Below are 144,179 nucleotides of genomic sequence, written 5' to 3'. Positions count from 1 at the left end.
CATAGCATTAAATATCACACACCTATAGGGTTACAAATTAAGGTTAAGTATATATTAGGGTACAAGCTGAAATTGAACCAAGTATGGACAAAATAGACAAGCCATGGTAAGCTCTCCATCTTTATCAATTTTTTTAATATTTGTGTATGGCTTTTCCTTTTTTTATATTTTCCCTCTTCTAGACGCACAAGCGTCTGCATTTTTTCTATAAATTCCTGTAGTCTTGGGGGTGATCCATCAAGCCAGAGTGCCCCTATAACGTTCCTAATTTGGTACAGTATTCATTTAAGCACCACTCTTACATTTTCATCTTCCGTTACTCCATCAACATAGCCCAAAACCAAGGAGACTATATCTTCCCATTGGTCATGGTCAATTGCTCCAATACCCTGCTCCCATTTTTCTTTAATTTTCAAAGGGTGTTTGGACACAAATTGCTCTAGAAGTAGTCTATAAAACTTAGAGATAGCTCCTGCTACCCGATTTTGATTTAGAACCATATGAATTAGTAAGTGTTTAGCATAATCTATCTAATCATGTTTTGTGTGGACCACATGTGGCGCAGTTTGAGACACTTGGAAAAAGCACTTACAGTGCTGGCCCAAAGTATTGGCACCCCTACAATTCTGTCAGATAATACTCAGTTTCTTACTGAAAATGATTGCAATCACAAATTCTTTGGTATTATTATCTTCATTTAATTTGCTTGCAAGGAAAAAACACAAAAGAGAATGAAGCAAAAATCAAATCATTGATCATTTCACACAAAACTCCAAAAAAGGGCCGGACAAAAGTATTGGCACCCTCAGCCTAATACTTGGTTGCACAACCTTTAGCCAAAATAACTGCGAACAACCACTTCCGGTAACCATCAATGAGTTTCTTACAATGCTCTGCTGGAATTGTAGATCATTCTTCTTTGGCAAACTGCTCCAGGTCCCTGATATTTGAAGGGTGCCTTCTCCAAACTGCCATTTTGAGATCTCTCCACAGGTGTTCTATGGGATTTAGGTCTGGACTTATTGCTGGCCACCTTAGAAGTCTCCAGTGCTTTCTCTAAAACCATTTTATAGTGCTTTTGGAAGTGTGTTTTGGGTCATTGTCCTGCTGGAAGACCCATGACCTCTCAGGGAGACCCTGCTTTCTCACACTGGGCCCTACATTATGCTGCAAAATTTGTTGGTAGTCTTCAGACTTCATAATGCCATGCACACGGTCAACCAGTCCAGTACCAGAGGCAGCAAAGCAACCCCAAAACATCAGGGAACCTCCGCCATGTTTGACTGTAGGGACCGTGTTCTTTTCTTTGAATGCCTCTTTTTTTTCCTATACACTCTATGTTGATGCTTTTTCCCAAAAAGCTCTATTTTTGTCTCATCTGACAAGAGAACATTCTTCCAAAACGTTTTAGGCTTTCTCAGGTAAGTTTTGACAAACTCCAGCCTGGCTATTTTATGTCTCGGGGTAAGAAGTGGGGTCTTCCTGGGTATCCTACCATACAGTCCCTTTTCATTCAGACGTCGACGGATAGTACGGGTTGACATTGCTGTACCCTCGGACTGCAGGGCAGCTTGAACTTGTTTGGATGCTGGTCGAGGTTCTTTATCCACCATCCGCACAATCTTGCGTTGAAATCTCTCTTCAATTTTTCTTTTCCGTCCACATCTTGGGAGTTTAGCCACAGTGCCATGGGCTCTAAACTTCTTGATGACACTGCGCACGGAAGACACAGGAACATTCAGGTCTTTGGAGATGGACTTGTAGCCTTGAGATTGCTCATGCTTCCTCACAATTTGGTTTCTCAAGTCCTCAGACAGTTCTTTGGTCTTCTTTCTTTTCTCCATGCTCAATGTGGTACACACAAGGACACAGGACAGAGGTTGAGTCAACTTTAATCCATGTTAACTGGCTGCAAGTCTGATTTAGTTATTGCCAACACCTGTTAGGTGCCACAGGTAAGTTACAGGTGCTGTTAATTACATGAATTAGAGAAGCATCACATGATTTTTCAAAGGGTGCCAATACTTTTGTCCACCCCTTTTTTTTAGGTTTGGTGTGGAATTATATCCAATTTGGCTTTAGAACAATTCTTTTTGTGTTTTTTTTCATTGAAGACAAATTAAATGAAGAGAATAATACCAATGAATTTGTGATTGCAATCATTTTTAGGAAGAAACTGAGTATTATCTGACAGAATTGCAGGGGTGCCAATACTTTTGGCCAGCACTGTATGTGGGAGTAAAAATTTATCTCGCAATTGTTAAAAGCTTTTAAACACTTCATCTATCTGAAGTTGGGTAATGAAAAGGACACCAGCTTTCCTCCACGGACTACATCCCTACAACGTAAACTTTTATGGGAGTTTTGGGTCCTGCCATATAAGAGTAACTGGAGTATACCCTTCTATTTACAGTAACTTTCACATTCTCCCAGGTTTTGATCATTAGGATCATCGTTGGAAGTTTAGTTTTGCTCTTCCTTTGATATCCCACCTCCAAGAAAGAAATAAACAGGATGCCCTCCATATGTTCTTGAAGTATAGCCACCATAAGGCCCTGCAACATCTTGAGTTGCTGTAGCTGCGAGGCCAGGAAATATAGCCATGGATTTAGGGCAGCCAGACCCCATCCCATTCCTCATCTCGTTGTAGCATGTCATATTTAATTCGAGCAACACCTTTTTTCCAAATCAGTTCCCTGACCATGGCTTGGAACTTATAGGAGTATTTCTGATAGAGCCATATCGGAGTATTATGTATAATATAGAGCAATTGTGGCATCATAACCATTCGATCCGTTAGCCCCTTTTTCCTTGCTTCTTCCAGACCCATTTGCACCCATCAGAGCCTAGTCTATTGACTTTCGTCTCATCGCTCCAAATCATCCGTTTACAATCTTCTACTGTCCACTTCTCGTACTTTTTTGCAAACTCGAGCCGACGCTTCTTATGACGATATTGAAATCGAAGCCTCTTCACCTTTCTTCAGGCCACCATTCCAGACTTATGTAACGTGCGTTCCACGGTGCTTGCATGGACGTCTGTGATCTCACTATTACAAAGCATACAAGCCACCTCCACTGCTGTGTCTGTCGCCCCAGAACTTATAGACCTTGTAATGAGCCGACTTGTTGACTTCGATATTTTGCCTGGACGTCCACCTCTTGGCTTTTGAATGGATGGACTGACTTCATTTCATATTCTTCCAACTGTTATGGCACTCACATGTTGCAGTTTGGCAATTTTCTTGGCCGAGAGACTATCGATGAGCTGGATGATTATGTTTCTCTTTTCTTGGGAGATCTTTTTCAGGACTGCTCCTTGATTCGAACCAGCGAACTTTCGCTTGGGAATCAACCTAATAACACACTGAGCTTTAAGTGAACGTGAAAACAAGTTGTGTTTTCGTATTTTGTAGTATATATGAAGGAAAATATTTTTCCACCACTAGAAGCGAAACAGTAGCAATGCAGTGACATGACAAGAATCTGCATAATCATATGTTAAATAATTGCAAATCAAATTTATGTATGAGATAGCCAAGATGATTGTCTATAAAATGATGGTAGTCTCACATTAGAAGCAATAGTGGATGGTGAGATATGGAGCCTGAAAGTCAAAAGTTTAAAACATTGTTACCCTTTTGCTCATCAGTTTATATATATATACCCCGATAAGATCACTGCCAACTCCACAATAACAAAAGGAACTGGTAGCTGCCACCACAAATCATTTATACTAGCCGATAGGACACTTGTTACAGGTAGCGTATGGCTTCAGGGTTGCGGTTTACAGAGCAAGAGGAATGAAGCTATTAAATTTTATATATTTAATTCGGAAAGATAGGAAGTGTTTATAAAAAAATATACAAAGATGTTACAAAATGGAAGCAGAACAATACGGTATATAAAATCACATGAAATAAAAGGGATAACAAAAGAAAAGTACTAAACCTGTGTCACGGAAATGGCGCAGAGCTTAGCGGAGGGAAGCACTCCTTTTCAGGAAAACGGAGAGAACTGTAATGCTGGGTGATGGTGAAGTGACCCATTGCTAGCCAGCAAGAGCAGTGTGTCGGTCACACTTGGCCCTAGCTGTCACACTTCTGCACACCCTTGAGGACCGAGAATACGCTTGCCCGCCTCCTGTCTTGGTAAGGGGGAACTTTAGCAGAGCCCTTCCCAGGCAGTGAGCAGCATGGCGGCTGGTGACAGGACACACACACATCAGTCAGGGCAAACACACCGGAACCAAAAACCGCAGTGCAACTGCATAAACTAAGGTGAACAATAATAAACCAAGCACAGGCACCAAAGCATGAACCACCTCAGAAGCACAGCAACACCGACCTTAACCACCCACCAGAACTGAAAATAATCAGCAACAAAAGGAGGAAGTGGCAGGTTCAAATCTGCTTCCCAGCAGTCATCTGAACATGCTTGGGCAATGCCCAATCTCCACCCCCAGACCACATAGACACCATAGGAGAAGAGAGAAGACTAGAAGGAACCTCCCACCATTTGACTGCCCCATCAGGAACGGCGTCCCGCACCCACTGGCAGCAGCTAACACCAGGGTACCCGGCATCCCTGAGTCCCCGCACAGCATAATCACTGGAAGCAGCGGCACCCCGCCTCCCAGCGATGCTAGGAGTGTATCTTATAGAATGCGATATCTGTATTGAGAAAGCATCCCCGCTAGCTCCACCCACCTGGAGGTGACATCCCGCCCCCCCATGGCCGTGAAAGGCGATGGGTGACCTGCCGGAGAGCCAGATCCCGCCCAGAAACGTGAGGGGCCCATTTGAGTACAGAGCTACCGTTCCTGACAGTACCGCCTCTTGAAGAGAGCCCTCCAGACTCTCAGCTCCCGGTTTACCAGGAAACTTGGCATGGAATTTGGCAATCAACTCATTGGCGTGAATGCACCCCTTGGGGAGCTATGACCTCTCTACCGGTCCATACCCCTTCCCAGGCCCGGCGTCAGCAGGCGGGGGTGCCCACTCACCGTCGGGCACCCCGGCGCGCTATGGGACCCGTGAGCGGTGCGGTGCTGGTGCCAGCGCCCGCCCCTCCCTCCCCCCGCTTGCTCAGGGCGCTGGCCAGTACAATACTTACCTCTCCCCGTGCCTCCGCAGCATAGCAGGTCTGGTCTCCTTTGCGGCTGCTGCACTGTGACGTCTCAGGTCAGAGGGTGCGGTGACGTCTTTACACTGCGCTCTCCTGACCAGTCACAGCGCAGAGCGAGAAGACGCCGGCAACGCTGAGGAGTCCGGAGCAGCGGCAGCAGGTGAGAAGTGAGGTGACATCCTGCATGGGGCATTATATGGGGGTGGAGTGAGATCCTGAATGGGGGCATTATATGGGGGGGGGAGTGACATCCTGAATGGGGCAATATATGAGGGGGAAGTGACATCCTGAGTGGGGCATTATATGGGGGGGGTGACATCCTGCATGAGGCATTATGTGGGGGCACAGCCTGCATGGCGCATTATGTGGGGGCCAGTATTCTGTATGGAGTGTTATATGGGGGCCAGTATTCTGTATGGAGCGTTATATGGGGGCCAGTATCTATGGAACGTTATAAAGGGGCCAGTATCCTCTATGGAGCGTTATATGGGGGCCAGTATCCTGTATTGAGCGTTATATGGGGACCAGTATCCTGTATGGAGCGTTATATGGGGGCCAGTATCCTGTATGGAGCATTATATGGGGTCAGTATCCTGTATGGAGCGTTATATGGGGCCAGTATTCTGCATGGAGCTTTATATGGGGTCCATTATTCTGTATGGAGCAATATATGGGGCTCATAATACTGTATGGAGGACTATTTGGTGCCCATTATACTGTACTTAGGACTATGTGGGGTCATTTTTCTGTATGGAGCCCATAATACTGTGTGGAGGACTATACTGTCCGGTCTGCACTGTGCGCTGCGAGGATTCGCCGGTTTCTGAGCTTTTGTAGAATTTACAATAGATATAGCTCATGTAATGTAAGAAGTGAAATCTTCGGCATTGTACTATATATATATATATATATATATATATATATATATATATATATATATATATATATATATATATATATATATATATATATAATTACTCTGCTGTATCTGTGCATCATGAATCGTGGTATGTGTTAAAGGGGCCCACTGAGACTCTTTCGCCCAGGGCCCACTAAAACCTGGAGCTGGCCCTGCCCCTTCCAATTAATTAAATATTGAACAGAATTCTGCACTTTTCTGGAATCAACAATCTGTTCGACCTCACACTCTTCATGACTATTCACCAGGACAGGGTCTAGGGGGGGAATGAGGGACTATCAGTTTCTGAGCTTTCTTTTGAGGGACCGATGAAAAACATTGGGGACCCTGATGACAGGATGACAGGCCTAAGAGCAACCGGATTAACCACCTCCAGAATAGGGAAAGGTCCAATAAACAGAGGGCCCAGCTTAAAGCAGGGTACCTTGACTTTACGTTTTTTACTGGCCACCGACACCAGACCCTCCATCGTCAACTGTTCCCCTGGACACCGACGTTTATCAGCTGCAACCTTCTGCCCGGCAGATGCCTTCAGAAGCTGGCAGCGAATCCCCTCCCAAACTGCCCTCAGCCTATTAGTAGCCTCAGAGACCCCAGGAATCTCTTCCCACCCCTGAGAAAAGCAGGATGGAAACCAAAGTTACAAAAAAAAGCAGACATACCCAATGACTCATGATATCTATTATTAAGGGCAAACTCCGCCAAAGGTAAATAGGCCCGCCATTCAAGCTGGTTATAAGAACAAAAGCACCTAAGGTATGTTTCCAGTGACTGGCTAGTCCTTTCCGAAAGACCATTAGACTGGGGGTGGTATGCTGAGAAAAATGACAGTTTTGTCCCAATCCTACCACAGAAAGCCTTCCAGAACCTAGAGATAAACTGTGAATCCTGATCAGACACTATATTAACCGGGACACCATGCAATCTGATCACATTATCAATAAACGTTTACCATCTCGTGAGAGGAAGGCAAATGTGCCAGGGGGATGAGGTGGCACTGGCGGGAGAAACGGTCAATGATAACCCAGATGACTGTCATCCCATCAGAGGCAAGTAGATCCGTGATAAAATCCATTGAGATGTGCGACCAGGGTCGATCCAGAATTGGAAGTGGGAGGAGTTTACCAGCCTGGGCGGACCGCAGTACCTTACTCCTGGTGCACACCTCACAAGACTGAACAAATGCTTCCAAGTCCTGACCCAAAGAGGGCCACCAATACCCTCGTTTCACCAAGAGCGTGGTACCCTTGACCCCTGGGTGGCCAGCCTGGACAGAATTGTGACAGTCCTGGATAATACGGAGCCTAAGGTTAACAGGCACAAACAACTTATCCTGCGGGGTATCAGTAGGGGCCAAATCCTGTGATTTAACAATCTCCCATTCTACATTGGCCTGTCTGGGATTAAGCCTCTTGGCATTTTCCAAATAGATACAATTTTTATGGTCAGTGACCACTACAAACGGACGTCTAGCTTCCTCCATGAAGTGCCTCCACTCCTCAAGAGCCCATTTAATAGCCAACACCTCCCGGTTGCCCACACCATAATTTAACTCCTTGGGAGAAAATTTCTTAGAAAAAAAAGCACAAGGCTGAAGGTGAGTGAGAGAAGCAGATCTCTGGGACAACACCGCCCCAACGCCGACCTCAAATGCATCCACCTTCACCACAAATGGTCTATTGAGGTCTGGCTGGACCAGAACTGGGGCAGTGGCAAACGCCTCCTTGAGGCTTGAAAATGCCCTCTCAGCCTCAGCCCCCCAGCAAGCTACATTGGCGTCCTTGCGAATAAGGTGCGTAAGGGGTTTCACAATTTTGGAAAATCCCATGATGAACCTTCTGTAATAGCTGGCAAAACCCGAAAACCTTTGAAGAGCCTTGAGGTTCTTGGGTTGTACCCAGTCCCGTATGGCCTGTACTTGAGCTGGGTTCATACGGAAACCAGTGGAGGACAAAATTACCTCAAGAAATCCAATCTCCTCCACCTCAAAAGAGCATTTGGGCAGATTTACATAGAAAAAATGATCATTAAGTGTTATGATCTGCTACAAACACTAAGGAAAGAAAGGAGATCTGTCCCTAAAATAGAACTAAGCTAGGTCCCTACGATGTAACGGGGAACCTGATCCTGCGATCAGACCCGCTAAAATCCTCGGCTAGTCTGAACGAAGACCTATAGATGCAAGGGAGGGATCCCTACAAGAACTAGGGACTGGGATAAAGTTGGACACCTCCTAGCAGAAATTGTAGCAGTAAAAGACAAACACACAACATAGAACATAAAGGTCCGAAGACCTAGCTAAACTGACTGAGAAAGGAAACTAAGCACCAGGCTAACTTAAGAGTAGAAATTACAATGAGGTCCAGCAAGGCCAGGAGGGCGGAGCAGGATTAAATAGGCAAAAAAGGTCATGTGACCAGCAAGATAGGTTTTTTTCTAACAGGAGAGTTCTAACAGTACCCCCTCTTCTATGAGGATCCTCCGGATCCCCTAGGCCCAGGCTTATCAGGAAACCTCTTGTGAAACGCTCTGACAAGTCTGGAAGCAGAAACATCATCTGCCCTCACCCATGAGTTATCCTCGGGTCCGAAACCCTTCCAAGCGACGAGATACTGCAAACTCCGTCTATACCGTCTAGAATTTAGGATGCGGGAAATTTCGTATTCCCCGTCCTCCACCACCTGAGGAACAGTGGCAGAGGCGTCTCCATCCGACACATAAGCTCTTTTCAACAGAAAAACATGAAACACCGGATTAATCTTCCAGGAGGTAGGAACCTCCAACCTAACAGCAGATTGGTTAACTACCTGAAGCACCTTAAAGGGCCCTACAAACTTGGGACCCAATTTTTTAGAAGGAATCCTCAACCACAGATTCTTAGAGGACAACCAAACCATGTCACCAATAGCAAACAAAACCTCTTGCCGTTTCCTATCAAAGTACCTCTTAGATTTTTTGTTAGCCTCCTGAAGATTACCACGCACATCCGTCCAAACTCTCTCCAAATCACCGGAAAAACTCTCCTCCTCAGGCACAGCCGATACCAATTTGGAGAATGACCCAAAAGACGGATGTCTTCCAGAACAACAAAAAAAAGCCGAACAACCAGCAGAAGAGGATGTATGGTTGTTAAGAGCAAACTCAGCAAGTGTCAGAAACTCAGACCACCCCTCCTGATTGTCTGCCACAAAACAATGCAAGAACTGCTCAACATCCTGATTCTTCCTTTCTGTCTGGCCATTAGACTCAGGATGATATCCGGATGAAAATGACAAATGAACTCCCAACCTGTCACAAAAAGCACGCCAAAAACGAGCCACGAACTGAGGTCCCCTATCCGAAACAATGTCAGTAGGAACGCCATGTAGTCTGACAATTTCCTTGACAAAGGCCTTAGCGAGTGTCTTAGCGCAGGGCAGTTTGATGAAAGGAACCAAGTGACACATCTTGCTAAAACGGTCCACGACCACCCAGATGACTGTGAAACCCTCAGAGGGGGGAAGGTCAGTAATAAAGTCCATAGCCAGATGTGTCCAAGGTGCACTAGGAACCTCCAGAGGGCAAAGCAACCCCGCTGCAGGAGTATGTGAAGACTTAGATCTAGCACACACAGTACATTGACGCACCCACTTAATGACTTCCTTCTGCCATCCAGGCCACCAAAAACTGTGACTCACAAGTCTCTTGGTCTCAGAAATTCCTGGATGACCTGCCAACCGAGACTCATGACACTCAACAAACAAATCTCTCCTAAAGGTCCTAGGCTCAAACAACCTCCCATGGGGAGTGTTAGATGGGGCATTCTCCTGTGCTTTAACAATCTCATCTTCCAAAACGGAGTCCAATGCAGCAATCACAACACCTTTTTGTAAAATGCTTTCCTCCTCCTCAGCACCGACCATGGGAGAAAAGCTGCGAGACAAAGCATCAGCTTTAACATTCTTGGTACCCGGGATTTAAGTAACGGAAAAATTAAACCGCGAGAAAAAAAGTGCCCACCTAGCCTGACGGGCATTCAAGCGCTTGGCAGCATCAAGATAGATCAGATTTTTATGATCAGTGAAAACCTGAATGGGAAATTCAGCACCTTCCAAGAGATGACGCCAGTGTTCAAATGCGAGTTTAATAGCCAGCAATTCCCGATTACCAATATTGTAATTAAGTTCAGTCTCAGAAATTTTTTTTGAAAAAAAAAGCACAGGGATGTACTCCATCCTTGTTTTTCTGAGACAACACCGCACCGACCCCCACCGAAGAAGCATCAGCCTCAACCAAAAACGGCTTAGTCACATCAGGCTGCATAAGGATGGGAGCAGAGCTGAACCTCTCCTTTAGAAACACAAAAGCTTCAATGGCCTCAGTAATCCACTGAACCGCATTAGCACCTTTCCTGGTGAGATCGGTCAGTGGTTTGACAATAATAGAAACATTTTTAATGAATTTTCTGTAATAATTGGCGAAACCCAAAAACCTCTGTATCGATTTCAAACCAATAGGCCTAGGCCATTCCTGCACAGCTTGAACTTTAACCGGGTCCATCTCAAAGCCCTCGCTGGAGATAATGTAGCCCAAAAAACTAATTCTCTGTACAGCGAACTCACATTTCTCCAGCTTAGCAAAAAGCGAATTGTCAATTAATAACTGTAATACCTCACGTACGCTCCGCCAATGAGACTCCAGATCCGGTGAATAAATCAAAATGTCATCCAAATACACAACCACATTTTTGCCGATCAAAGGTCTAAGGATGTCATTAATAAGATTCTGAAAAAATGCTGGAGCATTGGTAAGACCAAAAGGCATAACCAGGTTCTCAAAATGACCCACAGGAGTGTTAAAAGCAGTCTTCCATTCATCACCCTCCTTCATGCGCAACAAATTGTATGCCCCCCGGAGATCAATTTTAGAGAACCACTTGGTCCCCACTAACTGGTTAAACAAATCAGGAATCAATGGCAGTGGGTAAGGATTGCGTACAGTAATTTTATTAATGTCACGAAAATCCAGACAAGGACGTAAACCGCCATCCTTTTTTTTAACCAAAAAAAATCCAACAGCCACAGGAGACTTGGAAGGCCTAATGTGACCGGCGGCCAAGCTTGTCTGTATGTATTCCTCCAAAGCCTTTCTCTCAGGAATAGTAAGGTTAAATAAACGACTTTTAGGAAGAGTCGCTCCAGGAACAAATTCAATGGTACAATCATAGTCTCTATGGGGAGGCAAAATTTGTGACTCCTCCTCAGAAAAAACTCTCCAAAAATCCTGAATAGGTACAGGTAATTCCCCTTTTTCCACCGCAGCAATACGTCCGTTTCAACACTTGTCATAACACCTAGGGCTCCAGGACTTAATTTCATTCGTAGACCAATCCAGTACAGGATTGTGCAATTTTAACCAGGGTAACCCCAAAATTACTGGAGAAGGCAAATTATTTAATACTACCAAATCCAAATTTTCTTGGTGAATACCATTAATAGTGAGGGGAAATTCACAGACCTTATGAGTAACACTCTTCAAGGGGGAGCCATCAACAGAAACCACAGCAATAGGGGATGACAAAGGTTTGGGTTTTAATTTAAGTTTTTCCAAGAATCCCCCATCAATCACATTCAGAGTAGAACCACAATCCACAAATATCCAAAATTCAATTAATTCTTCCTGAGCAGCAGTAGTAGCAGAAAGAAATACCCCCTTAGTATTTAAACAGGCTATACGGGCGTAACTGACCTTTTTTTTTTCTTTGTTCATACGAAGCACACAGTTCTTAATAAAATGGTCAGATTTCCCGCAATAAAAGCACAAACCTTCAGAAGATCTGCGGTCTTTTTCCTGAGAGCGGGGTGCCATCGCCCCAATCTCCATCGGCTCTCCAATGTCATTACAGACCCTCTCAAGACTAGGAGCTGACATGGCAGAGGATTTACTCTCATTAACCCTTGCACGCAGTCTCCTGTTCACCCGTATAGCTAATTGCATTGCCTCCTGCAAGTTTCCAGGTGTGGGATAAGCAATCAGCAAATCCTTAACCCTTTCACCTAGCCCCGCAAGAACCAAACTTTTCAAAGCTGAATCGTTCCACACCACCTGGGCAGACCACCGACGGAAGTGAGAACAATATTTTTCCACATTACCTGATCCCTGCCTCAAACGTCTCAATTCAGTCTCAGCTGATGAGACACGATCAGGATCATCATACAACAAACCCAAAGCAGAAAAAAAACTATCCACTGACCTAAAGCATGGATCACTAGGTTGGAGAGAAAAGGCCCATCCCTGAGGTTCTTTGCGCAAAAGTGACATTATGAACCCTATGCGCTGTGATTCATCACCAGAGGATCTGGGTCTCAAACGAAAATACAACAAACAAGCATTTTTAAAGGAAAAAAATTCTTGTTGATCACCAAAAAATAAATCAGGCAAACGTACCTTTGGCTCCACAAAATGTGCTCCAGAACAGCTACTCACGTGTTGTTGGACCTCGGCCACCTCCAGAGAGAGTCCCTGCAGGCGTTGAGCCAAATTCTGAACCGACACCATGATGGAAACTGGAAGTCTTTCCTTAGAGATATTTTTGGGCTGAACTTACTGTTATGATCTGCTACAAGCACTAAGGAAAGAAAGGAGATCTGTCCCTACAATAGAACTAAGCTAGGTCCCTACGATGTAACGGGGAACCTGATCCTGCGATCAGACCCGTTAAAGTCCTCGGCTAGTCTGAACGAAGACCTATAGATGCAAGGGAGGGATCCCTACAAGAACTAGGGACTGGGATAAAGTTGGACACCTCCTAGCAGAAATTGTAGCAGTAAAAGACAAACACACAACAAAGAACATAAAGGTCCAAAGACCTAGCTAAACTGACTGAGAAAGGAAACTAAGCACCAGGCTAACTTAAGAGTAGAAATTAAAATGAAGTCCAGCAAGGCCAGGAGGGCGGAGCAGGATTAAATAGGCAAAAAAGGTCATGTGACCAGCAAGATAGGTTTTTTCTAACAGGAGAGTTCTAACATTGAGTCTATTAAGGACAATGAGAACATGATCCCTATAAATGACACATCCTTAGAAAAAATAAGAATATCATCAATATAGACAATAATGAAACTCCCCAGAATATCTTTAAAGATGCCATTAACCAAAGCCTGAAATACTGTAGGGGCATTGCAGAGACTGAATGGCATAATCAAATATTCATAATGCCCCTCGGGCGTATTAAAAGCGGTCTTCCACTCATCTCCTGACTTGATGAGAACAATATTATAGGCCCCGTTAAGATCCAGTTTGGTAAAGATCTTGGTCTCAATGAGTTTGTCAAACAAGTAACATAAGAGGAAGAGGGTACTGTTTTTTAACAGTAATCCTATTAAGCTCCCGGTAATCAATGCATGGTCTTAAACCTCCGTTTTTTTAGCCATAAAAACAAATCCAGCTCCCACAGGGGATTTAGAAGCGCAGATGAACCCTTTAGATACATTCTCTCTGACATAGTCCCTCGTAGGTACCCTCTCAGGTTCAGACAGATTTAAGATTCTACCCTTGGGTAGTGAGGCGTCAGCCATCTGCTGTATCTCATAATCATAGGACTGATGGGGAGGCAAAATCGATCTCCCCTTCTCAGAGAATACCTCTGGAAATTCCTCCAAATACCTAGGAGTTTGGGTGGTAAAGCCAGAGGTGTATCTAGGTCTTCTAGCACCCGGGGCAAGACTTCAGTTTGGCGTCCCCCCTTCCAACCCCCCACCCCGCTCCTTTCCCAGCACATATGCAATTTGTACACTAAGGCCACGTCCCCACTATCAGTATTTGGTCAGTGTTTTTTTTCTCAGGAGTGGGAGACAAAACCAGGAGTGGGTGATAAATGCAGAATTGGTGACGTGTTTCTATTATACCTTTTCTCTGATTTTTCCTCACCTGGTTTTGGCTCCCACTCCTGAGAAAAAATGCTGACTGAATACTGACCAAATACTGATAGTGGGGCCGTGGCCTTAGTCACATGCCGACGAGCTGCTCTTCCTAATTCTCTGAGAGAAGCAGAAAGACAAATTGGTTGTCACGTTACCATAAGTATGAAAATCGCATATCAGTGACGTGGCCATGTGATGACTGATGGAACCTGCAAACAGAGCTGAATCCTGACAGTGAGTATATTACACGCTGTCAGGATTGCCTACAGGGCTTTATGTTATAATTAAAGGGCTTATCCAGGTTAGAGATGAAAGTCTGCAATCACTGTGTATGACAGCAGACTTCTGAATTCTCACAGCGCATGCACTGCACACTTTTAGGAATCTCCCTTGACGTGGCAAGTGTGGATGGTCATATCAACACAAGTATGAGATTTGTATACTTCTGGCCACATTCCGACTAGACGTGTCCTGCCTCGCTCAATTCATTTTCATTGAGTGAGGCCACGCATGTGTAGTCAGCACGTGACCGCATGTATACAAATCGCCGTCACAAGAGAATCCTGACAGCGTGCAGAGCGCACTGTGAGAATTCAGAAGTCTGCAGTCACATAGAATGACTGTAGACTCGTCACAAACGTGGACAACATCTTTAATGCTCCTAACATAAATCAAAATATAAAAATGTCAGCATCATAAAAAACATTTACATCCAGGTACCTGATAGATGACGTTGTCTCTGGACTCGTTCTCTTTCTTTTCTTCTTCATCTTGTCCAGACGCCATGATGACTTTTCTCATCCACATCTCGTCTCTGCAGACTTCCATCTTCTCCGGTCTTCTGCAGCACATCCCCACATGTTGCCCTTAAAGATAGCAGTGTCATTATAATGCTCCTGAATAAAAATATCTGCCCTACGCTGAGCCCCTGAATAAGTAATTGTCCCTCACTATATTTCCTGCACAAAATATCACCCCCACACTGTCTCTCTTATCGTACATGCTCTCCACACTGCCCTCTCCTTTCCATACTGGGCCCCCTCTTCACACTATCCTATCACACTGTGTCCCCCCTATAGGGCTCAGTCTCTGTACTGTGCCCCCTCCTTAGCATACTGTTCCCTCCTGGCTGTGACCTTACACTGTCCCTCCATGCTACGCCCCCACACTACTCAGTCTCTATTCTGTGCCAACTTTTCTTCCCCCATACTGTCTCCTCACACTATTCCCCTCAATAGTCTCCTTACATGTTTCCCCCTACCTCCTCATATTTCCTCCTCCCACATCCCCCCAACTCCCCATACTGTGTCCGCACACATCCCATCACCCTCGCTCCCCATACTGTGTCCACACACATCCCATCACCCTCACTACCAATAATGTGCCTGCACTTACCCCCACTCGCTCATCCCTGCAAATTAAATCTGCCCCCTTCACGCAGAATAAATCTCCCCTCTACACTGAATAAATCCCCCCTCCACACTGAATAAATCCCCCCTCCACACTTAATAAATCCCCCTATCCACACTTAATAAATAGCCTCCCTGCACAATTAATTAATATTTCCCTCCACACTGAATAAATATGCCCCCTGCACAATGAATAAATATGCCCCCTGCACAACGAATAAATATTCCCCCTGCACAATAAATAGCTCCCCTGCACAATAAATAGCTCCCCTGCACAACAAATAGCCCCCTGCACAATAAATAGCCCCCTTGCACAATTAATAAATAGCCCCCCTGCACAATAAATAGCCCCCCTGCACAATAAATAGCCCCCTGCACAATTAATAACTATCCCCCTTGCACAATAAATAGCCCTCGGCACAATTAAGAAATATCCTCCCCCCCTCACACTGAATCTTCGGTGTCTTCAGCTCCATACCCACAGGAGCACTTACCATAAATGGAGTTCTCTGTTCTGGGTGCCGGCGAGTGATGTCAGCAACGCGATCACATGATCTGATCATGCTGCTGACGTCGCTCTAAGCCGACGGTCAGAGCTTCTGAAAGACGCAAGTACAATTGAACGCTGGGAGCCGGCACGCTGCAAGTTCTGTAAAGGGGCTGTCAGCATTTTGACAGCAGGCTCAGAGAACTGCCGAATCCTGGTCCGGGGGGCGGCAGAATGCAGCCGCCGGGGGAGACACCTCGGACCGCCGCATTAGGCGGCCCGACATCGCCCCCCCGACGGCTGCCCCCCCCTAGATACGCCTCTAGGTAGAGCACTCAAAACAAGGAATCTCGTGAAAACATTTGCCCCTAGACTCCTCCCCCCACCCAATCACATCCCCAGTAACCCAGTTAAGATGGGGATAATCTTTTCTGAGCCAAGGAAAACCCAGTACCACGGGAGCTGGAAGGGTTTGAAGGACCAAGAATGTTATTTCTTCCTTGTGGAGGCACCCCACCTGCAGGAATACTGTACAATCAGTACAAGTTTCTACACACTGAGAAAGAAGGGAGTTATCCAGTGAGGTAAGTTTAATGACTGGTTTCAAAGCCCTGAGAGGAATCTCCAAAGCCTTAGCCATGGAGATATCCAGAAAATTTACTCCTGCCCCACAATCGACAAAAAAACGACATTTAGCCTCTCTTCCCACAATAAGCCAATATAATGGGAAAAAAACACTTTTTTAAACAAGGGTACCTGTGCACCTAGTTGGGAGGCCCCTGATGCAATTTGGCGCGGTTGTTTCCCAGATGCTCTAGACAAGAGCAAGCTCACACCAGATGTTTAGCCGACCCGCAGAGGAGGCACAATTTCCGTTCCCAGCAGCGTCATCTTTGCTCATGTGAGGGGGCCACCTTTCCCAGTTGCATCGGCTCCTCCCCAGGAGAAAAAGGTAGCTCCAGAGACAGCACTACTCTCCTACCAGAGACGTTGTCCCATAACCGATCTCATCTCCTTCTGTCCAGACGCACAACCAGAGTCATGGCGGCCTCCAGAATTTGAGGCGGTGAGGTGAGTGGTGCACCAACATTTCCTTTACAGAATCCGCCAGTCCATCCAGAAAGATGCTCCATGAGGCTGCATCATTCCACCCCACCTTGACAGACCAGCGTCTGAATTGAGAACAATAATCTTCCGCCAGGAGGCTACCCAGAATGAGTGCTCTGAGGTTAGATTCAGCAATAGCGGCTCTATCCAGTTCATCATAAATAAGTCCCAGTGCCCTAAAAAAATCCTCAATGGAGTTATGGGACAGGAAATCATCTGTCAGAGTGAAGGCCCATGTCTCGGGATCCCCCCTAAGTAGGGAGATAACCGGCCCCACCTGAACCTCCTGAAGACATGGGTCTAAGCTGAAAATATAACTTGCAATTCTTTCAAAAATTAAGCAATTGCTCGTGATCTCCCCCCAAAAATCTGGCAATGCACATTTTCTGAACATTTTCAAATACAACGAGGCACAAGACAGGGATGTCCACTGGCCCCATTATTATTCAACTTAGCATTAGATCCTCTTCTAAGAACTTTACAAAATCTACCGGCATTCCAAGGAATCATGGTGGGTAACTCATCAGTTAAGCTACTAGCTTTTGCGGATGATATATTGTTATTGCTAACCCGACTCAAGCCATTCCTGCTATAATGAAGATACTAGACTTATACGGGAAAATACAGCCTTTAAGGTGAATTATAGCAAATCGGAAGCTTTAGCCTTATTTCGTTCAGGCAGAATAACAGATGCAATATTCCCATTCCAATGGAGTGAGGAATCCATTAACTATCTAGGCATACGACTTCCAGCAGTTCCTTCAAAATTATATTCTATTAATTTCAAACCACAAATTGCATCAATAATCAACCTCCTGAACTCTTGGAAACAGTTTACACTATCCTTCTCAGGTAGATGTTATCTGATAAAAATGATCATTTTCCCAAAGCTATTATACTTATTCCAAACTCTTCCACTGCCGTTGACACAACCAGACATTAAACAACTTAATGCAACATTTAGGAGACTCATTTGGGGCGATAAGGGTAGAACACGGATAGGCCTACTCAAATTACAGCTGCCCAAAAGAGAGGGAGGAATTAATTTTCCAGATATTGGAAGATACAATCTGGCAGCAAACTTTAGATATATAGTAGATTGGATTCGCGGGACCTCCCATTTTGCCAACGTACAACTAGAGAAACAACTGAGTCCCCGGGTGTCACTAACTGCTCTGATCCACTTACGCAATGATGAAATCTCTGATGATGTCAGAGAACATCCGGTCTTGTGGCAAACTATTTTGACATTTTGTGGAGGGTCAGGGAATATATCTACCTTCCAGCCATTCCTAGGAAACCCAAACTTTATGAATAATTGTCCATCCTCACATTATGTAACCTTGGCAGAACAGGGTTGTACCATGGTGGCCAATATGCTGGACCAAAATTTCTCGCTACTACCTTTTGCAATAGCAACGCTTCCCCTCTTTCAGACACAGGCCTTTCCTCTTTCTTCAGGCACGCAGCCTAGCCCAAAAATATATTAGTGGTAACAAAAATTCTGTTCAGATAAATAACTTGGAGGTTTTTCTTAAAACCTCGAGGCTGCAAATTGCTTCAACGAGCAATATATATTCTATACTACGTCAACGCTTGGGAAGAGAAGAATAGTGGACCTTCCAAATGGGCAAGTGATATACCAGGGTTTGAATGCCATAATGTCACAAAAGAAATATATTCCCTATAATAGTTATACAGACATGGCTCTATTAATCCTCCATAGGGCATACATAACCCCAGCAAAACAGGCAAAAATTACACCTACAACATCATATACATGCTCAAAATGTGGGACACACAACACGGACATACTTCAACACTTGTGGAGTTGTTCAAAGATACAGGATTTGTGGCATGAAACACACATAGAAATACAAAATACCCTCCATATTACATTTCCACTTACACCACAATGGGCAATTTCCAACATACTAGGGGAACCCCAACAATCTTTGCCCAAACATATAAAAGCAGTTCTGGTAACATGGGCCTCAGCGGTTAGGAAAAGTATACTACACCACTGGCTGAACCCTAATGTACCATCCCAATCATTGATACAGACAAAAATAATGTTCCTATTCAAAATGGAGTGGCTGGAAACATTAACTGACAAAGAGAGATTAACGGGGAGATTCCTCACAACTTGGTCTTTCCTTATTCCCACATTATCTCTGGCTATTAAAGATAGATTGAGAGCTCAATTAAAGGACACCAAATGGTATCTCCTTAAATGTGTTGAAGGTTGTGTTCCGATTCCATAAATACTGTTTTTTCTTTTTCGGGGGAGCACGCAGAGGGGAGGGAAAGTGAGGGGCAAGGGGGGGGGGCTATAGAATTGGTGAAGTTTGAATAATTTTTTTGCTGTACTATTTCATATGCATATCAAAATAGAATGCAAAAGACAAAAAAAAGAGACACCGAACTCATGATTGTTATTGATTTTGATATGTACTGTTTAAAATCAATAAAAAAAAGTTTGAAAAAAAAAAATCTGGCAATGGAACTTTAGGCTTACAGGATCCTCCGGCCCCAACCACAAGGTCCGATACATGGGGTATAGAAGCTCTCCCACAAGAGGGCACCTCAGTACTTAACTGAGCCAGGGCTTGGGAATGATGCCCCACAGTAACAGCCAAATCCTGAAACATGCTAAGCAGATTCTGCATCTGCTCCACTAGCGGACCTGCTGGACCCATTCAATCTGGGCTGATTATTATGTAATGCTGGGTGATGGTGAAGTGACCCACTTCTAGCCAGCAAAAGCAGTGTGTGGGTCACACTTGACGCTAGCTGTCGCACTGCCGCACGCCCTTGAGCGCCAGGTATACTCTTCACCTACCTCCCAGTCCAGCCAATGGGGAACTTTAGCAGAGTCTTTCCCAGGCGAAGAGCTGCACGGCAGCTGGTGACTGGACATACAAACAACAGTCAGGGTAATCATACCAGAACCAAAAACCACAGTGCAACTGCATAAACTAAGGTGAACAATAATAAACCAAGCACAGGTACCAAAGCTTGAACCACCTCAGAAGCACATCAACACCGACCTTAATCACCCACCAGGACTGAGAATAATCAACAACAAAAGGAGGAAGTGGCAGGTTCAAATCTGCCTCCCAGCAGCCACCTGACCACGCCGGGGCAATGCTGAATCTCGACCCCCAGACCACAGAGACACTAGAGGAGGAGAGAGAAGACTGGAGGGAACCTCCCACTATCTGACTGCCCCAGCAGGTACGGCGTGCTGCTGGCAACAGCTAACACCAGGAGACCCGGCGTCCGTGAGTCCCCGCACAGCATAATCACTGGAAGCAGCGGCGCCCCGCCTCCCAGCGATGCTAGGAGTGTATCTCCTAAAATGCGATATCCGGACTGAGCGGGCACCCCTGCTAGCTTCGCCCCCAGAGATAACACCCCGTCCCCCCATGGCCAGTGAAGGGCAAGAGCTGGAGCCAGAGAGCCGGAGCTTGCCCAGAAGCATGAGGGGCTCAGGTATGGAGCTACCATTCCTGACAAGAACCACAGTAAGCTGTGTCTTCCAGGACTGACAAGTGCCAAAAGTCCAAACTCAGATTTTTGATCAAGGTTACGCCCATATATCTCCCCTTGGTGCACTCATATCAGTGACTAGTCGTGAGATGTGCTAGGTCTTTAGAAGATTATGAGATACCCAACTTACAGGATATCTTCGCCCCTGGAGGTCCCAAGTGAAGATATTGTTGTCATGTTTCCTATCACAATTTTGAAACATGGCATGGCATCATCCATCTGTGACATGCAGAAGTAGTGCTGTTGCTTCCAAAGCATCCAGCAACTGTTACAAATAACACAAGCACAGGAGACAGGTAGGGTTGTGCTTCAGAAGCATCCAGCAACTAGAGGGGTTAATACAGTCACAGGAGACAGGCAGTGTTTTAGCAGAGCCCCAATGGGATTGTGGGGAACTTGTTATTGTAATCTGGCTGAAGCCGAAGAGAAAGGTGGTGTGTTATCTGGATCTGACAGAAGGCAACTGAGCAGGATTCATATCAGGAGAGAAACTAAACACAGGTTAAATAAACTCCCTGAACTAACAGTGCAGAATATTATCGGACAGGAAGATATGGACTGGAAGGAACTGTGTCACAGGGATCATCTTCCTCATCAAACCTCCCCCCCCCCTCCATCTCCATGCAGGATAAAGAATGCTGTGTACTATTGTGTCCTTGTGAAGGAAAAGCCTGTGGTTGTGTTTGCATAGAAGTGTGCTGCTAAGAGATCTAATCTATGCTGAATTATGCTACTGAAGAGACAGTAATACTGTGCCTTGTGAAGAAACTACTGTATTGTTACTGGAACCGGTTGCTCAAGAAACTTAGACGGTACTGTAATGAAGATTGTTGCTGTAATATCCCTGAACTGCACTGGCCATGCTTCAGATTAAATTCCACTGTTAAACTGTTTAAAAAGACTCTTGTCAGATGTGTCTGGTCAGCAATTGAATCTATCGTGAGCCTGAGAGAAGCTGCAGCCTATGGTCGCCCTGAGTAACGGTTCCCCCAGGATTCCAAAGAATTAATGAAACCCGTCTCGCCCTATCTGAACCTAGCGGCGTGCGTATAATACATCTGTAAGTTGGAGGTGTTAGGACAGCCTTATGGTGATGTGTGTAAATGCGTTATGTTCATCACTTTGCCACGACGCTGAAAATATATTTCCTATAAATATCGGATCAATGCAAACCCCGATATTCATCACTGACCACTGGCTCCAGAGTGTCTGAGATAATTCATTTGAACAAAGGAAGCTTTTGCCTCGGGAATTATACTTCTCCACCTCTGAGTCTACGAATTCTATACTTGATGGCTGGCTCTTAGCAGATCTTTACTGTAATTACCTGTTCAAGGCAGGATGTCCTAATTAAAATGAGGTTGAAGTGTCAGCTCTTTCTCATGTCCCTTTATAATTAATCCCATATGTTCAATGTGAGGGTGATATGTTTCCTCTCCAGAGATGTCTTTATGGATTTTTCAATTTTTCTCTACGACACGTCCCCTTTTAGAGGTGGCATGGAAGACTGATTTACAGATCATCTCCCAAGCCCACCTCACGGCACAACCTCCCTGGATTCCACAATAACCTCTCCTTCTTGGACACAGAGATGGGCTTCTCCGTAAGGTCTCTCAGCACCTCCAGACTGGCATATATGAATAGTGCAGTCTGAAACTCCTGGCTAGAGGTAGCCAGAAGAAACATTAATGCCCCAGCCTCACATGAACCATCTAGGACCTGCTCGAGTTCAGTAACTGGTTCTATTTTCCCACTGGATGATGAAGGTCCAGAAGGCAGCATGTTACCTGAGTGTAACGGATCTGGGAGGTGGAACCTCTGTGCAACTATACAAGGGGGCAGTCCTTGTAAGGAAGCGGGTGGCTCCCAGGGAAGACGGGCAGGTAGTCACAGCAAGTGACAGGGACAGTCTCTGGGTAGAGGGGCAGGTAGTCACGGCTAGTGACAGGGACAGTCTCTGGGTAAAAGGACGGGTACTCACGGCAAGTGACAGGGACAGTCTCTGGGTAGAAGGACAGCAGGCAGGTGGCTGGTGAGCGCTCCCAGGTGAGCGGGCGAGAGTCTCTGGACGGACAGGTGGTCACGGCAAGTGATGGCAGAGCCTCCAGGTAGGCTAGCAGACAGGTAGCAGGTGAGCAGGCAAGAGTCTCTGGACAGGCAGGTGGTCACGGCAAGTGACGGCGGAGCCTCCAGGTAGGCTAGCAGGCAGGTAGCAGATGAGCCCTCCCAGGTGAGCGGGCAGGCTGGTCCATAGACAGACTGACAGGTGTCGGAAAGCAGACCGTCGGACCGCAGGCTTGCAAGCAGGTAAACGGATATCAGGCAGGTATCAAGCAGGAATCTGGCAGGTAACAGGCAGGAATCCGGCAGGTGACTGGCAGGTAACAAGCAGGTGACTGGCTGGTAACTGGTAACGGGACCTGAGGGCTGAAGCAGAGTGAAGGCTTTGCAACAACATTGCTCGGGCACCTCCATTTTGGAGGAGGTGCCTTAAATATGGGAGGTCCTCCGGCAATTGGCCGGGGACTCCTTAGGACGGCGCGCGCGGTCCCTTTAAGAGAGGGGGAGCGCGCGCGCGCCCTAAGCACACTGCCGGGGAAGGAGCGCGTGCCGGAAGCAGCGGAGAGAGAAGCGCTGGAGGACGCCGCACCAGGAGCGGGGAGGTGAGAGGGACGGCGTCTCTGCCTAGTACGGGGCAGAGACGCCGATGCTACACTGAGTTCTGGGGACTCTGATTGAGGGTGACAGTGGCTATGTAGGCTGTCTCTCCGGGGGATAACAACACTTTCCCATCACCCTGACAGGCTGTGAGTACCACTTTCCCACCACCTTGCCAGGCTATCTGTACCACTATCCATCACCCTGACAGGCTGTGGTTAACGCTTCTCCCTCACATTGACAGGCTATGGGATACACTTTCTCACCACCCTGACAGGATGTGGGTAACACATTTCCCTTATGCTGACAGGCTGTGGGACACACTATCCCACCATCCTGACTGGCTGTGGATAACACTTTCCCATCACCCCAACAGGCTGTGGATACCACTTTTCCCTCACCCTGACAAGCTGTAGGACACACTTTCCCACCATCTTGACAGGCTCCCTGCCTTCCCTGATACCTCAGGAGCAGTGCTAATCATGGGGCAGCCACCGGCCATGTCAGTCTGTCGTGACACTGGTCAGCTGCACAAGACCACCTTCTTTATTATCCCCCTGCATGTTCACATCTTCCCCTAATACATCAGGAGTTGTGCTAATCATGGGGCAGCTACTACCGACCATGTCACAATCTGTCGTGACACTGGTCAGCTGCACGCGACCACCTTCTTTATGATCCCCGTGCATCTTCCCATTGCCTTTAGTACTGATACTTGCTCCTTTTAGTGGATCCTTAGCAACATCACCCCACAGCGTGACATGGCTGAGTTCTCCTGTACAACCAAACCCATTATCATCATGCATAACATGAACATCCAAGTTATCGACATTTGAATCACACGTAGTACCAGATTTAGTAGGGTTGCATTCATACACTTAGCTCTTGGGAGCGCCAGTATTACCCTTTTAAAATCTTGGAACAAATCAAGCCATACATGTCACTCGAAGCAAAGATCACCGAGCTATGACTTGCCTACTTTGGACACATTATATGAAGAGAGCAATCACTGGAGAAGGACATAATGGTAGGAAGAACAGAAGGAACAAGGTGATGAGGAAGATCAGCAACCCGATAGCTTGATACTATCAAGATAATGGTGGTGAAGACCTAGTGGACCTATCTAGGCTTGCACAAGATTGATCTTCCTACAGATCGTTCATCCATCAAGTTACCATGGCTCAAGATCAAGCTGAAGGGCGATAAAAAAAAAGGGAGGCACTTTTTTATGCCAAGCCAAATCCCTAACCTAACCATCTTTTTTTTATGAGCTCCCACACAGAAAGTGTCCCTAGTAGAGCCCCTTAGTGTTTGCACCCAATACGATACCTCCTTTGTGGCCCCCATACAGTATGATGACCCCACGCTTCTCCTCCACAATGTATGGTACCCCTAAAAATTAGGGCTACTTCTCCCATGATGCAAGGTGAGCATCTCGCCTCAAGAAGCAATCTGAGGTGATCCCCCATTCCTCCTAAAAAACTAGGTGACGCTGCATGGAGGGGGTCAGAAGCTGAGCCCACTCCACATACGGTAGATGACGGCTGTGTTACATAGTCGGCATCTGTCACTAGCAGCAGCGGTCGGTGCGTATGCACATCACTTGGCTATGGCTGTGATGCGACACCTAATACACCACCTTCCACAGCATTTCCCATCACTGCAGAGAACACGGTCCACAACATACACACCGGCAGGGTGCGGGCACTGACATTCACTATACACATGCCTCTGCTATCAGTCTCCCTCTTATCCTGCTGGTTTCTGCACTGCTGTTCTCCTCCTCCCAGTTTGTTGTGGTTACTGGTTTCCTGGAGCATGCTGGGTGGTCAGAGAGGATGAGGAGGAGTCTGGCTTGCACTGATATATATATACGGAAGTGTGTGCACATTGCTGGGCTGCAGAGGTCCAGCCATGTCTGCTGCCCTGGAGGAATTGCTTGGTAAGGTCCGGGCAGCAGCACTGGTGAGAGGTGAAGCCTGGCTGCGAGAGAAAGTGGCAGAAATCCTCGCAGATGAAGGAAAAGCATCAGATGCACAAGATCCCCCTCCATGTGCTAAGAGGGTTAGATCTCTGGAGCGCAGGAGTCCGTCCCCGGTGCCCAGAAATCGACGCAAAGTTAGTAGCCCTCGCAAGCACCATCCAGAAGCGTCCGCTGGGCAGTGCCCATCTTCAGAGGTGCCTTCTCCTGCGGAATATCCATTCAGGTTAGTCTCTGATTTACCGCATGCTTCACACAACTGTGGCCATGAAGATTTGCGGATTCTGGTTAATGCGACTTCTTAGCGCGGATCGGAAAACGGACCAAAATGTGAGGACGCTGGTATTGTATGTAAGGAGGAACAGAAGTGCAGTGACGACAGCGGGCAGCACTACTCTAGACCGTCACCAAATCCGAGCACAGTCAAGACCGAAACCTGCGACAGTAGCAGCAACGGGAATGTTCCCGACACGACCCATTCCAGCAACGCGGAGGAGGAGTCCATTGAATTACGAATAGAAAGGTTACTGCGAAGCTGTTCAGCCGCAATAATGGAAGATCAGGAGAAAGACGAACCATATGGACCAACGCCAATTAGTTCTTCTGTTACAGGTAAGGATTTGTGAGTGACAATCGCCATCAGGCACCTGAAATCCTGGAGCCAGCGCAGCGTGTCTGAGTAAGGCTCAATTCAGACTGTGAAATACAGTAGTCTGTATACGGCCCGGACTGACTCCTAATTTAGAATCTCCAGTGTCTGAGAGGTTGTAAGTTCATATCTAGAAGAAATCTGAAGTGTAGGTTTCACTTGAATCTAAGGGAAATGCTTGATAGCAATTCCCTATTTTTAAAATGATATTACTGGATATATGGTGATCTTTAATCTAAGCACTTACAATCTTCTGATTATTATAAAACCCACTTAAATCCATGACACACGGTCCGCGTAAGAACAGTGATGGACAGAGTGACCGCAGGGCTTTTAACCCAAACTTGGTAGACACATAGGCATTTATGAAGCTGTTGCATTTGGGTTTTGGGTCAGACCAGTGTCAGATCCGGACACGATGGTCCTTACTTGGACAGTATTTCGCGGACTTCTGAATTCGGCTTTACAGCAGAGACTTGGGTCTTGGCTCCTATTCTATGGCAGCACACGTAGGGAACTCCCAGTGCCGCTAGCAGGCTCCATGCCTGGAGTAGGCCTTATGTGTTGCATATAGGGCAGCTGTAGGGAATTTCTGTTGCTTTTTCCCATCCTGCTCCAGGTTTGCATTGTCTCATTACCTTTAAAGGGGTATTCCCATCTCCAAGATCCTATCCCAATATCTAGTAGGTGTAATTATATTATTAGCAAATACCTCTAACTAGAAATGTAGTATAGTTTTTCTGATTTGCTATGTCTCTTTACCCATGTGCAGACATTGCAGGACCTTAGATATCCATGGTTAAGACCACTGATATAGTGACAGTTAGTTAGCTAGTCGCTAGTGGTCGTAACCATGGATACCTAAGGTCCTGCAATGTCTGCACATGGGTAAAGAGACATAGCAAATCAGAAAAACTATACTACATTTCTAGTTAGAGATATTTGCTAATAATATAATTACACATACTAGATATTGGGATAGGATCTTGGAGATGGGAATACTCCTTTTAACTAAAATATTATGGAATTGCATCATATGTGATTTTCTAAGACATATTCTTAGACTCGTACATTTAAGGGAACCTGTCAGCTCCTTTCTTACCATTAAACCTCTATGCACTTGGCAGGTAGGGGACTCTAAACATACCTTTGTGGCATTTGTGAGAAGTATAATAGCCAAAAAATCAAACTTTATTGCCTGCACAGAATATGATTTTCCAGACCGATTGGGGATCTCCTGACGCGAACTCAACTGCATAACTTTACTCATTGATTCCCAATGTTCTCAGGGTTTGTCCATTCTATACTCTGATTTTTTCTTAATTTGCACTCCTCCCCCTTGAGGTTCATTCACAAAAAGGAGATGTGCTGGTTGCGTATTATCCAACACTTTACCTACTCACAGTAGGAAAATACTATCAATACTAGGCGAATTGAATTTGCCTCAATTTTTTTTGCAATTTTTCTTGGGTCGAATCCAGCAAATAACAGCTGGCAAGGGGTTAAAAAAAAAAAAAAATGCACTCGCTAATCCATAGGATAGGGCATCAATGTAGGATTGGCCGGGGTCCCGCACGCGGCACCCCCGCCGATCAGCTGTTTTCGGCGGCCGCCGGCCAGAAATGCTCACCTGCAGGGCTCGGCTGTCAAGTGGTAGTGGCCGCCGCGGTGTACCTCACATCCATTGAATGGGAGGCGGATGTGCAGTACACCGCGGCGGCCACTATTACTTGACGGTGGAGGCCCGCAGGTGAACATTTCCGGCTGCCACACCGATAGCAACTGATCGGCAGGGGTGACGGGTGCGGTTAGGGCATCAATGTAAAAGTAGTGGACAACTTCTTTAATTGCATAAAAAAAAAATTGATGCTGAAGTCGAATTTTGGGAGGCATAAGTTAGGAAATGGTTGTTCTATCTTATGACTCATTTGACGGGTGCTTTCTTGTATTTAGAGGGGTTATACTGTGAAGACAAGCTTTCACCTATCCATGGGATTGGTCATAAATTATAGATCAGATCTGAGGTCCGACCTCTGGTACCTGCACCGAACGGCAGAACGGGGCACTTTTATCACCATTTGAATGGAGCGGCAGTACATGTGTTCAATCGGCGCTCCATTCATTGCCTATGGGGTTGCTGAATGCCACATTTGTTTTTTTCCAGCAGCCCCATAGAGAATAAATGGAGCAGTGGTTGGGCAGGTGCACTAAAGGAGATCAAAGTGCCTCATTTTGCCCATCAATGAGGGTCTCAACAGTTAGTCCACTGCCTATCTAAACGATATCGCCTATACTGTGGATAGGTGATACTCTTCACTGTGCAACCCCTTTTTAAGCGGCAGGGAGGGGACACTCATGGCCTTGTCTGACATGGGGTCGACCTCCTGTCTGTTACAAGTATATGAGGACTATTTCCACATCCTTGGTAGTCAGTTGGATGGTTTTTGCTTTTACGACAAATGTTTGTCCATCTGGTGCTCAATTTCTTGTTTTTATTTTAAGGTCTTTCGTTCCTTTTCAGAACAAGCTGTTCATTACGAGGCAGGAGGTATTACTTAATGTCCCCATACATTTAGCTGAAAATTGTCTAAACCCGGAGACTTAAACAGCCAATCATTTTGTTTTCAGGGGAGATGAGCTGCTCCTGAAGGAATATGGCTGATACTTTTTCCTATGTTTCCCCTGAAAACACCTAAGCAGTCTGCTGAGCTGATCGCTCGTATTTATGGGGGAGTCGGGAGATATAACGGTCGGGCGAATGTTCGTTTGGCAGACGGCTATATAACGTGTATGGCCAGCTTTAGATGACTTATTATTTGTAGGTCTACCCGATTTACTGTTTCATTTTCCTTTCAGTTCCTGGTCAGCCTTTCTCCAGAAAAACTATCCAGACTGCACGAGTTCATTGCCTATTTTTGCGGTCACTTAAAGTTACTCTTCGACAAGTACAAGCGTTTCCTTCTAATTGCATGCCATGTAATTCCCATGGGCAGTTTTCCAACTATTTTTCTCTGGCTACAATAAGTTGTCCAACCTCTCATCCATGTGACCACCCATTAAGGATGACCTTCGCGTTTGGGAATCCTTCTTCAAGGCATAAAATTGGCCCTTCCATTGGCGGATGTGGTGATTTCAATAGTCCTGACCTTAATCTCTTTTCTGATCCTTCAGGTTTCAATAGCTTTGGGGCCATTTTGCTCATATCCTGGTGCTCAGATTTGTGACGCTAGAGGTCTGGGGTGAACTGATGAAAAATAAATTGGTGATCTTTTGGTCTGACAACATGGGGATTATACATTACATTAATCGGTTGTCGTTATCTCCACTCGTTTTCGTTTTAGTGCTTGTAATGTATCTTCAACTTGAAGCCCTCATACACATTAGACAGCTGTCTCTTCAATCTATATCCTCTATACACAGGAACACTTGGCTCACTCTATTGTCCTCCATTAATTTTCTGGTAGTGGCAGCAACTTTACGGCCTGGTGGCCGTTCCCTCGGGGAAATGATCTCAGTTGTATTCCGCTAACTGACCTGTTAATACTAATTACGTCAGACATTGACCGGTTTCTCAGTTCCCTCAGAAACGTAGTTTTAGTCTGGTCAAAGGTGGTTCCCAGGACTTTCTGGCAAGGAGCTAGAGATAATAATGCTGTGGAAAAAAAACAAGGAGGTACTTCAATACAAGGATTTCCCGTTTTGTTAGGTCGAGGAAAGGAATAACAATTAGACATTGCCAGTCAGAGGGTGATAATGGCTACCTTCTTCTTGACGATGGCGTTCATCTCAATGACATAGGCATGGATATTTTTTTCTCCGATCTTCAGTATGGAATTGAAAAGGCTCTTTCTATGTTACTTGTGGGTAACAGTATTGCGTAGATGGTAGGTATCCTTCAAAATGACCCTTTTTACCTTGCAGGGAGAGTTGAAGTTACCACATGCCCATCCTTGTTAGTATTACGCCATTAATGCGGGAACCTTCTGTTGGATTTTATTGAAATAAATCAAACTCCAGGGTTATCCAAACTCAGTTGTTGCTTTTCTTTAATATGCTGTCATTCATGGTTTCAGTAATTATCTTTCTTTATTGAACACAGTGACTTTGCCACGACACGGGTCATGCAGCCAAAGATCATGCCGCTGCTACATAGCAGTGTAATGCAGCAGCACGGTGCCACACTGTGCCCCGCAGGGCACTGTAAAAAGCAAGTTGGAACCAGTTGAATTTTTTTGTAACTTGCTTATTGCAGACGTCTGCTGGTCCCAATGTGATCCCATAAATTTTTCTATGTTACATGCGGGTACGAATATGGCGTACATCAGGGGTGGACAATTAATTTTCCCAAGAAGCCACATGAGAGACCGTGACTATTGTGAAGGGGTGAAACCAATAGGCTGACATTAATTCTGCTCAATATTAATATTAACATATTAATTATAATAGTTTATATTAATATAAAATTGTATCACTTAATATTGAGCAGAATTAAGCCCCACACGGCCCCATATATATAGTATGAGCCACCACATAACCTCCAATATACAGTATGAGCCCCACATAACCTCAAATATACAGTATGAGCCCCTATATAACCTCCATATATACAGTGTGAGCCCCACATAGCCTCCATATATACAGTGTGAGCCCCACATAGCCTCCATATATACAGTGTGAGCCCCACATAGCCTCCATATATATATAATGTGAGCCCCACATAGCCTCCATATATCCAGTGTGAGCCCCACATAGCTTCCATATATCCAGTGTGAGCCCCACATAGCCTCCATATATCCAGTGTGAGCCCCACATAGCCTCCATATATCCAGTGTGAGCCCCACATAGCCTCCATATATCCAGTGTGAGCCACACATAGCCACCATATATCCAGTGTGAGCCCCACATAGCCTCCATAGACGCCGGCGTCCCTGCATGCCTCCACTCCTCCCTATAATTTCACCAAATTGAAATATGTATTGCGTAAAAGCAAAGTGGAGGACTATGTTTACATATCTATGCATCCACTCCCAGATCAATACTATGTCTCACTCCACCTGCCAAGATATAACCACATTACTATATTCGCATTTAAGGACAGCACTGTTACTTGATCGGCAGACCTATTAGGATTGCCTTTATAGGAATTAAATGTCTACCTGTGATATTCTATGGTGCCATTTACAGTCTGTTTTTCGCATATGCGCAAAAATCAGACTTGTGAATGAGCCGTTATGAAAAAGTTTTTGACAAAAAAAAAACATTTAGTGCATGTTGCCTATGAATTGGGTTCTTTAGGTTCTTCATCCACAATGGTGTCTGAACATCTTCACCATGATACTTGTAGGCCTTACACCCTACCACCAGTGGTCTATAATAATTGTTTGAGTTTGCCCACTACTAGACATCAGCGAATTTCCCTAAATTTGCTTTGGGCAGATTTGATTCAGTTCCCAACAAATTTGGTCTAAATCAAAACTGCCTAGATTGCTGAGAAAAGAGGTTTATTATGCTCTGAGGTCTTTCCAGACTCAAGAAGAAAAATATACAGAGGGGAGGAACAGAATTAAAAAAAAAAACACATTATACTATCCTAAGCTCTCATGTTGACGCCACCCCCGCAGCTCATCAGTCCTCCGTGAAGGCATTTGGTTCTTCTGGCTCTAGACTCTATGCAGTCACATGGGGAAGGAGGGCAACGTAACTTGTTGATATCAATGACGTATGTCATCCCACCTCATAGGCCTCAGTTCTGGAAAAACTTAAGACCACCATGGGTTATCCGAGATCTGTCGAAAGGAGTCAGATGAGGGTTTTGGACAGGTTAGTATTGTGTTGTTTTTTTTTTATTATTTTGATCCCTTGCAAATCAATCCTGCCAAATGGAAGAAGGTTGGCCACCAAAATTATTTTTGGATTTGTACTTATCGAATCCTGACATTTTTTAATTTAGCAGAATTCAATGTGTTGTGAATGAATTTGGTCATCTTTACCCACCAAACAGTTTTCAGCTTTAATATTGATGTGGGTACAAAGGTTCCTTTTCTCTATAGAAGTGATACATGACTATGAAGAGGTAGGCTGGGCCGTAAATTACAGATCTATGTGTGTACAAGTTTTTACATTTTCTTTGTCTAACTTTGTTCCTGCAGATCTCCATCCTTGCTTGGTTTGGATTCTTGGAAACTCATTTGTTACTTTGGCATTGGAAAAAGTATCACTCGTTCCAGATGGACGCCAGTTGGGTTTTCCGCTTTCAAAGGCCATTATTCGGTGGCTAGGATTTAACGGTCTGACTTGGGATTGTGTTACACCTACAGTTGCTCGTTACTCACGTTTAGACCGGCCCCCTGATATTCTGGTTCTACATGCCGGGGGGGATGATATTTATTGTGGTGTTTCGAAATTGGATTTGTTTGAAAACATAAGGTTTGATATGTTGAGGTTGAAGTCTCTTTTTCCAGGAGTAATTATTGTATAGTCAGATATCGTGAAGAGACGTAGATGTCAACCAGGAAGGAACCAAGAATCAGTTAACTGTGCTTGCAAGAAAATGAACAAAATGCTCAGAGATATCTACTACGTAGGGCAGTGGTGGTTCGCCATATGGGTCTGGAAGGTGACACTGCTCACTTGTTTGAGGAAGATGGTGTTCTCCTCAATTCAGCAGGTAATGACATCTGGTGCAGAGACATTCAGGAAGGGATCGACAAAGCACTTCACCGTTGGCACCACATATTCTAACACCTAACCATGCCATGGAAGGGAATTCTCAAGGTTTTCTGTCGGTTGCCATGTGTGGTCGATGTCCAGCTAACAATCCCTGGATCCAAGCAAAGGTTTGTTTGTCTCTGACTATCCAAAGTTCCCACGGCTGTTGGGCAGCATAATCTCATGGTTCTTCATTTCCAAATTTTTATATGGTGTTTATTTTGACCTGATTACTTTTTTTCTGGTTTTATAAAGTTCTGTCAAACTTAATAAACTTGTTATATTTTTGGCACTGTGTCATTATTTTTTGCGCTCTTTTTAAGGCCTCTTTCACACGTTAGTGTCTCCGGTACGTGTGGTGACAGTTTTCACTGGATAGAAATCAAAATCGCAGCACTACTGGACCAGGGTGCACGAGTAGGGTCCAAAACCGTAGTATAATATGAAAGAACCTCGGCACTCAAAGGAGATACTATTGCAAAGAAATTTAATATCAGTCCACAGCAATAAAACGTTTCGATCTACATGGCCTTCATCAGTGTACCAATTGTTGGGAGTGATAGGGGAAATGAGGACGTGAGGACGCAGTGTCTCAGGTGTACAGAATCATGTAGCCAGGGAGTGTATAACATAGCAGTCTCAATGCAGTGTCCGCCGCTAGTTGCCAGTGTACTCACTGATGAAGGTTGTGTAGACCGAAACGTTTTATTGCTGTGGACTGATATTAAATTTCTTTGCAATAGTATCTCCTTTGAGTGCCAAGGTTCTTTCATAGTTTTCACTTAGGAAAAGATGAATACGTGTCTCTAATTCTGCGCTCCTCCGTTTGACGAATTAAAACAGTGGATTAATAAAATAAGTAAATTAATAACTTATTTATTCAAACATGATAAGGCTAAAAACAACTTGTTTCAGGGACATCCTATCCACTTCAGGTACAAAGCCAATGAATAGTTTTCACTGGAGACACTTACAGACGTAGACCGGGTCTGTGCACATGTCAGTGTGTGTCCACAGACCGTGTGTCCGTGGGCAAAACATTCTGACGTGTCCGTGTTTTGCACACCGCACAGGCCGCAAAACTTCCCACACACGTGCACGCTGATGACACATGGGATGACATCTGTGTGTCATCAATGTGACACGTACACGTGCATCGGCCTGCAAATCAGCGGTACATTTAGCGCTGTTCCCAGGAGCCGGGTGCTGGAGGAATCTCTCATCATTGTCCCCTGCTGGTGCAGAGATCAGCTCCAGTTGGGGACAATGTTGAGAGTAGTATTTTGCTCTCGGTATCTCCAAAACCTGTAAAAATAAGAATAAAATAAAAAAATCATTATACTCGCCTGGCTTGAGGCAACCTCACATGCTGAGTAGCAGAAGAGAATGACTCGCTGCAGCCAAACAATCGGCCGAACCAGTTGACAGCTATGTATTGTGTATGTGAGTTTTCCACCCAGGCATAGGAAGGTTACAGGAGGCACCCAACACAAGCCAAGATCTGTAAACATTGCTGCACACCAGCCTGTACAGACAGATGAGGATATAAGCAAACAATGAAAGGTCAGATACCAACAAGGAAGGATATACATTTTAATAAGGACAGGATGCCAACAATTGCCAAAAGTGAAAATGAGGCACCGGATACTGGGAACAAATATAGCAATGGTTTCATCATACATGTCAAAGAGGATGGAGTGCTTGATGAGGAATTAGAAGATCTGAATTTTGAGCAGGACGGTCATAGAGATTGTTATGTATTCTGCCCATAGGTTTGGTAACAAAAGAAGGCTTCATTTACAATTGGGTGAAATTAGGTTAGATATTTCCTTAAATGTTTTTGTGCTATCCCTAAGACCTCCATTGGTCAGCTGAAAGAAAGGGCTGAGCATCAGTACAAAGAACAGCCATGACAAAGCATTGTCTTTAGCTGGTGAGGTTTACTAGGGTCTAACCCCACGAATCACAGATGGATAATTGATATAATGTTGTAAGTCCAATCACTGGGATCGATTATGGACGAAGGTGGCACTGGGTCCAAGTCCTGAAGACACCTCTTCTTTCACGTAACTAATAGGGACCCTATTGTTTGACCCACGTTGGTAATATATATATATATATATATATATATATATATATATATATATATATATGACGCTGAGTCACTTCTCATGGACAAGCCATGAGTCGGATAGTCAAGGAGTCGGAGGTAAATAGCCAGGAGGGTACGTCAAAAACAGAGGCAACAGACAAAGGCGTAGTCAGGTAACAGCCTGAGGTCAAAATACCAGGAGGATAGCGGATCAGAGCAAAAGGGTTAAACAAACGGATGGACAGAATGAGGTCCAAGGTCAGGCAGTGGTAGATAAACAAGCAAAGCACTAGGCAAAGATAAAACAAACCACATTGAGCTGAAGCTACAACTGACAGCTATCTGGGACTGCCAGCGCAGTTAAGTAGCTGAATAATCAAGGGAACAGGTAGCAAGTGATGAGAGCTCAGCACCTCCCAGTCTCAGATTGGACCGCCAAGGTGTCAATCAAAACACAGACAGCTCACCACGCCCCAGCACTAGACTGGACGACTGAGCTGTCGATCACTGCGTCCTAAGACACAATGAGGGATGGAATCGTTACAATATCCTATTGTTTTCTCATCGTTGATTACAAACCATGAAGTCTTTTAATTTAGTTCTTATCCTTAAAACTCTAAATGTTGACCGTATCAGTCACTTTTTGCTAAACACAATTATTTAAAAATGTCTTCAAGGAGTTGGGGAATTTTAAATACTGATTGATTCAATGTCTTCGAGGCAGAATATAAGGACACCGCAACTGCAGGTATGAACCAACACAAAGCCCTATACTCACAGGAAGCTCACCCAGGCCGGGCACTATGAGAAAGCCTGAGCCCTCCACTGCATTGTAAACAGGCTCGGACTACCCCCCGGGAAATTGGTGGATCCCCTGGTGGGCCCCTGACTTTGACAGTCTCTATCTTCTCAGCGTACAGCACTGTGGAGTCTCGGGCGCCTTGTAAATGTGATCAGCAGAGCGGTGTAATCAGTGCTGCAGAGGTAAGAGAAAGAACTAAAGAGATAGTGTCCCCTCTCTCCTGCATTGCTGTCAGCCAAGATCTGTAGGGGGAGGGGAGGCTCCAAAATCATAGAGCCGGACCTGAAGTGAGTACTGAAAATGCCAAAAAACATGTACCTTTAAAAAAATAACTAGCATTTTTTAATGCAAAAGGAATATATCTATAATGTTATTTATAGCAAAAATATAATAGAAAACAAATCCCACCTACCCACCCCTAAAGAAGTTAATAAAAGTAAATCATTACGGGGTTGTCCCATGTCAAAGTTTACTCCACAAGCTCAGGGCCACACAAAAAAACAACCTGAGGTTTTACTCTTTCTACAGTCTTTGTTGATTGACTGCAGCTGTGACGTTACATCTGCAGCGCTGTAGTCAATCACTAAACTCAGTGTCTGATGTACAGTAGATGTCACAAGCCACTTAGTGATAGATTACAGCGCTGTAGACATGAAGTCACCACTGCAGCCAATCACCAAAGGCAGGAGCAGCGGCAAGAGGCATCCTTGGACCCTGGTAGAGTGAGTAAAGGTATGAACACACACAGTCTTTTTCATGATTATTTTCCTTGAATACACCTGAACAATTGGGAAAAAACACAAGAAATGAACATCAATGTAAAAATGACTTGTGCATAACTTCAGTCTTTTTAAGCTTCTTCTAACCGCTTTAGGTTTTTCAAGGATGAGAAATGATTAAAATAATTCCTTAGTAAATTTTTGTGCCGTCTTCTGCTTGGAAGAAGCTCACTATTTTTTTTTTTAAATCAGATATTATCATTATTGAAAGCTTTTTAACAATACAACGAAAACAAGGCAAATAAACCCTCTCACCCCACCCCCTTCTACCGCTTTCCCGGCCATCTCAGGACAAAATTTTCATCAAGAATTACTGTATGGACCAATTGTTACACAATAAATTGACGGTGTTGGGTTCAGTTTACATTTAGCCAGTTTCCTATTACTTTCAAGAGTCTGCTTGTTATATCTGGTGTCAGATACCTTCATTATACCATAGCATTAAATATCACACACCTGTAGGGTTACAGATTAAAGTTAAGTATATATTAGAGTACTAGCTGAAATTGAACCAAGTATGGACAAAATAGACAAGCCATGGTAAGCTCTCCATCTTTCCCAAATGTTTTGATATTTGTGTATGGCTTTTCGCTTTTTATACACTCCATCTTCTGGACGCACAAGCGTCTGCATTTTTTCTATAAATTCCTGTAGTCTTGGGGGTGATCCATCAAGCCAGAGTGCCCCTATAACTTTCCTAATTTGGTACAGTGTTGTTTTAAGCACCACTCTTACATTTTCATCTTTCGTTACCCCATCAACATAGCCCAAAACACAAACTACAGGTTGCTTAAGAATTTCAAGGTCAAACACATTATTCCCATAATTTATAGTTTTGTTCCAAAAATTCTCAAGTGAGTTACAAGCCCAAAACATATGTATTATATCAGCAGGTCCACCCCTACATCTTGGGCGTGAGTCATCTGATCTAACCCCTATTTTAAACATAAATTCTGGGGTTCTATACATCCGGAGCGAGAGGTACAATTGTCAAAGCCTCTGGGTCTCGCTAGTGGACAATTGAGGAACCAAAGAGACTATATCTTGTCATTGGTCATGGTCAATTGCTCCAATACCCTGCTCCCATTTTTCTTTAATTTTCAAAGGGTGTTTGGGCACAGATTGCGCTAGAAGTAGTTTATAACACCTAGAGATAGCTCCTGCTACCAGATTTTGCTTTAAAACCATATGAATTAGTAAGTGATTATCATAATCTGTCTTACCATGTTTTGTGTGGACCACACGTGGCGCAGTTGGAGACACTGGAAAAAGCACTTATGCGGGAGTAAAAATTAATCTTGCAATTGATGAAAGCTTTTAAACACTTCATCTATCTGATGTTGGGTAATGAAAAGGACTCCAGCTTTCCTCCACGGACTACATCCCTCCAACTTAAACATTTCTGGGAGTTTTTGGGTTCTGCCATAAAGGAATAATTGGGGTGTATCCATCTATATACAGTAACTGTTTCACTTTCTCCCAGGTTTTGATCATTAGGATCATCGTTGGAAGTTTAGTTTTGCTCCTCCCTTGATATCCCACCTCCAAGAAAGAAAGAAACAGAATGCCCCCCGTATGTTCTTGAAGTATAGCCACCATAAGGCCCTGCAACATCTTGAGTTGCTGTAGCTGCGAGGCCAGGAAATATAGCCATGGATTTGGGCAGCCAGACCCCATTCCTCCTTATCTCACTGTAGCATGTCATATTTAATTTAAGCAACACCTTTTTTTCCAAATTAGTTCCCTGACCATGGCTTGGAACTTATAGGAGTATTTCAGGTGGAGCCACATCGGGGTATTATGTATAATATAGAGCAAATGTGGCATCATAACCATTTTGACCAAGTTTGTGCGACCTACTGCTGATAAAGGTAACTTGCACCAGGTATTGATTTTTTGCTTTAACTTAGAATATAATCACTCTAAGTTTAGGGTCTAACATTAGGGAAATCTGAATGTCTATATAATTAAATTCGTTCCCCACTTTCAATCGTGTCTGATCCGCCTTAGGTGTCTAAGATAGTCCATCTACCAGCATTAGAATAGATTTTTCCCAGTTAATTCCCAGCCCGGAAAAGTTCCCGAATTCATCAGGGAGTACTCTGTATCTCCAAGAAATAAGAATAGATTGTCGAGTATAGCGTGACTTTTTCCTCCACTGATCCATATATAAAACCTTTTATTTCCTCAATGGCTTGCAGATTAATAGCCAATGGTTCAATAGCCAGGGCAAATAGTAATGGGGACAGAGGACATCCTTGTCTTGTCCCACTGCATAAATAATAGAGTCTGACATGGATTCATTTGTTTTAATCTTGGCAATCGGGTTAGAGTATAATAATTTAACCCATGGAAGAAACGTTGCTCCAAATTCAATACACCTCATGACCGACCACATGTAATCCTACCCGACGCTGTCAAAAGCCTTTGCCGCTTCAAACGAGAGCACCGCCATTACCCCAATATTCGACAGATGCATTTGAAGATTGATAATCAGGCGTCTTAAGTTCATGGAAGTAGACTTTGCGGGTATAAATCCCATCTGGTCTCCATGAACCAGATGCGTAATAACTTTGATACGTCTCATGGCTAACACTTTAGCTAAAATCTTAACATCTACTTGTAGCAGCAATATGGGTCTGTACGAATCCGTATAAGTTGGGTCCTTCCCCGGTTTAGGAATAAGTAATATTGCAGCTTTGCACATAGTACTTGGTAGTGCGTCTATTCTAAAAGATTCACGGAAAAAACTTACAATAGTTTAGGTAATACCGTCCCTAGCTCTTTGTATAATTCAGAAGGGAGTCCATTCGTACTCGGGGCCTTATTATTTTGAAAAGAGCTTAAAGCCTCTTATAATTCCTCCAACGCAAGAGGTGCGTCTAGGTCATTCCTTTGGTTTTCAGATAATTGCGGTAATGTTAATTGGCCAAGGTAACTATCAATATCCTCGCGGGCATTAGATAGTGTAGAGGAGTATAACTTTTTATAAAAATACAAGAATTCCAGCAGAATATTTTCAGAATACTAAGGAAATCCTGAAAACATGGCCTGCTGGTGGGCCTTGAGGACTGGAGTTGGGGAACCCTGTTCTAGAGGGAGAATAACATTTTTTTCATCCTATAAAATTACTAAAATATAATAATGAAAAACACACCATCCCCCATCTTCTATTATAAAGCCACCCCATCCCTCCCACCACAGCTTTTGTCATCTCTCAGCTCTTTGATGTCTTCATCGCTCCTCCTCTGTGGGTGCAGCCACTTCTCTCTGCATACATTAAATTATATATTCACTCCTTCTTCTCCTGTGATCAGGATTCCCTGTGGCTTGAACTTGTATCTCGATGGTCGCAAGCTGCTGCTCTACCAATGAGCCACAGCTTACAATTTACACCTAGGAGAATTTGCTAATCTTGACAACTATTGCAGGCAGTAAACCCAGAAGCAAAATATACATGTCCATAGAGATACATTGTATATATAACAATGTATTTCTATGATCCCTGTCAGGGCCGGACTGGGACTGAAAATCAGCCCTGGCACTCATACCCAAGCAGCCAACATGAAAATCGCTGTTTTTAAATTGTATCTTTTCTATGCAGCCTTTTCCGTATAGTTTGTGGGTGAGAACACTAAGAGAGTTCAATAGGTGAAAAATGACTTTGTCTTTAAAAGTTGGGAGATACACCATTCTGTGACTGTGCCTATGCCCCGTGACCCCGCTGACAATTTTTGGTTTTGAAAGGGGGAACCAGACCTAAAGTCTGTGCATATTATAATAATTATCATTTATACACTCAGCCCACCCTACCTCCTAGTTATTGGGGTTTTTCACCCATTCCTTAGGATAGGTCATCAAAGTCTGATCGGTGTTGGTGTGACACCTGGCACCACCGCTGATCAGCTGTTCTCCGTGGCGGCAGGAACTGCTCAGTTACAGAACCGCACAGCTCCGCCTACTGTATAGTGGCCACAAGCGGGTACTGCACATCCACCCCTTATTGATTTAAATAGGTGACAAATGTGCAGTACCCGGCTGCAGCCGCTATACAGTAGTGCTGTGCCATAACTGAGCTGTGAGAACAGCTGATCTGCTGGGGTGCCAGGTGTCACAGCCACACAGATGAGACATTGATGCCCTATCCTAAGAATAAGTCATGAGTGTTAAATGTGGATAACCTGTTTAAAATGTACTAAATGGGTCTCTGGGCTGGGATAGAACACAAACTCGCCCAGTGACCCAGACTGCTGCAGATTAGGACAGGAACGACAACACACTGCGGCTGACTTGATGGTTTGGAGCGGATTAGGCGGCCGCCAGGGAGGTACATAGAAATCATGGAGCCCCATAGCAAAAGTCCTAATAGCCCTGCACATAGTATCATGACCCTACATACAGTCCTGCACATAGTATGATGGCCCCACATACAGTCCTGCACATAATAAGATGGCCCCGCATACAGTCCTGCACATAGTATGATGGCCCCGCATACAGTCCTGCATATAATAAGATGGCCCCGCATACAGTTCTGCACATAATAAGATGGCCCCGCATACTGTCCTGCACATAATAAGATGGCCCCGCATACAGTCCTGCACATAATATGATGGCCTCACATACAATCCTGCACATAATAAGATGGCCCCACATATAGTGCTGCACATAATATGATGGCCCCGCATACAGTCCTGCACATAATATGATGGCCCCGAATACAGTCCTGCACATAGTATGATGGCCCCACATACAGTCCTGCACATAGTATGATGGCCCCACATACAGTCCTGCACATAGTATGATGGCCCCACATACAGTCCTGCACATAGTATGATAGCCCCACATACAGTCCTGCACATAGTATGATAGCCCCACATACAGTCCTGCACATAATATGATGGCCCCGCATACAGTCCTGCACATAATATGATGGCCCCACATACAGTCCTGCACATAGTATGATGGCCCCACATACAGTCCTGCACATAGTATGATAGCCCCACATACAGTCCTGCACATAGTATGATAGCCCCACATACAGTCCTGCACATAATATGATGGCCCCGCATACAGTCCTGCACATAATATGATGGCCCCGCATACAGTCCTGCACATAGTATGATGGCCCCACATACAGTCCTGCACATAGTATGATGGCCCCACATACAGTCCTGCACATAATATGATGGCCCCTCATACAGTCCTGCACATAATATGATGGCCCCTCATACAGTCCTGCACATAATATGATGGCCCCGCATACAGTCCTGCACATAATAAGATGGCCCCTCATACAGCCCTGTACATAGTATGATGGCCCCACATACAGTCCTGCACATGGTATGATGGCCCCTCATACAGTCCTGCACATAATATGATGGCCCCGCATACAGTCCTGCACATAGTATGATGGCCCCACATACAGTCCTGCACATAATAAGATGGCCCCTCATACAGTCCTGCACATAGTATGATGGCCCCGCATACAGTCCTGCATATAATAAGATGGCCCCGCATACAGTCCTGCACATAATATGATGGCCCCGCATACAGTCCTGCACATAATATGATGGCCCCACATACAGTCCTGCACATAGTATGATGGCCCCACATACAGTCCTGCACATAGTATGATGGCCCCACATACAGTCCTGCACATAGTATGATGGCCCCACATACAGTCCTGCACATAGTATGATGGCCCCACATACAGTCCTGCACATAGTATGATAGCCCCACATACAGTCCTGCACATAGTATGATGGCCCCACATACAGTCCTGCACATAGTATGATGGCCCCACATACAGTCCTGCACATAGTATGATGGCCCCACATACAGTCCTGCACATAGTATGATAGCCCCGCATACAGTCCTGCACATAATATGATGGCCCCGCATACAGTCCTGCACATAGTATGATGGCCCCGCATACAGTCCTGCACATAGTATGATAGCCCCACATACAGTCCTGCACATAATATGATGGCCCCTCATACAGTCCTGCACATAATATGATGGCCCTGCATACAGTCCTGCACATAGTATGATGGCCCCACATACAGTCCTGCACATAATATGATGGCCCCGCATAGAGTGCTGCACATAGTATGATGGCCCCACATATAGTCCTGTACATAGTATGATGGCCCCACATACAGCCCTGTACATAGTATGATGGCCCCACATACAGTCCTGCACATAGTATGATGGTCCCACATACAGTCCTGCACATAGTATGATGGTCCCACATACAGTCCTGCACATAGTATGATGGCCCCACATATAGTGCTGCACATAATATGATGGCCCCGCATATAGTGCTGCACATAGTATGATGGCCTCACATACAGTCCTGCACATAATATGATGGCCCCGCATATAGTGCTGCACATAGTATGATGGTCCCACATATAGTCCTGTACATAGTATGATGGTCCCCCATATAGTCCTTTACATAGCATGATGGCCGTACATATAGTGCTGCACATAGTATGATGACTCCACATACAGTCCTGCACATAGTATGATAGCCCCACATACAGTCCTGCACATAATATGATGGCCCCTCATACAGTCCTGCACATAATATGATGGCCCTGCATACAGTCCTGCACATAGTATGATGGCCCCACATACAGTCCTGCACATAATATGATGGCCCCGCATAGAGTGCTGCACATAGTATGATGGTCCCACATATAGTCCTGTACATAGTATGATGGCCCCACATACAGCCCTGTACATAGTATGATGGCCCCACATACAGTCCTGCACATAGTATGATGGTCCCACATACAGTCCTGCACATAGTATGATGGTCCCACATACAGTCCTGCACATAGTATGATGGCCCCACATATAGTGCTGCACATAGTATGATGGCCTCACATACAGTCCTGCACATAATATGATGGCCCCGCATATAGTGCTGCACATAGTATGATGGTCCCACATATAGTCCTGTACATAGTATGATGGTCCCACATATAGTCCTTTACATAGCATGATGGCCGCACATATAGTGCTGCACATAGTATGATGACTCCACATATAGTCCTGCACATAGTATGATGGCCCCACATACAGTCCTGCACATAGTATGATGGCCCCGCATATAGTGCTGCACATAGTATGATGGCCTCACATATAGTCCTGCACATAGTATGATGACTCCATATACAGTCCTGCACATAGTATGATGGTCCCACATACAGTCCTGCACATAGTATGATGGCCCCACATATAGTGCTGCACATAATATGATGGCCCCGCATATAGTGCTGCACATAGTATGATGGCCCCACATACAGTCCTGCACATAATATGATGGCCCCGCATATAGTGCTGCACATAGTATGATGGTTCCACATATAGTCCTGTACATAGTATGATGGTCCCACATACAGTCCTGCACATAGTATGATGGTCCCACATATAGTGCTGCACATAATATGATGGGCCCACATATAGTGCTGCACATAATATGATGGGCCCATATATTATAATGGCCCCCACAGTATAATGGCCCACAAAGTATAATGGCCCCGCAGTAAAATGGCCCCCACGATATAATGACCCCCATGGTATAATGGCCCCCACGGTATGATGGCCCCCACAGTATAATGGCCCCCGCGTATGATGGCCCCCATATATGAAGGCCCACACAGTATAATAGCCCCCACATATGATGGCCCCCACAGTATAATAGCCCCCACAAAGTACTGTTTGATGATTAAAAAATAAATACTCACCTATCTTGTACCCTGCTGCTCCGGCTAATAGAATTCAGCAAACAGCATTTTACATTATTTAAAAATTTGTATTTCTCTATATTCCAGCTGCTTTTACAGGTGTTCTTCCTTTCCCTTTTCTTTCCTTGCCTTTCTCATTCTTCCCCTCCTACCTGTTAAATGTTTTATATATAAGGTATCCTATATGTGTATTGTAACCCCTTTCCCTTGCCTATCTTGTACATACCAATCATTTTCATTTTCCTTCTATCCCTTCTTTTTTTTCCCCATTTTCCTTAATAAACCATAATTTTCATTCCCCCTTCTCATCCTTAACCCTTTCCACCCTTTATTTTGCATATATCTTTTGTCCCTTTAAATTTCACTTTTTTGCTTTTATTTTGCTCTTGTTTGCTTCTATATTACTGTATTTATAATATTTCTCCCCTCTTTTTCTTTACTTCATTTATGTAAAAAATCCTTAATAAAAACTACTTTAACAAAAAAGATTCCCGCTGTGCGCCCAAGGACGCTGCTGATCTGTGCTCTTTTGGTGCTTTTTCTCTCTCTTCTATGTGGAGCCTAAAAAGGCATGTAAAAAACTACAGATACTTTTTTAAGTGCAGAATCAAAGCTTTTTTGTACTATAAGGCTATGTTCATACTCCATGTTTTTTTTTAGGTTTTTTTTTCTGCAGCAAATCTTGATCTCTTGCCAGGAGGTTGTTCGGGATTTTTCTACATTTTTGCTTATTTTTTTGTGTTTTTTGGTGCGTTTTTTCAATGTCCTTTTGTCTCTTATATGCATGTACATAAAGTTCAGTAAAAAAAAAAAAATCTCATTCTGGTTTTGGCACAAAAACCGCTGAAAAACTTAACATCTACGTTTTTGGTGCGTTTGTTCAGCATTTTTTTCACCTTCCATTACTTCCAATCGGTGAAAAAATGCTGAAAAAATGCTGAAAGAAGTGACATGCTCAATTTTGCAAAAAAACATGCAAAGCACAACATCCTGAACAAAAAAAACCATGATGTGTGCATGAGATTTATGGAGGGTTCGGTCGCTACAGAGGTATTGCATCTCACCCAGAGGTGTGATATCTCACTTCCAGGTAAGGATGGAGTGTGGCTCAGGACCCTAACACCCACATGCACTACACCACATTTCCGGGGGACAGGGCAACCATGCTCCCGGGAGTGAGCACAACCGCCCCTGTCCCTGGCTGGAGTGGGGCGAGGGAACACCTAGAAAGGGGGAACCCGGTAGTGTGTGGGTGGGGAGAGTAGATCCTGGGTGCACTGATGAGAGAGGTATAAAAGGTGGGAGCCATCTTAGAGACAGTGTTCAGTCAGAGGGAAGAAGTGACAGAGTAGGGCCTCTGTGGAGCTCTGCTCTGGAGGCGGGCCTAGCCTGTGAGGCCGTGCCAGGACTGAGAGAGTAGAAAGTGGGAGAGAGCAGAGAGAGAAGGAGGCTGGGAGCAGAGGCTCAGCATGGGCTCTGCTCCGCAGGCAGGCCAAGTCTTAAGGCCTGGGCCTGGAGGAGAAGAAAGGAGAGGAGAGGAACGAAGGAGGCTCCAGGAGTGGAGTGAATGGACCCCAGGGGTGCGGATTGGCCAGCCGCCACCGCACGCCCGCCGCTACCAGAGTAGGGGGGGTCAGGCCAAGAAAGGGAACCGGATCCCTCATCTAGTGGAGGAGAGCAACTACCCTCAGCTAGTAACCGGAGGCCGTGGCATTGCAAGTATACGGCCCCTCACTACACCCGTTAGGAAGGCACCACATAGGACCCAGGGACACGGAACATACGTTTGCCCGCCAAGGCCCGAGGCAGCTGGACAGAAACGTGGTCAATTGTGGGGTACGACAGGCCAGAGAAAGGACACACAAAGGGGGTCCTGAAAAGCATTCCAAAGGTACCTGGGAGTTGGCCGAGCCCCTTACCTGGTGAGCACAGCACGACGTGGGCAGCCATTACCTGCAGGAGTGTCTTGGAGTGTAAAACTGTGAGTAAAGACCCTGGACTGCATCACTGGACTCCGAGTCATTACTGTCGCTCCCGCGCACCATCACCCCCATCATCTGCACTCACCGCCCTGAGGCTATACTCCTCCCGTGGGGAGTTATACTACCCTCTGCTGTGCACACATCATCAGCCTCAGCAGTCTGCCCTGCAGCGGCAGTTCTCAGTGGCCGCAATCCACGGGTGGCGTAGTCGGACATTTAAACATTAATACCCAAAGAAACAGATCCGCCACTGGTTTGACCACCCTGAGCCACGGGACCGGGTCGCCGCCACGGAGACTACAACCCCCAGCATTACACAGAGACCCTGCTCCGGGTATTCCCCCACACACACGGCCCAGGGGGCGCGTCAGATATCAGTCCTGAGAAGGACTGTTTGTTTGATCTGGCAGCCTTTACAGACCCTACACTAACTATTTCGCAGTATAAATCTCTCCCTAGCTGAGCAGCACTCTCCCTACACTGTCTGATCCGGAGCAACTGTGTCCAAGATGGCGGCGCCCGGTTTTAAATACTCGAGGTGACGCTGTGCGGCCAGCCAATCACTGTAATGCCCACAACCAACATGGCTGCGGAATTACAGTGACTGGCAGGCAATCCCTGCATGTTCATTGGCTCTGTAAAGAGCGCCAAACATGCAGGGCGGAGACCCGAGCTCCCGCCCGAGTAACCCGGAAATGCTCGGTGCTCGCCGAAGATCCCGAGTAGCGTTATGCTCAGGCGAGTACCGAGCAGTGTCGAGCATGCTCGCTCAACACTACTAATAATAAAACTCTTCATTCATCACCTTACATAGCATCACTGCAGAGAACACCGTGCATAACACGTAGGCCACATTCAGTATTTGTAAGCCAAAACCAGGAGTGGGTTAAAAATACAGAAGTGGTGACGAGTTTCTATTATACTTTTCCTCTGATTGTTCCACTCCTGATTTTGGCTTAGAAATACTGATAGTGTGACCGTGGCCATAGCTGTACACACCGGCAGGGTGCGGGCACTGACATTCACTATACACATGCCTCTGCTATCAGTCTCCCTCTTATCCTGCTGGTTTCTGCACTGCTGTTCTCCTCCTCCCAGTTTGTTGTGGTTACTGGTTTACTGGAGCATGCTGGGTGGTCAGAGAGGATGAGGAGGAGTCTGGCCTGCACTGATATATTTATACGGAAGTGTGTGCACATTGCTGGGCTGCAGAGGTCCAGCCATGTCTGCTGCCCTGGAGGAATTGCTTGGTAAGGTCCGGGCAGCAGCACTGGTGAGAGGTGAAGCCTGGCTGCGAGAGAAAGTGGCAGAAATCCTCGCAGATGAAGGAAAAGCATTAGATGCACAAGATCCCCCTCCATGTGCTAAGAGGGTTAGATCTCTGGAGCGCAGGAGTCCGTCCCCGGTGCCCAGAAATCGACGCAAAGTTAGTAGCCCTCGCAAGGACCATCCAGAAGCGTCCGCTGGGCAGTGCCCATCTTCAGAGGTGCCTTCTCCTGCGGAATATCCATTCAGGTTAGTCTCTGATTTACCGCATGCTTCACACAACTGTGGCCATGAAGATTTGCGGATTCCGGTTAATGCGACTTCCCAGCGCGGATCGGAAAACGGACAAAAATGTGAGGACGCTGGTATTGTATGTAAGGATGAACAGAAGTGCAGTGACGGCAGCGGGCAGCACTACTCTAGACCGTCACCAAATCCGAGCACAGTCAAGGCTGAAACCTGCGACAGTAGCAGCAACGGGAACGTTCCCGACACGACCCATTACAGCAACGCGGAGGAGGAGTCCATTGAATTACGAATAGAAAGGTTACTGCGAAGCTGTTCAGCCGCAATAATGGAAGATCAGGAGGAAGACGAACCCTCTGAACCAACGACATCGCCGGTTAGTTCTTCTGTTCCAGGTAAGGGTTTGTAAGTGACAATCACCATCAGGCACCTGAAATCCTGGAGCCAACGCAGCGTGTCTGAGTAAGGCCCAATTCAGACTTCGGGAATTTAAAGGGAACATGTCATGTAAAAAAAACGCTGTTAACCTGCAGGTATGGTGTTAATAGCATTTTGACACTGTGCTGCGGCCGCATTGAGAGCCCTGCTGCGGGCAGAAATATGCTTTATTCCTCCTCGGTCTTTCAGTCATAGGGGTGGTGCCGGAACGGTTTCAGTCACTGCTCTGTGCACAGAAATTGGTGATTGTAACCGCACCCCTGGCACTGACTGACAGCTGGCGCTAGTGAGTGAGCTATCAGTCAGTGCCAGGGGTGCGGTTACAGTTGCCGATTTCTGTGCCCAGAGCAGTGACTGAAACCGTTCCGGAACCACCCCTCTGACTGAAAGAGCATGCTAGGAGGAATAAAGTGCATTTCTTCCCGGCAGCGGGGCTCTCAGTGCGGCCTCAGAACAGTGTAAGAACGTTATTAACCTGCAGATTGACGAAATATCTGCAGGTTAATGGCTTTATTTTACGTGACATATTCCCTTTAAAAGTCTGTATATGGTCCAGCCTGACCTTACGTCTCCTAACCCAAATCTGGAGCCTCCCATGTCTTTGGTGTTGTAAATTCATGTCTAGAAGAATTTTGAAATGTAGGTTTCACTTACTGGTAGGCACTGTACTGACTAAGGAGGGTGCCTCTGACTGTGGTGCCCTTCCCCCATCAGCTCGCAGTGTCGGTGCCTCCCTCACCACCCCTGTTCTATAGGTAAAGTTTGTGAAAAAAAGAAAATTTGGGACCAATAAAATGCTGGGAACGGTTAGTACAGCCCCTTCCTGTAGGTACAAAGGACTAGTGATGGGCAGTCCGGCTCTTTTTGGTGATCTGGCTCCGCTCACCAAAAAGAGCCGGCTCTTTTGGATCCTAAATGGATCCCTGTTAGATATATGTTCACCTATGGTGAACATATATTTAAGATGACGATCATGCCACTGAAACTCCGCCCACCACGCCTGAAACTCCGCCCATTTGCAATTAGAAAATTAAATGTAAAGAATGGGTGGAGTTTAGTTTGGGTGGGCGGGGTTACATCTGACAAACTCCTGAATTTTACGCCCAGTGAGAGCCATTAAAAGAAGTTAGTGGCTCTGACTGGGGTGCCGGCTCCCATCAGTCACAGAAGGGAGCTGGCTCTTTGTGTCGGATCGTTCCCTACCGACACATCACTACAAAGGACAAAACTGACCCAGTCTCTTCCTCTTTCCCTGTCGGGTCCTGGAAGTACCCGTGCTGCTTGTGTGCTCGCGCTGTCCGGAGAAGAGATGTCTGACCCCATGGCAGAGGCTTTACGTGTGGGTATGGCTCAGGGGGGTGAGCGCTGGTTGCGAGCCCTTATGGAGGTGCTTAAGGCTCATCTCCCTGAACCGGACGACTCCCACCCTCTGGTTTCTGTAGCTTGCCCACTCTGTTCGCTTATGTCCACTCACCCCTCGCTGCCGATGCCTACTGCTCCCCCCTCCCTGTCTATGTATGCTCCTTCCCCGCTGTCTGTGACGGGCGTCCCTCTGTCGCTGACACTTAGTATTGCATCACTGTCAGTGCCTGCTCGGTCACCGCTGCATATGGTCATCCCCCCCGTCCCTGGCTATGGGTGGTCCTTCCCTGCTCACCGCAACCTCCGTGCCGCCAGCGCCGGGTGGCCCACCGTTGCCAGTGCCGGCTGGTCCCACGCTGCCTGTGCCCACTCTTCATGGATGCACCTGGATGTCGGCGGTCAGCACAGCGCACACGTCCACCTAGTCGGCTGAGGGTGTGCTCTCCGGCTCCCACCGACATTGTCGAGCACCGCCCACTCGAGCCCTGCGGGGCGCACTGCCGCACTCCTTAGCAAGGGAACATTGCGGCGCCAATTTCGAAAATGCAGCAGTTGATGCAGCTGATGCTCTGAATATAAGTGCAAATAACATGTCCCACTCTGTCCCCTGTATCTCCACAAAGCAACACAATTCACAAGTGCATGCATCACGTTCTGAAGGCTCAAATACACAAAGTTACACAACCTCTTCCTTTTCAACAGGGGAGCCTATTAATCCCCCGCCCCAGGATCTAATTGCTGCCCAGACCCCATTAATTCTGCCAAGCAACACTGTGCATAATCCCACACTGGCAATGTACAATGCTGCTCAAATACAATGTAATTACTTAACCCCTATGGTGGAGGGACCCAGAGGTCCTGACATCACACCTACTAGTTTAACAAATACTGATAGAGCCGCCACCACCCATAAAAATAAAAATGACAGACGTAGATGCCATAGTTCCAATTCCTCTTCATATACTTCTTTTTACAACCTCCATGGACACCGTACTTCAGATCGTCAAAGGAAGCTTTCTCCCCATTCCTGCTGGAGATCCAGAAACCACATGAGGCGTCTTAGATCTCGGTCCTCGAGATGGTGCTCTCCATCATCAACTAAAATATCAAGCACATTTGCGAGCCCCGACTGCCTATCTCGTCGATCCCGCTAACAGGGAGACAGATGCGAGACAAGGACATCCTCTTCCTGCCAGGTATAGTCGTCGGCATCCGTTGTCCCGCCAATTATGTCTTTCCAGAATGGTGCCAGAGTTCCTCCATCCGTCGGAGTCCCTCCTCCAGATGCAGACACAGGTGAGAGTGAGTTGAGGGGAACAGGTAAAAGAAATAATGATTTAGTCACCACCCTTAAGTGGACCAATTATATTCGCCAAGTAAATGATCTAATACTAGCACACTAACACTCCTCTAGCTAGTGTGCATAAAGATGCTTTTTTTCTGTGGGATAAGCCTATTAGGATCCCATGTAGACGAGGAAACCAAGAACAAAATATGGAATAACGAGTACTTAGACATATGGTCACTAATATCTGTGGATCGACATACAATAGATAAAGATAGGAGACCAGTTGACAGACCTTTTGATAGGTACAAACAAAAGGTTGATAAAACAATGAACAATTGGCTGCAAGCTTTTGCTGTGTTTGGTTGCATTATGGGCCAGAAGCATCCGGATTGCTGTTCTGAATTATTCATATACCAAGATATGATATACTATTCCTACAAAGCCCACGGCGGTTCCGCCTGGTGGCACTACGACGAAGAGTTCCGGCAGCGACTGGCCCTGCAACCACAAATAGATTGGGGGTAAAAGCAACCGATGTTTGGTTATGACTTATGTTGTCCCAAAAGCAGCTGCCCTTTTCATCAGCGGCTACTGGCTATTCCGCAACAGCAGGCCAAAATTCAGTGGTCGTACGTAGACTCGGAGCATGCTGGTTGTTTAATGAAGGACACTGCGCTCTTTAACAATGGCATTTTAGGGGCTTCGGCACAGCAGCGGTTAGTGGGAGTGGCATTTCATTTTAGGTTATTGAATTGGAAAGATGTCACGAAAACCTTCATTATTAGACAAGCCTTGAAAGGATGGAAAAGGTCTCAGCCAAGTAAGGAATGTAGACACCCCATTTCACTAAGTTTGTAAAGTCGCATCATATCCCTCACGACATTAACATGCCATTCCGAATTTGAGTCAACACTCCTATCTGTCGCTTGTGGGATCGCCTTTTTCGGGGCGTTACGTATCAGTGAATTAGTCTCTTGGTCAAAGAAAAGTACAAGCGGAGTATTAATTTGTCAAGATGTGGTGATTGCCAATAATGTTATATGTCTCAGGATACGTAAGTGTAAATCGGATCCATCCGGCAGGGTACCTGGGCACTACTGCACACTACAGACGATACAGTCTGTCCAGTTAAACTAGTGAATAATTACTTAGCTGTCGAAGGCCAAGGTAGTTTTTTCTTAGCCCACATCGACGGCTCTGCACTTACAAGGTACCAGTTTCAAGCAATATTTCAAAAGTGTTTAACCGCAGCAGGGGCCCACCCCAAAGAATACGGGACACACTCATTCCGCATAGGTGCCGCTACAGAGGTGGCAAGAGCAGGAGTGACAAACAGAAGTTCAGAGAATGTCCAAGCCCCCCTTTAGAGCATATGGCGTGGGGGCTTCATGGGATTGCTTTACCAACTCCCCCTGTTTACTAAAGCCTAGTCTAGTTAGGGTTTAGTCTTGGTATGTCCCTTTAGTTCTCTCAGTAGTGGGCTTCTATTCCATCTACCACACCTCCCCCCTTCCTTTGCTAGGTAATGACTAATGGTACTTACCTTTTGTAGATTGGTTTCTTAGTCTTCAGGTGCCAGGCAGAAATGAGCTACAGGAACCTGATTGGCGGACAGATTTCGGCGCAAAGCAAAAGAGCCTTTTTAAGGCCGGCATTCGTGTCAGGGGACTCACAACTGCCGGGATTCTGAAGAAACAGCTGCTGTTTTGGGAGAAAAGTCAGCTGGTAACTGCTCGGGTCTGTTCCAGCATTTAGATATAGTGCTTGAAGCCTATAGGAACTTTGGAGGGTCTGCGTGGTGCACGTATGATGAAATGTTTCGTCAGAAGATGGCGGTGCATCCCTTAATGAAATGGGGCCAAAAGATGTTGGCCTGTGGATCAGTCTTATGATACCGCATCGTGCGGTAGCACCTAGGCAGACACAAGGGCAAAGTTTGTTTCGTAAAGGAGTCTGCTTTGCCTTTAACGAAGGTCAATGCAAATGGCTCAACAACTGTCGGTATAAACACGAGTGTTCATTTTGCAGGTTCCCACACCCCGTAGTTAAGTGTTTCAAAAAGGCAAATCAGTCGGGACAGCAACCTGGTGCAAAAGATATGCTTTCAAAAACCGTTGACTCCAGTGAGGCTAAAAAACATGCGTCACTGGTTAGAAATGTATCCCGACAGGGTGACAGCGGACCTCATTCATAAGGGCTTTGAGGATGGATTTTTTGTACCTGAGTTTACAGGTTCCGGTTGTACCTGGGTTGATAACTTGCAGTCAGTTAATCTAAATTTAGAGGTGGTACGAGACAAAATTGCAAAAGAGGTTTCTGAAGGGAGGGTGGAAGGTCTTTTGTTGCCCCCCCCTTTCAAGAATTTCAGACTATCACCTTTGGGTCCGGTAGCCAAAAAGGAAGCCGGTAGCTTCCTCCTTATTCGTCATTTGTCATACCCAGCAGGCTATTCACTTAATGATTCGGTGGATAAATCCATGGCCCCGGTATCTTATGCGTCCTTTGACAGTGCTGTTTAATTTGTCGTTTCGGTCAAGGCCAAGGCTGATATTAAATCAGCATTTCGATTGTTGCCAGTTTGCCGGCAAGCTTTAATTCGCTGGGTTTCCAATTTGATGGTAAATTTTATTTTGATAAGGCACTACCAATGGGTTTTACTTTATCTTGTTTTTATTTTGAATGATTTTCTTCTTTTCTTAATTGGGCTGTATCTTATGACTTCAAGGTTGGTGGATCTGTCCATTATTTGGATGACTTTTTATTGGTAGGCAATGCCAGTTCGGACGACTGTTTTAACTTTGTTGAATAATTTTATTTCCCTGACGAATCATTTTGGAATTCCATTGGCAAGGGAGAAGACGGTGTTACCTTGCACATCTTTGGTGTTCCTGGGTATTCTTTATAGATTCTGAGTGATTGGAATTTAGATTGCCGGAGGAGAAGTTGTCTAAAATGATCATGGCTAGTTCTAGATTGTTGTCACTGAACGAGACTAGGCTGAAGGATTTGCAATAGTTGCTAGGTCTTAGTTTTTGTGTCACGGGTTGTTCCAATGGGCAGAATATTTTCCAAGATACTGTATATGGCTATGAAGGGGTTGAGGTCACCGGGGTCACATATTCATTTGTCAAAACCTCTGAAGGAAGATTTTTTGGGATTTACATTGGTTTGCGGAACAGTGGAAGAAATCTTGGGTGGATAGTGGGTTAACTAGCAACATAACCCTGTTGGAATTATTTCCGGTAGTTTGGTGTTATGGGGCCAGTTTTTCGGGAACAAGAAATTTGTTATCTACTCTGATAACATGGGTGTTGTTTTTTTCTATTAATTGCTTGACCTCCAAGTCTGAGATGGTAGTTAAACTTTTGCGACATTTAGTCTTGGTTTGTTTGCGTTTTAACATTTTGATTAAAGCGAAGCATGTTCATGGTAAGTTTAATCAGATTGCTGATTCTCTCTCCCGTCAGCAGATGGACACATTCCATTTGTTGGTTCCAGCAGCCGACGGAGAAGGGCTAAAGTGTCCGGCTCACCTATGGAATTTAGTCTGGGACTAGCTGAAGGTTTTTTGAAGAAGTCTGTGACTGCGAAGACTTGGAAGGCTTATTCGTCTGCTTGGCTGAATTGGTGTCTTTTCTGTAGTGGCAATAAGGTCAGCGTGAGTGCGTATGATTTTGAGATTGCCATAGAATTTGTGGTCGATTTATTTAGGCAAGATTTGTCATACAGCCATATAGTTAAGGTGTTAGCTGGTGTTTAATTTTTTTCAAAAATGGTATAATTGTGTTCCTTTTGAATTGCTTATTCCGGTCAAGCAGATGATGAAAGGGTACCGGAGGGGTAAATGTGTTGTGGACAACCGTCGTCCCATATCTTTTTCTTTGGTTCAGCGGTTAGTGCAGGCGAGCAAGTCAGTATGTTCTTCCCCTTAACGAGACTCAATTGTTTAGTATGGTGTTTATCATTGCCTTTTTCGGAGCATTTAGGATTGGTGAGTTGGTTGCTCATAGTAAGTGTCTACTGTCCAATCTTTTATTCCATGATGTGGAAGAATCTGTGGGAGTTTTTCGGGTTAGGCATTCTAAGACTGATCAGTTATTCAAAGGTGCTGTGTTTCGTTTGCGCTGTTTGTTTGATTCTACTTTTTGTCCGTTTTGTTGTATTAAGCAGTATCTGGTTATCAGACCGGTTTCTTGTGGCTCCTTTTTTCTTCATTCGGACGGTTCACCCTGACTATATACCAATTCAATAAGATTCTGAGGGATTGTTTGTCATTGTTAGGTTTAGATCAGTTAAAAATCACATCACATTCCTTTAGGATTGGGGCGGCGATGGAGGCATCCAAATTGGGCTTGAGTGAAGGCATAATTGAGGGCATTGTGAGATGGGGTTCTAATTGCTATCATTCTTATGCCAGACCTAACTTGTCCTTTTGATTGTTTGTTTTTCAGGTTCCAAGCGATTGGTGGTCTGGATTATTGGCCATTCATTTATTTTTTGGGCCCATGGACGAGCAGCGGGTCGGTGTTATGGTGTTAATCTTAATCTGAATTCCAGTTTATATCAATTGTATTGGTACGGCGTAAGAGGTTTACAATGGTTTAATTTGGGAGAGGTGCTCCAGGATCGGATGCAAGGTTGGGAGGCTCCGGATATTTTGCATCTACATTTGGGGGGCAATGATGTCGCCAGAATGCCAATGCTTTCTTTGCTGGGATTCATGCAGAGGAGTTTTTTGAATTTTAGAAGCTTATTTCCCCTTTGCATTTTGTGCTTCTCGGAGATAGTACCTTGCCTCATTTGGTCCAGCAAAAAGTTGCGTTTTATGGATAAAATTCGCAAATGGCTTAATCGAAATATGGCAAAGTTCTTGCTTTCGATTGGAGGAGTCTCATACAGGCATAAGAACCTGGAGGGTTTCGAGGTAGGCCTGTATAGGAACGATGGTGTGCATCTCTCAGAAATTGGGATGGATATATTTAATACGGGTTTGGCCAGTTTGATTGAGGAGGCTGCGGTGGTTTGGAGGGCCAAGCTTGCTTAAGGCATGCTTGACAGGTGGGTTCTCGCCTATGCTGCGTGGAGACTGGATGGTTTTTAGTGTCTATGGAGTAATGAATTTTATTGTCATTATTGGTTTAATATATTTAATATTTGAGTAACCATTAATAAATACCGCAGCCTTTTATCTGCACACTATGTGTCGCGTTTCAGTTTAGTTGGTAACTTGGGAATTGTTGTGGGGGGTTGGTGCCTGCCATCCCATGTCCAAGTCCCCCTTTAGAGCATATAGCGTGGGGGCTTCATGGGATTGCAGCACCAACTCCGCTTCTATTCCATCCCCCCCCCCTTACTTTGCTAGGTATTGACTAATGGTACTTACCTTTTGTAGATTGGTTTCTTAGTCTTCAGGTGCCAGGCAGAAATGAGCTACAGGAACCTGATTGGCGGACAGATTTTGGAGCGAAGCAGAAGAGCCTTTTTAAGCCCGGCATTCCTGTCAGGGGACTCACAACTGCCGGGATTCTGAAGAAACAGCTGCCCGCCCGCCCTCCCGTAAGTTATAATGTCGTCGTGGTATTTATTAGATGGTTCTCGCCCAGCTATCCTGGGTGGAGACTGGATGGCTTTTAGTGTCTATGGAGTAATGAATTTTATTGTTATTTATTGGTTTAATATATTTAATATTTGAGTAACCATTAATAAATACCGCAGCCTTTTATCTGCACACTACAAGTGCTTCTCACTAAATTAGAATATCATCAAAAATGTAATTTATTTCAGTTCTTCAATACAAAAAGTGAAACTCATATATTATATAGAGTCATTACAGACAGAGTGATCTATTTCAAGTGTTTATTTCTGTTAATGTTGATGATTAAGTCATTATCTCAGTAAATTAGAATACTTTATATCAACCGCTTGAAAAATGTTTTTAAAATCTGAAATGTTGTCCTATTGAAATGTATGTTCAGTAAATGCCCTCAATACTTGGTCGGGGCTCCTTGTGCATCAATTACTGCATCAATGCGGCAATGTGGCATGGAGGCGATCAGCCTGTGGCACTGCTGAGGTGTTATGGAAGCCCAGGTGGCTTTGATAGCAGCCTTCAGCTCGTCTACATTGTGGGGTCTGGGGTCTCTCATCTTCCTCTTGACAATACCCCATAGATTCTCTATAATAGATTCTCTATGGGGTTAAGGTCAGGCGAGTTTGCTGCCAATCAAGCACAGTGATACTGTTGTGTGTAAACCAGGTATTGGTACTTTTGGCAGTGTGGACAGGGGCCAAGTCCTGCTGGAGAATGACATTGCCATCTCCAAAAAGCTTGTCGGCAGAGGGAAGCATGAAGTGCTCTAAAATCTCCTGGTAGACGGCTGCGCTGACTTTGGTCTTGATAAAACACAGTGGACCTACACCAGCAGATGACATGGCTCCCCAAACCATCGCTGATTGTGGAAACTTCACACTAGACCTCCAGCAGCTTGGATTGTGGCCTCTCCACTCTTCCTCCAGACTCTGGGACCTTGATTTCCAAATGAAATGCAAAATTTACTTTCATCTGAAAACACCACCTTGGACCATTGAGCAACAGTCCAGGTCTTTTTCTCCTTGGCCCAGGTAAGACGCTTCTGGCGTTGTCTATTGGTCATGAGTGGCTTGACACAAGGAATGCGACACTTGTAGCCCATGTCCTGGATACGTCTGTGTGTGGTGGCTCTTGAAGCAATGACTCCAGCAGCAGTCCACTCCTTGTGAATCTCCCCCAAATTTTTGAATGACCTTTTCTTAACAATCCTTTCAAGGCTGTGATTACCCCGGTTGCTTGTGCACCTTTTTCTACCACACTTTTTCCTTCCACACAATTTCCATTAATATGCTTGGGTACAGCACTCTGTGAACAGCCAGCTTCTTTAGAAATGACCTTTTGTGGCTTACCCTCCTTGTGGAGTGTGTCAATGACTGCCTTCTGGACATCTGTCAAGTCAGCAGTTTTCTCCAGGATTGTGCAGCCTACTGAAACAGACCAAGGGACCTTTTTAAATGCATCAGAAGCCTTTGCCAAGTGTTTTTTGTTAATTATTCTAATTTACTGAGATAATGACTTTTGTGTTTTTATTGGCTGTAAGCCATAATCATCACCAATAACAGAAATAAACACTGTTTGTAATGACTCTATATAATATATGAGTTTCACTTTTTGAATTGAAGAACTGAAATAAATTAACTATTTGATGATATTCTAATTTAGTGAGAAGCACTTGTATCAGTTTAGTTGGGAATGTTGTGAGGGGTGGGGGGGTTTGGTGCCTGCCATCCCATAGGTCGCTGGCGCTCTGCTTGCTTTGGGAGATACATAAGACCAGACTTGTTAATTTAAGGTTGTTTATTTTCTTCCAGATGTCGTCAAGCCAACGCTAGGACATATACATATATGTATATATATATATATATATATATATATATATATATACATATATATATATATATATATATATATATATATATATATATATATATATATATATATATATATATATATATATATATATATTGGGCAGCCCAGAGGGCTGAATGCCACCCAGGTGGGAAAAACTTGGGTTTTAAGGGAATCACATTGAATTGGAGAGTTATAAGAGGTTTAAGGTGGCCACAGGTATTCCTGGAAGTGATAGACATCGCAAGAGGTCCGGTGTTGTTGGTCTTCCATGCCGGGGGCAAGGACCTTTGCTCTTACAAGATTGCAGAGCTATTTACGAGGATGAGATCGGATATAGCGCGTTTCAAAGTATTTTTTTTATTTATTTATATTGGTTTGGTCTGAGATGGTGCCACGATCGGTTTGGTAAGGCGCCCGAGACGGAATGGCTATTGAAAGATCTAGGCAAACAATTAATGCATGCATGTCAAAATTCGTAAGAGAAAGAGGTGGATTGGCGATACGCCATTGGCAATTAGAGGGAGATAATGCAAACATGCTAAGGTCAGATGTAGTGCACCTTACTGAAATTGGAAGTGATATATTCTTGTCCGGGTTTACAAGATGGAATCGAAGAAGAACTCCTGATGATGGGTGGGGGTCAGAATCCTGTGTAGGAATACACATGATCCTCTGTGGCCTTAAGATGAGAAACAAAGGACACATGGAGAAGTTACTGCTCATGAGCTGACTTGCCTGTGATTATATCACAGGGCATTGGGCGACAAGCGCGTTGACAACTTAAGTGCCTTTCTTAAAGCTAAATGAAGGAAATAGGTAATAAAGCTGTGACCGACTTTCATTCATCAAGTTGTACATTGTTTTTTTTTTTTTATCGTCAGAAGGGGTGGTGGGTCGATGCAGTAGAGTAGCTACCGAGGGGGCGGTGGCCCCGGGCCCAGAACTCTGAGGGGGCCCACCCGGAGCTACACTACTGTAACTGTATCGACGTGTGCAGCACCAGATACAGTTACACTCTGGCCTGGGGCAGAGCAGAGAGACTCTATGTTCCTGCACTGCCCGGGCCGGGGCCCCCGGTGCCAGCATAAGGTCCCCCCCCCGCCCATCACCGCAAGCTCAGTGATGAGAGAGGGAGCGCGACGCTCCCTCTCCCATCAGTCCCCTCTGCGTCTGGCATCATCACTTGGAGCTCGGCCTGCTGTGCTGAAGATGTGCGGGCCGGGCATTCGGAGCAGCGAGGGAACCAGGAGGAGAGGTGAGTATTGTGTTTATTTATTTATTTTTCCTATGGGGGGGGGTGGGGGTTATGCTACAGACTGTGCCTATGGGGGGATTATACTATAGACTTTGCTTATGGGGGCTGATTATACTACAGACTCTGCCTATGGGGGGGGGGTTATACTACAGACTCTGCCTATGGGGGGGATTATACTATATACTCTGCCTATGAGGGGGTTATACTATATACTCTGCTATGAGGGGATTATGCTACAGACTCTGCCTATGGGGAGTGCATTATACTATATGAAGGCTTTTTATACAGTGTGGGGATTACAGATAGGATCACACAGTGTGGGAGATAATGTGGGGTCTTTGCACAGTGTGGGGGCCATCATACAGTGTGGGAGATAATGTGGGGTCTTTGCACAGTGTGGGGGCCATCATACAGTGTTGGAGCCATCATTTTGCAGGCTACTAAGGGGTCTGTATACTGTGTGGGGGGTACTATACAGTGAGGGGGCATTATGCTGTACATAGGGGAGACTCAGGACATTATTAAATGTTAAGTGGGCACTTATTGTTACAGGGGAACTCGGGTTATTGTGACTGTCAAAGGGGCACACAGAGGGCATTATTACTTTCTAGGGGGCAAAATGTGGACACTGTTTTCTAGGGCACTTGCACATAGCATTACTATATTCTAGAGGTTTGCTTTACCATCTAGAGCAGGGTTCCCCAACTCCAGTCCTCAAGGCCCACCAACAGGCCATGTTTTCAGGATTTCCTTAGTATTGCTCAGGTGATAATTGTATCACCTGTGTAATAGTAAGGAAATCCTGAAAACATGATCGGTTGGTGGGCCTTGAGGACTGGAGTTGGGGAATCCTGATCTAGAGGACACATCGTACCACACAGCAGGTGCAGTAATAGAGACACGGCAGCAACGGCTCAGTATTTGATTATCAGCAGGATGAGGGATTTGTGCAGATTGGGATGGGGCTGGAAATGTAAGGAGTCAAATGTGTTGTGATCTCTGCAGATGAGTCCTGGATGGAGAAGTTGTTGCGTCGGTCTGGGCCAGATGGAAAAGATGGGGAAAAGTGAACAATTTAATCAGAAAGAACGTCAGCTGTAAGTTACTATATACAGTACAGACCAAAAGTTTGGACACACCTTCTCATTTAAAGATTTTTCTGTATTTTCATGACTATGAAAATTGTACATCACACTGATGGCATCAAAACTATGAATTAACACATGTGGAATTATATATTTAACAAAAAAGTGTGAAACAACTGAAAATATGTCTTATATTCTAGGTTCTTCAAAGTAGCCATCTTTTGCTTTGATGACTGCTTTGCACACTCTTGGCATTCTCTTGATGAGCTTCAAGAGGTAGTCACTGGAAATGGTTTTCCAACAATCTTGAAGGAGTTCCCAGAGATGCTTAGCACTTGTTGGCCCTTTTGCCTTCACTCTGCGGTCCAGCTCACCCCAAACCATCTCGATTGGGTTCAGGTCTGGTGACTGTGGAGGCCAGGTCATCTGGCGTAGCACCCCATCACTCTCCTTCTTGGTCAAATAGCCCTTACACAGCCTGGAGGTGTGTTTGGGTCATTGTCCTGTTGAAAAGTAAATGGTGGTCCAACTAAACGCAAACCGGATGGAATAGCATGCCGCTGCAAGATGCTGTGGTAGCCATGCTGGTTCAGTATGCCTTCAATTTTGAATAAATCCCCAACAGTGTCACCAGCAAAGCACCCCCACACCATCACACCTCCTCCTCCATGCTTCACGGTGGGAACCAGGCATGTAGAGTTCATCTGTTCACCTTTTCTGCGTTGCACAAAGACACGGTGGTTGGAACCAAAGATCTCAAATTTAGACTCATCAGACCAAAGCACAGATTTCCACTGGTCTAATGTCCATTCCTTGTGTTCTTTAGCCCAAACAAGTCTCTTTTGCTTGTTGCCTGTCCTTAGCAGTGGTTTCCTAGCCGCTATTTTACCATGGAGGCCGGCTGCACAAAGTCTCCTCTTAACAGTTGTTGTAGAGATGTGTCTGCTGCTAGAACTCAGTGTGGCATTGACCTGGTCTCTAATCTGAGTTGCTGTTAACCTGCGATTTCTGAGGCTGGTGACTCGGATAAACTTATCCTCAGAAGCAGAGGTGACTCTTGGTCTTCCTTTCCTGGGGCGGTCCTCATGTGAGCCAGTTTCTTTGTAGCGCTTGATGGTTTTTGCAACTGCACTTGGGGACACTTTCAAAGTTTGCCCAATTTTTCGCACTGACTGACCTTCATTTCTTAAAGTAATGATGGCCACTCGTTTTTCTTTACTTAGCTGCTTTTTTCTTGCCATAATACAAATTCTAACAGTCTATTCAGTAGAACTATCAGCTGTGTATCCACCAGACTTCTGCACAACACAACTGATGGTCCCAACCCCATTTATAAGGCAAGAAATCCCACTTATTAAACCTGACAGGGCACACCTGTGAAGTGAAAACCATTTCCGGTGACTACCTCTTGAAGCTCATCAAGAGAATGCCAAGAGTGTGCAAAGCAGTCATCAAAGCAAAAGGTGGCTACTTTGAAGAACCTAGAATATAAGACATATTTTCAGTTGTTTCACACTTTTTTGTTAAGTATATAATTCCACATGTGTTAATTTATAGTTTTGATGCCTTCAATGTGAATGTACAATTTTCATAGTCATGAAAATACAGAAAATGTTTTAAATGAGAAGGTGTGTCCAAACTTTTGGTCTGTACTGTATAAATGTGCTGTGATCTCTTATATGTTCTGCAGGACTAGTATCTACCACTATATGGTCACCATATGGAGGTAATGTCAGTGCTGTTCTTTGTATAGAGAATTATTTTCAGTAACAGCGCCGTCATCTGCTGAGGTTTTCCTACATCCACTATCTGGGTGCGCCACCATAGCGGTAATCAGGTTTACCTGGTTAGGGGCCCACTCAGAAGTTTTGCCCCCCCCCCCCTGAACCAAAACCCCAGGTACGCCTCTGGGTTGATGCATGCCCTGGCGCTTGGCTAAGGGGTCCACACAGTCTGTAAATCTAAGAGAAATGATTGAATAGCAATTCCCCATTTTTCTTATTGGGTTTATAGTGATCTTTAATCTAGGCATTTATAATCTTCTGATTATTATAACCCTTGAGGCCGAATTCAGAAGTCTGTGACCCAGGGATGAACTGACCGACCGCAGGTCTCCTGACCCAAACTCCACAGCCACATAAGCATATATGAAGCTGTTGAGTTTGGGTCAGGAGACCAGTGTCTGATCCAGACATGATGGTCCTTACTTGGACCGTATTTCACAAACTTCTGAATTCGGCCTTACAGCAGAGACTTGGGTCCTGGCTCTTCTACTACGGCAGCACACGTAGGGAACTCCCAGTGCTGCGAAACAAGACCCATGTTTGGAGTAGGCCTTATGTGTTGCATATAGGGCAGCTGTGGGGAATTTCTTTCCCTTTTCCCATCCTGCTCCATGTTTGTATTGGCTCATTACCTTATAGGGGTTGTTCGGTCTAAATTGAGAAGTCCGGATTCTGAGCCGGGAACGGTGGTGATGCATGCGTTATACACACTCCCGGGCAGAAGCCGTCTAGTGACCGCAACCTCTCTCCATACACTTGTATTGGCCGAGGCCAACCCCACTAGATGCCCGCGTCACTAGATGGCGCACAACATTGCTCGATGCAAGTGTATGGAGCGAGGCTGTGCACACTAGATGGTTTCTACCCGGGAGTATGTATATTGCATGCATCTCCACTGTTTCCAGCTCAGAAACCGGCAAATCCTCGCAGCGCACAGTATGTGCTCTGGGGGATTCATAAGTCTGCAGTTGTTCCCTTTAAGGAAATAACTTGTGATGCAATTCCATAAGACATACAGTATAGTTAGACTTGTATATGTAAGGGAGTCTGTCAGCTTCTTTCTGCCCATTAAACCTCTACACCCTCGGCAGGTAGGGGACTATAAATTTATCTTTGAGAGGGGTATAATAGCCAAAAAAAACCCTAATTTTTGTTTCCTGCACAGAATGTGATTCCCGGACCGGCCAGGGGTCTCCTGACCCAAACTCAACAGCTCCAGATATGAGACTGCCTCCTAATACACATCAGCATCCTGCTAGTGCCAGTATTATTGTGGATCCCAAGGGCCCGGATGACGTTATCGAAGGAGCACGGTCTCCTTCTCCCTCTGTGTCCCCTAGTTCGACACGGCATAGCCCTCGTCGTTCAAGTGGAAGATGCAGGAGGCGTTCTAGGCGTGCTTCAAGGGCATCAACCTTCTTTAGAAGACAACGCTCATGCTCCTCTGGTCGTAGTCGCTGTTACAGGTCCTCTAGGAGGCGCTCCTCCTCTTCGTCAGAAAGGGCTTCAAGCACCTTGGGATCTTCTGGTGGTTGGTCAAGAAGACATGCAGAGAGACGGGAGCCTAGTCCTCATTCTAGGGCTGCAAGTCGGGCCTCTTCCCACGTGGCCAGTGGTGGTGTTCCGGTACCTTTCTTCTTCTCCAGCGGGTGAGTGTCAACACACTGTGGAATGGGTGGTGGGACCGGGTGATTCTTAATTTCAGACCCTTAAGGCTTTAGCGGATGATCTAACCGCGCAAGATTCATTATTATCCTTACCCCAGACGCAAAAGGATGATCAACTAAAACCTCAGCCTAACATATACACACGTGGTCAAAATTGTTGGTACCCCTCGTTTAATGAAAGAAAAACCCACAATGGTCACAGAAATAACTTGAATCTGACAAAAGTAATAAATTAAAAATCTATGAAAATAAACAAATGAAAGTCAGACATTGCTTTTCTGCTTCCACAGAATTAAAAAAAAAATTAAACTCATGAAATCGGCCTGGACAGAAATGATGGTTCTTCTTAACTTAATATTTTGCTGAGCAACCTTTTGAGGCAATCACTGCAATCAAATTTTTTCATCAATATAGCTGCGTAAGGGCTTGTTTTTTGTGGGACGAGTTGTACTTTTGAACGACACCATTGATTTTACCCTATAATGTACAGGAAAACAGGAAAAAATTCTAGTGCAGTACAATTCCACAATTGTGTTTTTTTTTTTTTTTTTTTTTTTTTACCATGTTCACTAAATGCTAAAACTGACCTGGCAATATGATTCTCAAGGTCAGTTCGAGTTCGCAGATACCAAACATGTATAGGTTCTTTTTAATTTCGAGATTTGGGTGGGGCTGGGTGAGGGCTTACTTTTTGCACGCAGAGCTAATATTTTTATTGATACCATTTTGGGGTACATACGATGTTCTGATCGCCTGTTATTGCAATATTGCGGCGACCAAAACAACCTAATTCTGGTTTCTTCTTTTTTTTTTTTCTTTTCTCTTCTTACGCTGTTTACTGATCGGATTAATTCTGTTTATATTTTGATTGGGCATTTCTGAATATATACTGTATATAGTATAGACCATAAGTTTGGACACACCTTCTCATTTAAAGATTTTTCTGTATTTTCATGACTATGAAAATTGTACATTCACACTTGTTTCACACTTTTTTGTTAAGTATATTATTCCACATGTGTTAATTCATAGTTTTGATGCCTTCAGTGTGAATGCACAATTTTCATAGTCATGAAAATACAGAAAAATCTTTAAATGAGAAGGTGTGTCCAAACTTTTGGTCTGTACTGTATATATATCTCTATCACTGCTCAAAAAAATAAAGGGAACACTCAAATAACACATCCTAGATCTGAATGAATGAAATATTCTCATTGAATACTTTGTTCTGTACAAAGTTGAATGTGCTGACAACAAAATCACACAAAAATCATTAATGGAAATCAAATGTATTAACCAATGGAGGCCTGGATTTGGGAGTCACCCCCAAAATTAAAGTGGAAAAACACACTACAGGCTGATCCAACTTTGATGTAATGTCCTTAAAACAAGTCAAAATGAGTCTCAGTATCGTGTGTGGCCTCCACGTGCCCGTATGACCTCCCTACAACGCCTGGGCATGCTCCTGATGAGGTTGCGGATGGTCTCCTGTGGGATCTCCTCCCAGACCTGGACTAAAGCATCCGCCAACTCCTGGACAGTCTGTGGTGCAACGTGACGTTGGTGGATGGAGCGAGACATGATGTCCAGATGTGCTCAATCAGATTCAGGTCTGGGGAACGGGCGGGCCAGTCCATAGCTTCAATGCCTTCATCTTGCAGGAACTGCTGACACACTCCAGCCACATGAGGTCTGGCATTGTCCTACATTAGGAGGAACCCAGGGCCAACCGCACCAGCATATGGTCTCACAAGGGGTCTGAGGATCTCATCTCGGTACCTAATGGCAGTCAGGCTGCCTCTGGCGAGCACATGGAGGGCTGTGCGGCCCTCCAAAGAAATGCCACCCCACACCATTACTGACCCACTGCCAAACCGGTCATGCTGAAGGATGTTGCAGGCAGATCGCTCTCCACAGCATCTCCAGACTCTGCTACGTCTGTCACATGTGCTCAGTGTGAACCTGCTTTCATCTGTGAAGAGCACAGGGCGCCAGTGGCGACTTTGCCAATCCTATTGTGTTCTGTGGCAAATGCCCAGCATCCTGCACCGTGTTGGGCTGTGAGCACAACCCCCATCTGTGGACGTTGGGTCCTCATACAACCCTCATGGAGTCGGTTTCTAACCGTTTGTCCAGACACATGCACATTTGTGGCCTGCTGGAGGTCATTTTGCAGGGCTCTGGCAGTGCTCCTCCTGTTCCTCCTTGCACAAAGGCGGAGGTAGCAGTCCTGCTGCTGGGTTGTTGCCCTCCTACGGCCCCCTCCACGTCTCCTGGTGTACTGGCCTGTCTCCTGGTAGCGCCTCCAGCCTCTGGACACTACGCTGACAGACACAGCAAACCTTCTTGCCACAGCTCGCATTGATGTGCCATCCTGGATGAGCTGCACTACCTCAGCAACTTCTGTGGGTTGTAGAGTCGGCCTCATACTACCACGAGTGTGAAAGCACAACCAACATTCAAAAGTGACCAAAACATCAGCCAGAAAGCATTGGTACTGAGATGTGGTCTGTGGTCCCCACCTGCAGAACCACTCCTTTATTGAGTGGGTCTTGATAACTGCCAATAATTTCTATCTATTGTCTATTCCAGGGGTCCTCAAACTTTTTAAACAGGGGGCCAGTTCACTGTCCCTCAGACCATTGGAGGGCCGGAATATAATTTTTAAGAAAAAACTATGAACAAATTCCTATGCACACTGCACATATCTTATTTTGAAGTAAAAAAACAATACAGGAACAAATACAATATTTAAAATGAAGAACAAGTAAAGTTAAATCAACCGGTATTTCAATAGGCAGCATAGGTCCCCAATAGGCAGGTAAATGTCCCCAATAGGCAGATAAATGTCCTCAATAGGCAGCATAGGTCCTCAATAGGCAGCGTAGGTCCTCAATAGGCAGCGTAGGTCCTCAATAGGCAGCATATGTCCCCAATAGGCAGGTAAATGTCCCCAATAGGCAGCATAGGTCCTCGATGGGCAGGTAAATGTTCCCAATAGGCAGGTAAATGTCCCCAATAGGCAGCATAGGTCCTCAATAGGCAGCATAGGTCCTCAATGGGCAGGTAAATGTCCTCAATAGGCAGCATAGGTCCTCAATGGGCAGGTAAATGTCCCCAATAGGCAGCATAGGTCCTCAATAGGCAGACTGTTTCCCCCTTATAATGCCCTATGCAGGTTGTCCCCTCCCCCCTTATAATGCCCCATGCAGGATGTCACCACCGATATAATGCCCCATGCAGGATGTCCCTTTCTCCCACCATATAATGCCCCATGCAGGATGTCCCTTTCTCCCACCATATAATGCCCCATGCAAGATATCACTCCGCTGTCTTTATAATGGCCCATGCAAGATGTCACCCCCCCATATAATGGCCCATGCAGGATGTCACCCCCCCATATAATGGCCCATGCAGGATGTCACCCCCCCATATAATGGTCCATGCAGGATATCACTCCCCTGTCTTTATAATGCCCCATTCAGGATGTCACCCCCCCCATATAATGCCCCATGCAGAATGTCACCCCCCATATAATGCCCCATGCAGGATATCACTCCCCTGTCTTTATAATACCCCATGCAGGATGTCACCCCCCCATATAATGGCCCATGCAGGATGTCACCCCCCCCATATAATGGCCCATGCAGGATGTCACCCCCCCATATAATGCCCCATGCAGGATATCACTCCCCCATATAATGCCCCATGCAGGATATCACTCCCCTCTCTTTATAATGCCCCATGCAGCATGTCACTCCCCCATATAATGCCCCATGCAGGATGTCACCCCCCCCCCATATTATGCCCTATGCAGGATGTCACCCCTAATATTATGCCCCATGCAGGATGTCACCCCTAATATAATGCCCCATGCAAGATGTCACCCCTAATATTATGCCCCATGCCTCCATACATTAAAAAAAGATAAAAAAAAAATACTCACCTCACTTCTCACCTGCTGCCGCTGCTCAGGTCTGGACTCCAGCGTTGCGGCGTCTTCACGCTCTGCGCAGCCTGTGACGGCTCAATGGAGGGCGCGGTGGAAAGACGTCACCGCACCCTCTGACCTGAGACGTCACTGGGAGCGCGCACCAGGAAGACAGCGTATCTGCAGAGGCACGGGGAGAGGTAAGTATCCGGCTGCTGGGGCCCTGAGCAAGCGGGAGGGAGCGGGCGCTGACACCACTCTCCTCCGCCCACAGCCCGGCGGGCCGGATAAAAATCCTCCGCGGGCCGCATGTGGCCCGCGGGCCGTAGTTTGAGGACTCCTGGTCTATTCCATTTGTACAACAGCATGTGAAATTGATTGTCAATCAGTGTTGCTTCCTAAGTGGACAGTTTGATTTCACAGAAGTTTGATTTACTTGGAGTTATATTCTGTTGTTTAAGTGTTCCCTTTTTTTTCTTGAGCAGTGTATAAAAATATATATAAAAAAAGATGATATATATATATATAATTTTTTTTTGCTTGCTTCCATAGTCCCCTTAGGAGACTAGAAGCTGCGATCTTCAGATCACTTGTGCCACCCATAGCAGGGCTTCAGCCTTGCTATGTGTTGCAGAAATGATCATCTGCTATGACCACCTGCCAGTGGGTGGTGCTCATAGCAGCTTTGTAGTGACAAAAACGGGGGTCTCCTGCAGACCTCCGGTTGTCATGCCAACCCATTGGCGCCCCGCAATCATGTGACATGGGCGTTGATGGGCGGAGTTAGTGACGCGCTTCTGCCGCGTGCATGTTAAATGCCAGTGCCATACACGTTTAACATGTTAACAGCCGTGGGTGGATCGCGATTCCACCCATGGCTGTTAGGGGCACATGATCAGATTAGCTGTCATGTGCCTGAAAAGATGCGGGCTCCAGGAGGGAGGGAGGGAGGCGACCTATGACGTATAGATACGTCATAGGTCTTAAAGGGGTTTATATATATATATATATATATATATATATATATATATATATATATAATATTATTGCCCAGAATTAATTTCAGCCTATTGGTTTGGCTTTTCACAACAGTCACGGTCTCTCATGTGGCCCCTCGGGAAATTTATTTGCTCACCCTTCACCTAATACATCATTCGTCTCAACCAAAATTGGCATTGATGATGGCATTTCGCCTCTGGATACATCAGTGCCGTACATCTCTTTTGACAAGGCAGTTGGCCTAGTCAGGGAGGCCAGACCTGGTGCAATTTTAGCTAAATGTGACATTGAACCCACCTTCAACTACTCCTGGTTCATCCTGTTACCACCTTCTGGGCTATTTTGTTGAAGACCATTATCATGATTCTTGCCTTCCTGTGGGTTGCTCCTCGTCGTGCCACTACATCATCTCTTCAGCTCCTTTTTGGAGTGGGTGGTGCAATCTGAAACCAGATCCATGAAGGTCTCCCATTATTTGGATTCTTTTCTTTTTGTGTTCCCAGCTGCATCAGGAGAATGTTATATCTTTTGGATACCTTCAAGCCTTTGACGGTATTCCCATGTCCCATGGTAAAACTGAAGGCCCTGCATCCTTTACTAGCTATCTTGGGAATCGAAGTAGATACTAAATCCATGGTTTTTCACCTGCCATCAGAAAAACAAAATGTATAAACTTCAACACTTCATTAACAGTTTTTGCAATGTTTGTAAGGTTACCTTACGCCGAATGCAGTCGCTTGTGGGTTTAATACCCTTCATGTACAGAGTTATACTCATGAGCAGAGTATTTTAAAGTCCCTTGTCTTTGTCCACTAAGGGAGCAAAACGCCATAGAATCAGGATCACTCTTTCCTTAAAGAAGTTGTCCACTACTTTTACATTGATGACCTATCCTTAAAATAGGTCATCAATGTCTGATCAGCCGGGGTCCGACATCCGGCACCCCCGCCGATCAGCTGTTATTGGTGGCAGAAGTACTCACTTGTGGAACTGGCCATCTTGATAGTGGCTGCTGCAGGGTACTACACATCCGCATCCTATTGGTTTGAATAGGAGGCGGTTGTGCAGTACCAAAGCTTGCCAATTACTAGAAGACTGAGCAGCTCGGCAAGTGAGTACTGGCGGCCACCAACACCGATAACAGATGAACGGCGGGAGTGCCTGGTGTCGGACCTCAGATGATCAGACATTGATGACCTATCCTAAGGATGGGTCATCAATGTAAAGGTAGTGGACAACCTCTTTAAGAGTTGTAAACAGACTGCGGCCCGCATATTATCACATGAATCCAGAAGAGAGGGATTAAACCCCCATCTCCACAGCGACTTGTCTACTCAAAACAAACATGAAAATAGGAAAACAGCTGAGCATAATGGCATGATAAACTTTATTTCATAAATAATTCATTTAAAAATTAATGTATCACATCAACAGTTTAAGATTTAAATACAAACTAGGACATGCGGACAAATAGCCCCTTGTTTTTTCGTTGTTACATGCAGACCTCTATAGAGAGATAATCTCAAGGGTCATAGGGAGTACTTGTGCAGGGACAAAGGGGTAAATACATAATCAAATAGCTTAGAGTCAATAATATTGAATAATAGCGCCCACTCTGACCAGATACTGCATTATATGTCACTCACCCAGTATAGAGAAGCCCAGCAAATAAGAGGAACCGCACAGGGACAGGACACATGCAAGGAAGAACCTCGACGCTCGTTTCGCCGGTAACTCTTGGCTTTTTCGAGAGGCATGTGTAAAGGTCCAGGACCTTTAAATACGCCCACCGCAAGTCACATGTTTTGTCACCACCCCTGTGTGCGCGCCCCGGCCGTCATGACGTCGGCGCGCAATCGGAAGGGTGGGTGTGCCTCCCTTACGAAATCCCTTTGGGTCCCGCGGACCCACGGTAGATTCCTTTCCATGCGGCCACTATGCCGCCTGCGCCAATGTCCTGCGCAGCAATTCGTTCACGTCCTCTGATGGTTCTCGTCATTTCAAGATCCGCAATTATATTTCTTGCGGGACAACCCATGTGGTATATTACGCCACATGTGGTTGCCATCTGATTTATATAGGACTTACCACAAGAGAGCTAAGAATCAGGGTTCGCGAACATGTGCGGGACATTGGGGCAGCTCGGACTGTGGTCGACCCCCGTGAGCTCAATACTCTGCCGCGTCACTTCAAGGCAGTCCATAATTGTGATCCCCGGACGCTGAAGTTTTGCGGCATTGATGTTATACATTTGGGCTCGCGGGGTGGAAATGGCAAACAACTTCTGGCCCAAAAAGAGGCCAGATTATTATTGAGTGGGGTCATCCTTATAGCCTATGTGATATTTGGCTTAATGTATGATGAGAAGGTGTCACGCTTCTAAATTGTCTGTAGCTACACTTTGGGGGATGGGATCCTTTGGAGTGGCCTTGTCCATTATATACTTATCTTTCTCTATGTCCAATTTTGCGTGCAGACGTGGTGCGCATGCGCCCGGTCTCTCCCACGCTGTGGTCGCGCTCGGCTGTCAATATGCCTTCAGCGCGCCGCCGGGAATGGTATCCACCCACCCTTCCGGTTGTGCACCAACGTCATGATGGCCGGGGCGCGCACACAGGGGTGGTGACAGCCGCAGCGCATGCGCCATTCGGCATCTGCCGCGCGGTGGCCATATTGGTTAGTCACATGACAAAACATGTGACTTGCGGTGGGCGTATTTAAAGGTCCTGGAAGCAATATTACACATGCCTCTTGAAAAAGCCAAGAGTTACCGGCAAAACGCACATCAAGGTTCTTCCTTGCATGTGTCCTGTCCCTGTGCGGTTCCTCTTATTTGCTGGGCTTCTCTATACTGGGTGAGTGACATATAATGCAGTATCTGGTCAGAGTGGGCGCTATTATTCAATATTATTGACTCTAAGCTATTTGATTATGTATTTACCCCTTTGTCCCTGCACAAGTACTCCCTATGACCCTTGAGATTATCTCTCTATAGAGGTCTGCATGTAACAACGAAAAAACAAGGGGCTATTTGTCCGCATGTCCTAGTTTGTATTTAAATCTTAAACTGTTGATGTGATACATTAATTTTTAAATGAATTATTTATGAAATAAAGTTTATCATGCCATTATACTCAGCTGTTCTCCTATTTTCACCTCTTTAAGAGCTGACCTTTTAATCTGGAGACAATTCTTGTCATTATACAATGGTCATATTTGGATTGTGAGGTATCCAACAATAAGATTTCTTTATACACTGATGCTTCTGAATCAGTGGGTTTTGGGGCTCTCCTCGTGCCAAAATGGTGCCACGTGGAATGGCCTCTTAAATGGATAGCGTCGGGCCTATATAAAAATTTGACTATTAGAATTATTTCCTATTGTGGCAGTCGTTGAGCTCCGGTATAAAGAATTCTCAAAGAAAAATATGTTTTTGGACAGATAACTTAAGTGTGGTCCATGGTATGAATCACTTTTCCTCTTCATCACCCCCAGTTCTAGGTCTGTTGCACCACTTAGTCCTTTGCTTGGAAAATAACATTTGGTTTAGGACACGGCATGTGCCATTTGTTGATAACGTCATTGCTGATGCTCTGTCTCGTCTCCTTTTTCATTCCCTTTGGGTTGTGCAGAAAGGCAATGATCCAAAACACTCCAGCAAGTCCACCTCTGAATGGCTTAAGAAAAAAACAAAATAAAGACTTTGGAGTGGCCTAGTCAAAGTCCTGACCTTAATCCTATTGAGATGTTGTGGCATGACCTTAAAAAGGCAGTTCATGCTCGGAAACCCTCCAATGTGGCTGAATTACAACAATTTTGCAAAGAGGAGTAGCCAAAATTCCTCCAGATCCTTGTAAGAGACTCATTGACAGTTATCATTTGTAGTTGTTGCTGCTAAGGGCGGCCCAACCAGTTATTCGAGTTAGTGAACAATCAATTTTTCACACAGGGCCCTGTAGGTTTGGATTTCTTTTTCCCTTAATAATAAAGACCTTCATGTAAAAACTGCATTTTGTGTTTACTTGTGTTATGTTTGTCTTAAATGTTTCAGATCACAAAACAAATTGAAATTAGTGTGACAAACATGCAAAAGAATAAGAAATCAGGAAGGGGCAAACACTTTTTCACACCACCTGGAATTATTGCGAAGAGTATAGGTTCCTGCCAAATATACAGCGATGACAGAGCCATTCAGGAGATTGCATTGCAATATTTACTTCAACTCCCTAATCTTTCCGTTTCATCTCCTGTAGTCAAAAGGAGTTTGGCTGGAATAGCATTTCATTTCAAGTTGTGGTTCCCCTCTCTCAAAATTTAAATCCCTTTTCTGACACTGTCTCATAGTCATTTTTTTGACTCCTTTATTTAGAATTGTGGCTGCCTCGTAGGCAGCTAGGACAGACCTTCCAGATTCCAACATCCCTCGCATAGGTTGCTGGCTTTCAGCTTGTTTTTACAGATATAACTGCCCAGACCTATTGCATTGTTATCCTAATATGATTTCTGTTTCTCAGGTTTTAAAAGACCCAGCATATGGATCCTGGGCCATTCCTATGTCTTTTGTGCTGCACAGAGGGCTAAAGACCGACTTGGAGGCAAGAATTTGGGTTTCCGTGGTGTGGAGGTCTCATGGAGGAGTATCAAGGGCTTGAGATGGACTCGAGTCTTCTCGGAAGTAGTAAACATAAGTAGACAGTCAGCTGGTCCCACCATTCTGGTCCTGGTAATGTAAAGTTGGCAGATCTCCTTACATTGATGCGTATTGACCTCGCCCACTTCTCACCCTTTTTCTCTGAACTTAGGATAGTTTGGTCAGAGATAATTTCTCGGGCTGCTTGGAAAGACTCCAGCAATGCGGTTTCCATAGAAAATACACGTAGAACTGTAAATACTCGTATGGCCCAATACGTACGCTATCACTCGGGGGTCCTTGTTAGGCATCTCCAGCTCGAGGATGACAACAGGCATTTGATGATGCAGGATGGTGTACACCTTACTGATATTGGATTAGACATTTTCCTATCAGGCTTACAAGATGGCCTTGAACAATAGCTCTGCTTGTTGGGTGGGGGTCGGAACCCATTGTAGACCCTGGGCCCCTCCTTGGCATTCGTAATGGAAAATCTGGCTACAGAGTGGACTTGCACACTGGGATCGGTGCTGGCATATCCCTTCTGGCCTCCAAGCAGTTGATTGCTATGTTTGTTATAACTAGATTTTAAATAAAGCTTTGACTGATTTCCACCCAACATATCCAGGTGTCTGATAATGAGGCATTTTGTTTGTTATCCCCTTAGTATATAATTCCACAGTTTTCTCAGGACTGGTCTATTCGATTCTCTGCTTTTTCCCTTAATTTGTGCTCCTCATTCTTGGAGCTCATCTCTAAAAAGAAGATGGGCAGATTGCATCTCAGCCATCACTTTTCTAAACTATCAATACTAGGTGAACTTAAGCTTTCCTCAATTTTTTTGTTTTTGCAATTTGCCTTGGGCGAATCCAGCAAAATAGCAGTTGGCAAGTGGTTAAAATAGAAATCATGAAATTGCAGAACCTAATCAGCACTGGATTGGCCAAAGAAGACGGAGAGGAGCTATGCAGCAGGACAGGTGAGGACTGGGCGAGTATAACATTTATTTATTTTTTTTCCTATGTTTATTATGTTAATGGGTCTGAGATATCAGAGCATAATGATGCACATTTTAAGCCCATCAAATACATTTGTTGCTGAAGTTTCATTCCACCAGATGCGTTCATTCTAGGATCCTAGTTCATCCTATCATAGTGATACTATGTCAGCATAAATAAGTAAATGGCCTCTCTCTCCTATATATCATTTAACAAGTGGTTTCTTTGATTTAAGGGGGTTGTCTAATGCAGACACGTTATCCCATACTGTATACAGTTAGGTCCATATATATTTGGACAGAGACAACATTTTTCTAATTTTGGTTCTAGACATTACCACAATGAATTTTAAACAAAACAATTCAGATGCAGTTGAAGTTCAGACTTTCAGCTTTCATTTGAGGGTGTCCACATTACAATTGGATGAAGGGTTTAGGAGTTTCAGCTCCTTAACATGTGCCACCCTGTTTTTAAAGGGACCAAACGTAATTGGACAGTTGACTCCAAGGCTATTTCATGGACAGGTGTGGGCAATCCCTTCGTTATGTCATTCTCAATTAAGCAGATAAAAGGCCTGGAGTTGATTTGAGGTGTGGTGCTTGCATTTGGAAGGTTTTGCTGTGAAGTAAACATGCGGTCAAAGGAGCTCTCCATATAGGTGAAACAAGCCATCCTTAAGCTGCAAAAACAGAAAAAACCCATCCGAGAAATTTGTTAGAACCCTCCTGTTTGTTTTGTTTCCATCTTGTGTTTTGCGGTCACGTGACCATCTGCCTATATATTCCAGCTCCGCCTTTCTGGCTTTGCTGGACTTCAGTGTTGTTTTGACTGTCTCTCTAGCCAGGTGCTTTTATGCCTATCTATCTCTAGTTCTCTTGGTCCTCTGGGACCTCTAGTACTTTTGTCAGTTTATCTTTTGCTCTGCAACAACTTCTGTTAGGAGGTGTCCCATTTTTGTCCCAGTCCTTAGTTCTTTTAGGGACCCCTCCCTTTCTCTATAGGTCTCCGTTCAGACTAGCCGAGGACGAAGGCGGGTCTGTTCACAAGGAACAGGTTGCCCGCTACAACGTAGGGACTCAGCTTAGACTTACTGTAGGGACAGCTCTCCCCTTCTTTCCTTAGCCTATGTAGCAGATCATAACAGTAAGTCCAGCCCAAACTAAAACTTTAAGGAAAGAAATCCGGGGATCAGTATGGTTTCTGTTCAAGATTTGCCTCAACGCCTGCAGGGATTGTCTCTGGAGGTGTCCGAGCTCCGGCAACACGTGAGTAGCTGTCCTGGAGCGCATTTTGTGGAACCGAAGGTAGGACTGCCTGATATTTTTTATGGTAAACAACAAGATTTTTTTTCCTTTAAAAATGCTTGTTTATTATATTTTCGTTTGAGACCAAGGTCCTCTGGGAATGAATCACGGCGCATTGGGTTTATCATGTCACTTTTGCGAAAGGAACCACAGGGGTGGGCCTTTTCTCTCCAACCTAATGATCCGTGTTTTAGGTCAGTGGAGGATTTTTTTTCTGCTATGGGGCTATTGTATGACGATCCTGATCGAGTCTCATCTGCTGAGACAGAACTGAGGCGTTTGAATCAGGGGTCAGGTGATGTTGAAAATTATTGTACACACTTCAGAAGGTGGTCCTCAGAAGTGAAATGGAATGATTCGGCGTTAAAATGTTTTTTTCTTGCTGGTATAAGTGAAAGGGTTAAGGATCTGCTGATTGCATTTCCTGCACCTGAGACCTTGCAGGAAGCCATGCAATTAGCTATACGTGTGGACAGGAGACTGCGTGCCAGGGTTAATGATGAAAAAATTCCTGCAATGGCAGCTCCTAGTCCCCAGAGGGTCGGCTCGGACGGCGGAGAACCGATGGAGGTTGGGGCAATGTCACTCCGCTCTCTGGAAAGAGACCGCAGGTTTTCCAAGGGATTGTGTTTTTATTGTGGTAAAACTGACCATTTGATTAAGAACTGTGAGCTTCGTTTAAGTAAAGAAAAAAAAAAAGGTCAGTTACGCCCGTATTGCTTGTTTGAGCTCTAAGGGAGTATTTCTTTCAGAGAGTACCTCATTGCAGGAAGATTTGATTGAATGTCAGGTATTTGTGGATTGTGGTTCAGCACTTAATGTGATTGATAAGGGGTTTTTGGAAAAATTTAAATTGGAATCCAAACCTTTGTCATCACCTATTTCTGTGATTGCAATTGATAACACTCCTTTGAAATGTATTACTCACAAGGTTGCTGCATGTCCCCTCACTATCAATGGCATTCATCAAGAAAATTTGGATTTGGTGGTATTAAATAATTTACCCTCTCCTGTCTTTTTAGGTTTGCCTTGGTTAAAACTGCACAATCCTTTACTGGACTGGTCTACTAATGAGTTAAATCTTGGAGTCCTAAGTGCTATGATAAATGTTGTAATGGTCGCATTGCGGCTGTGGAAAAAGGGGAATTACCTGTACCTATTCAGGATTTTTGGAAGGTTTTTTCTGAGGAGGAGTCGCAAGTTTTACCTCCTCATAGGGACTATGATTGCACCATTGAGTTTGTTCCTGGAGCTACTCTTCCCAAAAGTCGCTTATTTAATCTGACTATCCCTGAAAGAAAGGCCTTGGAGGAGTACATAGAGACTAGCCTGGCTGCTGGTCACATTAGACCTTCTAAGTCGCCTGTGGCTGTTGGATTTTTCTTTATTAAAAAAAGGACGGTGGTTTACTTCCATGCCTTGACTTTCGTGAAATTAATAAGATTACTGTACGCAATTCCTACCCATTGCCGTTAATTGCTGACTTGTTTAACCAGTTAGTGGGGGGCCAAGTGGTTCTCTAAACTTGATCTCCGGGGGGCATACAATTTGTTACGAATGAAGGAGGGTGATGAATGGAAAACTGCTTTTAACACTCCGGTAGGTCATTTTGAGAACCTGGTGATGCCTTTTGGTCTTACCAATGCACCCGCGTTTTTTCAGAACCTTATTAATGACATCCTGAGACCTTTGATTGGTAAGAATGTGGTTGTGTATTTGGATGACATTCTGATTTATTCACCAGATCTGGAGTCCCATTGGCAGAGCGTGCGTGAGGTGTTGCAGTTATTGAGTGATAATTCACTTTTTGCTAAGCTGGAGAAATGTGAGTTTGCTGTGCAGAGAATTAGTTTTTTGGGCTACATTATCTCCAGCGAGGGCTTTGAGATGGACCCGGTGAAGATTCAGGCTGTGCAGGAATGGCCTAGGCCTATTGGTTTGAAATCTATACAGAGATTTTTGGGTTTCGCCAATTATTACAGGAAATTCATTAAGAATTTTTCTATAATTGTTAAGCCGCTGACCGATCTCACCAGGAAAGGTGCGAATTCGGTCCAGTGGACTACTGAGGCCATTGAAGCTTTTGTGTATCTCAAGGAGATGTTCAGTTCTGCCCCTATCCTTATGCAGCCTGATGAGACCAAGCCTTTTTTGGTTGAGGTTGATGCTTCTTCGGTGGGGGTCGGTGCAGTTTTGTCTCAGGAGAACAAGGATGGAGTACATCCCTGTGCTTTTTTTAAAAAAAAAAATTCAGAAACCGAACTTAATTACGATGTTGGAAATCGGGAGTTGCTGGCTATTAAACTCGCGTTTGAACATTGGCGTCATTTCTTGGAAAGTGCTAAATTTCCTATTCAGGTTTTCACAGATCATAAGAATTTGATCTCTCTGGATGCTGCCAAGCGCTTGAATGCCCGTCAAGCTAGGTGGGCACTGTTTTTTTCTCGGTTTAATTTTTCTGTTACCTATATCCCTGGTACTAAGAATGTTAAAGCCGATGCTTTATGTCGCAGCTTTTCTCCCATGGTTGGTACCAAGGAGGAGGAGAGCATTTTACAGAAAGGAATTGTGGTAGCAGCTTTGGACTCCGTTTTGGAGAATGGGATTCTGAATGCTCAAGATGATGCTCCATCTAACACTCCCCATGGGAGGTTGTTCGTGCCTAGAGTCTTTAGGAGAGATTTGTTTGTGGAGTGTCATGAGTCTCGGTTGGCAGGTCATCCAGGAATTTCTAAGACTAAGAGACTTATCAGTCGCAGTTTTTGGTGGCCTGGGTGGCAGAAGGAAGTCATCAAGTGGGTGCGTCAATGTACGGTGTGTGCTAGGTCAAAGGCTTCACATACTCCTGCTGCGGGGTTGCTTTGCCCTCTGGAGGTTCCTAGTGCGCCTTGGACACATCTGGCATTGGATTTTATTACTGACCTTCCTGTGTCCGAGGGTTTCACTGTCATCTGGGTGGTCGTGGACCGTTTTAGTAAGATGTGTCATTTGGTTCCATTCATTAAGTTGCCCTGCGCTAAGACACTCGCTAAGGCGTTTGTTAAGGAAATTGTCAGGCTCCATGGCGTTCCCACCGACATTGTTTCTGATAGGGGACCTCAGTTTGTGGCTCGCTTTTGGCGTGCTTTTTGTGACAGGTTGGGAGTCCATTTGTCATTTTCGTCTGGTTATCATCCTGAGTCTAATGGACAGACTGAAAGAAAGAACCAGGATGTTGAACAGTTTTTGCGTTGTTTTGTGTCAGACAATCAAGAGGGGTGGTCTGAGTTTCTGCCACTCGCAGAATTTGCTCTTAACAACCATACATCCTCCTCTGCTGGGTGTTCTCCTTTTTTTTGTTGTACTGGGAGACATCCGCCTTTTGGTTCGTTCTCCAAATTGGGGTCGGCGGTGCCGGAGGAGGAGAATTTTTCCGGTGATTTGGAGAGAGTTTGGACTAATGTACGTTGTAACCGTCAAGAGGCTAATAAAAAGTCCAAGAAGTATTTTAACAGGAAACGTAAAGAGGTTTTGTTTACTGTGGGTGACATGGTTTGGTTGTCCTCAAAGAATCTGCGGTTGAGGATTCCCTCTAAAAAATTGGGTCCGAAGTTTGTGGGGCCATTTAAGGTGCTTCAGGTGGTTAACCAGTCTGCTGTTAGGTTGGAGGTCCCCACCTCCTGGAAGATAAATCCTGTGTTTCATGTTTCCTTGTTGAAAAAGGCTGATGTATCGGATAGGGATGCCACTGTCACAGTTCCTCCGGTGGTGGAAGACGGCGAATATGAAATTTCTCGTACCCTGAATTCCAGAGGGCATAGAGGGGGATTACAGTATCTCGTCGGTTGGAAAGGTTTCGGTCCCGAGGATAACTCCTGGGTAAGGGCGGATGATGTCTCTGCCCCTAGACTAGTCAGAGCTTTCCACAGGAGATTTCCGGACAGGCCTGGGCCTGGAGGATCCGGAGGATCCTCATAAAAGAGGGGGTACTGTTAGAACCCTCCTGTTTGTTTTTGTTTCTATCTTCTGTTTTGCGGTCACATGACCATCTGCCTATATATTCCAGCTCCGCCCTTCTGGCTTTGCTGGACTTCAGTGCTGTTTTGACTGTCTTTTGTGCCTATCTATCTCTAGTTTGCTTGGTCCTCTGGGACCTCTAGTACTTTTGTCAGTTTATCTTTTGCTCTGCAACAACTTCTGTTAGGAGGTGTCCCATTTTTGTCCCAGTCCTTAGTTCTTTTAGGGACCCCTCCCTTTCTCTATAGGTCTCCGTTCAGACTAGCCGAGGACGAAGGCGGGTCTGTTCACAAGGAACAGGTTGCCCGCTACAACGTAGGGACTCAGCTTAGTCTTACTGTAGGGACAGCTCTCCCCTTCTTTCCTTAGCCTATGTAGCAGATCATAACAAAATTGCTACAATATTAGGAGTGGCAAAATCTACAGTTTGGTACATCCTGAGAAAGAAAGAAAGCACTGGTGAACTCATCAATGCAAAAAGACCTGGGCGCCCACGGAAGACAACAGTGGTGGATGATCGCAGAATAATCTCCATGGTGAAGAGAAACCCCTTCACAACAGCCAACCAAGTGAACAACACTTTCCAGGAGGTAGGCGTATCAATATCCAAATCTACCATAAAGAAGACTGCATGAAAGTAAATACAGAGGGTTCACTGCACGGTGCAAGCCACTCATAAGCATCAAGAAGAAAAAGGCTAGATTGGACTTTGCTAAAAAACATCTAAAAAAGCCAGCACAGTTCTGGAAGAACATTCTTTGGACAGATGAAACCAAGATTGACCTCTACCAGAATGATGGAAAGAGAAAAGTATGGTGAAGGCGTGGTACAGCTCATGATCCAAAGCATACCACATCATCTGTAAAACACGGTGGAGGCAGTGTGATGGCTTGGGCATGCATGCTGCCAGTGGCACTGGGTCACTAGTGTTTATTGATGATGTGACACAGGACAGAAGCAGCCGAATGAATTCTGATGTATTCAGAGCCATACTGTGAGCTCAGATCCAGCCAAATGTAGCCAAACTGATTGGTCGTCATTTCATACTACAGATGGACAATGACCCAAAACATAAAGCCAAAGCAACCCAGGAGTTTATTAAAGCAAAGAAGTGGAATATTCTTGAATGGCCAAGTCAGTCACCTGATCTCAACCCAATTGAGCATGCATTTCACTTGTTAAAGACTAAACTTCAGACAGAAAGGCCCACAAACAAACAGCAACTGAAAACCACCACAGTGAAGGCCTGGCAGAGCATCAAAAAGGAGGAAACACACAGCGTCTGGTGATGTCCATGAGTTCAGGACTTCAGGCAGTCATTGCCAACAAAGGGTTTTTGTAGCATCGACGTCTCTGCCACCTGCCAGGCAGAGACGCCGTCCCTCTCACCGCCGCGCTCCCCGCCCGGCGTCCTCCAGCGCTCCTCTTCCTGCTTCTGCCGGCGCGCGCAGCTTCCCGGGCACTGTGCTTAGGGCGCGCACGCGCTCCCTCCCTCTTAAAGGGGCCGCGCGCTCCGCCCTAAGGAGTCCCCAGCCAATTGCCGGAGGTCCTCCCATATATAAAACACCTCCTCCAATATGGAGGTGCCCGAGCAATAGTTGATGCACAGTGTACTTACCTCTGGTTCAGCCCTCAGGTCCCGCTGCTAGCCTGACTACTAGTCCTGCCCGCCAGCCTGACTATCAGTCCAGTCCGCCAGCCTGACTACTCTCCAGCCCGACAGTCTGTCTTCCGTTCAGGCCGACAGTCTGTCTATGGGCTTTGCCCGCCTACTTACCTGGAAGCACCTGCCTGTTACCTGACAGCCTACCTAGAGGCTCCCGCCTGACACTTGCCATGACCACCTGACAGCCTACCTAGAGGCCCCTGCCTGTCACTTGCCGTGACCACCTGTCAGCCTACCTGGAGGCTCCTTCCCGTCACTTGCCGTGACCACCTGACAGCCTACCTAGAGGCTCCCGCCTGTCGCCTGCTGTCTCTGCCAGTTCATCTACCCAGATCTCTCGTCAGCCTGCCTGCTGTACCCATCTGCAGTATCGGTCAGTCCCAGCCATCTGACCCGTGGGAGTCACCTGCTCTCTTACAAGGTCGTCCCCAGAGTAGCACCTGGTCCCTCTGCTCGGTCCCTCCCTGGTCACGGAGTCGATAGCCGCCGTACGACCTAGGTCGGTCCAAGTTGATACTTAGTTACGCCCCTCTGGGTCCCTCCTTGCACCGCAGCACAGATGTTCCACCACCCGGATCCGTAACAGTTTTCAACCAAGTACTAGAAATGAACATTTTATTTACAATTATTTAATCTGTCCAATTACTTTTGGTCCCTTTAAAAACAGGGTGGCACATGTTAAGGAGCTGAAACTCCTAAACCCTTCATCCAATTTTAATGTGGATACCCTCAAATGAAAGCTGAAAGTCTGAACTTCAACTGCATCTGAATTGTTTTGTTTAAAATTCATTGTGGTAATGTCTAGAACCAAAATTAGAAAAATGTTGTCTCTGTCCAAATATATATGGACCTAACTGTATATGGGATTGGTGCTAAATTATAGATCAGATTGGTGGAAGTTGAACCTTAGGGACCTGCACCGATTGCTAGAATGGGGCACTTTTATGCCCGTTAGAAGGGAGCAGTAATGTGAATGTTCAACCTCCGCTCTGTTCATTCCCTATGAGGCTGCTGAGCTCTGAATTCGGCTTTTTCCAGCAGCCCCGTAGAGAATAAATGGATCAGTGGTTGGGGATGTGCACTGCCGTTCCATTCTAACGTGGATCAAAGTGCCCCGTTCTGTTGATTGATACACATTAGATGAAAGTTATCTGAACCTGGTGATTTCATCAGCCATTCATTTTGTTTTCAGGGGAGATGAGCCGTTCCTGACTTTTTCCTCTCTCCCCATCGAAAAATTTAAATTCTTGAAATTCTGGTGAACTGAGAGCTCGTTAATGGGGAAATTGGGGGATATAACAGTCGGGTGAATGTTTGTTGGGTGGACAGGTATATACAGTTATGTGTATGGTCAGCTTTAGATGACTTTCTTTTTATGTCCATCACAGTCCTGGTTTCATCCTTCTTTCAGTACCTGGCCAGTTGCTTTTGGCTTCTTGCTATCTACTGAAAAAATAATTTTATATAATTTTATTTCTATAGCGCCAGCATATTCCGCAGCACTTTCCAATTAAGCGGAGACATGTACAGACAATAAAGACATCACAGAGTAAGACATAGCTCACAGGATACAGGAGGAGTGAGGGTCCTTGCTCACAAGCTGACAATCTATAAGGAATCTACAAGTGCTGTCATATTTAGGCGTTCAGTGCGGTGGCTATGGTCTTCCACCTTTCTACAGACAAACTACCCAGGCTTCATGAGGCCATTGCCTAATTTTTTGCAGTCACTCTTACAAGTACAAGCGTTTACTTCTATTTGCATGCCAGGTAATTCCCATGGGCAGTTTTTCAAAGACATTTGTCTCTGGCTACCATGCAAGTTGTCCAACTTCACATCCGTGTGACCTACCCATTAAGGATGACCTTCATGTTTGGGAATCCTTCTTCAAGGCATAATACGGGCACACCTGTTGGCGGATGGGGGGGATTTTCAACATCCCTGACCTTAACCTCTTTACTGATCCTTCAGTTTTCAGGAGCTTTGGAGCCATTTTGCTAATATCTTGGTGCGAAGATTTTTGGCGATAGAGGTCTGCGGTGAACTGATGAAAATATATTGGGGATGATAAAATGGGGCTTGTACTTTGGATTAATCGGTTGTCATTATTATCTCCACTCCATTTTAATATTTTGTCTGCAACATAACTTCCATTTAAAGGCCCTATACACATTAGACAGCTATCTCTCCCATCGCCTCTATACACAGGAAGGCTTGGCTTGCTTGCTCCTGTGTTCTCCGACTTTCCTGGCAGTGGCTTATCTCCTGGAGAACAAAAGGATCATCTGTTGAGTCAGGAGGCTCTCAAACACATTAGATAGCTTGCCATTATCCCCAAAATGTATGATGCCCCTAAAGATCAGGGCTGCTTCTGCCATGACACAAAATGAGCATCTCTCCTAAGGTGGCGGTCTGAGGTGATCCCCCCCTCTCCCTAAAAACTGGATATTGTTGCATGGAGGCGGTCAGAAGCTGAGCCCACGCCACATGCACCAGATGATGGCTTTGTTACATAGCCGGCATCTGTCAAAAACAACAGCACCATCCGGAGATGAGCTGCGATCGCTGCTGTTAACCATTTACATGCCGATGTCAATTTGTAACAGCAGAATTTATATGGAGCGATTGTGCGCTCGCTCCAATTAAACTCCCACAACATGATTGTGGTTATGCAGTATGTGAAACAAAGGATCATCATCCACACTAACCCCTTCACTGCCCTAGACCACTATAGATAAGGTATTAACCAGTCGACTGGTAGGATGGAGATTTATCAAACCTTTTAAACATAAACCAGGCCTTGTTGATTGTAGCTACCAATCAAAGCTCAGCTTTCATTTCAGAACCTTCTCTTAAAAAATAAAAGCGGCGCTATGATTGGTTGCTGTAGACAAGAAGGCCTGTTTTATGGTTAGACCAAATTTTGATAAATCTGCCCCAATTTTTTCCCTCATGTTTCATTATCTAATCTTGGGGAATATGTATATGTAATTTTTATGTATGCATATACCCTACTCACAAAAACGTAGGGATATTTTGGATATTGGGTGAAATTTATGGAAAATGTAAAAAGTTCACGCTACACTGATATTTTATCATGAATGTAGGGCATTTAAGTAGAAGCAGCAATGGTGACCTCCACAATTTAGTGAAATAAAAGCCAACAACAGTGGAGGATATACCCCCCAATAAAAAATGTCAACGTCTCAATAATTTGTCATGTGGCCCGTAGCATCAATTACAGCTTGACAACGACATTTCAGGCTGTTCACAAGTGGAGTTATTGTCTGCTGAGGTATTACATCCTGATCTTCTTGGAGGGTGGCCCTCAGGTCATGGAGGTTCTGGGGTACAGACTTACGAGCTTCTACACAGCGACTCCGCTGATCCCATAGGTTTTCTATAGGACTCAGGTCTAGAGAAAGTGCAGGCTGCTCCATTTGAGGTTCCTCAGTGTCCCGCTGCCGTTCCCTAATGATGTGACCTCGATAAGCTGGGACATTGCTATCCATGAAGATGAAATTAGGCCTGTGTTTTTCATGCATAGGCACAATGACTAGATTAATGAAGTTATTCAAGTAGTAGGGGCTTGTCACAAAGTGTAGGGCAGTTCTGTATTGACTAGACACACCTGTCCACACTAACACCACCACCAAAGGCTCGTCTGGTGACCACAGTGGCTGATGCACAACGCTCTCCTTGACATCTCCAACATCGTTGCCGGCCATCATTTCTGCTCAGCGTGAATCGACTTTCATCAGTGAAATGCAATGTTTCCTCGTCCAGAGTTGGTGCTCCCTATGCCTGGTGGTGTGGTCAGGTACTCTTGCAGGTCGTCTAGCACGCAGAGCACGCTAATGTAAGCGGTTTCGAATGGTCTGACGTGACACTTGGTTGCCTTTCACCTCCCTTAAATGTGCCTGGAGTTGTGTGGCATTCATCATCTGGTTCCGAAGGGCATTGTTCACAATGAAGTGCAGTCAAAAGTTTATATAAGATCACATTAAGTTCACCTGAAATTTCACCCACAAGCCAAATATCCCTTTTAGTGAGTAGTGTATTGTAATTTATATTATATACATGCCCTCAATCGTCCCGTATCAAGTGGAACAGTCCCAGATTTGGGAGGCTTTTCTGCTGTCCTCTCAGGTGGGCAACAGCATGTGTTGCTTTCAATTGTATCTGAGTCTTTGGTGCAGATACAGTTTAATTTAATGGTGCAGCTCCATCTTTTATCTGTGTCATCTTAGGGTTGGCACAGGAGGCACGGCACATTGATCTTCTCTGCTCATCATGGGAACAGGGCTAGGTAAGGTGTTTTTGTATACATATATTTCTGGCGGAGTGAGGGGGGAGTGGGTCACGGTTTGTGAGGGAATTGTGGGGCATCATACTGGTTGGGGGGGTCTGTGGGTGCATCATACTATATGGGGGGGGTGTATCATACTGAGGGGACATCATACTATGTGGGGGGACACTAGGATGTAGCATCATACTGGTTAAGTGGTCCGTGGGGGCATCAAACTATGAGGGGGACTGGGGCATATTACTGCATGTGGAGTCATCATACTATGTGGGGGGACACTAGGGGTCATTACACTGTTTAGGCGGGTCTGTGGGTGCATAATACTATGTAGGGGGGACTATGGGGACATCATACTGCGTGTGAGGGAACTGGGGCATCATACTGCATGTGGGGGACACTAAGGGGCATCATACTGGTTAGGGGGGATCTGTGGATGCATCATACTATATGGGAGGGAATGTGGTGCATAATACTATCTGATGAGGACTGGGAGCATTATACTATGTGGGAAGACATTAGGATGTAGCATTATACTGGTTAAGTGGTCTGTGGGGGCATCAAACTATGTGGGGGACTGCAGAGCATATTACTGTATGTGGGTGCATCATACTATGTGGGGGGACACCAAGGGGCATCACACTGTGTGTGCGTCTCTGTAGGGGCATCAAACTATGTGTAGCAGACAATATGGAGCACAGCTTAGGGGGGGCCGCGGAGCAGCATACTTTGTGGGGGGACTGCAAGGCATCATTCTGTTGAGGAGGGGTCTGTGACGGCATCATACTATGTGGGGGGGCACTAGGGACCATCATTTTGCGTGGGGGCATCATAATGTGTACATCACACTGGAAGCATTACATTTTTAAAGGGGTTCTGTGGGACCATCATAATATGTTTGGGACTCTAGGGGTCATTACACTGTTTAGGGGGGTCTGTGGGGGCATCATACTATGTGGGAGGGCAACTTTAGTGGATCATACTATATGGGGCTATAAAAGGAGTTATTAAACTGTGTGCAAGCACTAGGGTGCTCCTTTAGGAGCACTATTTTTGTGTGGGCGCATAAAAAGAATTGAGCGGGGTTAGGTGTGTGGCTTAGCTGTGAATTTTTTTTTTTACGTGTGTGTGTGTCTGTGCGTGTGTTAATATATTTTATCATATAGTACCATTGATTCCATGGTGCTGTACATAAGGAGGGGTTACATACCAAATACAGATATCACTTACAGTAAATGAACTATCAATGATAGACTGGTACAGACGCATATATGTTTGCTTTGCCTTTGATGCGACACTTAATAATAAACTCTTGAATCACCACCTTCCACAGCATTTCCCATCACTGCAGAGAACACGGTCCACAACATACACACCGGCAGGGTGCGGGCACTGACATTCACTATACACATGCCTCTGCTATCAGTCTCCCTCTTATCCTGCTGGTTTCTGCACTGCTGTTCTCCTCCTCCCAGTTTGTTGTGGTTACTGGTTTACTGGAGCATGCTGGGTGGTCAGAGAGGATGAGGAGGAGTCTGGCCTGCACTGATATATATACGGAAGTGTGTGCACATTGCTGGGCTGCAGAGGTCCAGCCATGTCTGCTGCCCTGGAGGAATTGCTTGGTAAGGTCCGGGCAGCAGCACTGGTGAGAGGTGAAGCCTGGCTGCGAGAGAAAGTGGCAGAAATCCTCGCAGATGAAGGAAAAGCATTAGATGCACAAGATCCCCCTCCATGTGCTAAGAGGGTTAGATCTCTGGAGCGCAGGAGTCCGTCCCCGGTGCCCAGAAATCGACGCAAAGTTAGTAGCCCTCGCAAGGACCATCCAGAAGCGTCCGCTGGGCAGTGCCCATCTTCAGAGGTGCCTTCTCCTGCGGAATATCCATTCAGGTTAGTCTCTGATTTACGGCATGCTTTACACAACTGTGGCCATGAAGATTTGCGGATTCCGGTTAATGCGACTTCCCAGCGCGGATCGGAAAACGGACAAAAATGTGAGGACGCTGGTATTGTATGTAAGGAGGAACAGAAGTGCAGTGACGACAGCGGGCAGCACTACTCTAGACCGTCACCAAATCCGAGCACAGTCAAGACCGAAACCTGCGACAGTAGCAGCAACGGGAACGTTCCCGACACGACCCATTACAGCAACGCGGAGGAGGAGTCCATTGAATTACGAATAGAAAGGTTACTGCGAAGCTGTTCAGCCGCAATAATGGAAGATCAGGAGGAAGACGAACCCTCTGAACCAACGACATCGCCGGTTAGTTCTTCTGTTACAGGTAAGGGTTTGTAAGTGACAATCACCATCAGGCACCTGAAATCCTGGAGCCAGCGCAGCGTGTCTGAGTAAGGCCCAATTCAGACTGCCGTATTTCACAGTCTGTATACGGCCCGGACTGACTCCTAACCCGAACTTAGAATCTCCAGTGTCTGAGAGGTTGTAAGTTCATGTCTAGAAGATATCTGAAGTGTAAGTTTACTTGAATCTAAGAGAAATGCTTAAGTAACAATTTCCCATTTTTAAAATGTTGTTATTGGGTTTATGGTGATCTTTAATCTAGCCACTTACGATCTTCTGATTATTATAACCCACTTAATGCCAAATTCAGAAGTCCGTGAAATACGGTCCAAGTAAGGACAGTGATGGACGAAGCAGCCGCAGGTCTCCTGACCCAAACTCTGCGGTCACATGAAGCTATTGATTTTGGGTCAGGAGACCAGTGGCCGGTCTGGATGTGATGGTCCTTCACAGACTTCTGAAATCGGCCTTAAAACCAAGCTCACACATTCAGTATTTGGTCAGTATTTTATATCAGTATTTGTAAGTAAAAACCAGGAGTGGAACAATCAGAGGAAAAGTATAATAGAAACACGTCGCTACTTCTGCATTTATCTCCTACTCCTGGTTTTGGCTTACAAATACTGAGGTAAAATACTGAACGTGTGAACATGGTCTAAAGCAGAGACTTGGGTCCTGGCTCTTCTACTACGGCAGCACGTGTAGCATATAGGGCAACTATGGGGAACTTTTGTTCCCTTTTCCCATCCTGCTCCATGTTTGCATTGGCTCGTTACCTTAACTAAAATATGAAGTCTTTGCATCACATTCGATTTTTCTAAGTCATCTTCTTAAACTTTTACATTAGAGAAAGTCTTGTCAGCTCCTTTCTGCCCATTAAACCTCTATACACTTGGCAGGTTGGGGACTGTAAACTTACCTTTGTGGCTTTTTGAGAGAGGTATAATAGGCGAATAATCAAACTTTGTTCCTTGCACGGATTGTGGCCGGTTGGATCTCCTGACCCAAACTCAACAACCCCATATATGCCTGTGAGGCTGCTGCTTCAGTTCAGTTGACCTGTAACTGGTCTGGAAATTGCGACTCGTACATGGACGTGAAACTTGGCGCCAGTGCATGACTTAGAGATGCTGCCCTGGCTACACCTGTATTCCAAAAAGAGGGATAGCCGCCATTTTTAGGACAAGCCTTTGTTTTGGCGGGTGTAGTCGATGCTGTGCTTTATTCTTGGTTTGTTCTTCTCCCTCTTGGATTCACCCCCAAGAAGGAGATGGGCGGGTTGTGTCTCATCCATCACTTTTCTTACCCAAAGGGTGATTTTATTTCTTTTTTTTTCACATAAGTTTATCAATACTTGGCAATTGGAATTTGCCTCAGATACTTTGCAAAATGGCAGCTGACAAGGGGTTAAAAAAATACTCGCTAAGCCATCATTTGTCTCGCCACGGCTCTACTCTGGTCTTGTTATCGGTGGCATCTTTGGCGCCTCCGGTGCTGATTAGGCCCTGCGACATCATGACCGTTGAGGGGCGGTCTGGAGAGGAGCTTTGGTGGGACAGGTGACGACTGGGAGAGTGTAGCATTTCTTTCTTTTCTTTTTCCCCTATGTTTATTATGGTCTGGAGAGACATCAGAGCATAATGATTCCACATTTTAATTACATCAAATTTGATGCTGAATTCAAATTCCGCCGGATGCGCTAATCCTTAGTGATTCTATGGCGGCATAAAAAAGGAAATTGCTGCACTCCCAAATGTCTCATTTTCAGGGAACATTAATATAAAGGGGTTGTCCAGTGTATACAAGTTATCTCCTATCCATGGAATTGATGATAATTTTTAGATCAGATCGGTAGAGGCCCGACCGCTGTGACTCACATCGATTGTGCATGTGCATGTCCGACCGCTGCTCCATTCATTCCCTATGGGGCTGCTGAGCACTTTTTCCAGCAGCCCAATGGAGCATAAATGGAGCAATGGTCAGACATGCACAGTGTCGCTCCTTTCTCAATGGAGATCAAGTGCTCTATTCTGCTGATCAGTGCAGGCCACAACTGTTTGTTCCCCACTGAGCTATAAGGTATCTTCTATCCCGTGGAAAGGTGGTGCTCTTCACTGTACAACCCTTTAGGCAGCAGTTATGGCCAGTTACCAGTACATGAGGACTGTGTCCACCTCCTTGGTTGTCAGCTGGATGGTTTTTACTTCAAATGTTTGCCCATTTGGTGTTCCATTTTTTTGTTTTTATTTTAAGGTCTTTTGTTCCCTTTCATTAAGAGTCAGCTTGTTGCACACTCTCACATTACTTAAGGCCCCCATACACGAGATGAAAGTCTTCTGAACCCGGTTGATTCGGTAGAATTGGATGACTATCTGATGTGTATGGAAGGCCTCCCAACTCTCTCCTGACAATATCTGTTAAAATGATTGGCTGTTGAAATTTTGTTTGATGGGCAGATGAGCTGCTACTGTAGGATTATGGCAGCGTTTGTTTTTTTCTCTCTCCCCATTGAAAACAGCTGAACACTCTGCTGAGCCGAGCGCTCTTGTTTTGCTTTGGCCTCCCACTGTCTGCTAAAACCTTAGGGCCAGTTCAAGTGCTGTAATTTTTAGGCATTGAGGCTGATGCAGTGGCTATGGTCTTCTGCCTTCCTACAGAAAAATGATCTAGGCTCAATGAGGCCATTGCCTTTTTTATTCCCTTATGTTACTCTTCGACAAGTGCAAGCGTTTGTTTCTATTTGCATGCCATGTAACTCCCATGGGCATTGTCTTTCAAAGATTGTCTCTGGCTACCATGCGAGTTGTCCAACCTCACATCCATATGTCCTATCCAGTAAGGATGACCTTTCTGTTTGGGAATCCTTCCTAAAGGCATAAAATGGACACACCTGTTGGACGGAGGATTTCAATATTTAACCTCCTTACTGATCCTTCAGGTTTCAAAAGCTTTAGGGCATTTTGCGAATATCCTGGTGCGTAGATTTGGGTGAACTGATGAAAAATGAATTGGTGATCTTTTGGTCTGACAATATGGATCTTTTGCATTGCATTTAATCGGATGCTGTCGTCATCCTTTCCACTCGTTTTGGCTCTTCTAAGGCACTTGGTGCTCCCAATGCAGGGAACATAACTTCCACTTAAAGCCTACTTAGACATTAGACAGTTGTCTCTCCCATCTCCTCTATACACAGGAGCGTTTGGCTTGCTCCTGTGTTCTCTGTGAGAGTTTGCTGCCGGACTCTTATGGAGAACAAAAGGATCATTTGTTGGAGGGGAGTCAAGAGGTCCTCAAACACATTTAATGGTTGGCCATCCTGGTGTTAGACTTTTATCGAATGTCTATGGGGACCTCTAGAGCAAAGCATGTACCTGTTTTCAATCCTTCTGTTGCTGACGCTGCTATCTCGTTTTCAGAGGCAGGAGGTTCGGTGGCTTTGCCAGCAGGCGAACCCGGAGGGAGTACCTTGCCCGGTTTTACTCCGGATGCTTCTGACCAACACCCATCTCCCCAAGTACAATCATCAGTGCCTTCTTCAAGCTGGTTGAGACACGGTAAAGTCTGTAGGGAATGGTGGTGTAAGGTTTTGGAAACAGATGTTGTTGTCTCTCCTGATCTCAAGTTTACTGCAACTTAACATCATTTAGATTTGTAAGCAAGTTGTATCGGCTTGAGTCGCGAAGCAGTGGTCAACCGACCTAGCTTTTCTCTTTCAGTCACAGTCCTTGCTTAATAAGAAAAAAATTAGTAGTATTTAGCAAGTACTGTGAGATTGAAAAAAAGAGGTGGTATGGTGTTACTCTCGGTGTCCTTTTATTTCTATTTTCTGTTGCATTTTCTCCCCAGTTTCTTTATTCTGCACTGCTTTTTTTTAGTATATTACATATGTCTGAGTTAGGCTCCACAAAAGCAATAGGGTTTGCGTGACGGGACAAGTTTGTGATGTGTCTCCTCTTCTGCATTTTAGATTCTAAAACCAATGTTTTTGTACCAGGCTGTTGGGTACAGGGGTTAGACTTCACAGTCTTGATTGCTCTCCAGTTATTCTCTTACTATAGTTTTCACTTTTTCCTGCCCCACCCGGATGGTGAGCCCCTTAGTTATTTGTAAAGCATTGTGCATTTGGGCTGTCAGATGGAGTCGTGCATTTTATGTCAGTGGAAGTCGTCTTGCTTTGCGGCTTTGTTCGCAATGATTTGGTCTAATATATATGTGGATATATATTTGTTTGTTTTTTGTTGCAGGAGTCCAGCCAGCGGTGTGGCTTATAGGCCACACTTACAGTGCCTACAAGTAGTATTCAACCCCCTGCAGATTTAGCTGGTTGACACATGCGGAATTCACTTGGCATTGTGACATTTGTACTGTAGATCAGCCTGAAAGTGGGAAATGCACTGCAGCAAATTTTGTTTTTGTTTTTTTTTTGTTATTTTTTTAAAACGTTAAAAGTTAATTCAGAGTGTCATTTATTATTCAACCCCTCAAACCACAAGAATTCTGTTTGGTCCCCCTAAAGTATTAAGAAGTAGTTCAGGCACCAAGAATAATGAGCTTCACATGTGTGGATTAAAGATCTCTTTTGCCAGCCTTTTCTGACTATTTAAGACCCTCCCCAAACTTGTGAACAGCACTCAGACATGGTCAACATGGGAAAGACAAAGGAGCATTCCAAGGCCATCAGAGACAAGATCGTGGAGGGTCACAAGGCTGGCAAGGGGTACAAAACCCTTTCCAAGGAGTTGGGCCTACCTGTCTCCACTGTTGGGAGCATCATCCATAAGTGGAAGGCTTATGGAACTACTGTTAGCCTTCCATGGCCTGGACAGCCTTTGAAAGTGTCCTCCCATGCCGAGGCCAGGCTTGTCCGAAGAGTCAAGGCTAACCCAAGGACAACAAGGAAGGAGCTCCGGGAAGATCTCATGGCAGTGGGGACATTGGTTTCAGTCAATACCATAAGTAACGTACTCCACCGCAATGGTCTCCGTTCCAGACGAGCCCGTAAGGTACCTTTACTTTCAAAGCGTCATGTCAAGGCTCGTCTACAGTTTGCTCATGATCACTTGGAGGACTCTGAGACAGACTGGTTCAAGGTTCTATGGTCTGATGAGACCAAGATCGAGATCTTTGGTGCCAAACACACACGTGACATTTGGAGACTGGATGGCACTGCATACGACCCCAAGAATACCATCCCTACAGTCAAGCATGGTGGTGGCAGCATCATGCTGTGGGGCTGTTTCTCAGCCAAGGGGCCTGGCCATCTGGTCCGCATCCATGGGAAGATGGATAGCACGGCCTACCTGGAGATTTTGGCCAAGAACCTCCGCTCCTCCATCAAGGATCTTAAGATGGGTCGTAATTTCATCTTCCAACAAGACAACGACCCAAAGCACACCGCCAAGAAAACCAATTCCTGGTTCAAGAGGGAAAAAGTCAAGGTGTTGGAGTGGCCTAGTCAGTCTCCTGACCTTAACCCAATTGAAAACTTGTGGAAGGAGCTCAAGAATAAAGTCCACATGAGACACCCAAAGAACCTAGATAACTTGGAGAAGATCTGCATGGAGGAGTGGGCCAAGATAACTCCACAGACCTGTGCTGGCCTGATCAGGTCTTATAAAAGACGACTATTAGCTGTAATTGCAAACAAGGGTTATTCCACAAAATATTAAACATAGGGGTTGTATAATAATTGACCCACACTTTTATGTTTAAAATTTAATAAAATTCAACTGAGCAACATAACTTTTTGGTTTGTAAGATTTATGCTTCTGTTCATAAAACCTACTCTCGTTTGCAGTTTGAAGGCTCTAACTTATTTGCATCTTATCAAACCAGCTAAATCTGCAGGGGGTTGAATACTACTTGTAGGCACTGTATATATACAGGGCTGAGGAACGAGCAACTTTACGGCCTGGTGGCCGCTCCCTCGGTTTTACAGAAGCTGACCTACATTGGCGTGGAATCCGGGGCCTGCGCTGGATGAAGGTTTTTCCCACTGTCTCATCTGTGAGTCGTCGTGACCCCACTGTGCCCACAGTTCTTGTTGTGCATGCCGGGGGGAATGATATGTTTCACATTCGGATAAGTGACCTGTTAATACTAATTAAGCCCGACATTGGACGGTTTCTCAATTTCTTCAGGAACGTAGTTTTAGTCTGGTCAGAGGTGGTTCCCAGGACTTTCTGGCAAGGAGCTAGAGATATGAATGCTGTGGAAAAAACAAGGAGGATCTTGAATTCAAGGATTTCCAGTTTTGTTCGGTCAAAGCAAGGGGTAGTAGTTAGACATCGCCAGTTAGAGGGTGATAATGGCTACCTTCTTCTTGACGACGGCGTTCACCTCAATGACATAGGCATGGATATTTTTCTCTCCGGTCTTCAGGATGGAATTGAAAAGGCTCTTTCTATGTTACTTGTGAGTATGAGTTTGGCGTAGATGGTAGGTATCCTTCCCAATGACTGTTTTTTTTACCTTGCAGGGACAGTCGAAGTTACCACATGCCCATCCTTGCGGATGGTTGATTGGCATTACGGTAATTTGATGTTTGTTAAAAAAAAAAAAGTATGACGCCATTAAGGCGGTTTGCTTCTGTTGGATTTTATTAAAATAAACCAAACTCAGTTGTTGCTTTTCTTTAATATGCTGTCGTTCATGGTTTCAGTAATTATCTTTGTTTAGGCTACGCAGTGACTTTGGCCACAACACCGGTCATGCAGCCAAAGATCATGCCGCTTCTACATATTAGTGTAATGCAGGAGCACAGTGTCGCAATGTCCCCCGCAGGGTACTGTAGAAAGCAAGTCGGAACCAGTTGGATTTTTTTGTGACTTGCTTGTTGCAGACGTCTCTATGTGACCCCATTCATTTACGTTATGCTTCGTCTTAAAGCAAGCTTTGGCCACGTGACCTGTGTTTGTGCTTAAGTTTCCGTGTAGCCCAAGCCTATATCATTGTGTTCCCTGTAACCAACATACACGTGTTGAAGATCTGCCTGTGTGTGTTGAAGTGTATAAAACTTAATTGGCTGCTTAAGCTGTCTTCTATTCACATTCTTTACTGCTGAAATTGTGCTTGCGCCATGAGAAAAGGTCGCTGGAACACCCGAGCTTGCGCTAGGAGAAAAGGTCGCTGGAACACCCGAGCTTGCGCTAGGAGAAAAGGTCGCTGGAACAATCAAGTCAACATCAAGTAGCGTGGGGGAAGGTTTACAGAAAAGAGTCTCAGCATTTTCTTGACTGAGGAACGTCCACTGAGCATATGCAACTTTGTTTGCTTAGTAATTACATGTTTGAATTTCTCTCTTATTAGACCTCTCTGAAAAGCCACAAAGGTATACCCTACTGTTCAGTCCCCTTCACTTCAGTGTTATTGGAAGAAACCAGCTTTGAGGGTATGTTCACACATAGAGGATTTGCTGATCATTTTTCCTCTGTGTACTATGTGCTGATGGGCCCTACATAGTCCTCTATGCAGTATAATGGCCCACATAGGAGTGGCGGTTCTGTGTCGGGGGTCAAATATAACCACCCTGTGGGCCAGATTTGGCCCATGGGCCGGAGCTTGACATGTGTGCTCCAAGGTATTGTTTCCCAAACCTCATCCTCACGGCCCTCAACACATCATGTTTTCAGGATTTCCTCAGTATTGTACAGATGAGAGAATTTCTAATGCCTTGATGATGCTTCCACCCCCTGTACAATACTAAGGAAATCCTCAAAACATGACGTGTTGGGGACCTTGAGTACTGGAGTTTGGAAACCACTGCTCAAAGGCTATGTTCCCACAATGAGTTTTTGACGCAGATTTTCTGCACTCATTAAGGAAAATGGGTTGCTTGCATTTTTTTCGAAAATACGTAGCATCAAAAACTCAGTGTGGGAACGTAGTCTAACACTTTCCATTCTGCAACTGTTATGCTCAGAAACTTTATGCAACTTATGGATAAGATTTAGTAACATAAAAAACTATATAAATGTGGTACCACTGTAAACGTACTGACCCAAAGAATAAAACTGCCTTATCAATTTTACCACACCCAGAACGGCATAAGAAAAAAAAACGAAAAACTATTCCTGAATTGTTGTTTTTTGTTTATTCTGCCTCCCAAAAATTGGAATAGAAAGCGATCAAAAAATGTCATGTGGCCGAAAATGGTACCAATAAAAACGTTGACTTGTTTTTTGCAAGACAAGCTATCACCTGACTCTGTCGGCCGAAATATGGAATAATTATAGCTCTCAAAATATGGCGATGCAAAAACTAGTCTTTGCAACAAAAAAAAAGCGTCTTTTAGTGTGTGACAGCTGTCAATCATAAAAACCCGATATGATTCTGGTATCGCTGTAATCGCACCGACCCGAAGAATAAAGTTGTCTAATCACTTATACGGCACGAGGAAAGGTGTAAAAAATAAACTCTAGGGTTGGGCTAGGGTTGGGGTTGTATTAGGGTTGTGTTGGGGATTTGGAGTTTTTCAAAAGTAAAGGGGAAAAAAAAAAGTGACGATATGGCGACTAGTGTTGAGCGCAAGTGCTCGCTACTTGAGTTTGCATAGGGTGCTCGGGTATGCACAGAGTATCGCGAGTGCTCGAGTGACATTCTCAAGTCTCTGCCCCATATGCTTCACGGCCAAAAAAAACCTGGCGGGGATTGCCTGCCATGCCCGACCGATCCCCACGTTTCTTTTTGGGTGTCTAACAACCGTGAAAGATGTGGGGCGGGGACTCGAGCATGTCACTCGAGCACCCGCGACACATGGTGCATACCAGAGTACCCGATGCAAACTCAAGTAGCGAGCACTTGCGCTCAACACTAATGACAACTTATTCAATATGATGACCTAATGTTATCAAATTCTGTGTCGTACCTCTGGGTTCAAAATGTTCACTATACCCCTCCATAAAATCCTTGAGGGGTCTAGTTTCCAAAATGGGGTCACTTGTGGGGGGTTTCCACTATTTAGGGACATCAGGGGCTCTCCGAACGCGACATGGCGTCCGCTCTCGATTCCAGCCAATTTTGCGTTCAAAAAGTCACACAGTCTTCCCTTCTTCGTCTTCCCTTCTGAACCCTGCCGTGCGCCCAAACACTGTATTTTCCCCACATATGGGGTATTGGCGTACTCAGGAGAAATTGCACAAAAGTTTTGGGGGTCCATTTTCTCCTCTTACCCTTGTGAAAATAAAAAATTTGGGGCTAAAACATAATTTTTGTGGAGAAAATTAGATTTTTTTTTATTTTCACGGCTCCATGTTGTAAACTTCTGTGAAGCACTTGGGAGCTCAGGGTGTTCACCACACATCTAGATAAGTTCCCTGAGGGGTGTAGTTTCCAAAATGGTGTCACTTGTGGGGGGTTTCCACTGTTTAGGCACATCAGGAGCTCCCCAAACGCAACATGGCGTCCACTAATTAATCAAGCTAATTTTACATTCAAAAAGTCAAATGACGCTCCTTCCCTTCTGAACCCCGCCGTTCACCCAAGCAGTGGTTTGCCCCTACATATGGGGTACTGGCGTGCTCAACGAGAAATTGCACAACAAATTTTGGAGTCCATTTTTTTCCTGTTACATTGCAAAAATAAAAAAAATGGGGTCTAACTAACATTTTTTTTGAAAAAAAAGTTAAATCTTAATTTTTTTTTTCTTATACTTTCCAAAAATTCCTGTGAAGCACGTGAAGGGTTAATAAACTTCTTCAATGTGGTTTTGAGCACCTTGCGGGGTGCAGTTTTTAGAATGGTGTCACTTTTGGGTATTTTCTGTCATAAAGGCCCCTCAAAGTGACTTTAAATGTGATGTGATCCCTTAAAAAAAAAATGGTGTTGTAAAAATGAGAAATCGCTGGTCAACTTTTAATCCTCATAGCTCCCTAATAAAAAAATAAAAAATAAAAAAAATAGATTTTGGTTCCAAAATTGTGCTGATGTAAAGTAGACATGTGGGAAATGTCATTTATTAACTCTTTTGTGTGACATATCTCTCTGATTTAAGGGCATAAAAATTAGAATTTTGAAAATTTCAAAATTTTCACCAAATTTGATTTTTTTTCACAAATAAACGCAAGTGATATCGAAGAAATTTTACCACTATCATGAAGTACAATATGTCATGAAAAAACATTCTCAGAATCAGGGGGATCCGTTGAAGCGTTCCAGAGTAATTACCTCATAAAGTGACAGTGGTCAGAATTGTAAAAATTGGCCCGGTCATTAATGTGCAAACCACCCTCGGGGGTAAAGGGGTTAATCACATCTATATGGCTGTTACTTTATTATGCCGCGGATTTTCTGCACACACAGCCACAAGGGAAAAATCTGTAGAAGATATGTAACATATGGACGTACCGTAAAGTCAGATTACTAAAAAAAAAAAAAAAAAAAAAACCTTTGATTTTCCACATTTTATTGTGGAGTCTTTTAATATTACGAAGTGAAAAATCTCTTCAACCCCTTAGTGACCAATAGACTTCTTTTTACTGACCTGCGATATAAAAGACTAGCATTCCCCCGACAGGTGACAATCCTGTATCTGTCACCTGTACACTATAGCTGACAACTTGCTGCATCAGCCACGATCTGTGTTGGCACCGACCATGGACGTTTAACCCCTTAGATTCTGCTGTCAATAGTAACTACAGAATCCAAATAGTTAACAGAGTGTGGGGGATCCCTCTTTAGCCCCATTGACACCCTGTGATCTTGATTGTGTGGTACTGATGTTTGTCTTGGCCGTTCACGGCCAAATAACGGCCTTAGAGTCTTCCGGCTATAGCGGCCTGTACAAAAGTTATCAAAATTTAGGTGATAAAAACAAACTTTTTCATTCCTGTTATGCCATTTTCTATTACTTCCTGAAAAGAGCCGGAAGGGTTACTTAACTACCTGAAAGCAGTGCATTGAGGGGTGCAGTTTCTAAAATGGTATGACTTTTGTATGGTTTCCAACATATAGGACCCCCAAGGTCACTTCAAAACTGAACAGGTCCCTATAAAAATAAGTTTTGTCAATTTCCTTGAAAAATTACTGTTACATTTTTAAACCTTCTAAATTTCTAACAAAATAAAACAATATTTCCCTCATGTCTGCTTGACATCAGCACCATTTGTAAAGTGTTGTTTAGTAATATTTTTGTGTGGTATGACTATTGGGATTAAAGGCAAAGTCATTAAAAGTTTTAAAATTGCAATTTATTTTTTTGGTCAAATTTCTGATATTTTTATAAATAAACGCGAAACATATCAACCTAAATTTACCACTATCCTAAAGTATAATGTGTCACAAAACAACAGTCTTAAAATCAATGGGACAGGTTGAAGCATTCAAGAGTTATTACTACATAAAGTGACACTGGTCAGATTTCAAAAAATTGGTCCGGTGACTAAGGGGTTAATGGCGCCACCAAATACCATGACCGTGCCGGATATACACACTCACACACTCTTTTCTATCCTGGAGAAGTGGCAGCTTTGGAAGACTATGGCTGATCGTCCCTAATTGTGGCGCTGGGACTTCTGGTAAGTAATTTTTTTATAGGAGTTTGTAGTCGTGGACGACTATGAGTTTTATTAAAGCAGGAGAAGTGTTGGCCCTGAGCAACCAGAAGCTGCACTCAACATTTATAGGAAAGAGTCAATCAAACCAATGATGAATTTGTGTGAATGTGGTCCCGTTTATAGTAACTGAAATATCTCTGCATTTCCAAAGGGGTTCATTCAATTTATAGAGCATTTTTGTTCTGGAAATCATTGGTGTCCGAGATCATCGTCTTCTCCAATGTGATCTTCTTACAATGACTGTTTCCCCCCACTTTTTTAAAGAGATTGTATCATTAGAAAATGATCTATTGTTTAAATTGTGTTTGTTTGTTTTTTTGTGTGTTAAATGTACTTTTTTTTTTTTAATTTGGCAATGTTTTTTTTCCATATTATAAGAAGATGGAAATTTTGCAATTTTCACACTGGTCCCCCTTAGGCCACTTTAGACTTGCACTTCCTGTTCTGTACTGAAGACTTTACAGTTGTCTCATTATCATCACAGACAGGATAACCATTCCTGATAACACCTCTATGCACAGCTGATATTACAGAATCCACCAATCACAGTAGGGGACATCATAGCTGACTCTCCTCCCTCTCTCTGCACATTACATGCTTCAATACAAACAATGGGGTCAGTTTATTGCTGCTAATGTACATGTGGATTTCCTCAAAGGACAAGCATAATGAATCTAGAATAGGCCGAGTGATCATTTTAAAAACTGTCATTTTTTTTAATATGAAAAATAAAAAAAATACCCAAAATTTAAAAAAAAAAAGTTATATAAAATCCTGATTTAACCCCTTCATGACATTTGACTTAACTGTACATCATTATCGGGAAGGGATTCCTGCAACATTATGTACAGTTTCATCATGCAGGAACATAAGCTGTGCCCACACGATTGCTGCCCAGAGCTCGGCTTAAGACCCCCTTCACATATCCTGATTTTACCAGTTGTGGAAATAATAATACCTGTGTTGTGTGTCCGTGTGACATACTTGTGTACATGTGCATCATCCGTGTGCACAATCCCTGTGACATGAACTGGGATAGAAATTACAGATTGTTAGGTGTTAAAGATGTGCAAAGATAGAGATAGATAGATATGTGGGTAAATAATGATAGATAGAGATATCCGTGAGATATATAATTAGTGTCTTGTGTGTGTAGCTTACTGTACATGTATTAATCAAATAAATAAATGAAAAAAATTACATGTGGCCCCCCTCCCCCCATTTTTGTTAACCAGCAAAAGTAAAGCAGACAGCTACAAGCTGATATTATCAGGCTGGGAAGGTCCCTTGTTATTGGACCCTCCCCAGTCTAAAAACACCAGCTCGCAGCTGCCCCAGAAGTGGAGCATCACATTAGATTCTGGTGCTTTGCCCGGCTCTTCCTGATTGCCCTGGTGCAGTGGCAGATGGTGTTTGGGGTTGATGACAGCTGTGAATTGTCCAAAAACAACTGCCATCAAGCCCTGGTGTTAGTACTGGAGAGGTGTCTATCAGACGCCCCCATTACTCAGCAATCAAAAAAAACACAAAAAATAATTTATTTAAATAAACACTCCCCAACACTTTCCCTGGTTCACCAATTTATTAAAAAACAAAGCAACACACAGGTCCAACGTTGTCCAGGGAATCCAACGTAGTCCACGAATGGAAACCTGAAAAACATAGAGAAATAAATAAAAACAAGACACTCATTCACCAATTTATTCTAAAAAAATGTTCCCATGCATGTTTGACGCAGTCCAGCGCTTCCCACAATGTTCCCCGAATCCGGCTCGCACTGAGCGAGATCCGGCGACTGTGAAGAGCAGTAATGTTATTGACGTCACCGCTCTTCAGTTGCCAGGTCTTGCTGAGGGGAATGTTGTGGGAAACGTTAGACTACGTCGGACCTGTTTCCGACATCAGAGTGTTTTTGTATATAAAGTACTTTTGTGTGTTTTTATTTTTTTTCCATTTTCTTTTACTGGGTTAATAATGTCTTAGAGACACCTCCATTAATAACACCAGGGCTTCATGCCCGCTGTGTTTTTGGACAATTCACAGCTCACCCCAACCCCAAGCCCCATTACCCAGATTGCCAATGCACCAGGACAATCTGGAAGAGCCAAGGCAAAGCGCCAGAATTGGCTCATCTAATGTGATTCTTAACTTCTGGGGTGGCTGCGAGCTTGTATTTTTAGGCTGAGAAGGGCCCAATAACCATGGATCATCCCAGCCTGATGATATCAGCTCTCAGCTGTCTGCTTTACCTATGCTGGTTATCAAAATAGGAGGGACTCCATATCATTTTTTTCATTTATTTATTAGGTTAATACGTACAATAAGCTACACATGCAAGGCACTAATTATCTCTATCTTTAACACATAGAAAGCTTTCATTTATTTTCTGCATTCTATTTCAATACGTGTCACACGGATGTCACACTTACAGTACAGACAAAGTTTGGACACACCTTCTCATTTAAAGATTTTTCTGTATTTTCAGGACTATGAAAATTGTACATTCACACTGAAGGCATCAAAACTATGAATTATCACATGTGGAATTATATACTTAACAAAAAAGTGTGAAACAACTGAAAATATGTCTTATATTCTAGGTTCTTCAAAGTAGCCACCTTTTGCTTTGATGACTGCTTTGCACACTCTTGGCATTCTCTTGATGAGCTTCAAGAGGTAGTCACCGGAAATGGTTTTCACTTCACAGGTGTGCCCTGTCAGGTTTAATAAGTGGGATTTCTTGCCTTATAACTGCGGTTGGGACCATCAGTTGTGTTGTGCAGAAGTCAGGTGGATACACAGCTGATAGTCCTACTGAATAGACTGTTAGCTGCTTTTTTCTTGCCATAATACAAATTCTAAGTAAAGAAAAACGAGTGGCCATCATTACTTTACTAAAGGGTTAATAAACTTCCTGAATGTTGTTTTGAGCACTATTAGGGGTTTAGTTTTTAAAATGGTGTCACTTTGGGTATTTTCTGTCACATGGGCAACTCGGTCACTTCAAATGTGATGTGGTCCCCCAAAAAAAATGGTTTTGTAAATTTTGTTGGAAAAATGAAGAATTGCTAATAAACTTTTAACCCTTCTAACTTTCTAACAAACAAAAAAAAGTTGATGTAAAGTACACATATGACACTGGCAAATGTAATTATTAATTATTTTTAGTGTTATGACTATCTGTTTTTAAGGGCCTAAAAATTCAAAGTTTGAAAATTGCAAATTTTTTAAAACTTTCATCAAATTTTTTTTTTTCATAAATAAACACATCATATCAACTTAAATGTGCCACTAATATGAAGTATAACGTATCATAATAAAACATTCTCAGAATCAGTGGGATCTGTTGAAGCGTTCCAGAGTTATTGCCACATAAAGCGACACTGGTCAGAATTGAAAAATTTGACCTGGTCAGGAAGGTGAAAAGAGGCTTGGGGTGGTAAAGGGTTAAACAGTAGTTCATTTTCTGACTACACATTGCCTTTTAAAATGCCAACTGTACAGCTTTATGTATAGTGGAGTATGTATCCAGAAAACTGTAGCAACCATCATAACCTGACTACCTTGTGTACTACCTTGTGTTAGAAGGAGGTCATCCCATTTGAAAATAAGGAACTTCTATGGTTTCCCCAACATTGACATATGCATTGAGTAAAAGCAAAGTGGTGGTAAGAGTTGAAGGACTATGTCTACATACCCCCGCGTAGGCACATTATTACTATCTCCTCTAAGGACCGTGCTATTACTTGGTCAGAAGACCCATTAAGATTGCCTTAAAGGGGTTTACCCACTGACAAAAGTTTATTTTAATCAATAAATCTTGTAATAATAATAACTTCCACAATTGGATGTGTGTAAATAAAATGTTCCTGTGCTGAGATAATCTTATAAATGTGTCCCTGCTGTGTACTGTGTAATGGCTGTGTCTGACTGTGCAGGGACATGGTCTGATCATACCACAGCTCTTGCTTTCCCCTGCTGTAATGTCTGTATACTCTTTTCCTTCCTCCCCTGCCCAGGAGATGTGGTACAATCAGACCATGTTCCTGCACAGTCAGACACAGCCATTACACAGTACACAGCAGGGGCACATTTATAAGATTATCTCAGCACGGGAACATTTTATTTACACACATCCAATTGTGGAACTTATTATTATTACAAGATTTATTGATTAAAATAAACTTTTGTCAGTGGGTAAACCCCTTTAAGGCAGGGGTGGTAATTTAATTTTCTCAAGGAGCCATATTAGAGACTGTGAATGTTTTGGAGGGCCGAACCAATAGGCTGAAATTAATTCTGCTCAATAATAATATTCTGTATTAGGATAAAGATGGTTCCAAGATTATCCGCTCTCCTCCGTGAAGACAATGTTGCCAAAAATGTGATGTTCGCAGTATTTTATGTAATAATTTAAAATCTACAATAACTACAAGTTTCGTGGACATCCCGTCCACTTCCTCAGGTACATAGCTTCACGGAGGAGCGCGGATTATCAGGTGAGTAAATTTTCTTTTACCTTCATGGTTGTTATTGTGTAACAGCTCTATGTGCGCATCTTTTCTTTACTCATTTTCAATAATAACATATGAATTATAATTATTTTATATTAATATTAACTGTATCACTTAATATTGACCAGAATTAAGTATGCTGACATCCCCTATATACTGTATGAGCCCCTCATAGCATCCTATATACAGTAAGAGCCCCCACATAGCCTCCCACATACAGTAAGAGCCCCCACATAGCCTCCCACACCCAGTAAGAGCCCCCACATAGCCTCCCACATACAGTAAGAGCCCCCACATAGCCTCCCACATACAGTAAGAGCCCCCACATAGCCTCCCACATACAGTAAGAGCCCCCACATAGCCTCCCACATACAGTAAGAGCCCCCACATAGCCTCCCCACATACAGTAAGAGCCCCCACATAGCCTCCCACATACATACAAACATCCCATACACATGAAAACAAAACACATACTCACCTTGCACTCTTCCCCCGTCGCTCTGCTCCTGTCTCCGATGCACTGACTCTCTGCAGTACACAGCTGACACGATGAAATGACATCACATCAGCTGTCTCACACACTGATTGGTGGTGGAAGAAGGCCTCCACCAATTTATTCACCGCTGTCTGCATCCCGAGGATGCAAATAGCGATGACTATGGGTGGGGGAGGGCATGGTGCGACCTGTGGGCCACTGTTTCAGCCCTTCTGCTGTCTCAGTCTGCGAGTCGGACTGGAGCAGTCAGCGGGCCGGATTTGGCCCGTGGGCCGCACTTTGCTCACGTCTTCTTTTAAAGGGATTATAAACTCCAATCCAAAACACACCTAATTATCGCAAAGTGCAAAAAACGGCAATTTAACCTGAATACTGAAGTTTTAGTTTAGAAAAACAATGCATACATTAGTGCGCTATAGGGTCTATAGCACTGCGCTTGTAAGCGCTGCACCCCAAGTCTAAGATACTAGCCACCGATTGTAGAGTGGGTCTGTTCTTGAAAATGGAGAGGATTTTTCATCAAAAGTAGAATTGCAAAGTTGTTTATTTTTATAACCTCTTTGCAATTGTAACTCTTTATCATGATGAGAATAACTCTTTTTAAGCCAGGGATGTCAAACTCAAATACACAGAAGGGTAATTAAAAGCTTGGACAAAGTCGCAGACCAATCTTGATATTTATTAAAAAAAAATGTCTACAATTGAGTAAGTTTTTCCTTATCAAATAAAACGATTAACTTTTGGAATTCTATAATATGTTATGTAAGAGCAGTAAAAATCATATGGCCCTGTGACCTAATTTAAATATGTAATAACAAAGGATAAAAAAACTTGAATAAAACAGATAATAAAGGTACGATGCAAACAAAAGTGCCCCCAAACACAGTATAATACCCACACAGTGAATTCCTCCACATGCACAGTATGATGACCCTAGTGTACCCCCACATTATTGTAACTCCCACATAGTCCTCCATACAGAATAATGGACCCCACATAGTCCTCCATACAGAATAATGGACCCACATAGTCCTCCATACAATATAATGGCCCCACATAGTCCTCCATACAGAATAATGGACCCCACATAGTCCTCCATACAGAATAATGGGCCCCACATAGGCCTCCATACAGTATAATGGTCCCCACATAGTCGTCCATACAGTATAATTGCCCCACATAGTCGTCCATACTATATAATGGCCCCACATAGTCGTCCATACAGTATAATGGCCCCACATAGTCCTCCATACAGTATAATGGCCCCACATAGTCCTCCATACAGTATAATGGCCCCACATAGTCCTCCATACAGTATAATGGGCCCCACATAGTCCTCCATACAGAATAATGGACCCCACATAGTCCTCCATACAGAATAATGGACCCACATAGTCCTCCATACAATATAATGGCCCCACATAGTCCTCCATACAGAATAATGGACCCCACATAGTCCTCCATACAGAATAATGGGCCCCACATAGGCCTCCATACAGTATAATGGTCCCCACATAGTCGTCCATACAGTATAATTGCCCCACATAGTCGTCCATACTATATAATGGCCCCACATAGTCGTCCATACAGTATAATGGCCCCACATAGTCCTCCATACAGTATAATGGCCCCACATAGTCCTCCATACAGTATAATGGCCCCACATAGTCCTCCATACAGTATAATGGGCCCCACATAGTCCTCCATACAGAATAATGGGCCCCACATAGTCCTCCATACAGTATAATGGGCCCCACATAGTCCTCCATACAGTATAATGGGCCCCACATAGTCCTCCATACAGTATAATGGGCCCCACATAGTCCTCCATACAGTATAATGGGCCCCACATAGTCCGCCATACAGTATAATGGGCCCCACATAGTCCTCCATACAGTATAATGGGCCTCACATAGTCCTCCATACAGTATAATGGGCCCCACATAGTCCGCCATACAGTATAATGGGCCCCACATAGTCCTCCATACAGTATAATGGGCCCCACATAGTCCTCCATACAGAATAATGGCCCCACATAGTCCTCCATACAGTATAATGGGCCCCACATAGTCCGCCATACAGTATAATGGGCCCCACATAGTCCTCCATACAGTATAATGGGCCCCACATAGTCCTCCATACAGAATAATGGCCCCACATAGTCCTCCATACAGTATAATGGCCCAACATAGTCCTCCATACAGAATAATGGGCCCCACACAGTCCTCCATACAGAATAATGGGCCCCACACAGTCCTCCATACAGTATAATGGGCCCCACACAGTCCTCCATACAGAATAATGGGCCCCACACAGTCCTCCATACAGAATAATGGGCCCCACACAGTCCTCCATACAGAATAATGGGCCCCACACAGTCCTCCATACAGAATAATGGGCCCCACACAGTCCTCCATACAGTATAATGGGCCCCACATAGTCCTCCATACAGTATAATGGGCCCCATATAGTCCTCCATACAGTATAATGGGCCCCACATAGTCCTCCATACAGTATAATGGGCCCCACATAGTCCTCCATACAGTATAATGGGCCCCACATAGTCCTCCATACAGTATAATGGGCCCCACATAGTCCTCCATACAGTATAATGGGCCCCACGTGGTGCTTCATACGATATAATGGCCGCACATTAAAAACAAACAGCTACTCACCGTTCCCCCACTGCTCCAGTCTCTTCATATATCACAATCCTACCTGTGGGCAAGCGCACCATCTCCTCAGCACTAGCGCCCCACTCTCACCCTCCTCAGCACGCGTGCAGCCTGCGCTCTGGCTGATGGGACCGCGCATGTGCAGAGGAGGGTGACTGTGCTAGTGCTGAGGGGATTGCGAGCGTGCCCACCGGGAGGGCTCTGCGTGCCCCCTCTGGCATGTGTTCCACAGGTTCGCCACTGTTCTATGGGGTCATTCACATATCTGATTTTTCGCAGACAGAGATCTGCGGAAAATCAGAGAGACATGTCCTTTTTTGATCTGATTGTCTGGTCAAAATCGTCATTGCAGGTCAATGAGTCCATGAAAAAATCAGACCGCACTCAGAAGACATCACAGTCTGTCAGAATGGAGAAGGTGAAGAAACTTTTTTTCTATTTTTATTTCTCCACTTATGAGAAAATCTGATGACCCCCAGACCACACTCTGTTCAAAGTCTGATCTGAATATTCTGTTTTTTAACAGATGACAAAACCTTTAGTGAACGTTACCAATAAATTGAGTTCTTCTTTAGGTTCTTCATCCATAATGGTGTCTGAACATCTTCACCATGATACTTGTAGGCCTTACACTCTACCAGTGGTCCAGAATATGTGTTTTAATTTGCCCACTACTAGACAAGAGCGAATCTCCTTAACTTAGTTTTGGGCAGATATGATTCACTCCGAATAAATTTGGTCCGAATCCAAAAAAGTGCCCAGATTGTTGAGAAAATTAGTTTATTATTCTCTGAGGACTTTCCAGACCCCAAAAAGAAAAATATACTGAGGGAAGAGGCGCAATTTTAAAAAAGACACATGATACTCGCCTGTCATAGGCCCTCATGTGACAATGTCTCCGCAGCTCACCAGTCCTCCATTAAGGTCATTGGTTCTTCTGCCATTAAGCCCCATGCAGTGACATGGGGAAGGAGGGCAACATGATGTCAATGACAAGTGTCATCCCACCTTATAGGCCTCAGCTGTGGAAGAATCTACGACCACCATGGTGTACCTGGGATCTGTAGAGGTGGCTAAAGCAGTCAAGAGATGGCCTAGGACACGTTAGTATTACAGTGGCATGTAAAAGTTTGGGCACCCCTGATCAAAATTACTGTTATCATGAACAGTTAAGCAAGTTGAAGAATAAATGGTTTCTAAAAGGGCTAAAGATGACACATTTCCTTTGTATTTTAGGCAAAAAAATATATCTATTTTTTTTCATTTTTGACATTTTAAAAATTATAAAAAGGAATATGGGCAGATGCAAAAGTTTGGGCACCCTTGGAGATTTGTTTACTCTAAAAACTTTGACCAAGGTTCCAGACCTTAATTAGCCTGTTAGGGTTATGTCTTGTTCACTATCATCAGTAGGAAAGGTCAGGCAATGCAAATTTCCCAACTTTATAAAAACCCAGCCTCCTCAAACCTTGTGCCAAAAAACAGCAGCCATGGCTTCTTCTAAGCAGCTGCCTAGCACTCTGAAAATGAAAATAGTGGAGGCCCACAAAGAAGGAGAAAGCTATAAGAAGATAGCAAAGCGTTTTCAAGTTGCCCTTTCCTCAGCTCAAAATGTAATTAAGAATTGGCAGTTACCAGGAACAGTGGAGGTCAAGATAAGGTCTGTAAGACCAAGTAAAATTTCAGAGACATGCTCGTAGGATTGCTAGAGAGGCAAATCAGGACCCCTGCTTGACTTCAAAAGACCTTCAGAAAGATTTAGCAGACTCTGGAGTTGGGGTACATTGTTCTACTGTTCAGAGACACCTACACAAATATGACCTTCATGGAAGAATTGTAAGAAGAAAAGCTCTCCCACGTCTTCACCATAAAATTCAGCATCAGAAGTATTCAAAAGAACATCTAAACAAGCCTGATACATTTTGGAAACAAGTCCCGTGGACCAATGAGGTTAAAATAGAAATCTTTGGTCACAATGATGAAAGGTATGTGTGGAGTAAAAAGGGCACAGAATTTCAGGAAAAGAACATCTCGCCAACCATTAAGCATGGGGGTGGATCAATCATGCTTGGGGGTTGTGTTGCAGACAATGGCACCTGGAACATTTCACGGTGGAGGGAAAAGTGGATTCAATAAAATTTCAGCAAATTCTTGATACAAACATAACATCATCTGTATAAATGCTGAAGTTGAAAAGATGGCTTCTGCAAATGGATAATGATCCTAAACACACGTCACAATCCACAATAGATGACCTCAAAAGGCGCAAGCTGAAGGTTTTACAATGGCCCTCACAGTCCCTTGATCTGAACATCATTGAAAATCTGTGTCTAGACATCAGAATAGCAGTGCATGCAAGACGCCCCAGGAATCTCACAGAACTGGAAGAATTTTCCAAGGAAGAATAGATGAAAATCCCTTAAACAAGAATTGAAAGACTCTTGTCTCGCTTCAAAATGCGTTTACAAGCTCTGATACTTTCAAAAGGGGGTGCCACCAGGTCCTAACCATGATGGTGCCAAAACTTTTGCATTGGCCCATTTTACTTTTTGTAATTTTTGAAATGTAAAAGATGAAGATATATATTTTGCTTAAAATACAAGGGAAATGTGTCATCTTTAACTTTAGGCCTTTTAACCGGTTCCCGACCGCCCACTGTAGATAAACGTCGGCGCTTGCCGGGCTCTGTGCAGTGCCGACGTTTAAAAACGGTGGGTGGTCTCGCAGTGCTCAGGACCCCCAGGGTCCTGCAAGCACTGCGATTCCGGTGCAGAGCGTTAGCTCTGACAGGGTACATCATCGGGACCTGATTAGATCAGGTCCCAGTGATGTTAACCCTTTGCTGTCTTCTATATGCTGTGATCTATAGTGATCGCGGCATATAGGAGACAGCAGGAAGAGAGGGGGTCGTCTTACTTACCTCCGAAGACCTCCGTTTCGTTTGAGGACCTGGGGTTGCTATGGCAGCTGGAGGTCACATGACCGCCTCCAGCTCTGCCATATATGGTGTCCTTCCTGTCTGGCTTCAGCTTGTATGTAGCTGAAGTCAGACAGGAGACTCTGACTGAAACAGTCAGTGAAGATCTCATATAATGTAATATATGTGTATTACATTACATGAGATCAGTGATCAGAAAAATAAAAATTAATGTCCCATACAGGGACTAAGTAAAAATGTAAAAAAAAAGTTTTTAAACTATTAAAAAAAAAAATCACAAAATAAATAAAAATAAATAAATAAAATATTAAACCAATAAATCCGTAAATTATTACAAAACCAAAAAAAGTACACATATTTGGTATCGCCGCGTCCGAAACAACCCGAGCTATAAAACTGTCACACTAATTAACTCCTTCTGTGCACACCGTAATAAAAATAAATAAAAAACGGAGCAAAAAAATATGCTTTTTCATCATATTGCCAAACAAAAAGTGGAAAAAAATGTGATCAAAAAGCAGAATAGAAATAAAAATGGTACCACTGAAAACGTCATCTTGTTCCGCAAAAAAAGCCGCCATACAGCTCCATCAGCCAAAAAATAAAAAAGTTATAGCGCTCAGAATAAAGCAATGCAAAAAAAATATTTTTTTTTCTATAAAATTGTTTTATTGTGTAAAAGCGCCAAAACATAAAAAAAATACAGTAAGTTTAGTATCGCTGTAAACGTACTGACCCGAAGAATAACGCTGCCTGATCACTTTTACCACACGCAGAACGGCATAAAAAAAAACTCAAAAAACAATTCCTGAAGTGTTTGTTTTTGTTAACTTTACCTCCCAAAAAACGGAATAGAAGGCGATCAAAAAATGTCACGTGCCCAAAAATGGTTCCAATAAAAATTTCAACTCGTCCCGCAAAAAACAAGCCGTCACATGACTCTATCGGCCGAAATATGGAAAAATTATAGCTCTCAAAATATGGTGATGCAAAAACTAGATTTTGCAAAAAAAGCGTATTTTAGTGTGTGACAGCGGTCAGTCATAAAAACCCGATATAAATCTGGTATCTCTGTAATCTCACCGACCCGAAGAATAAAGTAATCTAATCAGTTATATCACACTAGGAACGGCATAAAAAATAAATAAAACAAATATTATTCACCTGCTACTGATTTGTTTATTATGTCTCCCAAAGATCACAGTAAGGCTCTGCTCACATTTATCCTGTGCTCTGCGCTGAGCACTTACACCAGAGTTTCCGTGTAAATCTCTGAAATACGTGATTCAGCCAGAACCCATGATGGAAGATTCCCTGTAATGAGGCAGATATAGGCCACTGTGGATGCCGTCTGGCCTGGGATCCCACGGTGTCATTTGTTTTAGGCGTGCATAAAAGTGCGGTTGGCCACAGTTTTGTGCACTTCTGAAAAAAAGGACACCACTAAACAGAGGCCAGACGGAGTCCTGAGTAACTCTGCTGCCTCATTACAGTGAATGGATTCAGGGGTTTCATCTGAATTACATCACTTGGAAAATTAGATGGAAACCCCGATGTAAGTGCTCAGCCAAGAGCGCCGGATAAATGTTACGTAAAATGTTCCCAATAAAAGCTTCAACTCAGTCCTCAAAAAAAGCTAGTCCCCACTCAGGTCCATCATCTGTTAAAAATATAAGGGACTTCCAAGTTACTGGTAGCAGAAAGGCTCTGGAAAAGCAAAATGGTCCTTGCCCCCCAAAAGAAATTCAGAACATTTTGTGCTCCCAAATCCAAATGCCTATTCTACAATAATTTGTTCTCCAGTTGTCAAATAGCGCTCCTTCCCCCTCAAATCTCACCGTATGGCTAAGTGGTACGATACAGCCACATATGGGGTATTGACACTTTTAGAAGAAATTGTGTGACACATTTCGGCACCATTTTTACCCATTGCCCTGTGTGAAAATGTAAAATCTGAGGGTAAAACATTTTTTTGTGGTAAAAATATAATTATGCTTTTTTCACTGCCCAATGGTATAAATTTAAAAATTAAAAAATGCTCACTACTTCCCTAGATGAATTCCTTGAGAGGTGTAGTTTACAAAATGGGGTCACTTGTGGGGGTTTCTGCTGTTTTGGCATGTCAGCGACTCTTCAAATGTGACATGGTGTCTGCTGCCTATCCCAGCCAACATAGCGCTTCTGTAGCGCCGGCGTCCCTGCCCTCTGCTAGGCAGGGACGCTGTTCCCCTCACCTCTCTGCTCCGTGCCCGGCGTCCTCCTCCCGCTCTGCTGGCAGCGCGCGCTCCTTCCCGGCCACTGTGCTTAGGGCGCGCGCTCTCCCTCCCTCTTAAAGGGGCCGCGCGCGCCGTCCTAAGGAGTCCCCGGCCAATGGCCGGAGGACTTCACCATATATAAGGCACCTCCTCCAAAATGGAGGTGCCCGAGCAATGTTGTTGCACTGTTCACTACTCTGCTTCAGCCCTCAGGTCCCGTTGCCAGTTACCTGCCAGATTCCTGCCAGCTTGCTGTCTTATTCCTGCCTGATATTCTGCTACCTGCCTGCTAGCCTGAGGTCCGACGGTCTGCCTTACAACTCCTGTCAGTCTGTCTAAGGACCAGCTTGCCCGCTCACCTGGGAGCGCACATCAGCTACCTGCCTGCTTGCCTGAGGTCCGACGGTCTGCCTTCCAACTCCTGTCAGTCTGTCTATGGACCAGCTTGCCCGCTCACCTGGGAGCGCACATCTGCTACCTGCCTGCTAGCCTACCTGGAGGCTCCGCCGTCACGTGCTGTGACCACCTGCTGTTATGTTCTGCTACCAGAGCTAAGGAAAGAGAGGAGATCTGTCCCTACGATAGAACTCAGCTGAATCCCTACGATGTAACAGGGAACCTGATCCTGCGATCAGACCTGCTAAAGTCCTAAGCTAGTCTGTACGAAGACCTATAGATGTGGGGGAGGAATCCCTACAAGTACTAAGGACTGGGAGGAATATGGGACACCTCCTAACAGAAATAGTAGCAGACAGACGAACAAACAAAATATAAAGAACATAGAGGTCAGTAAACCAAGCAAACTAACAGAGCAAGACACAGAGCACAGGCTAGCTAGAAAGTAGATATACAATGAAGTCCAGCAAAGCCAGAAGGGCGGAGCAGGATTAAATAGGCCAACAAGGTCATGTGACCAGCAAAGGAAAAAACCTAAGAGCAAGGTTCTAACAGTACCCCCCCTTCTAAGAGGATCCTCCGGATCCCCTAGGACCAGGCTTATCAGGAAATCTCCTGTGAAACGCTCTGATAAGTCTGGACGCGGAAACATCATCTGACCTCACCCAAGAGTTATCCTCGGGTCCGAAACCTTTCCAGGCCACAAGATACTGCAAACTACCTCTATACCGTCTAGAGTCAAGGATGCGAGAAATTTCATATTCCCCGTCCTCCACCACCGGAGGAACAGAGGCAGAGGCGTCACCATCCGACACAACAGCTTTTTTTAACAGAGAGACATGAAAGACCGGATTAATTCTCCAGGAGGTAGGAACCTCCAACCTAACAGCAGATTGGTTGACAACCTGAAGCACCTTAAAGGGCCCTACAAACTTGGGACCCAATTTCTTAGAAGGAATCCTCAACCGCAGATTCCTAGAGGACAACCAAACCATATCACCAACAGCGAACAAAACCTCCTGTCGTTTCCTATCAAAGTAGTCTTTAGATTTTCTGTTGGCCTCCTGAAGATTACCACGCACATCCGTCCAAACTCTTTCCAAATCACCGGAAAAATTCTCCTCCTCAGGCACGGCAGATCCCAACTTGGAGAACGACCCAAACGACGGATGTCTCCCAGAACAACAAAAAAAAGGCGAACAACCAGCAGAAGAAGATGTATGATTGTTCAGAGCAAATTCGGCAAGTGGCAGAAACTCAGACCACCCCTCTTGATTGTCTGCCACAAAACAACGCAAGAACTGCTCAACATCCTGGTTTTTCCTTTCTGTCTGGCCATTAGATTCAGGATGATATCCGGACGAAAACGACAAATGAATTCCCAACCTGTCACAAAAGGCACGCCAAAAACGAGCCACGAACTGAGGACCCCTATCAGAAACAATGTCAGTAGGAACGCCATGAAGTCTGACAATTTCCTTGACAAAGGCCTTAGCGAGAGTTTTAGCGCAGGGCAGTTTGATGAAGGGAACCAAGTGACACATCTTACTAAAACGGTCCACGACCACCCAGATGACAGTAAAACCCTCAGAGGGGGGAAGGTCAGTTATAAAGTCCATAGCCAAATGTGTCCAAGGAGCACTGGGGACCTCCAAAGGACAAAGCAACCCCGCAGCAGGAGTATGTGAGGACTTAGATCTAGCACATACAGTACATTGGCGTACCCACTTAATGACTTCCTTCTGCCATCCAGGCCACCAAAAACTGCGACCCACCAGTCTCTTGGTCTCAGAGATTCCGGGATGACCTGCCAACCGAGATTCGTGACACTCAACAAACAAATCTCTCCTAAAGGTCCCAGGCACAAACAACCTCCCATGAGGAGTGTTAGATGGGGCATTCTCCTGAGCTTTAAGAATCTCATCTTCCAAAACGGAGTCTAAAGCAGCTATCACAACACCTTCTTGTAAAATGTTTTCCTCTTTCTCAGCACCGACTATGGGAGAAAAACTGCGAGACAAGGCATCCGCCTTAACATTCTTAGTACCAGGTATGTAAGTAACGGAGAAATTAAACCGCGAGAAAAACAGTGCCCACCTAGCCTGACGGGCATTCAGGCGCTTGGCAGCGTCAAGATATATCAGATTTTTATGATCCGTAAGAACCTGAACGGGAAATTCCGCACCTTCCAAGAAGTGGCGCCAGTGTTCAAATGCGAGTTTAATAGCCAATAATTCCCGATTACCAATATCGTAATTCAATTCAGTCTCCGAAATTTTTTTTTAAAAAAAGGCACAGGGATGTAATCCATCCCCGTTATCCTGAGACAATACTGCGCCAACCCCCACAGAGGAAGCATCAACCTCAACCAAAAACGGCCTAGTAACATCAGGCTGCATAAGGATGGGAGCAGAGGTGAACCTCTCCTTGAGATACACAAAAGCTTCAATGGCCTCAGAAGACCACTGAACCGCATCAGCACCTTTCCTGGTGAGATCAGTCAGAGGTTTGACAATACTAGAAAATTTTTTTATGAATTTTCTATAGTAATTGGCGAAACCCAAAAACCTCTGTATCGATTTCAAACCAATAGGCCTAGGCCATTCCTGCACAGCCTGAACCTTAACCGGATCCATCTCAAAACCTTTGCTGGAGATAATGTAGCCCAAAAAACTAATTCTCTGTACAGCGAACTCACATTTCTCCAGCTTAGCAAAAAGCGAATTGTCCATTAATAACTGTAATACCTCACGTACGCTCCGCCAATGAGACTCCAGATCTGGCGAATAAATCAAAATGTCATCCAAATACACAACCACATTTTTACCGATCAAAGGTCTAAGGATGTCATTAATCAGATTCTGAAAAAATGCAGGAGCATTAGTAAGACCAAAAGGCATAACCAGATTCTCAAAATGACCCACAGGAGTGTTAAAAGCAGTCTTCCATTCATCACCCTCCTTCATGCGCAACAGATTGTATGCCCCCTTAAGGTCAATTTTAGAGAACCACTTGGCCCCCAATAACTGGTTAAACAGATCAGGAATCAATGGCAGTGGGTAAGGATTGCGTACCGTAATTTTGTTAATCTCACGAAAATCCAGACAAGGACGTAAACCGCCGTCCTTTTTTTTTACAAAAAAAAATCCAACCGCCACAGGAGACTTAGAGGGCCTAATGTGACCGGCGGCCAAACTTGTCTGTATGTATTCCTCCAAAGCCTTCCTCTCAGGAATAGTAAGGTTAAATAAACGACTTTTAGGAAGAGTCGCTCCAGGGACAAATTCAATAGAACAATCATAGTCTCTATGGGGAGGCAAAACCTGCGATTCCTTCTCAGAAAAAACTCTCCAAAAATCCTGAATAGGAACAGGCAATTCTCCCCTATCCAAAGCTGCAATACGCCCGTTACAACACTTGTCATAACATTTATGGCTCCAGGATTTAATTTCACTGGTAGACCAATCCAGTACAGGATTGTGACATTTTAACCAGGGCAATCCCAATATTACTGGAGAAGGCAAGTTATTCAACACTACCAAATCCAATTTCTCATGGTGAACACCATTAATAGTGAGAGGAAATTCACAGACCTTGAGAGTAATATTCTTCAAAGGGGAACCATCCACAGAAACCACAGCAATGGGGGATGATAAAGGTTCAGGTTTTAAATTGAGTTTTTCCACGAATCCCCCATCAATTACATTCAGTGTAGACCCGCAATCAACAAACACCCGAAATTCCATTAATTTTTCCTGAGCAATCGTGGAAGCAGCTAAAAATACACCCTTGGAATTTAAACAGGCAATACGGGCGTGACTGACCATTTTTTTTTCTTTCTTCATACGAAGCTCACAGCCTTTAATCAAATGACCAGATTTTCCGCAATAGAAACACAAGCCTTTCGAAAAACGACGGTCTTTTTCTTGAGAGCGAGGTGCCACCGATCCAATCTCCATCGGTTCACCACTGTTAGTACACACATTATCATAACCAGAAACTGACATAGCAGAGGATTTGCTCTCATTAACCCTAGCACGCAGTCTTCTATCCACCCGTATAGCTAATTGCATAGCCTGTTGCAAATCCTCAGGTGTAGGATAAGCAATTAGCAGGTCTTTAACCCTTTCACTGAGCCCAGCAAGAAATAGACTTTTCAGAGCAGAATCGTTCCACCCTGTTTGAGTAGACCAACGACGAAAATGTGTACAATATTTTTCGACATTACCTGATCCTTGTTTTAAACGTCTCAACTCAGTTTCAGCTGATGCGACACGGTCAGGATCATCATATAATAGTCCTAAAGCAGAAAAAAAACTATCCACTGATCTGAAGCATGTATCACTAGGTTGCAAAGAAAAGGCCCACTCCTGAGGCTCTTTGCGCAAAAGTGACATTATGAACCCTACGCGCTGGGATTCATCCCCAGAGGACTTGGGTCTCAAACGAAAATACAATAAGCAAGCATTTTTAAATGAAAAAAATTCTCGATGTTCACCAAAAAATAAATCCGGCAAACATACCTTAGGCTCCAAGAAATGTGCTCCAGAACAGTTACTCACGTGCTGACGGAGCTCGGCCACTTCCAGAGAGAGTCCCTGCAGGCGATGAGCCAAATCCTGAACCGACACCATGATGGAACAGAAAAATCTTTCCTTAGAGAATTTGCTGGCTGGACTTACTGTTATGTTCTGCTACCAGAGCTAAGGAAAGAGAGGAGATCTGTCCCTACGATAGAACTCAGCTGAATCCCTACGATGTAACAGGGAACCTGATCCTGCGATCAGACCTGCTAAAGTCCTAAGCTAGTCTGTACGAAGACCTATAGATGTGGGGGAGGAATCCCTACAAGTACTAAGGACTGGGAGGAATATGGGACACCTCCTAACAGAAATAGTAGCAGACAGACGAACAAACAAAATATAAAGAACATAGAGGTCAGTAAACCAAGCAAACTAACAGAGCAAGACACAGAGCACAGGCTAGCTAGAAAGTAGATATACAATGAAGTCCAGCAAAGCCAGAAGGGCGGAGCAGGATTAAATAGGCCAACAAGGTCATGTGACCAGCAAAGGAAAAAACCTAAGAGCAAGGTTCTAACACCTGCCTGTCCAGTGACTCCTGCCCGCTCACCTGGGAGCGCTCATCTGCTGCCTGTCTGCTAGCCTACCTGGAGGCTCTGCCGTCACGTGCTGTGACCACCCGCCTGTCCAGAGACTTCTGCCCGCTCACCTGGGAGCGCTCATCTGCCGCCTGTCTGTTGATCTTCCTGGAGGCTCCGCCGTCACATGCTGTGACCACCCGTTTATCCAGAGACTCTCGCCTGCTCACCTGGGAGCTCACGTCTACCATCAGCCGCCACAGGTCGTACCAACCCTTTACCCAGAGACTGCACCGGTCACTTGCCGTGACCATCTGCCCGTTCATCCAGAGACTGCCACGGTCACTTGCCGTGACCATCTGCCCGTTCATCCAGAGACTGCCCCGGTCACTTGCTGTGACCTCCTGCCCGTTCTTCCAGAGACTGTCCCGGTCACCTGCTGTGACTGCCTGCCTGGTCGCCACCCGCTCCCTTACAAGGACCGCCCCCTTGTATAGTAGCTCAGAGGTTCCGCCTCCCAGACCCGTTACAGTTTGCTCGGGCCATGGAACCCGGTGGCACCCAAGCTCCCTCGCTCTCGGACCTGTGTCATGAACTGTCCCTTCAGAGGTCCCAACAGGAGTCCATCCTGGGTCACCTGCGGAATGTCAATTCTCGCCTGGACACTCTGACTGCTTCGCCAGCAACCTCCGCCAGTGCCATGACTCGCAATCCGGCAGCTCCGCTGCCTACTAATACCATGGTATCCTACCCCGGACCTCGGCTTTCTGCACCTCCTCGCTTCGGAGGCGACTCCGCCCAGGCTCGGGGCTTCATAAATCAGTGCACCCTGCACTTTGAACTCCTGTCCCACCAGTTTAACTCCGACCGGGCCAAAATTGCCTTCATCATGTCCCATCTCACCGGGGAGGCCCTGGCCTGGCTAAATCCTCTATGGGAGAGAGGAGACCCCCTGGTGTCCGACTTGCCTGCCTTTCTCACGGCTTTCCGGAAAGTCTTCGACGAACCCGGACGGAAGACCTCATCCGCATCATCACTGCTACGCCTCCGTCAGGGAAGTCTCACTGTGGGCCAATATGCCATACGGTTCTGTACCCTTGCCTCGGAGCTGGTCTGGGATAACGACGCTCTGGTATCCGTCTTCTGGGAGGGTCTGTCCAGCCGTATTAAAGATGAACTTGCCGGTCGGGACATTCCTACCACTCTCGATGACCTAATAACTCTTGCCACCCGGATTGACCTACGGTTCCAGGAGCGTGCCAAAGAGGTCACCCGTGAGAGGAGGTTTCCACGTCTAGCTCCTACTTTTCAGAAACCCGTCACTCCCTCCGTCTTTCCCCAGGTACACTCTCCTGAGCCTATGCAGGTCGACCAGACCAAGATGGTCAAAACCCGTCAGGACTTACGCCGTGCCGAGGGGAGCTGCTTCTACTGTGGCAGTAAGGAGCACCGGATCCGTGCCTGCCCGGAGAGGTCGGGAAACGCCTGTGTCTAGGTTCGCTCAGAGAGGTCGACCTAGACAAGAATAAATCCTCTCCATCTCTGCTGCTGTCAGTGTCAATCGTCTGCGGGGAGAACCGTTATTTCGAACTAGCCCAACTTGACTCTGGAGCAGCCGGGAATCTTATTTCACAGTCCCTGGTAGAGAAATACCGCATCCCCACCAAACCTCTGGCTGTACCCTTGTCTGTTGCTGCCGTGGATGGGGGCCTCTTACCACGCCCCATCCAACTCATCACCGAATCCATTACTCTGCAGGTGGGAATGCTGCATTCTGAGAGTATCTCCTTTCATGTTCTGCCTGGACTCTCTCACGCCCTCTTGCTAGGTCTACCTTGGCTCCAGAGACATGCACCCGTGCTTGACTGGCAGACCGGAGAAGTCCTTCGCTGGGGACAGGACTGCCATAAGACCTGTCTGGTTCCCGTCCATCCCGTCCGTCCTTCTCCTACCCCAGCTAATCTACCTGGACTTCCGATTCCTTATTGGTCTTATGCTGATGTCTTTAATAAAAAGGAGGCAGAGACACTACCCCCTCATAGACCATACTACTGCCCTATCGACCTGTTACCCGGTACTACTCCTCCCCGTGGGCGTATTTATCCATTATCCGCTGCTGAGACCCGGTCGATGTCCGAATATATTGAGGAGAATCTGGCCAGGGGATTCATCCGGAAATCTACCTCCCCGGCGGGAGCAGGCTTCTTTTTCGTCAAAAAGAAGGACGGCTCTCTCCGTCCCTGTATAGACTATAGAGGCCTTAACCAGATCACGGTGAAGAATAAGTACCCCCTTCCGCTCATTCCGGAGTTATTTGATCGTCTGAGGGGGGCTAGAATCTTCACCAAACTGGACCTCCGTGGGGCGTACAACCTGGTTCGTATCCGTCAGGGGGATGAATGGAAGACGGCATTCAACACCCGGGACGGCCACTATGAATATCTGGTAATGCCCTTTGGTCTCTGTAACGCTCCTGCCGTCTTTCAAGAGTTGGTCAATGACATCTTCCGGGACCTTCTCTACTCCTGCGTAGTGGTGTACCTGGACGACATCTTGGTCTTCTCTCCGGATCTCCAGACTCACCGGAGGGACGTTCGTCAGGTCCTGCTCAGGCTCAGGCAGAATCACCTCTTCGCTAAATACGAGAAGTGCCTCTTTGAGTAGACCTCGCTTCCGTTTTTGGGCTACATTATTTCTCAGACCGGCCTACGAATGGATCCAGAGAAACTGTCTGCCATCGAGAAATGGCCTCGACCGGAGGGGTTGAAGGCCATTCAGCGGTTCCTGGGCTTCGCCAACTACTACCGCCTCTTCATACCACACTTCTCTTCCCGGACTGCCCCAATTTCCGCGCTCACCCGTAAGGGTACTAATCCCAAAGAGTGGCCGCCCGAAGCAGAGGAGGCCTTTCTTTCCTTAAAACAGGCCTTCTCTTCCGCCCCGGTGCTGCATCGCCCGGACGGCAACAAGCAGTTCTTCCTGGAAGTTGACGCCTCCTCCTCTGGAGCCGGAGCGGTACTTACTCAAAAATCATCTTCCGGGAGGATGGTAACTTGCGGCTTCTTCTCTAAACTCTTCTCCTCCTCAGAGCGCAATTATTCCATAGGAGACCGAGAGTTATTGGCCATCAAACTGGCATTGGAGGAGTGGCGTTACCTGCTCGAGGGGGCTCTTCACCCGGTAATAATTTACACTGACCACAAGAACTTGGCTTACTTTCAGCATGCCCAGAGACTTAACCCGCGCCAAGCCCGGTGGTCCTTGTTTTTTGCTCGCTTTGATTTTGTTCTTCATTTTCGCCCGGCTGACAAAAACGTCAAGGCGGACGCCTTGTCTCGGTCCTTTCTGGTGTCTGATCTCGAGGAAGATCCGAAACACATCATCGATCCCGCCAGAGTAATGCAGGTGGCTCCCGTGAGTCTAAATCGTCTCCCTCCCGGAAAGACGTTCGTATCAGTACCTGATCGGGAGAAGATCCTTCACTGGGGTCACTCGTCTAAACTGGCTGGCCACGCCGGTCAGAAAAAGACCCTCCAGCTTATTACCCGGCACTACTGGTGGCCTACCCTGCACAAGGACGTAATAGACTTTGTTTCTGCCTGTGTGTCCTGCGCCCGCAACAAGGTTCCGAGACATCTGCCAGCCGGTCGCCTCCTTCCGCTTTCTGTACCTGCTGCCCCCTGGCAGCATATAGCAATGGACTTTATAACTGACCTCCCAGTCTCTGCCGGTTGTACGGTCATTTGGGTGGTCGCTGACCGCTTCTCCAAGATGGCTCATTTCGTTCCCCTGCCAGGCCTCCCGTCTGCACCCGAGCTAGCTAAAGACTTTATTCGTCACATCTTTCGTCTTCATGGCCTGCCCCTCCACATCGTGTCGGATCGTGGGGTACAGTTCACCTCACGCTTCTGGAGAGCCACTTGTAAACTGCTAGACGTCACCCTGGACTTCTCTTCCGCTTACCACCCACAGTCCAATGGTCAAGTGGAGCGGATCAATCAGAACCTGACCAGTCACCTCCGGCACTTCGTTAATGCCCATCATTCAGACTGGGTGGATCTCCTACCATGGGCCGAGTTCTCTTATAACAATCACGAGAGCGAATCCTCCTCCAAATCCCCGTTTTTTGTAGTCTTCGGTCAGCATCCTCGGATTCCTTTCCTGTCTCCACCTCTGTGGACAACCCGGCTGCGGAATCTCTCGTTAGCAAATTTTCCTCCATTTGGGAGAGTACCCGATCCGCACTCCTTCAGTCGTCCGAACGGATGAAAAGACACGCTGACAAAAAACGCCTGGATCCTCCACAATTTCGTCCTGGAGATAAAGTCTGGCTCTCATCTAAATATGTCCGACTCAAGATACCTTCTTACAAGTTAGGGCCTCGGTTCATCGGTCCTCTGGAGGTCATCAGTCAGATCAACCCGGTGGCCTATAAATTGAAACTCCCGGCCAACTTACGGATCCCTAACTCCTTCCATGTATCTCTCCTCAAACCTGTGGTACTTAACTCTTTTTCCAAGTCTACAGGTACGCCTCCTGCTCCGGTTTCTGCTGAGGACGAGTTTGAGGTAGAGAACATTCTTGCCACCAAAAGGGTAAGAGGAAAGACCTTTTTTCTAGTAGATTGGAAGGGGTTTGATCCTGAGGAGAGAACGTGGGAGCCCCGGGAGAACATCCATGCCCCTCTTATCCTTGCTAAATTTCTGTCTGGCCTAAAAAAGGGGGGGCCTAAAGGGGGGGGTACTGTAGCGCCGGCGTCCCTGCCCTCTGCTAGGCAGGGACGCGGTTCCCCTCACCTCTCTGCTCCGTGCCCGGCGTCCTCCTCCCGCTCTGCTGGCAGCGCGCGCTCCTTCCCGGCCACTGTGCTTAGGGCGCGCGCTCTCCCTCCCTCTTAAAGGGGCCGCGCGCGCCATCCTAAGGAGTCCCCGGCCAATGGCCGGAGGACTTCACCATATATAAGGCACCTCCTCCAAAATGGAGGTGCCCGAGCAATGTTGTTGCACTGTTCACTACTCTGCTTCAGCCCTCAGGTCCCGTTGCCAGTTACCTGCCAGATACCTGCCAGATTCCTGCCAGCTTGCTGTCTTATTCCTGCCTGATATTCTGCTTCCTGCCTGCTAGCCTGAGGTCCGACGGTCTGCCTTACAACTCCTGTCAGTCTGTCTAAGGACCAGCTTGCCCGCTCACCTGGGAGTGCACATCAGCTACCTGCTTGCTTGCCTGAGGTCCGACGGTCTACCTTCCAACTCCTGTCAGTCTGTCTATGGACCAGCTTGCCCGCTCACCTGGGAGCGCACATCTGCTACCTGCCTGCTAGCCTACCTGGAGGCTCCGCCGTCACGTGCTGTGACCACCTGCCTGTCCAGTGACTCCTGCCCGCTCACCTGGGAGCGCTCATCTGCTGCCTGTCTGCTAGCCTACCTGGAGGCTCTGCCGTCACGTGCTGTGACCACGCGCCTGTCCAGAGACTTCTGCCCGCTCACCTGGGAGCGCTCATCTGCCGCCTGTCTGTTGATCTTCCTGGAGGCTCCGCCGTCACATGCTGTGACCACCCGTTTATCCAGAGACTCTCGCCTGCTCACCTGGGAGCTCACGTCTACCATCAGCCGCCACAGGTCGTACCAACCCTTTACCCAGAGACTGCCCCGGTCACTTGCCGTGACCATCTGCCCGTTCATCCAGAGACTGCCCCGGTCACTTGCCGTGACCATCTGCCCGTTCATCCAGAGACTGCCCCGGTCACTTGCCGTGACCTCCTGCCCGTTCTTCCAGAGACTGTCCCGGTCACCTGCTGTGACTGCCTGCCTGGTCGCCACCCGCTCCCTTACAAGGACCGCCCCCTTGTATAGTAGCTCATAGGTTCCGCCTCCCAGACCCGTTACAGCTTCTTTCTCTTCCGAACCCTGCCGTACACCAAAGCAGTGGTTTTCCCCCACATATGGGGTATCGGCGTACTCAGGAGAAATTGTACAACAAATTTCATGGTGCAATTTATCCTGTTACCCTTATGATAATGCAAAATTAGGGAATAAAAAACATTTTTTATGGGAAAAATGTGAAAATTTTATTTTTACGGCTCAATATTATAAACTTCTGTGAAGCAGCTGGGGGTGCAAGGTGCTCACCACACATCTAGATAAGTTCCCTAAGGGGTCTAGTTTCCAAAATGGTGGCACTTGTGGGGGGTTTCCACTGTTTAGGCACATTAGGGGCTCCCCAAATGTGACATGGCGTCCGCTGATTATTCAAACAAATTTTACATTCAAAAAGTCAAATGGCGCTCCTTCCCTTTCAAACCCTGCCATGTGCCCAAACAGTAATTTGCCTCCACATATGGGGTATCAGCGTGTTCAGGAGAAATTGCATAACAAATTTCATGGTGCAATTTCTTCTATTACCCTTATGATAATGCAAAATTAAGGGATGAAAAACGGTTTTGTGGGAAAAATGTGAAAATTTTATTTTTACAGCTCAATATTATAAACTTCTGTGAAGCACCTTGGGGTTCAAGGTGCTCACCACACATCTAGATAAGTTCCCTAAGGGGTCTAGTTTCCAAAATGGTGTCACTTGTGGGGGGTTTCCACTGTTAAGGCACATCAGGAGCTCTCCAAACGCAACATGGCGTCCGCTAATTATTCAGACAAATTTTACATTCAAAAAGTCTAATGGCGCTCCTTCCCTTCCGAACCCTGCCGTGCGCCCAAACAGTGGTTTTCCCTCACATATGGGGTATCAGCACGCTCAAGAGAAATTGCACAAAAAAATTTGGGGTCCATTTTTTCATGTTACCCCTGTGAAAATAAAAAAATTGGGTCTAAAGTAACATTTTTGTGAAAAAAGTTAAATGTTAATTTTTTTCTTCCACATTCCAAAAATTCCTGTGAAGCCCCTGAAGGGTTAATAAAGTTCTTGAATGTGGTTTTGAGCACCTTGAGGGGTGCAGTTTTTAGAATGGTGTCACTTTTGGGTATTTTCTGTCATAAAGACCCCTCAAAGTGACTTCAAATATGATGTGGTCCCTAAAAAAATGTTTTTGTAAATTTTGTTGGAAAAATGAGAAATCGCTGGTCAACTTTTAACCCTTATAGCTCCCTAACAAAAAAAAATTTGGGTTCCAAAATTGTGCTGATGTAAAGTAGACATGTGGGAAATGTTATTTATTAACTATTTTGTGTGACATATCTCTCTGATTTAAGGGCATGAAAATTCAAAGTTTGAAAATTGCAAAATTTTCAAAATTTTTGCCAAATTTCCGATTTTTTCACAAATAAACGCAAGTGATATCGAAGAAATTTTACCACTATCATGAAGTACAATATGTCACGAAAAAACAATCTCAGAATCAGGGGAATACGTTGAAGCGTTCCAGGGTAATTACTTCATAAACTGGCAGTGGTCAGAATTGAAAAAATTGGCCCGGTCACGAAGGCAAAAACAGGCTCTGGCGCGAAGTGGTTAAAGATCATTTCATCTTCAACTTGCTTAACTGTTCACAATCAATGGCGGCAAGCCACGCGTGGGCTGTGGGGTCCAGTGTCAGTGCCTGCACCGTGCACCCCCTGCATCGGGCCCCACCCCTCTGGCCAGCCAGCGCGGTCTCCCCCGCTCCACATGCAACTGTATCTTCAGATGCCGATACAATTGTAAGCAATGATGGAGGAGGGAGCGTCATGTGACACTCCCTCTCCCATCATTCCCCCTCTGCGTCTGACACAGCGGCGCAATGACGTTACTTCACCACGCCACGTGCAGCTGCTGAAGGAGATGAGAAAAGACCCTATTGGGGGCTGCATTTAACTCTATGGGGGGGGGGTGCTGCATTTTACCCTATGTCGGGCTGCATTTTACCCTATGGGAGGCTGCATTTTACTGTGTGGAGGACCATGGGGAGGCATTATACTGTGTGGAGGACCATGGGGAGTGCATTATACTATGTGGAGGACCATGGGGAGTGCATTATACTCTGTGGAGTGTGAAGGTTTGTGTGGGGGCCATTATACTGCATGGAGGGCTGTGTGGGGGTCACAGTTGGGGGATCATACTGTGTTGGGGGTCACTATACTTTGCCTTGGGAGTTGAAGTGGGGTACAGTAGGGTCATTATACTGTGCATGTGGAGGAATTCACCATGGGGATATCATATTGTGTCTGGGGACACTTTTGTTGGCATCATACTTTATGGGGGCAATGAAGGAGGGATCTGGGACTTACTATGTAAAGGCTGGAAAGTTGTGAGATCTGCTCTTCTGTGACCCCCGACAATTATTATTATTTTTTTTTGGGGGGGGGGGGGGATAAGAACTTCTGCTATGGGGCCCATGATTCCTATGTATGCCGCTGTTCACAATAACAGTAATTTTGACCAGGGGTGACCAAACTTTTACATGTCACAGTATGCCCTCAAAGCAATCCTGCCAAGTGGTAGCTGGTTGGCCGCTATTTTTTTGGATTTGTGTTTATCGAGTGCAGAAAATTTTGATTTCACCTGAATTCCTTTTTTTTACGGTTGAATTTGGTTATCTTTACTGACCACATGGTATTGAGCTTTAATATTTATGTGATTACAAAGGTTCCTCAGGTGGGTAGACTTGATATACAGTAGGACTATGAAAGGGTAGGCTGGGTCGTCAAATGCAGATCTATGTGTGCAATTTTTTTTTACATTTTTTTAACCTTGTTCCTGCAGATCTCCATCCTTGCTTGGTTTGGATTCTTGAAAATTCATTTGTTGCTTCGGCATTGGAGAAAATATCACTCGTTCCAGATGGACGTCAATTGGGTTTTCCGCCTGCAAAGGCCATTATTCGGTGGCTAGGATTTAACAGTCTGACTTGGGATTGTGTTACACCTACAGTTGAACGTTTCTCACGTTTAGACCGGTCCCCTGATATTCTGGTTATACATGCCGGGGGGGATGATATTTATTGTGGTGTTTCGGTGGCGGATCTAGTTAATAACATTAAGTTTGATATCTTTAAGTTGAAGTCTCTTTTTCCAGGAGTAGAAATTGTATGGTCACAGATTGTGAGGAGATATAAAGTTCCTAAGCCAAAGAACAAATTACCATTTAAGAGTGCTTGCAAGAAGGTGAACAAACAACTCACAAGTTATCGACGCAAAAAGACTATGTGGGCAGTGGTGGTTCGCCATATGGGTCTGGAGGGTGACGCTGCTCACTTGTTTGAGGAAGATGGTGTTCACCTCAATTCAGCAGGTAATGACATCTGGTGCAGAGACATTCAAAAAGGGATCGAAAATGCTCTTCAACGTTGGCATCACAAGTTCTAACCCCTAACCATGCTATGGAAGGGAATTCTGAAGGTTGACTTACCATTTGTGGTCGATGTCCAGCTAACAATCCTTGGATTCGAGCACAGGTTTATTCCTTACAGCTGTTGGATAGCGTATCTCATGGTTCTTCATTTCCCAATTCTTATAAGGTGTTTATTTTATACAAGGAAAGAAGAACTTTATTTTGACCTGATTACTTTTTTTCTGGTTTGCCAAATGTTCTTAAAGTTAATAAAATTTGTCATACTTTTTAGTACTTTATGGCGCTTTTGTGTGTTCTTTGCATAGCAGCATTATGTCATCACTGTTTGGTAAGATTATTTTGTACTATGTGAAATGTTTTATTTTGGCACTACACATTTGTTTACACGGTATTAGGCTACATTTCCACGATGAGTTTTTGGTGAACTTTTGATGTTGTAGGTTTTCTGCACCCATTAAGTAAAATAGGCTACTTGCATTTTTATCGAGAATAAACAACGTAAAAAAATAGCTTAAAACCCATTGTGGGAACATAGCCTTATTCTAAAAAAAAAAAATTGGAAAGGAAATTTAATGTTTGACCGACCCTGGCAAAATCTCATTGGACAAAAGGAAATGTCGGATACTGGAGAAAGTTAGATAAATCTTGGGTGGAGGGCAATAGTTTTTTTATAATTCTTACAAAAACATAAACCCATGTGGTTTTCATTTGCGGTTGTCCTGAAGAAGGAATCACATGGACTCTGAAACGCGTTGACATAAATCCACTTTTTACTGAGATATCTTGGATCAGCAGCACATATCAAAAATCCACCCTACCCGGATGTCTCTGTGAAAACACTCGTGGATATTGCAGCAGCTGATATTTTGGCCTCATCAGTGGTTGTGTCTTACACAACCTTTGCAGGTGAGCTTAAACCCCCCCTTTTTTTCCTCACTAAATTACTTGCATCCTTATTGGAATTTGCGCTTTTTTTAATCTAAGTTCTGTACTCCGGCACAGACAGAGGTGTGTCTAGGTTTTCCGGCACCCAGGGTCAGAGTTCATTTTTGCACCCCCCCTCCCCAAGCATATATGCAATTTGCACACTTGGTGACGTGCCGACGAGCTGCTCTTCCTAATTCAACTTTCAGTGAAAAACTGAGAGAAGTAGGAAAAGAAGCTCGTTCTCACATGACCATAAGTATGAACATCGCATATGAATGAAGTGGCCATGTTATGACTAATGGAACCTGCAAGCAGAGCTGAATCCTGACAGTGTGTATATTACATGCTGTCAGGATTGGCTACATGGCTTCATTTTATAATTAAAGGGCCTGTCCAGGTTTGAGATGAAAGTCTGCAGCCACTCTATGTGTCTTCAGGCTTCTGAATTCTCACAGCACTGCACTGTACACTTTTAGAATTCCCCATTGCCGGTGGCAGAAGTGGACGGCCATGTGAGCACAAGTATGTGATTTATATACTTCTGGCCACATTCTGAATTAGATGTGTCTGGTCTCACTCAATTACTTTTCATTGAGTGAGTCCACACATGTCTAGTCAGCACGTGACTGCATGTATACAAATCGCCGGCACCAGGGAATCCTGACAGCGTGCAGTGCGCACTGTGAGAATTCAGAAGTCTGCAGTCACATAGAATGACTGCAGACTCATCACAAACTTGGACAATCCGTTTAATGTTCCTAACATAAATAAAAACTTGAGAATTAGTATCACAAAAAAACATTTACATCCAGGTATCTTATAGATTACATTGTCTCTAATTGGAGTCATTCTCTTTCTTTTCTTCATCTTGAACAGACGCCATGATGACTTTTCACAGCCACATCTCGTCTCTGCAGATTTCCATCTTCTCCGGTCTTCTGCAGCACATCCCCACACGATGCCCTTAAAAATAGCAGAGTCATTATAATGCTCCTGAATAACAATATCTGCCCTACACTGAGACCCTCAATAAATAATTGCCCCTCACTATATTCCCTGGCCTTATCCTTAAACTGTCACCCAGTGCTACTCCCCCCCACACTACTCCGTCTCTATTCTGTGCCCATTCACACTTTTCTCCTCCCATACTGTCTCCTAACACGGTTTCCCCTCCCTCCTCATACTGTCTCCTCTTACATCCCCTCCTGCTATCCATACTGTCTCATATATTTACCCCCTCTCTCTCTCCATACTGCCTTCTTACACATCTCCCTGACTCCCCATACTGTTTCTGCACCCATCCCATCAACTTCGCTCCCTATACTGTATCCGCATACATTCTTCCCCTCGCTCCTCATACTGTGTCCACACCCATCCACACACTCGTCATACTTTATCTGCACCATCCACACACTCACCATACTGTGTCTGCATCATCCCCCCACTGACCATACTGTGTCTGCACCCATCCCCCCTCACCATATTGTGCACGCACCCACCCACCCCACTCACGATAATGTGTCTTAATCCATGCCCCCTCATAATGTTTCCACATACATGCCCCCATCTCCCTCTTGCTCCTCATACTGTGTCCTCAAATTTCTCCCGCTTTCCCCTCCCCATATTGTGTCTGCATCCATCCCTTCCTCATTCCCAAAACTATGTCCTCAAATCTTATTCTCTAAGCTGTGTCCTCAAATCCTATTTCTTCTTCTTTCCCCCCAAACTGTGTCCTCAAATACTATTTCTTCTGCCCCCACCCCCTTTACAATAAATCTTTGGTGTCTTTAGCTCCACAGGAGCACTTACCACCGTTGGCGCCTCTGCAGCGCCGGCGAGTGACGTCAGCAGCGTGACAGCCTGCTCAGAGAATGGCCGACTCCCAGTCCCGGTGGGGTGGCAGAATGCAGCCACCATGGAGACACCTTGGCCCACCGTGTCAGGTGGCCTGACCACACCCCCTGCCAGTGTCGCCCCTCCAGATACGCCTCTGCCCTGGCATAGGTTGGTTACAGGAGGTAGACAACACAAGAGAACGTCTACAAACAATACTGCCCAGGAGCCTGTACATACAGATGAGGATATATAGTATCCAGACAATGGAAGGTCAGATACCAACCAGGAAGGATATAAATTGGAGGGAGGACAGGATGTCCACAATTGCCAAAAATGAGGCAATGGATAATGGGAGCAAATATAGCAATGTCAAAAAGGATCGAGCCCTGGATGAGGAATTAGAAGAACTGTGCAAATTGAGCAGGACGGTCATAGAGATTGTTCTATATTCAGCCTATAGGTTTGGTAAGAAAGCAAAGTCTTCATTTACAATTGGGTGGGATTAGGTAGGACATTTCCTTAAATGTTTTTGTGTTACCCCCTAAGACCTTCAATGGTCAGCTGAAAGAAAGGGCTGAGCAGCAGTACAAAGAACTGCCATGAAACAGCATTCAGTGGACTATTTCTTTTGCTGGTGACAGGTTTCCTAGGGTCTAACTCCACCGATCACACATTAATAAGTGATATAATGGTGTATAGAAAAACAAATAGGAAAGGAGAGTCAGCTCACCAAATAACGGCTCACATGTAATCCTGAGTAGGTGGATTCGCACGGACACACCCGAGCAGGATTGGACTGGCCCACCAGAGTACTGGAGAATCCTCCGGTGGGCCCTGGCTTCTCCTTTAGGAGAGTTCGTAGTGCAAACCTTGCAGCTGCTATGGGGCTCTTGAGTGGGGGAGAAAGGTGGGCCCTCAGAATCAAATCCTCTGGTGGACCCAGTGTTCTTCAGTCTGACACTGCACCCGAGACAAGGCTCCAACGAATGCTTCAAAAGAAAGGTAGGGAATCCAGCGAGATAAAATCATGATTAAGGCTGTACACCGAAACGCATAGGTCAGTTAAACTCGTGTGGATAAGTCTTTATTTGTGATAGTGATGGATTTTATCCCTTTTAATATTTCCCAATAAATTTTAAGTTTTAATATTTTTTTCATCTGGCTGGATTCCCTATCTTTCTTTTGAAATATAATGATGTAAGTCCAGTCACTGGGACCCAACCAATCATGGATGGAGGTGGCATTGTGTCCAAATCCTGAAGACACCTCTGCTTTCTCATAGCTAATAGCGACCCACATTGGTAATATATCCTATTGTTTTCCCATCGATTAGTACAAGCCCTGAAGCCTTGTCATTTAGTTCTGATCCATCAAACTCTAAAAAGAAATTGAACACAATGATTTACCCTAAGTTGTCCTTCAGGATTTTTGGAAAAGCCAGATGCCGCCGACCCCTATAGAAAATCTGTTGTTGACCATATTAGTGACTTTTTACTAAACACAATTTATAAAAACGTACTCAATAAGTTGGGGGATTTTAGTGGAGGCGATGCTCTTTGATGATTGATTTACTGTCTTCGAGGCAGAATACAAGGACACGATAACTGCAGGTGTGAACCAGCACAAAGCACTATACTCACAGGGAGCTCACCCCGGCCAGGCACTATGAGAACGCCTGAGCCCAGCACCCCATTGTAAAGCAGTGACAAGATAACAGTGAGGATGAGGCCCATTCCCTGAGCTAATGAGGCTGGGGGGCTTTTATGGGGCGGCTTTGTTCCTGCTCCTCCCTGCTGAAATGTAAATACAGAGCTGCTAACAGACAGCCTGCAGACAGCTGCTAATTCACAACAGCCTTTGGCAAAGGGGCAAATTCCCATCTCTTCGCTCTGCAGCCGCGGCTATGGTCTATTACATTGCAAACATGTATAACTTTTGCATAGAAAAAAAAATACCCTGATCAGCCCATAGTTTATAGGTAACTACCCGGAAAGCAACATTTGGTAGAGTTATGATTATCATGTTTTAACCCAAAAGAACATCAAGAAAGAAGGGATGACAACAGATCCGGCTTTCAGTAGTGTCCAGATAAAAAATCTAGCCTACAACAGTACCCCCATAACAGATCCAGCCTATAGCAGTGCCCCATAACAGATCCAACCTACAACAGTACCCCCATAACAGATCTAGCCTACAACAGTGCCCCCATAACAGATATAGGCTACAACAGTACCCCCATAACAGATCCAGCCTACAACAGTGCCCCATAACATATCCAGCCTACAACAGTGCCCCCATAACAGATTCAACCTACAGTACCCCCATAACATATCTAGCCTACAACAGTACCCCCATAACAGATCTAGCCTACAACAGTGCCCCCATAACATATAGGCTACAACGTACCCCCATAACAGATCCAGCCTATAGCAGTGCCCCATAACAGATCCAACCTACAACAGTACCCCCATAACAGATCTAGCCTACAACAGTGCCCCCATAACAGATATAGGCTACAACAGTACCCCCATAACAGATCCAGCCTACAACAGTGCCCCATAACATATCCAGCCTACAACAGTGCCCCCATAACAGATTCAACCTACAGTACCCCCATAACATATCTAGCCTACAACAGTACCCCCATAACAGATCTAGCCTACAACAGTGCCCCCATAACATATAGGCTACAACGTACCCCCATAACAGATCCAGCCTACAACAGTGCCCCCATAACATATCCAGCCTACAACAGTGCCCCCATAACAGATCCAGCCTACAACAGTGCCCCCATAACAGATCCAGCCTGAAACAGTGCCCCCATAACAGATCCAACCTGAAACAGTGCCCCCATAACAGATCTAGCCTGAAACAGTACCTCCGTAACAGATCCAGCCTACAACAGTGCCCCTATAACAGATCCAGGGTACAACAGTACCCCCATAACAGATCCAGCCTAAAACAGTACCTCTGTAACAGATCCAGCCTACAACAGTGCCTCCATAACAGATCCAGGGTACAACAGTACCCCCATAACAGATCTAGCCTACAACAGTACCCCATAACAGATCTAGGCTACAACAGTACCCCCATAACAGATCTAGCCTACAACAGTGCCCCATAACAGATCTAGCCTACAACAGTACCCCCATAACAAATCCAGCCTACAACAGTGCCCCCATATCAGAATCAGGCTTAAACAGTGTCCCCATAACAGATCCAGCCTATAACAGTGCCCCTAAATCAGAACCAGCCTTAAACAGTACCTCCATAACAGTTCCAGCCTGAAACAATACCCCCATAACAGATCCAGCCTACAACAGTGCCCCCATATCAGAATCAGCCTTAAACAGTGCCCCCATAACAGATCCAGCCTACAACAGTGCCCCTATATCAGAACAAGTCCTAAACCGTACCTCCATAACAGATCCAGCCTGAAACAGTGCCTCCATAACAAATCCAGCCTACAACAGTACCTCCATAGCAGATCCAGCCTACAACAGTGCCCCCATATCAGATCCCGTCTACAACAGAACCCCCATAAGAGATCCAGCCCACAACAGTACCCACCCATAGCAAATCCAGTCTACAACAGTACCCCATAACAGATTCAGTCTACGACAGTACCCCCATTTCAGATCCAGCCTATAACAGTGACCCATAACAGATCCAGTCTAAAAGTGTCCCCATATCAGAGCCAGCCTACAACAGTGGCTCCATAACATATCCAGCCTACAACAGTACCCCCATATCAGATCCAGCCTACAACAGTAACCCCATAACAGATCCAACCTACAACAGTGCCCCATAACAAATCCAACCTACAACAGTGCCTCCATAACAGATCCAGTCTACAACAGTGCCCCCATATCAGATCCAACCTACAACAGTGCCCCCATATCAGATCCAGCCTACAACAGTGCCAACCTAACAGATCCAGCCTCAACAGTGCCCCCATATCAGATCCAGCCTACAACAGTGCCCCATAAGAGATCCAGCCTACAACGGTGCCCCCATATCAGATCCAGCCTAAAACAGTGCCCCATAAGAGATCCAGCCTACAACGGTGCCCCCATAATAGGTCCAATCTACACATGTCCCCATATCAGATCCAGCCTACAACGGTATTTCCATAACAGATCCAGCCTACCACAGTGCCCCATAACAGATCTGCCCTACAACAGTGACCCCATAACAGATCCAACCTACAAGTGTCCCCATATCAGATCCAGAATACAATGGTGCCCCCATAACAGGGCCAACATACAACAGTTCCCCGCATAGCAGATCAAGCCTACAACAGTACCTCCATATTCGATTCAGCCTAAAGCAGTACCCCCAATATCAATGCCCCCATTTCAGATCCAGCCTATAACAGTGACCCATAACAGATCCAGTCTAAAAGTGTCCCCATATCAGAGCCAGCCTACAACAGTGGCTCCATAACATATCCAGCCTACAACAGTACCCCCATATCAGATCCAGCCTACAACAGTAACCCCATAACAGATCCAACCTACAACAGTGCCCCATAACAAATCCAACCTACAACAGTGCCTCCATAACAGATCCAGTCTACAACAGTGCCCCCATATCAGATCCAACCTACAACAGTGCCCCCATATCAGATCCAGCCTACAACAGTGCCAACCTAACAGATCCAGCCTCAACAGTGCCCCCATATCAGATCCAGCCTACAACAGTGCCCCCATATCAGATCCAGCCTAAAACAGTGCCCCATAAGAGATCCAGCCTACAACGGTGCCCCCATATCAGATCCAGCCTAAAACAGTGCCCCATAAAAGATCCAGCCTACAACGGTGCCCCCATAATAGGTCCAATCTACACATGTCCCCATATCAGATCCAGCCTACAACGGTATTTCCATAACAGATCCAGCCTACCACAGTGCCCCATAACAGATCTGCCCTACAACAGTGACCCCATAACAGATCCAACCTACAAGTGTCCCCATATCAGATCCAGAATACAATGGTGCCCCCATAACAGGGCCAACATACAACAGTTCCCCGCATAGCAGATCAAGCCTACAACAGTACCTCCATATTCGATTCAGCCTAAAGCAGTACCCCCAATATCAGTGCCAACCTGCAAGTGCCCCCATATCATATCCAGCCTACAACGGTGTCCCAATAACAGGTCCAGCCTACAACAGTACCTCCATAACAGATCCAGCCTACAACAGTACCTCCATAACAGATCTAGCCTACAGCATTGCCCTCATAACAGATCCAGTCTACAATGGTGACCCCATAACAGATCCAACCAACAGCAATGTCTCCATAACAGATCTAGCCTACAACAGTGCCCCCATAACAGATCGAGCATACAACAGTGCCCCATAACAGATCCAGCCTACAACAGTGCCCCATAACAGATCCAACCTACAAGTGTCCCCATATCAGATCCAGCCTACAGCAGTGCCCCCATAGCAGATCCAGCCTAAAACAGTGCCCCCATAACAGGCCCAGCCTACAACGGTGCTCCCATAATAGATCCAACCTACACATGTCCCCATATCAGATCCAACCTACAAGTGTCCCCATATCAGATCCAGAATAGAATGGTGCCCCCATAACAGGGCCAACATACAACAGTGCCCCCATAGCAGATCCGGTCTACAACAGGACCTCCATATTAGATCCAGCCTAAAGCAGTGTCCCCAATATCAGAGCCAACCTTCAAGTGTCCCCATATCATATCCAGCCTACAAAGGTGTCCCAATAACAGGTCCAGACTACAACAGTACCTCCATAACAGATCTAGCCTACAACATTGCCCTCATAACAGATCCAGTCTACAATGGTGACCCCATAACAGATCCAACCAACAGCAGTGTCTCCATAACAGATCCAGCCTACAACAGTGCCCCCATAACAGATCCAGCCTACAACAGTGCCCCCGGATCAGATCGAGCCTACAACAGTGCCCCATAACAGATCCAACCTACAACAGTGCCCCCATAACAGATTCAACCTACAAGTGTCCCCATATCAGGTCCAGGCTACAACGGTGTCACCATAACAGTTCCAGCTTACAGCAGTGTTCCCATAGCAGATCCAACATACAACAGTGTCCCCATATCAGATCCAGTTACAACAGTGTCCCCATATCAGATCCAGCCTACAGAAGTGTTCCCATATCAGATCTAGCCTATAACAGTACCCATAACAGATTCAGCTACAATAGTGTACCCATATTAGATCCAGCCTACAAAACTGCCCCATAGCAGATCCAACCTACAAGTGTCCCCATAACTGATTCAGCCTACAACAGTACCTCCATAACAGATCCAGCCTACAACAGTGCCCCCATATCAGATCCAATCTACAACAGTGCCCCCATATCAGACCCAGCCTAAAACAGTACCCCCATATCAGATCCAGCCTACAACAGTATTTCCATAACAGATCCAGCCTACAACATTGACCACATAACAGATCCAGCCTACAACAGTGCCCCCATAACAGATTCAACCTACAAGTGTCCCCATATCAGATCCAGCCTACAACGGTGTCACCATAACAGTTCCAGCTTACAGCAATGTTCCCATAGCAGATCCAACATACAACAGTGTCCCTATATCAGATCCAGTTACAACAGTGTCCCCATATCAGATCCAGCCTACAGAAGTGTTCCCATAGCAGATCCAGCCTACAACAGTGCCCCCATAACAAATCCAACTACAACAGTGCCCCATATCAGATCTAGCCTATAACAGTACCCCATAACAGATTCAGCTACAATAGTGTACCCATATTAGATCCAGCCTACAAAACTGCCCCATAGCAGATCCAACCTACAAGTGTCCCCATAACAGATCCAGCCTACAACAGTGCCCCCATATCAGATCCAACCTACAACAGTGCCCCCATATCAGACCCAGCCTAAAACAGTACCCCCATATCAGATCCAGCCTACAACAGTATTTCCATAACAGATCCAGCCTACAACATTGACCACATAACAGATCCAGCCTACAACAGTGCCCCCATAACAGATTCAACCTACAAGGGTCCCCATATCAGATCCAGCCTACAACGGTGTCACCATAACAGTTCCAGCTTACAGCATTGTTCCCATAGCAGATCTAGCCTACAACAGTACCCCATAACAGATCCAGCTACAACAGTGTACCCATTTTAGATCCAGCCTACAAAACTGCCCCATAGCAGATCCAACCTACAAGTGTCCCCATACCGGATCCAGCCTACAACAGTACCCCATAACAGATCCAGCCTAAAACAGTGCCCCATAACAGATCCAGCCTACAACAGTGCCCCATAACAGATCCAACCTACAAGTGTCCCCATAACAGATCCAGCCTAGAACAGTGCCCCATAGCAGATCCATCCTACAACAGTGCCCCTATAACAGATCCATCCTACAAGTGTCCCCTTAACAGATGCCCCCCTAAGGCTGCGAGCCCACGATCAGAAATAGCAGCGTTTTGGACGCAGCTCACCTGCACTGTGTTCAAAATGCTGCGTTCTACGTTACAAGCACAGTGGATGGATTTATAGGAATCTCATGCCCACTGTGCTTCTATATAACGCTGTGTAAACTCACCCGCGGTGCCTGTTTACGAGCCACAGCATGTCAATTTCTGTAGCAGAGACGCTAGTCTCCACTGCGGATTTTGACCAATTGAATGTCATTACATGTGGTGGATCCGCAGGTACTGACAAACAAGTGCGGCAAGTAGAACGCAGCGAAAATACGCCTCTCCCAATACGCTGCGCCCAATACGCTTCTCCCAATACGCTGCTCCCAATACGCTTCTCCCAATACGCTGCTCCCAATACGCTGCGCCCAATACGCTTCTCCCAATACGCTTCTCCCAATACGCTGCGCCCAACACGCTTCTCCCAATATGCTTCTCCCAATACGCTGCTCCCAATACGCTGCGCCCAATACGCTGCGCCCAATACGCTTCTCCCAATACGCTGCTCCCAATACGCTGCTCCCAATACGCTGCGCCCAATACGCTGCTCCCAATACGCTTCTCCCAATACGCTGCTCCCAATACGCTTCTCCCAATACGCTGCTCCCAATACGCTGCGCCCAATACGCTGCTCCCAATACGCTTCTCCCAATACGCTGCTCCCAATACGCTGCGCCCAATACGCTGCTCCCAATACGCTGCCCCCAATACGCTTCTCCCAATACGCTGCTCCCAATACGCTGCGCCCAATACGCTTCTCCCAATACGCTTCTCCCAATACGCTGCGCCCAATACGCTGCGCCCAATACGCTTCTCCCAATACGCTGCTCCCAATACGCTGCGCCCAATACGCTGCGCCCAATACGCTGCTCCCAATACGCTGCCCCCAATACGCTGCTCCCAATACGCTGCTCCCAATACGCTGCGCCCAATACACTGCTCCCAATACGCTGCTCCCAATATGCTTCTCCCAATACGCTTCTCCCAATACGCTGCTCCCAATACGCTGCTCCCAATACGCTGCTTCAAATAAGCTGCTCCCAATACGCTGCTCCCAATACGCTGCTCCAAATACGCTGCTTCAAATAAGCTGCTCCCAATACGCTGCTCCCAATACGCTGCTCCCAATACGCTGCTCCCAATAAGCTGCTCCCAATACGCTGCTCCCAATACGCTGCTCCCAATACGCTGCGCCCAATACGCTGCGCCCAATACGCTGCGCCCAATACGCTGCTCCCAATACGGTGCTTCCAATAAGCTGCTCCCAATACGCTGCTCCCAATGCGCTGCTCCCAATACGCTGCGCCCAATACACTGCTCCCAATACACTTCTCCCAATAAGCTGCTCCCAATACGCTGCGCCCAATAAGCTGCGCCCAATACGCAGCTCCCAATAAGCTGCTCCCAATAAGCTGCTCCCAATAAGCTGCTCCCAATACGCTGCGCCCAATACGCTGCTCCCAATACGCTGCGCTCAATACGCTGCTCCCAATACGCTGCGCCCAATACGCTGCTCCCAATACGCTGCGCTCAATACGCTGCGCTCAATACGCTGCTCCCAATGCGCTGCGCCCAATAAGCTGCTCCCAATACGCTGCGCCCAATACGCTGCTCCCAATACGCTGCTCCCAATACGCTGCTCCCAATACGCTGCCATTCCTGATCGTTGGGACATAGCCTGACAGATCCAACCACAATGATGCAACTTCTAGTGAACCCATAACCAATCCAGTATGAACAGTATCTCCATAAAGAATCCCCCTAACATATCTAGCCTGTAATAATGTCCCCATCATAACAGACGGGGATCAGTTATGGGGACACATAAATCCAGCATGCGCAGGCAATGATGTCCCTACAGTTCCAGCATGCAAGGGAGAAGTCCAGAACTCTCTGCCACCCCATGATCATTACTTCATTCTCAGCACTGAAAACCTTCGAGTTCCCTTTACATAGTCATATGGCTATAATTCATGTGGTTGCAGTACCTAAATAACACCTCTAGGTGGTGTTCTGTGCTTTATCCACATTATCAGTGTCAGGACTGTTCCACTAAAGTCCTTGCTGCAAACATTGGACTAGAACTGTTAGTTATAAGGCCTTTGCTATTGCGATGCTATATATTAGACACATGAAATTTGTGAACCATACTTGTAAACCAAGCTACAAATGTGCACAAAAGCCAAAAACCTTAGATTTTAACATAAGGAATTGCACAGAGATGGGGATTAGTGTCATGCATTGTAAAAAAAAAAAAAAGTGTCCAGAAATTTAACAGAAAAGATTGTTTTTCAATGCAATTTGGCAATTGACCACTAGGGGCAGTATTCTATTGCATGAACATTAGTGGAGACTTTTGTTTCACCAGATTCAACCCCTACATAGTCTGGATCATGCATGAGTACTGGTGACCATATGGAAACCCCTGTATAGTGATACTTTACTTAGGGGGGTTAAAGTCCTATTAATTGAATGTACTCTGGATGGCTACATCCAATATCTTATTTGGAATTAAAACATTCCTTAAAACCAAGGCAGAAGCATTCGTAACCGGAGGGGATGTATTGAGGCACCGCATGTGTGCAGTACCTTTGTTTGCCAACCTCCCCTATATATGAGAAATAACTATACTGTCTAATTATAAGCGCCATATAGTAAGCAGCTCAAAAAAAAAGTGCTATGCGTTGGCCAAATAACACTATTGTAAAATAGCCTAAGTGACAATCCAATCCAGTGTGGATACTAAAATAAACTGCAAAAAAACGATGTGCCTAAATAGTAGTGCAACATAGTGCTCAGGTAAATACCGTCATACTATGCTTAAATAATGGCAATATACAATGACTAGACAGCTCTATACATAAAATATTCTGATACCCATGCTGTAACAATGGCTAAAGGATACTATTCTACAGAGGATAGAAGAAAATTGTTGTTAGTTATAAGCCATGGGTGCCAGGCTTCCACCCAAAAGTTGAGCATTGGTCCAAAGGACAACAATGTGATTTCCATTTAAAGTTTCCCTTTAAGGGGTTATCCCATAAACATTCATCCCAAGGTTGTCCACCCTGTAGGTGATAAATGTATGATCACTGGGGGTCCGACCATAAGGACAGTCATAGACAGAGAATGGATGCACAATGCCGATCACATGGGGGACATCAGACCATTGCCGAGGGTGGAACTTTAGTGAGTGTATGGGGTTGTCAGTCACGCCCGAACCCTGGAGTCTAGAGGGGACTAAAAGGTCTCTTTGACCCATATGAGAAAAACAATATTTTTAAAAACCAGTCTTGGAGATTGTGCATCGGAGCTAACGAGCTTCAAGTTACACCACTGATCCTTGTTGGATGGAAAATAAATACAATAAATATAATAAATCTTTTTGGTTGGACAACCCCTTTAAAAATGACTAATTCAGATATGACTCCAATACTGGAGCTTCACTCCGATTTTTTCATTTTTTTCCTCTTTGATGTTTTCCTTTACCTTACTTTTCAGTGTGGATTAAGACTCCCATTTATAGTCTAGTAGGTACGGGAGGTGAAGGTTGAGCTTCCTACAATACAATCCCATGTCCTACAGGATATTAAGTGTAAATGGCCGCCCTCCGGTGTGGACCTGCTGGGCGGGTAAAATGCTATATATATGTTTATCTCCATCCAGGGACACAGAAAGGTTTTTTAATTAGAAGACAATCCCCTTGAAAAAAAGGCAGCTCCACCAACAATGCAGATCTAATGGAGATTCTTCCTAAAACCCAGTAGATGGCAGATAGTGAGCTGCCATTTGTTTGCAATTCTAGGAGGAGGTGTAAGATAGAGGGGAAGCTGAATTTCAAAGTGGTTTACTTCTTTTTTCCCAAGGCTTTCCTCCTCCTTCCTGACTCACACATCCATTGAAATAAAAAAAAACCCTGGGAGGTCAGAGAAGGCAATTGCATCTTATCTCCATGGCTTAGGTTACACAAGGATTGCACATTTTGTTTTTCAGGAGAACCCCCTATTGGTCTTTCATTGGAAACTCTTTAACTTGACCAAGAGTCAAACAGTATTTCTCCTATCACAAGGCTTGGAGGTCTCACAATCCTTTTGGCTGGTGGTGACAAGAGGACAAACAAACAAATTTGGGTTTAGTTCACAGCACGGAGAACTGTGACACATCCATCCCTCCCTTGACTGCTTTGTTTTCAATGTATTTACTGCCCTTTAAAGCTGGCCATACACATTAGACTTATGTCAGCCAAACCCACCGATGTTGATGAGTTCGGTCTCAGTCTAATGGGTACGGGGTGCCGGCTAAATGATGGTCCGGAGTGATGCTGATCAAGCATGTCTGATTTGAGACTGCCAATCGCATTGCACTCCTTGAGATAAGCCACCGGTCAGTCGTCGTCTTTCCCATAGAGAACTCCGGAGCACTCGGCCAAACGTGTCAACTGAGATGGCTGTCATCGGAACGATCAACAGTGATCTACTGTGTATAGCCGGCCTAAAAGAGGACCTTTCCCTGGATTTTTTAATTTACACCGAGTACCTGTCCAATTAGTGCTGCTCCAGTGATTCTGGAACAGTTTTTCTTTTACTTCTGTGCCCCTACATTTCATAGTTATGCCCCCCCCCCTCAATAATAATGGTACAAATTTTCCTTTCATCCAACTGGGCGTATACCAAAGAACTTTTCTGTAGGCATTTTCTTTTTCTCCTCTGACACTGGCCAATCAAAACAGAGCTACGCCCACAGAGAAGTTGTGTGATTTACACTCAATCAGCTGAAGGGAAAAAACTGCACCATTATTCCCGGGGGGGGGGGGGGGAATAACTTTGCAACAGAGGGGCACAGAAGTAAATGAAAAACTGTTCCAGAATCAGTGAAGTGACGGCAATTGTAGAAATTACTCAGTTAAACTTAAAAAATACATTGAAAGGTTCCCTTTAAATTCAAGGCCACAAACACATATTAAACTCGCTAATATTTGCAGGATCAGACAACAATTTGATGAGCATGGGGACCTCCCAACTCTCTCGACAGAGGGTATTGGGGTAAAGAAGGATCCGGCCATCTGGAATTTCAACAACTGATCCTTTTGTTCGGAGGGGAGAAAAGCCACTGCCATACGAGTCCTCTGGCAGTGGCTCATTCATAGAGGGACAGCTGTTGATTGGTTGAGTCTTCAGTTATCTAATGACTATGCCTATCTCAAATTTTGTTTCCCTATAGGATAAGTGATATATGTATGATTGATGGGATCCCCAGTGATCATAAAGATGTCCTAAAGTGTTCTGTATGAATGCAGCAGTAGTGAGCATGACCGACCACTGTCGTATCCACTGTCTATAAGAGTGGTGATCATACATACTAACTTTCTACATTCACACAGATGATTTTGGGCTTCCCATACTGAGGATTAATAAGGGTTTTTAGGACCGGACCTCTAGTTATCATACATTTCTAAACTATCTGGCTCAGGTGTTGATTTTTTTCCTAGGAGAATGGAAGGATCGGGTGTTGATATTCTACATGGCCAATCCTTGTCTTTCTCCAACATCATTTGTCGGGAGGGCTCCATACACATTAGATGGTTAACTTGTTCCGCCAAAATCTGTAAGTTCTTCCAACTTTTCGTGGGGACAACTTTGGGTGAACTCGTGGTCATTTAGAGGTGAGCAAGATGTCTTTACCATCATCTGTTGTACCATATGATTGTGGAATTATATTCATATTGGTGTCTACACCAAACTTTCGACTCTTGGTGATTGAATGATCCTTAACGCCAAACCAATTTATTTTTTGGATCAGAGGCAACTTGAAAGAGATGAACTCTTCACGCATCATATGGCCTTGTGATTTCAACCAGAATGAGGTCTCTATTCCCCAGCAAATACAGAGAAACAGCAAAATGGCCGCCTCCACTGTGTGCAAATAACACGTTTGCTTTCAAGAGGTCTGAAATAGCAATGGGTTTTTGCAGTCCACAGCATGTGACACCGTACCGTGCCTGCGAGGGACTTATATTTGATAGATTCTCATTACGGCAGGAGCAGAGGTGACTGAGGTTCTGCAGAGAACAGATAAGAAAGAGAGAAACCAGGACTGAGCAGAAAACGTGTACAGGGAACAAGCGGGAAGGTGAGATTGCGAGGAAGATGGCAGACATAGACAGAAAGGTGCTAACTAGATGTGGTGTGATGCGGGATCTAGGAGACAACAGCTGAGACAGGATTTTGCAGAGGTAGCAGTCTCTAGACAGTCTGGAGCATGGAACGCAAAGGAACAAGCTCCGAAAATATAGAAACTGCAAGTACCCAAGACCATAAGCCTCTGGCCAGAGCATGCATGATGGACACTTCTGCAAACATGAAAAGGAAAGGTAAAATGATAACAATACTGGGACAATATCACCTTATAGTGCCACTTTATAGTGTGCAGCGCACTGACTCAGTGGTTAGCACTGCAGCCTTGCAGCGCTGTGGTCCTGGGTTCTAATCCCACCAAGGACAACATCTGCAAGGAGTTTGTATGTTCTCCTCGTGTTTGCATGGGTTTCCTCTGGGTTCTCTGGTTTCCTCCCACAATCCAAAGACATACTGATAGGGAGTGTAGACTGTGAGGCCCAATGGGGACAGTGATGATGATGTCCGTGAAGCACTGTGGAATTAATGGCGCTATATAAGTGAGTAAAATAAATAAATTCCAGTGCCTAAATCAGGGTTTAGCACACTTGCGACAGCTGGTTCACCTCTAACCAAGTTGTGTAAAGATCCTGAGCTTCGGACCCCTCATTAAAAAGTGCTGCAGAAGATAACAGTGTGAAGGACTTGAGCAGTGCTGCTGGGGTGGGGTGGGGTGGGTGAGGAGCAGATGACTCTTGAAAAAGACAG

At 45.2% G+C, this 144,179-nt stretch overlaps 2 protein-coding genes across 12 annotated transcripts; both read left to right on the top strand.

Moving 5' to 3' along the window:
* Window positions 1–24,735: 24,735 nt before the first annotated feature.
* LOC141154343 (uncharacterized) lies at window positions 24,736–73,917 on the top strand. Of its 8 annotated transcripts, none has more exons than XM_073640088.1 (5): window positions 46,937–47,813; window positions 54,958–55,026; window positions 55,899–56,062; window positions 63,237–63,720; window positions 73,183–73,917. In XM_073640088.1, exons 1-4 carry the CDS (start codon window positions 47,129–47,131, stop codon window positions 63,294–63,296), a joined length of 978 nt encoding a protein of 325 aa, XP_073496189.1. In that variant the 5' UTR covers window positions 46,937–47,128; the 3' UTR covers window positions 63,297–63,720; window positions 73,183–73,917. The 8 variants fall into 8 exon arrangements, 7 of the variants coding, with proteins under 7 accessions (XP_073496188.1, XP_073496189.1, XP_073496187.1 ...); XM_073640089.1 differs by having other exon boundaries at window positions 46,938–47,813; window positions 55,912–56,062; XM_073640092.1 differs by having other exon boundaries at window positions 46,939–47,813; window positions 50,218–55,026; window positions 55,912–56,062.
* Window positions 73,918–86,942: 13,025 nt separating this feature from the next.
* Window positions 86,943–127,343, top strand: LOC141154342 (uncharacterized). Of its 4 annotated transcripts, none has more exons than XM_073640084.1 (3): window positions 86,943–87,847; window positions 91,284–91,421; window positions 126,483–127,343. In XM_073640084.1, exons 1-3 carry the CDS (start codon window positions 87,163–87,165, stop codon window positions 127,082–127,084), a joined length of 1,425 nt encoding a protein of 474 aa, XP_073496185.1. In that variant the 5' UTR covers window positions 86,943–87,162; the 3' UTR covers window positions 127,085–127,343. The 4 variants fall into 4 exon arrangements, 2 of the variants coding, with proteins under 2 accessions (XP_073496185.1, XP_073496186.1); XR_012247427.1 differs by lacking the exons at window positions 86,943–87,847; window positions 91,284–91,421 and adding exons at window positions 93,275–94,399; window positions 95,176–95,257; XR_012247426.1 differs by lacking the exons at window positions 86,943–87,847; window positions 91,284–91,421 and adding exons at window positions 93,275–94,991; window positions 95,028–95,257.
* Window positions 127,344–144,179: the final 16,836 nt, after the last annotated feature.

This window comes from Phyllobates terribilis, unplaced genomic scaffold, assembly GCF_046119375.1.
Source record: "Phyllobates terribilis strain yellow unplaced genomic scaffold, ASM4611937v1 Scaffold_7__3_contigs__length_470593459, whole genome shotgun sequence".
Taxonomy (NCBI): Eukaryota; Metazoa; Chordata; class Amphibia; order Anura; family Dendrobatidae; genus Phyllobates; species Phyllobates terribilis.
This window is presented reverse-complemented; position numbering and strand designations above follow the sequence as displayed.

Excerpts from the sequence above, each read along its gene's own strand:
- LOC141154342 (XM_073640084.1), top strand. The coding sequence starts at position 87,163 with ATGTCTGCTGCCCTGGAGGAATTGCTTGGTAAGGTCCGGGCAGCAGCA. Across the intron at positions 87,848-91,283 it reads GGTTAGTTCTTCTGTTACAG|AGGCAGGAGGTTCGGTGGCT; the intron begins GTAAGGGTTTGT and ends TCTCGTTTTCAG. Across the intron at positions 91,422-126,482 it reads TTCAAGCTGGTTGAGACACG|ATCTCCATCCTTGCTTGGTT; the intron begins GTAAAGTCTGTA and ends TTGTTCCTGCAG.
- LOC141154343 (XM_073640086.1), top strand. The coding sequence starts at position 47,129 with ATGTCTGCTGCCCTGGAGGAATTGCTTGGTAAGGTCCGGGCAGCAGCA. Across the intron at positions 47,814-54,957 it reads GGTTAGTTCTTCTGTTCCAG|GTTCCAAGCGATTGGTGGTC; the intron begins GTAAGGGTTTGT and ends TTTGTTTTTCAG.